Genomic DNA, 140,032 nt, shown 5'->3' with positions numbered 1-140,032 from the left:
CCTGATGCTGGCTGAGCCCAGGAATCCCGCTTTGCGAACCACTGGAGTAACAAGAAGAGCAGTGCTGGCCTGGCTGAGCACAGCGATTGGTGTTTTCTGATTATTATTTATAAAGTGCCAAGGGACGGCACTTTACAGTTTGCAGGCTATTTGCACATCTCACCTCACCTCTTAACAGCCCTGCTAGTCCGACCCCGTTTTATACTTGCTCAGGGATATCTGATGACGTGCTCGTTGAGCTGCTAGAAGGGACTGACCCCAGATCTCGTACCTCTTGTACCCCGATGTCTCCCTTCCTTCGTTCACACGTCGGCTTTCCCAGGAGGACGTGCTGCTCTTCCTGAGCACCTGCTCTGTGCCAGGCACCTGCTCACACATCGCACACATTGTCCACGAGCCCCTGTGCCTGGGGCCTGGGTAGGTCACCTTACCCCCTTTTCCAGAAGAGGAAGCTAAGGTTGGCCACACCTCCTGCTCTCCGGTGCCTAAGTCAGGATTTGCATCCACAGCAACTGGCTCCCAGGGCCGCTCTCCCCACCCCGAGCGCCTCCACGCAGCCTGCACTGCAGAGCGGAACGTTGTAGAAGCTGCCAGACCATCAAGGGGGCAGCAGGAGGGACCTCAAGGGTGACTGAGTTCCTGCAGCCCCGCAAGCCGACGTGGCCCAGGGCTCGGGCCAGGCGTGCCTCCCACTCTCAGTCCTCTTCAGACTCTTCCACCGCCTCCTTCCCCCATGTGCAGCTTTTCTCAGGTCCTCAAGTTAATTGTTCCCAGGCAGAAAATTACTTCCAACCCCAGAAACAGGTAATTTGGGAAGGCAGAACTCATTATCAGCGCTGTGCACGCGTCTCTGGGAAAAGCCGGGGGGATGTTCTCTGGGCTGGAAGTGTAATTACGGGAAGATCGGAGCAGAGCTGCCGTCCACACCGACGGCAGAGCCTGGCCACCTCCTGGCAGCTGCTGAGCCCAGAGAGCCAGCGGCCCAGGCACTGAGCTCAGCACCGTGACCTTCACCTGGGGCGGGGCTGGGGTGCAGGGAAAGCAGCCTCTGGGGCCCACCCCTGACCAAGGTCCCCGAGGGACTGAAATTCATGTCTAGCCAGAACCTCAGAATGTGACCTTGTCTAGAAATAAGGTCTCTGCTGATGTAATTAGTCAGAGATCAGGAGCTGCAGTCCTGGGTTTAGGTTTAGGGTGGGCTCTAAACCTCATGACCGAGGTGAGGAGGGGGAGTTCCCTTTGTGGCTCAGCGGTTACCAAACCCAACCAAGATGCATGAGGATGCGGGTTTGATCCCCGGCCTCGCTCAGTGGGTTAAGGATCCGCCATTGCTGTGAGCTGCGGTGTAGGTCACAGATGTGGCTCAGATCCCACGTTGCTGTGGCTGTGGTGGAGGCCGGCAGCTACAGCTCCGATTAGACCCCTAGCCTGGGAACTTCCATATGCCATGGGTGTGGCCCTAAAAAGCAAAAACAAACACACAAACAAACAAGAGGAGGGGACACAGAGGAGGAGGCCAGGTGAAGATGGAGACGGAGATGGGAGGCATGCTTGGCCAGCCACAGAGCCACCTGGGCCCCCAGGAGCTGGCAGAGTTGGGATGGATCCACCCTGGAGCCTGCAGGAGGAGCGTAGCCCTGCTGACACCTCAGTTTCAGACTTCCAGCCTCCAGAATTCTGCAAGAATAAATTTCTTTTGTTTTAAGCCACATGGTTCATGGCAGTTTGTGACAGTAGCCAGAGGAAGCTAACATGGTCCAGACAGTGGTGGTCTTTCTGCAGGGATGCCCCGGCTTTGTGCCCACATCCCATCCCTGCCTCCTGGGCCGCCTCCTGGGCCACCCCCTGCACCCGACATGCAGGCAGCCCTCCGCAGGCTTCTCTTCTCTCCTCCATCCCCCGCTCACTCTCTGCTCCTGAATCCCAACAGCCACCTCCAGCCCAGACTCCAGTGCCCAATCTGCTGGTCAAGCAGGACCAGAAGTCTCCTCGCTCCTCAAACACAGCCCCCCCTCCCCAGAGCACAGCCCTTCCCTTCCTGCCTCAGCCCCCACACTCACCCTATTGATGCCACCACCAGGGAGGCCAGTCCCTGAGGATGTGCCATGAGCCACACCCAGGTCCCAGGAGAAGGAGGTGGCAGATACTGGGGGGAGCTGCCTTTAGGCACTCCCTGCCCCCAAAATCGTACCTGCTCCCAAAACGGGTTGGGGCTTCTCTGGACTCCACAAGCCGCTGTTGACACTCAGTACAGCGCAGAAGCTCGGGACCAGACAGCCCAGGGCTGGCAGGGTCCTCGGGGGGTCATCCTGGCCAGGTTCCTTTTGGCTTCCTGCTCTGTTGCTCTCCGTGTTTGTGTCTCCTCATTTCACAGAATGGCTGCTGAGCGTCCAGACATCACATCCATATTCTAGGCAGAAAGAGGCGTAGAGCGAAAGGCTGAAAGTCACACGCTGTCTCCTCAGTAGGCTTAGCCTTTTTATTAGGAGAAGAAAGCTCTCCCCAGGGGGTCCCATCCATCACTTGTTGGCCAGCGCTGGGTTACATGGCCGTGTCTGGTCATAAAGGAGGCTGAGAACTTGAAGGTTTTGCTTTAAAGTTCTCTCCATTAGCAGAAGGTAGGAGGTTAGACCAGGCTGTTCAAGGCCATCTCCTCTGGCTCACTGGCCACTGCAGGCTAAGAGTGGCCCCTCTCTCTTTCTAGGCATTCTCAAATTCGAGCTTCCGCCTCCTGCTCTTTGCTGCCTGCCTCCTTTTGCTTTTGCTGTTTTGCTGCCTGGACCTCCCTTTTCCTGCCCCTCCTGGCTGTCCAAACCTAAAGCATCCGTCGGGACCCAGCTAAAAGGCCGCTTCCTCCACAAAGCAGTCCCTGAGTCCCTGACCTCCGCAGCTGGCCCCTGGAGGACACTTCCCCTGGCCCCTCTCTTCCCACCCACCACGATGTTGGAGTTGCGTGTCTATTTCCTGTTTCCCACTAGATGAGCCCCGCGCCGAGGGCAGGAAGGCTGTGGCCGGCTCAGCTCTGCCCACAGCACCACCCAGGATGGGGCTTGGCCAACACACGGGGTTCTGCACTGATGGGGCCGAGTCAGAACCAGAACGGCAGTTCCATTCCCTCGCCGTCCCTGGAGCTCAGGGAGGCGAGAGGCAGAGGATGGCCGCAGAGGGAGGTTTGCTTGTGTTTTGATCTTGGAAATAAACAAGGATGGACCTCTTCTGGATCAGCGAGGACTGGGACAGGTGCCGCTGGGAGAACAGGAAGTTGGCACTAATGACTTCTCTCTACCCTTTACAAGTCCCAAGAAGGAACCGGGCATCCCTAATCAAGCAAATGGGGAAACTGAGGCTCCGAGGAGGCAAACGACTCCCAGAGAATCAAGGCACAGCCAGGGCCTTGCTCTTCTGAGTCCAGGACCAGGGCCCTTTCATCGCATGTGAGACAGGAGGGATGATGGGGCGAGAGCCTATGGAGCCTCGTGCCTCCCAGAGAACCGTGAAAGGTTAATGCCCTGCATGACTCTTCAGGTCCCTGGTTTAAGTAAGCTTTTCAGAGGGGGCAAAACAAGGACGTGGAGGTTTTCACAGGCTCCAAACATCATTGGTCCCCTCCCTTACATCTTACTGTGATGGTCTTAGTCAAAGCCACGAGAAACACTCTTTTTTTCTTCTTTCTGCCTGGAAGGTGGGTGTGAGATCTGGAGGCACTGCAGCCACCTTGTGACCATGAGGAGATGCATGCTGAATGTGGCAGGGTAGGAAGCCAGATGATCCTGGCCTCAGGGACTTCCCTGAGTACCACAAGCCCTGAGCTGTCTGCTTCTGAACAAAGCTCCAAGCCCTAAGTCTTCCCTGCTTCTGCCTTCCTGCTATCTCCGGCCAGGCCACAACACAAGGTTGCTCCCCGATGCAACAGCTAGAGTGACCCTAGACCATCACGGCCTCACCCCATTCTCTGCTCCTGACACTCAAGTGCCCCCCAGCCCCTCCAGTTCCTACATGACCCCTGGTCACAGAGCTGTTGGCCTCCTCCTCCCTAGCCCCTGGGCCCCCTCTCCTTCCATGATCTGTCCTCCACTTGACCTCAGCCACCCACCCCTAGGGTCAGGAGCAATGTCAGGTCCCTAACAGCCTGCATGGGGCAGGTGGTGACCCATCAGACAGGCATGGTGCCCTGCCCTCGCCATGTCACCCCCCGGTCACCCGAGCCCACCACTCCTCGCATCATGAGGCGTCCTCTCACCTCCCCCTTTCCAGCTGCCCTCTGGCGCCCGACTCCCGCCATCCCTTCACTCTGAACATCAGGAACAAAGCGAATCTGGAGAACAGCAAGGTGGGTGGGGTCTGAACTCCATCCTGTTTGGACCACAGAGGACTGGACAGGGCAGTAGTGGGGACACCAAGACCCTAAATCTCAGCAATTGGCCTGAAGGCTCTGGAGCTGCAAGGTGCACCGTGAGGGCGCCCCCTACAGGACGGTCCTTTGTAGGTGGGTGAGCGCCGGTGTAGAGGTTCACCCGCTCAGGGGAGAAAACAGCTGGGTGTTCTAGCAAGGAGGCTATCACCTCCGCTAGCCCCAGGTCAGGGGCTGCGAGCAGACGCCCACCGTGGACCGGAACCAGAAGAGAAAGAGACTGGCCTCGGGCAAGTGGGAGCCAATCACAGGGGCTCCCCAAAGTCACCCGCGGGATGCGTGTGTCATCACAGACACTGTGGTGTGATTTTCAAAGAAAAAAAAAATGAGAAAAATAACAAGAGGAACTGAAAGCTGATATGCCAATTTCCGGAACAAATAGATAATGAGGACCGAGTCACCCAAGGATGAGCCAGATGAAAAGACGCCATGGCAACTGTGCAAACACACAGCATCCAAACGGGGGCGCATCTCCAGGAGACAGAGCCACAGCCCAACCCGGATGAAACTGGCCAGGAAACAGACTGCCTCACGCTATAGGACAACTGAGCGAGAACTTGAATTCCTCAAACCTAAAGCCCACAGAGAGGATGGTAAGACAGCAGAAGGGGACTGAAGGGAGATCTCAGACCCGAGGAGGGAAATTAGGACAAAATATGGTTGTGGATGTAACAGATGAGATGCAGCGGAGAACCCCCCTCCATCCTAACTTGACTCGAATGTCCCCTTCTCGCGGAGACCGTCCTGCCCACCGTCACCTACCCCTGCTCTATTTTCCTCACAGCCCCTTGCAACTTGTCACATACTCTCCGATCTATTTATTTAACAAATCATCTCTCTCCCCCTACAATTTCCAAGGCAGACTTTTACCTGTCTTGCTGTTCCCTCAATACCAAGGAAGATGCCTGGCAAATAGTCAGCCATCCATGAATACACGGTGGGAGTTCCCTGGTGGCTCAGTGGGTTAAGGACCTGGTGATTGTCACTGCTGTGGCTCGGGCTGGATCCCTGGCCTGGGAACTTCCACATGCCCTGGGTGTGGCCAAAAAGAAAATAATAATAATAATAAATACATGGTGCATGAAGGAATTGGCAGAATAGACGCTGATGACAATGGAATTAATGATACAGAGGAAAATCTTGAGATAATTGCAGTGATGGCTGTTGGAAAAGATAAAGAGATAAAAGAGAGTTAGAGAAAGCCTGTGGATGCAGAAAATAGAACAACACAAGGATAATTGGTGGCCCTGATTCGAGAGCCCTAATAATTGCTACAGAACCTGTCATAAACATGCTACGAGAGAGAGTCCTTGAAATGAAGGGATAATGGAATCCGAAATTCAAAACAGTATGCCATGCTTCAGAAATGCTGCTCCAGAATTCTCCACACGTCTCTCTTAGCAAAGTTATGAATTTCAAGGAAACAGACTCCTTCAAGCATTTAGAATGAAAGCGAAATTTTTTTACAAGAAGGAACAGAGCTGCCTGCTTAAAGCTTCTGCAGCAACTGTCCACTTCATAAGATCAGGAAGCACCAGGTTTTAAGGAAAGAAAGTGTGACTTCAGGAAATTATTCACGTCCCGGATGCTGTTTGTGAATACATCCAAGGACGGAAGGAACCTGGGGAACATATACCTTCTTGGGAAAAAAATATATGAACAAATTATAATATGGAGTTCCCTGGGGGCTCCGTGGGTAAAGTACCTGGCACTGTCACTGCTGTGGCTCAGGTGGCTGCTGTGGCGCAGGTTTGATTCCTGGATTCAGAACTTCTGCATGCCGCAGGTGCAGCCAATAAAAAAAAAAACTGAACAAACAAATTATAATAAGATCCAGACAATTAAAGAACTAGCGAACATCCAACCAATTTAAATATGCAACAGAGAATAAGCAATTATAGGAATTATGGTTACAGAAAAGAATGTGAATGTCAACTGAGATAATGTCAAAATTAATAACAATGTAACAATAAAAGCCACGAGTGCAAAGAGAGGAGAAGCCACGAGTGCAAAGAGAGGAGACGAGAGGGGATGTGGGGTGGTGAGTTCCTTATGCCGAAGAGGGGACCTAGTGGAGTCAGGCTGAAATTGGCACAAGTAGGGAAATAAATACAACCATTCTCATTTTTTAGGATTTTTCAGAATCTCTTTTTTCATAAAAGGGTCTTTTAGAAAATAGTTTATTCAAAGTTTAACAATTCGCTTCTTAATTTTACCCGAAGTTAAAACTTAAAGATAATATTTTCATTAAAAATCTTGTGTAGTGAGGGAGTTCCCATTGTGACTCAGCGGTTAACAAACCCGACTGGGATCCGTGAGGAGGCAGGTTCGATCCCTGTCCTCGCTCAGTGGGTTAAGGATCTGGCGTTGCCAGGAGCTGTGGTGCAGGTTGCAGATGCAGCTCCGATTCGACCCCTAGCCTGAGAACTTCCATATGCCGCCGCCGGTGCAGTCCTAAAAAGCAGAAGAAAAAACATCTTGTGAGATAGTATTTTTGATAAAGTCTATTCTTTTCTTCCTTGATTTGGCTGGAATGGAGTTCACTTAGTCTGTAGAGCGATTACTTCTGGGCAGTAGCAAGCGGGTGCCTCGTGAGCCTCCTGTGGTGTATTTTTCATGCTCTATTTGTCCCCTTTGGGGGTGAGGGGTCATGCAGGCCGTGGGTCCCAGACTCTTCCTCAGGCACCTGGTAGCCCACACTGCCCCGTTTCCCTGACCCTTGAGAAGCTCCTGTGTTTGCTTTGGCTCGTGGGATGGGAGCAAATGAGCACGCTCACTTCAGAGGAGAGGCTCTAAAGTCACTGCTGTTGGGGGGCTGTTTGTTACTGCAACATAACATAGGTTATTCTGACTGATACAATGAGTGTTACTGTTTTATAAAAACATCAGGGTGATTTTTCATTGAGAAGGAAGGAAGGGAGAGAGGAAGGAAGGGGGGAGGGAGGACAGAAGGGAGAAAAGAAAATTAGAGGTAAATACACCAGAGGGTTGACATGATGAAGTCTGTGAGGTAGAAACCTGTACATCTGTGAGTCCTTTGAAATTTTCACCAGAGTCAGTGAAAGAGGAAAATACCATCTCAGATCACCAAGTAAGAACCGTGGGTTTGGGAGAAGGGGGAGGAAACTCAAGACCCCATAAGACCCCAGGCTGAGACCCTCGGAGCAGAGAAGTGCCTGGTGGTGGACTCCTGGGTCAGGTTAGAAGCCCTGGCTGGGGGCCTGGGCTGATGGGGGCCAAACCTCACTGCTCACTGCTCACTTCCACCTCCTGTTGTCTAGAACTTTCCAGAGAGTGGGGTTTGGGAAAAATGAAGGTGTGGTAGCAGATGGGGACCTCATGTAGGTCCGTTCAAGGTAGAGAGATAGGAATAGACCTCAGGGGTGGAGTGGGAGCTGGAGGCTGAACGAGAAGAGAGCGGGTCAAGTGTGTGAAGACTGACAGACAGGAAACGGGAACCCTCTAGACGCAAACCCAGAGAAGGCGCAGGGGCAGCCGGTGCCCGGTGCCCGCCTGCCTCATCTCTGTTTCAGCGCAGGGAGGAAAAGAATACAGTGTGCCCATAGCAGAGGTGGGGAAACTGAGGCTCCGAGAGGGGCGGGATTTCCCCGAAGGTCACACAGCTGCAAGGGACAAAGCAGGGACCCAGCCCCAGGCAGGCGATGAGCTTTGGTTCCCAAGGGAGGTGGGAAGTCCCAGGGGTGGGAGAGCCTGAGGCCCAGGGTGATAAATAGGTCCCATTCTGGGAGCAGGATCCGCTCAGCAGCCATCACCCCTCGGTGTCCTGGAGGACCCCGGCAGGCAGCAGGACATGGTCCTTGGCCAAGTGACCCGCTGCTGCCCCTCCAGCAGGTCACCCACCCGAGTGCTCGAGTCCCAGTTCTGGAAGGACTTAAGTCATCACAGCTCCCTCCCCATCCCGCTGGAAGGCCAATGAGCTGACCCCCCAAAGCCACGAGGTAGTGTCCTTGTCCGCCCATCAGCTGCCCACCTGCCTCGAGGATATGGTGGGGGGATAAAAACAGTCCCCCTCACATCCTGCCGGGTCTGTCCGCCTGGTGCCAGGAGGCAGCCCCCAACAAGCCCCCACCCCCATCCTCTACACGGGGCAAGCCCCACCTAGCCACGGTCCTCACCGCCTCCCGCCCTGGGACCCTGAGTCCCCAGTCCTCCCCAGGCAACCGCCTCCCAAACTCTTACTACGACTCTTCGGAGTTACTTCTTTTTTTTTTTTTTTTTTTGCCAGCAACTCCAGAGCTAAAAATATCCAGGCAGGTGAGGGAGCCAGGTGTGCGAGGAAGCCCCCCCACCCCCACCCCTGCCTCCCACATTCCCATTATGTGTTAGAGCCCCACCTAGCAACTGGCAGCCTTTCCAGCTCCATCTGGGCGGGCGAAACTCTGATGGGGGCAGAGACCAGCAGCAGCGCAGACACTGCCCGGGTCGGGGGAGGGGGACAGGGCAGTGCTCGCTGGCAGAACCCCCACCTGCTAATCCAGCTCTTGGGTTCTCAGATGGAGGCGAGGAGAAGCCTGGCATTCATCCGGGTCTGCCGCGCATCTGCACCTGAGCCCAGGGTACCCCGACTACCATTGCAAGGGCACTACTGTACCCCATTTTTCAGAGGGAAACTGAAGCTCTGAGCACAGAGGCGGCCTGACCCAGACTCTGCGGCTAGGTACGTGACAGCCAGGGTTGGTGCCTGAGCTGGGACCGGCACTGGGGGAGGGCTCCTGGGGGCTGGTTTGGGGAGACCAAGGACCACAAACGTAGTGGCTGAAAATAATCCAAATGTATTATCTTAGAGTTCTCAAGCCGGACGCTCTAAGTCAGTGTCACGCGCTAACGTCAAGGTGGGGGCAGAGCCGGCTCCTTCCGGAGGCTCCAGGGGAGAACCCGTTTCCTGGTCTTTTCCAGCTTCTAGAGGCGCCCACCTGTCCTGGCTCCCCGCCTCACACCCCTCCAGCCTCTGCTTCCGTCTCACTCTCCTCTCCAACCCCGGCCTCGCTGCCTCCCTCTTGTGAGAACCCTGGGACGACGCCGGGCCTGCTGGACCACGCGGGACACTCTCCCCATCTCAGACCCTCAACCTCAGCACGTCTGCAGGGCCCCTCCCACTCTGGATGACAACGCAGCCCCAGTTCCGGGACAGTATTCAGCCAATCACACTTCTCAGTAGGAGGAAAATGGCAGGAGCTGCCACTGGTGTGAGGTGGAGGGCGTGCGGGCTCTTACCCGCATTAGCTCCCTCCGTCTCACAGGGACCCTCGTGGTGGCTCTACCACCCATGTCACAGATGTGGAAAGTAAGGCAGAGGGTGATGAAGGAACCTGGGCCAGCCACACTTGGGAGGTGACGGAGCCAGGCCCCATGCAGCCCAGAGTCTGCGCCCTTAGCCACCGGCAGGACGTCCTGAGGTAGCCTCGAGGTGACTTCAGGCTCAGCACATCCTTCTAGGAGAACTGCTCCAAGGGGATTGTCGGGATTGTCTTTTCATAATGAGGTTCTGGGGGTCGCAGGGGCACCTCTAGGTAGCGCCCCGGAAGGAGTCACAATGGCCTCTCGGTCCCCACTGCCACCACCCTGAGGCTCCACCCCCAGCACCCCCTACCAGGCCCCCATCTGGGCCCAGGGACCCCACTCCCCAAAGCCAGGCTGGCCCCTCGTGCCAGCAGGAACCTGCCTCCCGAGGTCTCCCTACCTAGCCGCAAAGCCAGGTCCCTGCCCTCAAAGCCAGATCCATGCCCAGGAAAGCAGGGCAGTGGATGGAGCTGGCCCCGGTGCCCAGCCCTGGTCCCCAGCCTCTGTCCCCAGCCCTGGTACCCAATCTGCCCTTCCTCCATTGCACCTCCAGGGACACCTGGCCCGCTCCCAAGGCCCCACCTGCAGCCAGGTTCTCAACCTACGGGGTTTGTTGGAGAAAAATGACTTCCCGATAAAATATTCATGCTGGGCTGAGCCTAAAATAGGCAGGAAAGGAGGAAGAGTGACTTTTGTCCGGCACGAATGCAGTGACATGAAACCACGAGGCTGGCTGCGCTGAGCCGTCCCACTGCCCCCTCCCCTGCCCACCAAAAGCCCCAAAACAGGCCCCCTCTCCAAGGAGGGCAGACCTCATGCGCCATCCCCTGGGGCCACCGGTTCGGAAGGGCCCCCACCTGTGCTTTAAAGCTCCAAGGGCTCCGTCTTAACGTTCTCAATCCTGGAGGCAGAGCCCCCATTTTCATTTTGCACCCCTCACTGCAAATCATGTAGCCGCCGTGGCTGTCGGGAAGATGCCAGCCGTCTGACTCTGGGACACAGATGCTGTCTGTCCTGTCAGCAGGGCCAAGGGGAGGTGGCGAGCACAGCCCCCCAGCAGCCATCCATACACAGCACTTCCTCCCAAACCAGACCCGTGAGTGATGTCATTGACAAGAACAGAAGGACGACCGTTGCTCACGTGTACAGGGCGCTGTCTCTGCGCCCAGAAGGCGCCCCGGTCACACCCCCTGGGCCTCCAACAGTCTCAGAAGTGACACTTCCTCGCCCCCTTCATGATGACGAGCTGTGGCCGAGACCCAGACCCTTGTCCAGTGCTTCAGAGACCTTGGGGGGGGTGGACATGGAATGTTCCAGAACCGCCAGAAGACCAGGGTGGCTGGGACAGAAGAGGAGAGGTGGCAGGAAGGTGGCAGGGGTGGACGGAGCCCACGAAGGACTCAGGGCCCAATTTAAGGGTCTGCGTCTTGAGCACACAGCAGTGGGGTGGGGCTCTCTTGGAGGGGTGATGCGATGGGATTTGTGATGCAAAGAACTGACTGGGGGAGGGGATGGGGGGCTTAGGGCCCTACCCATTGTTCGCACAGAAGCCTGGGAAGGGCTGGCCTGCTCCCCCCGAGGTGGACAGAAAGCCCCCAGCTGCCTGAAGCAGCTCCTCCAGAGCCTCCCTCCACCCCCACTCCCAGCAGCCCCAGCCCAGGCCTCTCAGACCCCCGGTTCTTGCCATCCCTGCATCCTTCTCACGCTTTATCTCTGCACTCCCCACACAAGGTCCCTGCAATCCTCAAGGCTCCACCAGCCATGGGGGTCGGGGCTCTGTTCCCCCGAGCAACAAAGATGGCAAGGCAACCCAGCCGGGGGCCCCACCAGGCACCAGGCACTCGGCTGGGCTGGCCCTCGGCCGGGGCTCACCCTCAGGAGGCGGGCTCGGTGCTTCCGCCACCCCCAGCCCTCGTCTGAATTTGCATCCATGATTTTTCCCAGGAGGAGGGGCTCTGCCTTGGGCCTCCCATGGAGATTCTGTCTGTGCCGTAACCCTCAGCAAGCTCCTCACCTGATTCAGAGAAAAAGCCAAGGCGACCCCAACCTGCACAACCTGCCCCCTCAGGCCCCCAGGGAGCGTCACAGCTCCCCTCGCTCCTGTCTTTGCTCAAATGTCACCTTATCATAAGGCTGCCCCTTAGAACCAAATTCAAATGAACCGGAGAGAAAGAGGCCCCGTAAGAACATCTGCTTTGTCAGAACAAGACAGAGGCATCCCAGGACCCGACGCAGGTGTCAAGGGAGCCACCTGAGGCCATGGTGTGGGGGTCATGGCATGGGGACAAGGGAGGGAAGAGGAAGCCCTACTGGGGGCGACAGCAATAATTCAAGCCACTGATGAGGACAGCCTGATCAGGTGATGGCTACGGGCAGGGGACCTGTGGCTGAGGCATACCGAAGTTCCCGGGCCAGGAACCGAACCCGAACTTCTGCAATGACCCGAGCCACAGCCATGGCATTCTTAACCCACTGCGTCACAGCAGACACTCCACCAGCTCTCTTTTGAAAAACGGAGCCAACGGGATTTGCAGGTGGATTGACTGTGGGTATTAGAGAAAGAGGGGAGTCAGGGTAACCCCAAGACTTTGGATCTGAGCCACCGGCAGGAGGGAGCAGTCTCGGGGGACAGCGCAGGAGGAGCAAGGTGGCTGGGGGTCCACGCTGGATGCCCAAGTGCAGACACTGAGTTGAGGATTCAAAGGAGAGGGCTGGTCTAGAGAGACGGATATGGGGAAAACCAGAGGCCGGGCGGGGTCCCCTGGGGTGGGAGAGTCAAGAGAGGAGAAGGGACGTCGGAAGTCAGGGAGAGAGTTCCCGTTGTGCCTCATCAGTAACGAATCCGACTAGGATCCACAAGGACGAGGGTTCAATCCCTGGCCTCGCTCAGTGGGTTAAGGATCCTGTGTTGCTGTGGCTGTGGTGTAGGCCAGGTGGCTACAGCTCCAATTGGACCCCTAGCCTGGGAACCTCCCAAGAGTGAGGGCCTCAAAAGACCAAAAAAAAAAAACCCAAAGAAGTTGGGGGGGCAGGGAGCTGCACGGGCTGGAGTTTTATGACTCGGGTGGGCGGTATTAGGAAGGAGGAGGGCAATGGTCTAAAATGCCAGCTGCCTTAGTGAACGAGTGAACGAACGAGTGACCAAACCTGCAAGGTTTGGTGAAGGACTGTAAGAGCCACCCCAAGGCCCCTCGGATGGAGCCTGGGCAGCGTGGGCCACTTTGGCCGTTCCCGAGCCTTTCCCCAGCTGTCACCCCGCAGGGATGCTGGCAGCTTCTCCTAGGAGACCACCCAATTATGACGCAAATGTCACACCGTTTTGGTCGGAGGAGGCAATCACGGGGCTGTTTGTGTTTATCTGCAGCCGTAAGGAGCTCTGCCCTGTGCCTAATGGACCAGCTCTTTCCCGGTCATTTAGCGGCCGACCTGACATTTATAAGGCAGGCAGTTAGCGCTTGTCCTGACAGCATCCGGCTGATTCAGCCAGGTCGGCGCTGTCCCGCCTGAGCGCACCCATAATCTCTCCTCTCCAGGAGGGAGTGGGGTGGGGGTTCTAGAAGAGCCGGGAAGCTTCCGCTTGGTGATTGCAATTCTGAGCCGCCATTCGGAATTTCATTCCATTTGTCCATCGAAGCAGCATTTTGTGGTTTTAAAATACACCCTTGCATTCATTTTCTTCCTTTTTTTTTGTTTTTCTTCCTTTCCTGGCCACCCCTTGGCATATGGAGTTCTCAGGCCAGGGATCAGATCTGAGCCGCAGATGTGACCTACACCGAAGCTGCGTCAACACCGGATCCTTAACCCACTGTACTGGGCCGGGGATCGAACCTGCATCCCAGAGGGTGGCTGGGACGCCACCCATCCCATTGCACCACAGCGGGAACTCCTGTGTTTCTTCTCTGACGTGATCACAGAAAGGACAGCAGCGTGTGGCAGGGCCCCAGCTGAACCCGGGCCTGTTAGGAGGTAGATGGGGAGTCTGCCGGGGGCTTAACGCAGACAGGACCCACGGGAAGAATTCACCTAAAGGAGCAAGGGAGGAGGCCTGGCCCACGCGGCCTGATGTGCAAGGCCCGGCTTACTGGTGGCCAGGGTTGCTGGCCTCCGGAACACACTGTCCCCTGCAGCCCAAACCCAGCTGCCCCCGCTGGGCAAGTCTGGTGAAATAGTAACAATGACCTGAGCCAGGTAGTGCCCACCCAGGCATGGACTCCATGCCCGCGTCACAATCCCCGTCACAGGTGAGGCCATGGAGTCCAAGGCCGGCCAGTAACTCACTGGGAGGCACGCCCTGGCCAGTGGTGCTCCCTGGAGGCAGCAGACTCCCTGGCAGCCGGAATTACGCAGGTTAATCCAGCAGATCCCCAGCCCCGTTTGGCCCGTGAACTTGCCCCAGTGTCAGATCGCACCCGGAGGAAGGTATGGCAGCCGCCCGTCCAACAGCGACCACTCCCGGCCAGGAGTGGCTGAGTCACCGCCCCCTCTCCTGGCCCCGGTTTCCCCACCTGCAGGATGGGGGAGCTACAGAAGCAATGCCGGGACGTCAGCAGGACGGGGTGAGTCAGCGCCTGAGACAGCACACTGAGAGATGCCAGGTGCCAGGCAGATGTGGGGGATTGTTCCTTTGATTGGGTGGTTGCCATGGTGATGGATGCTCTGTGTTTAGCGGGTAAATATCCACAGCCCACTGGAGCGTCTGGTCCTGTCTCATTGCCAAGACAGGCATGGGCTGCTGGCCTCACTGCCCCGTCCCGGGAGATGGCTTTTTATTCCTCCTCCCCCAGAGTTCCCCTGGGGAGCTGCTAGCTGCTTCACCTCCATCCAGAACCTTCCCCTCGGACCCGAGCCCGCCCTGTCTCCTGAGCACAGTTTCAACTCAGACCCTGCCACCCACCCCACAGTAAATGTTCCCCAAGAGTGTCCTGCGGACAAGGGGTGACCGGGACCCCCCCACCACCACCATCAAGGAGCTCACAGCTATGTGGGGGATGGGTAGGAAGAGACCATGACCCCGGAGCCGGGTCAAGGCTGCCGTGGACAGGATGGAGGTGGGCAGACTCCAGGCCTTCTGTGACTCTTTCCAGCAGAACTTTCCAGATCTGAGTCTATGGGTCATAACTCACCACCAAGAGGGAAATTGGGAAAAATTTCTTGAGTGCAAAGGGCTCTCACCCCCAACCTGTGAGAATGGGGACACTTCTCCAGAGTCCATGGGGCCGTGGGGAGATGGGGTGAAGGCCACGGGAACAAAGGCCAGCCGGTGCCTGGTCCCCAACCACGCTCCACAAGCAGTAAAAACCAAACCTGGTTTTGCAAATCCTGCGAGGCTGGTGGGGAGCTTGTAAGCAGATAGGGTAGGGGGTCCCCGGAGGAGGAGAACCAGGTGTGGCTTTCTTGACACAAGAGAGGCCATGTTAGGCCTAAGCCACACTGTGATTGAGCCTGGCCACAAGGTCTTTGCAGAAGCTAATGATTTTAAAGGAACCCAGAGGTAAGAGCAGACAGCTATGACCAGGTCAGGGAGATATAACCATATCGGAGACATAAATCCGTTGTGAAGATTCTCATTCGGTTTCAAAGGGCAGGATCAGACAGAAGCACTTTCTTGAGCCACTTTATCCAGCCCCGCGAGCCCTCGGTCACCAGATCAGCTGGAATCTAAGGAATGAGGGTGCTGACCTGTGCTGACCCTCGCGACTTCAATCAGCCCGAACCTGGACGCTGTCAGCCTTTGGCCCCATTCTAGGCGGAATTCTCTTCTGCTCAAGCTCCTTCACAAATATACACAGACCCTTCGCATAAAGCTGCCCGGATTTGCTTTAGAAAAGATCCCTGGTGTCTCTTTATTTGCTGCAAGTAATAAACGCCTCCTCCTCCTCCCAGTCTATGCCTCGGTTGTGACTTTTGGCTTGATATCCGCCAAGAGGCGGCCCCAGGGTTCAGGTAACACGATGAGGCATCACGAGGCCGTTTTGTGCACTCGGTAGTGTACATAATACAGAAATGCCCCCTGAACCTGTCCACGTGCCTGTCATTCCAGCCCTGGGGACCCAGCCGGGAATGGCCAGCCCAGCCTTCCTGGAGGAGACAGAGGGTGCCGAGACACACAGCTCTGGTGCACCGAACGGAGGGACCCAGAGGGACAATCTCAGAGCCGCATGTTGTATTTATTACAGAGCAAGATCGGAGAAACCCCTGCAGCTCTGATCAAAGACCTAGTGAAAAGGTGGGGACGTGAGGGGAGGGGAGGGGCAGGGAGGGATGGGGAGGGATGGGGAGGGGAGGGGAGCAGAGGAGAAGGGGAAAGAGCTCTCAGGTGCGAGAGCATGAGTAAAGGAAGTCCCTGATACAGCCGGTGCAAAGGCCCTGGGGTAGCACTGGGCCTGCCGAGAGGACAGCCAGGACTGGGGTGGAGCCAGCAGGGGAGGGGGAGGAGGCCAGGCACCAGAAGCGGGGTGAGGCCACAAGGGGTCCCGCAGACCCAGTGAGGACTTGGGAAGTCCCTGGAGAGCGCCAAGGACAACATGACAGGGCCTGTCTCGTGTTTCAGCAGACTGGCTCCGACCACAGAGGAGCTGAGCAGCCGCCACACTGGGGCGTATTGGGAACAGGACCCACGGGGTGGCCGTGGCTGAGGACCTGAAGCCCCGGGGTTGAGGTGGGTCAGGGGGACACGTGGCCTCCTGAGCTGCAGAGCAGTGGCCCCCCGGCCCTGGACACTCATTTCAGGATGGTGGACCCTGGGCTGCCAACCCTGGCAGCAGCAAGCAGGCTGCTGGAGGCCTGATTTGCAAATTGTGTTTTAATTACTTGGAAATGATCAGCTCTGTAGCTTTGAAGCCCAGGAGACTCCAATTCCCGCCTTGGGTGGAAAACCACTAATCGGCTGTGACATGAAGCAGGCAGGAGAAGAATTTTGGCTCGAGGGGTGCCTGGACTGGGCGGCTCCGGGGCACAGGCATCCTCCAGGGATGGGCCTGTCCTTACCCGGAGGCCTCTGGCTTCCCTCAGCCCCTGCCCCCTGGCTGGGCAGAGTTGGCCGGACTTTCACCTTTTAAATATAAGGCAAGCTGAGGAGTTCCCGCTGTGGCACAACGGGATTGGCAGTGTCTCTGCAGCGCCAGGTCACAGGTTCGAACCCCAGCCCAGCACAGTGGGTTAAAGGATCCGGTGTTGCCACAGCTGCAGTGTAGGTCACAACAGCGGCTCAGATCTGACCCCTGGCCTGGGAACTCCATATGCACAGGGCGGCCAAAAAAGAAAAAAAAAAATGTGTGTGTGTGTATATACATAACATTATATACATTATAATATATATGATATGTAATATTTTATAATATATAAGTATATACATATATAAGGCCGGCTGAAACCAGTGGCCCTGCAGACCTAGGAGTTTCCCAGGCACCAACGTTTATTTCTGCAGTGACTTTATCTCACAGAGACATGCAAACAAGATAAACAACATAGAAGGTTCTATCCATGATTCAGAAGACGATAATGTTATCAACACGTGGAGCTGAACAAGACATGAGTGTCCCCCCAGGCCCACCACCACGGCTAGCCAGCACCCCAACCGTCACAGGACAGGGGTCACTAATGTCACGTCGGAAGATAGCAGAATCCCCAAGGCAAACAGACAAACAAAAGTGACAAACATTAAAATGCCAGATTGCCAGTCAATCTGCCAGCCAACATAGAGCCAGCCAGGCCATGGAAAGCAGCTTCCCAACGTCGAAATTCAGCAGCTGGGCACCGATCAGACTTGTCAGAAACACACACACACACCCCAGGTCCACCCATCTGTCAATACACCAGCCCCAACCTCATCACACGCACACGTGCACACACACACACACACCCACGCCAGTCTCTGCACTGCTCTAGCTGCATGAGCCTCCCAGGAGGAGACAGAGCTGCCTTAAAGACTGAGAGCCCGTGAGATGCACTTCTGAGCTCCTGCATCATCGGTGCCCAGAGGGAATTTCCTGTGGCTTCTCCCTGAAACCTCCAATGACTCAAGGGACCCCAGAAAGCATCCACTTTCAAAGAAGTTTGCAGACTTAAGGGAGTCCCAACTTAGGAAAATCGGCCCACAAATCAAAACCACAACAGATATTTAAGGGAAAAACCGAGACCTCGGATTACCAAGCAGGCTGGGTTCACTGTTTACAATGGAAACATAGCAATTTCCTTCCATGATTAGCAGTCTGCAAAGGTTGTCGCATGCATTTTGAAAGTCCGGGATGACGTGAGGAAAAGCAGCAATTTATGTGTCATTTACTCGGGAGGGGAGGAGCAGCCGGGGTGGCCCCTTTCATCCCGACAGTGGGCTGGGGACGGAGACACTCGCTGCTGCTGGAGGCGGGGGCGTTGTCGGTTCTGATTTTCCGAGCCCTGGAACTGCAAGATGCTGTGTAGAGCCCCAGAGATGGCGCAGTTCAGCCGACAAAGTACCTGTTGTCTCCTAAATGCTGGGCACAGTGCGGAGCCCTGGGGGTATAGCCGTGAGCAAAACGGACACTGGTTCCACCGCTGCCCCCGGGGAGCTCGCACCCCAGTGTGGGAGGCAGACCCCAAACCAGAAGACGAGGTAGAGTGTCAGGAAGGGGTGCCAGGGAGATGGCGGCTCACGCGAGGAGGGTGGCGAGGGGGCATCTCAGATGGATGGGATTTCACCTCCAAGGATCTCACAGCCAAGGATGCTAGACGCAGGGTTTGACATAGTATGACAAACTCAGAAACTCCTGGTCACCTCCTGGACCACGGAGATGGAGGTCTGTCATTGCCAGGTTGGGGGCAATTGGGTCCCAGAAGAGGGAAGGACTGAGCCCTCGGTTGGGGCACTGGGCCCCCTCGAGCGCTGGGCGTGTCTCCCCTGGGCTGGGAGAACCCCCCTCCCTTCCCCGTCCCCCTCCCCCACCGGGAGTGGAAAGAGCTAAATTCTCACTTAACAGCAGGATGCTTCTGGGCCTCATTACCATGATGCAAATTAATATTTATTATGCAATTATTCATCTTTATAATTGCTAGTATTTCAAAGGGAGCACAGATGCTTTAATTAGCCGACTTTGAATATTATTAAAATGGAATGTCAGGATGAAACGCGCCCCCTCCCCGTGTCTCGCTGCCTCTGGAAGGTTCCCAGGACCTGGGTCCACACAGGCTCTGCTTCCCCACCAGATGCTGGCTAGATGTTTGGACCAGCTTTTTTATCTTGACTTCTGGAAACCTCTGATGCCCCAAACCAGGACTCGAAGGGACCGTGTTCAGGCAGAGCATCCCGGCCTCCGTGTCAGAGAACACCCACTGGCCAGCCCTCGACGGCCGGGCCTCTGTGCCCACCCCACCCGGCCTGCCTGCCAGCTCTCCTCACCCCGGCCGCTGCCCCCACCCCTGAGGTTTCCCTCCTTCCCTCCTTCTTGCATCCACTCAACGAACATCCGTCGTGCCCTGCGAAGGGTCACTTGCCCTTTTAGGTCCACGTTTGCAAATTCCGGACTTTGGGGTGGCAGCCTAAGTGGATCAGAAGGTGGGCCCCAGTTTTTAAAAAGCAAGATTTGGAAAACTGAGACAGCACCCGCCCCTGGAGCTGCAGGACCCCGCCCCTACCACACCCCCCACCTTCAGCCCCATCACCGTTGCTGTCCGACCCTGGCTGTGTTTCTTGTGTTCACGAGAGACTGGAAGCTGCAGACCAGGGCACAGAGCGGATGGAAAGGCCTGAGCGGGGATGGGGCAGAGGGACTCTGGGGTTGGAGGACTGGGGCCAGAGGATGAGGGGAAGGGGCTGGGGGAGGAGGAGGGACAGGAGGAGGAAGAGAAAGGTCCAATGCACACCCAGGTGTCCCACTTGGGTGGCTGAAATGTCAACACGGAGGAAAGTGACAAGTTCTGATTGGGACATGCTGAGGGGCCCGTGGGCCTCCGCATGGAGATACCAGGGCTGGGTGGAAGCTGTGGGTCAGGGCAGGTGCCAGATGAGAGTCACTGTGACAGAGACACTGGGAGGCGTGGGAGCACCTGCATCGGCCCAGGGAGAGGCGCAGAGAGCAGACGTGGCCAGGACGCACCCCGGGACACACAGGCGGTGAGGAGCCATCAGAAGGAGGGGGAGACTGGCCGGCAAGACGGCACCTTGCAAACAGGCTGCCAGCCAGCAGAGGCGCTCAGAGCCAGATGCAGAAAGGAAGGGGTTCTGCTTGAATTGAGTCCCCCCAAAAGATGTCACAGCCCTAACCCCTAGTGCCTGTGAATGGACTCCGTTTGGAAACGGGGTCTTTGCAATGACGAGGTCATTAGGACGAGCCCCAATCCAATAGGACTATGTCCTCATTAAAAGCAGGAGGAATTCCCACCGTGGCGCAGTGGGTTAAGAACCCGACTTCAGGAGTTCCCGTTGTGGCTCAGCGGTAAGGAACCAACTAGGATTCATGAGGACACAGGTTCCATCCCTGGCCTCACCCAGTGGGTTGGGGATCTGGCATTGCCGTGAGCTGTGGTGTAGGTTGCGGATGTGGCTCTGATACCACGTTGCCATGGCTGTGGCGTAGGCCAGCAGCTGCAGCTCCGATTAGACCCCTAGCCTGGGAACCTCCAAATGCCATAGGTGCAGCCCTAAAAACCAAATAATAATAATAACAACAACAATGGCAACAATCCGACCGCAGCGGCTTGGGTCACGGCAGAGGCACAGATCCAATCCACTGCCCTGCACAGTGGGTTAAAGGAGCCAACGTTGCTGCAGCTGCAGCTCATATTCAACCCCTGGTGCGGGAACTTCTATACACTGCAGGTGCAGGCATTAAAAAAAAAAAACAAAAAACCACTCTCGTCCTCCTGCATCCAGGAGGCCAGTGCACGAGGCTTCTTGGAGTCCCCCAGGTCTGTAGGGTCTGGATGCCCAGCTGGCAGCCGCCTCTAACCCACCCTGGAGGGACTCACTATGGGATCCATCTAATGGTGCCTCATTTCTCGTAACCACCTGAGCTGTACTCACCTGGACCACTGACAACAGGAGCAAGGTGTTCCTGACTCACTTCACCCTCTCGAGACCAGATGGGGGTCCCCACCCCAGGCTCCTACGCACGTTGGTCACCCACTCTGGACGCCCTGCCTGCTACACCTTTATGTCCCATCTCAGAGCCCATCAGGGGCACCCGCCTGTGTCCCATCCTCCTGGGGCTCCTTCCGGGCACCTCGCACCTGGCAGGGCCCACAACCTCTCCTCTGCCCTGCCGCTTAGGCGGTGCCAGGCCAAGCAGGCGTCCATCACTTCCCAGTGCTCCCAGACCAGCCCCACAGAGCTGTGGCTTCGGGGCCCAGCCTACTTGCCCATGCCGGGCGGTGGGACTAATATGCCTGCACGGTAATCAGCGGAGCCCGGTGGTATGTGTGACAAGCAGAAGGACTTCATCCCTCTCCCAAAGCAGCTCCCATCCTGGTTCCCCAAGGGTCAGCAGGGGAGGCTGTGGCTCTTTGGACCCCCGCGGGCCAGAGAGATGACCTGGCCTTCATCCCTGCAGCGTCCATCTGAAGGAGGCAGGGATGCCCCGTGAGAGGCTCACCTGCCTCTCTTCCGAGCTGCTTCCCCTGTCAGGAGCTGCCTCTCTCTGTGCTGCTTCCTTGAGGTTTCCTGGGGGATGCAGGGGAGACAAATAAGGTGGCAAGCTGCTGGGCACACACAGATGCCTGGGCGGGGGTCCCACGTCCCCCACCCGGAGGGCTGGGAGGGAAGTGGCCAGGTCCTCTTAGAGCACACACAGCCCTGCGCCTGGATCCAAGTGGCATTTGTTCCCTGATAATAACAATATTAGGTGACTTATATAAAATTGCCATTTTCTTAGGTCAAAAATGATTGTAAGTTGGCAATTTCATATAATTCAATCTAATAATAATGCCGATGATGAAAGTATTTTAAGTACTTCAATATATCAGGATTGTTCTATGTTCTTTTTTTTTTTTTTTTTTCTCTTTCTTGGCTGCACCTACAGCCTGCACAAATTCCCGGGCCAGGGATCCAACTGGAACCACGGAAGCAACCCAAGCTGCAGCAGTGATGATGCCAGGTCCTTAACCCACTGAGCCACCAGGGAACTCCTGTTCTACATTCTTGACATGTATTTGTTTGCTTAGAATTCACAACAGCCTGATCAGTTGGCTTCCGATGAGGAAACTGGGCCCAGAGAAGTTAGGTCATTAACTCAAGATCACACAGCTCACGTACATCTATCACAATGGCTCAAATTACAAATAGTGACAACACTAAATGCTGGTGAGGGAGTTCCTGTCGTGGTTCAGTGGTTAACAAGCCTGACTAGGATCCATGAGGATGTAGGTTCAATCCCTGGCCTTGCTCAATGGGTTAAGGATCCGGCACTGCTGTGAGCTGTGGTGTAGGTTGCAGACTCGGCTCAGATGCCGAGTTGTAGTTGTGGTATAGGCCGGCAGCTACAGTTCCAATTCAACCCTTAGCCCAGGAACCTCCTTATGCTGCAGGTGCAGCCCTAAAAAGACCAAAAAAAAAAAAAAAAATGCTGCCAAGGATGTGAAAATCCTGGACCCCTCCGACCCTGATGGTGCATATGTCATGATACAGCTGCTCTGGGAAAGAGCGTCAATTTCTTTAAAAATGTAAAATGCAACTACTGCACGACTGAGCATTTGCATCCCTGGGCATTTATCTCAGAGAAATGAAAATTTATGTTCATGCAAAAACCTGTACCTAAATGTTCATAGCCGCTTTATCTGCAACGGCCAAAAACCGGAATCAGCCCAGATGTTCTTCCACAGATGAACGATCAAACAAACGGGGTTCATCCGTCCCGGGGAGTTCTACGCAGCGGCACAGAGGAAGGAACTATTGATACAGGAAATGGCTGGAAAGAATCTCCAGAAAATTATGCTGAGTGAAAAAAAAAAAAAAAAAATCCTAAAAGGTTACATTCTGCATGGTTCCATTTATACATCTTTGAAATGACATCATTTGGGAATTGGGAAAGTCAGTGGGTGTAGGGATGAGGGAGGTAGGAGGGGGCAGGTGTGGCTATAAAGGGGCGACCTTGGGATGTCCTTGCGGGGCTAAGGATGTTTATAAGGAGTCTTGGCTGTGCCAGTGGAAAGGGCACCACACGGGGGATGCAGTTTTGCAGAACTGACCACACCCCCACATGAATGCAAGTAAAGTGGGAACCTCCAGACAGGATCAACAGAGGAGGGTTCCCATTGTGGCTCAACAGGTTAAGAACCCAATGCAGTATCTGTGAGGATTCGGGTTCGATCCCTGGCCTCGCTCCGTGGGTTAAGGATCCAGGGTTGCCCTGAGCGCCAGGGTAGTTCAGAGAGGCAGCTTGGATCCTGCATGGCTGTGGCTGTGGTGTAGGCCGGCAGCTGCAACTCTGATTCGACCCCTAGCCTGGGAACCTCCATATGCCACGCATGTGGCCCTAAAAAGAAAAAAAAAAAATCAACGGAGGCTATCAAAGTCCACATCCCCGATTTTGGTACCCTACTCTTGTTTTACGAATTGCTACCTTTGCAGGACACCAGGCATAACCGACAAAGGGTCCCTCAGCATTGTTTCTTACAACTGTGTGTGAATCTCAGTTACCTCCAATGTTTTAAGGAACAGAAAAAGAAAAAAAAAGATGGCCCAAATATAGTTTGCCACAGCCCAGAGGAGCCTAAGGGAAGGTGACAGCTGCGTGTGATGTCGCGTCCTGGATAGGATCCTGGAACAAAGAAGACACTGGGGGAGACGAAGGAAACTGGAGTGAAGTCCGGACTTCGTCAATGAGACTGTTAGCAATACCGGTTCATTAATGGAACACAGGCACCGAGCGGACCGCGGGGAAACGAGGCGGCGGGTTTGTGGAACTCTGCACTGTTGTTTTAATTTTACTGTAAACGGAAAACAGTTCTAAAAAATAAAATCCTTTCTTGGGGGGAGGGGCACATTGATGAAATATTCCTGTGCCTCAGCAGTGACCTGAGCCGCTATGGTGACATTGTCAGATGCTTAACCCATTGCCCCACAGGGGAACTCCTAAAGTCTATTTTTTTTTTTTTTTTGTCTTTTTAGCTATTTCTTGGGCCACTCCCGAGGCATATGGAGGTTTCCAGGTTAGGGGTCGAAACGGAGCTGCAGCCACCGGCCTATACCAGAGCCACAGCAACGCGGGATCCGAGCCGTATCTGTGACCTACACCACAGCTCATGGCAATGCTGGATCCTTAACCCACTGAGCAAGGCCAGGGACCGAACCCGCAACCTCATGGTTCCTAGTTGGATTCGTTAACCACTGCGCCACGACGGGAACTCCCTAAAGTCTATTTTTTAAATATGCCAAACAGTTACTTTACAAAGGGGTTTGGAAGGACATTCTAAAGCGACATATAATTCTACCCTATGGCCCAGCAATTCCACTCCTAAATATAGCCCCCAAAGTAATGAAATCATATCTGCACCCAAAGGCTTAGATAATATTCTTATCTTTTTTCAAAAGAGCCAACACTAAAAGCCAGTCCAATGTCCATCCGTGGGAGAGGGCTGGGTAATTACGGTATATTCACGCCACAGAATATTACAGCCAAAGGGAAAAAGAATCACTAGGTTAAAGGAAAGGGGTGCAACTAGCTACATGACGACCACAAACGAATTCAGACGCGGAGTTCCCTGCTGGCTCACCAGGTAAGGGACCTGGCTTTGTCACCACTGTGGCTCAGATCACTGCTGTGGCTTGGATTCTGTCCCTGGCCTGAGGACTTCTGCCTGCTGCAGGTGCAGCCAAAAAAAAGAAAAGAATTCAGACAGAAATGACTGTGCTGGAGTTCCCATCATGGATCAGCGGTTAATGAACTGGACTAGCATCCATGAGGACGCAGGTTCGATCCCTGGCCTTGCTCAGTGGGTTAAGCATCTGGCGTTGCCATGAGCTGGGGTATAGGCAGCAGCTACAGCTCTGATTCAACCCCTAGCCTGGGAACCTCCATATGCCGTGGGTGTGGCCCTAAAAAGACAAAAAGACAAAAAAATTAATAAGTAAAGAAATGACTGCGCCGCGTGATTTCAGTTGCATGAAGTAGGAACCGGCAAAGCTTCCTACGCTGATAGAAGCTACAGGACATCCCTTGCGCAGGAAAGGTGCTCAGGGGAAAAAGAGATCTGGGGAGTCTGTGTTATGGTGAAATAAAAAATGAATAAATTAGGGAAAATAAATTTAGAAGAAAAAGCTCACACACATTAGGCTGAATGTTCATGTCCCTCCCCAAAATGATATGCTAAAACCCTTACCTCCGATGTAGCGGTTTGAGGAGGGGTCTTTGGGACGAGATCAGGTTTAGATGACGTCATGCGGGGGGGCCCCGTGGTGGGACTGGTGCCTTCAGGAGAGAAAGACCAGAGCCCTCTCTCTCCCTCTCTCTCCACCTTGTGAGGATACTGTGAGGAGGGGGCTGTCTGCACCCCACGGGGGCAGGGGGGCTTCCTCACCAGAACCCCACCAGGCTGGCCCCCCGATCTCAGGCTTCCAGCCTCCAGACCTGCAAGGAAATAAAGATCCGCGGGGTGAGTCCCCCCCCAGCCCATGGTGTTTTGTTATAGCAGCTCACACAGACTAATACCTAAGACAACTGTGTGGGCAGGGTTCTCCTGAGACACAGAACCAATAGGAGAGTGTATATGTATATACATTGTATATACATTGTATGTATATGTAACCATACGTGTATACGTACCATACTATATACCGATGATATACTAGGAGGAATTGGCTTGTGCTGTTATGGACACTGGGAGCGCCCACGGTCTGCAAGCTGGAGACTGGAGACCAGAAGCCTGAGAACCAGGGGCACCACATCTGAGAGCAGATGGATGTCCCAGGTCCAGCAGAGGGAGAACTCGCCCTCCTCTGCCTTGTGTTCTATTCTGGCTGCCTTGGGGAGGCCGCTTCCTCTACTCTGTCCATCAGTTCAAACGCTCACAGACACACCCAGAAGTAAAGTTGACCGGCCACCAGAGCTCCCTCCGCCCAGGCAAGGTGACATATGGAATGGACCATCACACCACGGCCGGAAAGGGGCAAAGCCAAGCACCCACCCAGACATTTGGTTGTGGCCAGGTTAAACCGTGACTCCCGGGAGTGGATTCTGGAGCCCTGGGCATCCCACTGGGCACCAAGCTCCCCCAGGACAATGACATGAGCCAGCACCCTGGCAACACTCTGTGCTGCATTGTCTCTTGCTGGGGGCATCGTGGAACATCCGGCAGCCCCCTGGCCTCTGCACAGCAATGCCTGTAACCCCCATCCAACTGTGACACTCCAAAATGTCTCCAGACATTGTCAAGGGTCTCCGGGGGTCAAAACTACCCCCCTGCTGAGCACTGCTGCTCTTCAGGGAAGCTGGTACCCAGCCAGGGAGTCAGTGCCAAAGAGGAAAGATAACTAAAGCATCACTGATACATGCAACAGGAACACTGACTGCAGCAACGGTAACCATAAGAATCACAAGCACCACAAGAGTAATCTCAGGTGCAGTAATAACAGCCCGTGGTCATACAACTCAGAGGTGGCGCTAATTAACAGCCGTGGCAGACAAGGGTCACGTGGGGATGTGGCCACGGCTCCAGGAGTCTGCCAAGAGCCGAGACTTTGCTGTCCCACGGCCCCGGGAAGACTGTCAATGTCCCTTTCCTTGTAAAGGTCACCTAATGTCCCAGAGTAAAGAGCCAGGTGTGTCAGCACGCACCTGGAAAGTTCGAGTGACATGGTACATGGAGGTTGTGGGAGAGGTGATGGAGCCGCCACGGTGGCGGCTGCTCTGTGAGACGTCACACAGCCTCCAGCATCGAGCATCTCAGACACACGTCTGAGGGTGGGGCCTCTGAACCCTCAGCAGCCCTGGGGTCCCCGGGGCCAGGCTGGGAAGGGGCCCCTGAGACCTGCTCCTGGGCTGGTGGCACCTGGCAGCCTTTCCACATCTGTGCTGTCCAGAGCAAGGGAGGGGTCTCTCCTCGAGACTTAAACACCCTTAGACTCTCAGCCTCCCCTTCCTCGGCATGACTCCCATCCCCCATGCGTCACCCCAAGTCCCTCAGGGCTGGCCGGTGGGTTCACCTAAACGGAGAATAGAGAGAATGGCCCAGATGCAGAGAAGAGCTCACGCAAGGTCTGGCGTGACCAGTCGCTGGAGGAACAGTGGGAGTTGGGCTGAAAGTAGACATGGGGTTGGGCTCATCACGCAGAAAACCTGACCTGTCCCCAAGGGCAGGAGCAGGTGGGCACAAAGCCCTAGGGGCACATGGGACCCAGCTTCCTAAGCCCACCAGCCGCTGGGCACACTCAGGCCACCTCAAAACCTTCGCTACACCTGCCCTGTCGCCTGGACCAAGAAATGGGAGGGGAGTTCCCATTGTGGCTCGGCAGGTTAAGAACCTGACATAGTGTCCATGAGGATGTGGGTTCAATCCCTGGCCTCGCTCAGTGGTTTAAGGGTCCAGCATTGCCACAAGCTGTGGTGTAGGTCACAGACGAGGCTCAAATCTGGCATTGTTGTGACAGTGGCACAGGCTTCAGCTGCAACTCTGATTCCATATGCCATGGTATGGCCCTAAAAAGTAAAAAAAGAAAAAAAAAAAGAAAAAGAAATGGGAGAAGGATAGCATGGGCAAACTTCTAGTTCTAGAATCTTCCATCCCTCCACCCTTAGCCCTCCGCCTGGAAAATAAAAACCAGGAGAGGAGCCACCAAGGCTCAGTGGGGTGGGGAACAGCAGTGCCCCCCGAGGTGGGGGTCTGTCTACACGGCCACTTCCTGCTCTCACAGGCCCCCCGACCTCTGCATCTCCCTCCCACTGCTGACCCGGCGGTCGTGTTCCATACCCAGGTGCACACACTGCACGTACACAGCACACCCTGCACACACACCATGTGCACCCCATCCTGAGACACAGGCACCTTCACAGCCTCGCACCCCAGATGCACAGACAATGCACACACGCCCTCACCCCAGGCTTGTGGTACAACAGTGAGGAGGTGACACTGCAGCCGTATGCGGCCAACGACCGAAATTAGGAGGCTATGATCCTGCTCTTCAAAAAAAGGAATGGGAGTTCCCGCTGTGGTGCGATGAGATCCGTGTCATTTTCTCTGCAGCGCTAGGACACAGGTTTGATCCCCGGCCCGGCACAGTGGGTTAGGGATCCAGTGTTGCCACAGCTACGGCATAGGTGGTCACAGCAGTGGCTCAGATCTGATCCCTGGCCTGGGAACTCCATATGCCTCAGGGCGGCCAAAATAAAGGGAAATAAATAAATGAGGAATGAAGGAAGCTCTGTCCCTTCAGTCAGCCTAGGACTAGCCCCCACCCCCAGAATTCTGTGTGCCCCGCTTTCCCCAATGTCCCCAGGGAGGCCTGGAAACTGCTCCCTGCTGAGGCAGAGCAGCTGAGCTTTCTGGCCTGGCCTCTGACCCAGCATCCAGGGACTCTCACGGCTGCACTCAGGCCGGGGTCCAGCCCCCCAACCCCAGCCCAGGGCTCCTGCCCCCTCAGTTCCATGGGGGGGATGCAGGCGTGAGGTGTGAGCCACATTGTGTGCAGGGGTCGGAGCAGCAAGCCAGTGTGGAGGTTGGGAGTCCCCAGGGGGCAGAGGGGCCGGATGAGGAGGGGGAGAGCTCCCTGTGGGAGTGGGGTGAGGGTGTGGGGGAGGGGGGCCAACGGGGGCCTCTCTCTGGATGTTTTCCAAGGAGTGGGGGACGCCAGGGGGCTCAGGAGCCTTCAAGGCAGCCGGCCCCCAAGTCCCCTTAAATGTTGATATTCAGCGGGATGCAGAGGGGATTCTAAGAGTGTGTGTCTGTGTCGCTCGCAGTGTTGTGGGTATGTTTATGTGGGTCCATGTATCTCTGTGTGTGTATCGCTATGTGTCTGTGTGAGGTTGCATTTCTGTGTGTGTGCAGAGGTGCCCCCTCTTCCTGACACCACGTGGAAAGTCCCTGGCGACGGAGGATGGGTGGCGGGGGGACAGGGTGGGGACTGGGAGAGCATCTGCTTCTCACGACCCATTTCCTCACCCCAAGCCTAATGACATCGGATCACCACCAAATGGCAGGAAACAGGCTTGACCCCAGCAGACAGGGGTCAGGAGGGACCACCAGCCCATCCCACGAGATGAGGTTCCCACGACCTCAGAGCTGCTGCCACAGGAAGCACAGCCACAGGGCGATGCTGTCATTTAAAATAAAGTAAAGAGGCAGCCAGGCGGCCCCAGGGGTCCCTGTCCTCAGCCTGACCCTCAGCTGCCCCAGTGACCCTGGCTGGCCCCAGTGACAGGTGGCGCTATGCTGCTGGGGGGCCAGTGCGTGCGTCCTAGTTGAGTGGTTGCTAGGAGGTTTCCATGGCAACCAATGGGGGATGAGGGAAGCCTGGCAGCATCACACATCCCCCTCCATGGGCGAGAACTGGGCCCAGCAGCCCCTCCTGGGACCCAAGAGGGGCTGGGGTGCCAACACGGTGAAGCCAACACACTGGGGACACTGGATGAGCTGGAATGGGTTGGGGATGGAGCGCAAACAAAACAGGATGAAGCAACGGGAAGGGTGTAGGGGCCATGCGGTGGCTGGGGTGCGGATGATATCTGCTCCCCTGAGGGGTCACCCCGTGCCTTCCCTGGGTGTCTGGCCACGCCTGGACCTTGTGACAAGGCCGCTGATTTTTCCCTGGGGCCACAGGTGGGGAAACTGAGGCTGAGGAGTGAAGAAGCCTGATCCCAAACAGAGGTCCTTGGTTCGTCATCCGTGCGCCCAGCGCCAGCCCTTATTCTCACCACTTGTGCTCTGAGCACCACCACCAATACCAGGAGACAGAGGCACAGAGAGGCCAAGCATCTGGCCCCAGGTCACACAGCATAGGGTATAGAGAGTGGGGAAGCGGTCAGGGCGTGGTCGGCTGGTCCTAAAGCACAGTCCAGGGGACACACTGACATTGGTGGAAAGTCGTATAATTTAAAACCCAGGAAACAAAGCTGGGGAGGGGGAGCCAGACACGGGGGAGGAGGCAGCCCCAGGAAACACGCTGAGAGCTGAGCTGCTCCAGTCCCTGGGTGTAGGAGTGACCCCTCAGCTGCCCCCAGCCAGGGTGTGGATGGTGCCTCTACGCACCCCCCAAGGTCAAGACCATCCCTTTGCCGTCTCAGAGCCACCCCTGAGGAGGCAGGTGAAGCAGGCCTGCACCCTGTCACCCAGGGAAACTAAGGCCCAAAGAGACCAAGGGATGGGCTGAGGTTACCCGGCTCCTGAGTGGCGGAACAGGCCACCACCCCGGCCCTCCTGGCTCCTGGTCCTGCGAGTTTCCATGACAACCCTGTAACTCACCCCAAAGGTCTCTGGTCGTGTGCCTAGCGCCGTGCCAGGCGGGAGGGGCGTGCCTGACCCAGTGCAGGACGGAACGGGGGATGGGGACGGGAGGGCAACGGTCCCCACATTAGGCAGGTGGGGAAACTGAGGCTAGGGGCAGGGGCACGAGGGGGTCGGTGAAGGAAGGAGCAGGGTGGAGGAGGCGGGTCCAAGACCTGCCCCTGGGCCACACCGGCCCCTCACCGGGCAGCTCGTGGCTCATCCCACAGCCCCCATCCAAGGGGAGGAAGTGCTCGAGAAAGCAAGAGGCAAAGAAAAGCCCCAGGAGATGGACGGCCAGGTGGTCAGGGAAGAGCGCCCGCCACTGCCTCCCGCCCCTCGTCTGCAGGTGGGGGTGCTGCGGCTTCTGCTCCCTCCAAGGAGGCAGTGTTGCTATGGTGACCACTGTTACCTGGCAACCGAGCTGTGTTGTCCTGGGCACCTGCTGTCTCTCCTCTGGCTCTGGGGACAGACATATGTCCAGGAGCCCCCCTTGTCTCAGAAAAGCCACCTGTAGGGACAAGCCAAGTAAGCCAGGACAGGAGGAGACATGGAGAGTCCCTCCTGGGTCTGCAAGAACGAGAGGTGAAACCATTTCACGCAAGGCTTTGCATTTGTTTTGTTTTTTGTTTTTTCCAAAACTGGGAATAATTGTATTGATTTATGGAATAATAAAAATAACATTGTAAAAAATTTTAACACTACAGAAAAGTATTGAAACGACAGTGAGAAGATTCACCATCATCTCATTTCAGTGGCATCCCCCAGCCGTCCCTCCCTGCCCGCTGTATCAGGGGAGAGGTGGACAGGGTTCTGCGGAGGGACCCCGCACCGCACAGCTCACCCCGAGTACCCACTTAGCACCACGCTGGCTGCGTTTCCAGGTCAGACTCAGATCTGAGTCCCTGTGTCCAAGGGGGCCTCCCAGGCTCTGGGCCGGGAGAGCTGTGACCAGCACACCCACAACCCCAACCCAACGAAGGGAGCTCCGTGGTGCTGCAATCGACGAGAAGAAAAAGCATCCTCCACTGGGAAATCAGGGCAGGCTTCCTGTAAGAGGCTTCTTTGGGGCTGAAATCAGAAAGATGAGCGGGATTAGGAAATGGAAATAAAGCGGGAAGAGGACAAGAAGGGGACACAGGAGGAAAATGCCCGTGAGCAGAGGCACAGAGGTGGGCCCGTGCTGGCCACCAACAGATTCTTACTGGGTGTGGCTGGGGCCTGGGGTGTCCTGACCCGCCCATCTCAGGGAAGGCTGGAGGGAGGGGATCAGAAAATCCCAGGATGGGAGGACTGGGGCTGGGGAGGGAGGACGGAAGAGGGATTGGGAATGGCTGATTCACTAGGCCCTGAAACCCCAGCTTGCAAGGGCACCATGCTGTCCCATTTTAGAGGGCAGCAAACGGAGGGTCTGAGACTTCCCAAACTTCCCAAAGACAACGGCCAGTGGGTGGTGGCACCCCAGTGGCGGCACCCTCTCCGACTTCAGTCCCCACAGCCCGCTCTGGCCACAAGCTCAGGTCGGCCAGCCCTCTCTGTCTGTCTCAGAAATACATCTGCTGCGGCCCTGGGCACCCCAGCCTCTCTGGGCTGAGCAAGCTCTATCTCCTGGGACCGCTGGGCCCTCTCTTGGGGAATTTGCTTTGCGTCAGGGCCCATGCTGACCACCTGACACCCAAGATACATCTGATGGGGGGGCCCTGGCCCACAACCTTGGCCATGAGGCAGCTTTCAGGCCAGGAGGTGGGCAGCATGCGGAGGGCGCGACGGATGCATGAGCCGTCCTGCGGCCTGCCCCGTCCATCACGGGTATGAACCCTGGGATGGCGGCCTCCCTCCGTGCAAGTTTAAATGAGCATTTAGTTTTACCCATTTAATTAAGCGCGTAGTATGTGCCAGAATCTGGTCTGCTCAGTTCTTTCTTTCAGGCCGCACACGCGGCATATGGAGGTTCCCAGGCTGAGTCTAATGGGAGCTGTAGCCGCCAGCCTACGCCACAGCCACAGCAACACGGGATCCGAGCTGTGTCTGCAACCTACACAGAAGCTCACAGCAAGACCAGATCCTTAACCCACTGAGCAAGGCCAGGAATTGAACCCATGTCCTCTTGGATGAGAGGTTTGTTATCGCTGAGCCACCACGGGAACTCCTCAGTTCTTTTCAGAGAAGTGTTTCCTGAACCTTCACTCCTCCTGCCCCCAGAGAAATGCCCTCTCCCCACCACCCTGGGCTCTGCCCACACATCCACCTGTGACTCTCTTGCAGCATGTGCTCCCCTCCTGGGCACCCGCACTGAGCCATGAGCACCCTTAGGGCACCACAACAGACTCGGGGACTGCGAGTGCATGAGAGAGGTAGCTACCACAGGCTGGGCATCAGGGTAGGCTTCCTGGAGGAGGCCAACCATCTAAGCCCCTTCCTTAGAGTAGGAGTTAGCCAAGGATGGAGGAAGACAATCCCCACAGGAACGAGGGAAGAGCACATACAGCCCAGCACCACAGGATGGGCAGCATCTTGGGAGCGCTGGGACACAGGTTCGATCCCTGGCCCAGTGCAGTGGGTTAAGGATCTGGCATTGCCGCAGCTGATGCTTAGGTTGCAACTGCAGCTCGGATCTGATCCCTGGCCCAGGAATTCCATATGACTCGGGGCAGCAAAAAAGAAGAAGTAAAAAAATTTAAAAACACAGAGACAACGGAGGTTGTTTCTGGAAAATCGGATTGTTTTAAAAGGGGTGTCAGGTGTGAGAGAAACAGCCCAATGGAGGCTGGGTGGTCAGCAGGTGCCCAGCCGCCAGCAGCCAAGCCAAGGAGCTCTGTCCCTCCACGGAAGGTCGATGAGCAGACAATGAAGCCCAGGGCTGCCCCTCAGGGCTGGGTCCTCCTGATCCAGCTTCGTGATGAAACGGCAGAGTGGGTCCAGTTTACAGAGGGACTGCGTGACCCCTGGAGCCCCACCTGCCCGATCTGAGCAGTGGGGGAGGGGAGGGAGGGGGCCCTAGCCAGCGTGGCACATGGCTCTGGACGCAGGGCCCCCCATCCCTCCCCACACCCTGCAGGTGCCTTCTTCCCATTGGCCCCATCTCCTGGCTGCTTCAGCTTTGCTAATAGATACCCGCCCACCTGGGCCCTGTCTGGGGTGGGAGCCGTGGGGGCCAGCAGAGAAGCCCCAGGAGCCCAGCCAGTGTGCCTGTCCTAGAAGAAGCAGTGCCCCACCTCCTCCAAGACACATGGGGGGCGGGTCTGGACAGAGGCTCCCACGGTGAGAAAGCCCCGGCCCGGGATGCTTCTGGGGTCCACTTTGAGGTCGGCCACGAACACCAGTGGGGAGCTCAGGCCTTCCCGGGCCCAAACCCACAGCTCCCTCTCGGCTGCTGGAACACACACGGGTGTGACCAAAGAGACCGTGTAAAAACCCACTCACAGCCCCCAAGGGGGAACCCCGCCACGGCGTCTTCCTGCTTCCAGCTCCCCCTGCAGACCCCCATTTGCTCTGATTAAACATTCAGTAGGGACGTTTCTGTTCCAGCCCCGAGAGGACGTTCCTTCCCTTCCCCGGCTGGCTGCCAACATCGCTCCAGGCAGCCTCAGGCGGCAGGAAGGCTGTGCACCCCCGGCTCCCAATCCTCTTGGCAAAATGGGGGCTTCAGCCTGGCAGGAAGCAGGCTGACCGCGAAGAGCAGGCGGGGGCAGGTCACGGGCTCACCCCTCAGGCCCTGGGTCACCCTCACTCAGCATCTGCACTCAGCCAGGGGCACGGGGGCCAGCAGCACTGCTGCTGGGGGAACAGCACGTCTGAAGGTGCAATCTGGGCTGAGAGGGCTTCCAGGAGGAGGCGGTGTGGGAACTGACCTTGGCGACACCCAGGGAACAGGCAAAGGGGAGGATGGCAATTTTCTACACATGGGTTCTCCAAGCATATCAAGCGCTGCACCGGGTTCCCCTCGGAGGGGGGCGGGGGGTGGGGCGCTGCAGAGAACGGGCTGGGACAGGAAGCAACCGATGCTGATGGGGAGGCGGACAGAGGCCCCCACACGTCGGGCCAGGTAGGGCCCACGGGGATGGAGTCGGTGGCAGCGCCAAGGTCCAGGTTCCGGCCAGCTCTGCCCTGACTGGCTTGGGGATGGCTGTGGGTTAAGGACAGGTTGGGGCTTGGAACCCATGACTGTGAAGCGTGTCTGAAGCCTGGATTATCCAGTGGGGCCTGAAATCCCATACGTGTCCCACGACAAGTGTAAGCGGAGAAGACACGGAGGAGGGGCCAGGTGAGGGAGAGGCAGGAGGATGCGGCCTCCAGCCCAGGAGCACTGGGGCCACCAGGAGCAGGAAGAGGCAGGACGGACCCTCCCCGGAGCCCTCCAATCCTGATTTTGGATTTCTGACCTCCGGACCCTGAGAGAACAAATTTCTCTCTCTTTTTTTTTTTTTTTTGGTCTTTTTAGGGCTGCACCTGCAGCACATGGAGGTTCCCAGACCAGGGGTCGAATCAGAGCAGCAGCTGCCGGCCCACACTGCAGCAACACAGGATCCAAGCCACCTCTGCGACCTACATCACAGCTCACAGCAACACCAGATCCTTAACCCACTGAGCAAGACCAGGGATCGAATCCCATCCTCATGGATACTAGTCAGGTTCATTAACCCCTGAGCCACGATGGGAACGCCATAATTTCTAATGTTTTAAGCCACCTATTTTGTGGCAATGTGTCATGGCAGCCCCAGGAGCCCAAATACCTTGGGCAGCAGCAGGTTCCCACACAATCCTGGCCAACACCCACCCCAGCTCTACCCCTGGGAGGGGGCAGGATGGGAGAGGGCAGGCAAGAGGCTGTGCCCAGGCTAGTTCCGAGAGGGACAAGGAAGGCGACACTGCATGTGAACAAATGGTCCCCCTGCCCGACCCCTCACCCACAGCCACACACAGAGCCTGACACCTGCTGCACCCCCAGCTTATCGCCCTGGCCCATGGAGACCACCAACGAACGGGACATGACGCCTCCAAGGCCCTTTTCAGGCCTGGCCCCCCTCAAGCAAAATGTGGGGAGAATGGAGACCCGGGGAGGTGGGGGCTCAGAGGGCCCCTCGGTGGCGCGGAGCCTGGAGCCTGGAGCCAGCACTCCGATGGGGCAGCAGCGCCCTCTGCCGGCCGAAGAGCCCTCCAGGAAGCCGGGCGGTCCAGGGGCTCCGCGTGATACAGTTACCGCGTGTTAAACAGCTACGTGCCTGTTTCTCATCCTCAGTGTCTGTTGAACATTTGCATGTGGGCACCTTCCTTGCCTTATTCGTGGAGTCCTCCCCCAACCCTAGGGGACACCCCCGGCCCATTTCCTCATCTGTAAAATGGGCTCAGGACATCCCTGTCTTTCCCCGTCCCCCCATCAGGGGGCGCTATGAGCACTCAGGGGGCAGTGGCTGAGCCACAATTGCGATGGTTGTTGTGGGATCCTTTAACCCACTGTGCCCGGCGGGGGATCAGAACTTGTGTCCCAGGGCTCCAGAGACCCCACCCATCCCGTTGCACCACAGCAGGAATTCCTGCTCTCACCACTTTTTAAATTTAACCTTTTTATTTTATTTTACTTGATTTTTTCAGGGCTACACCCATGGCATATGAAGCTTCCCAGGCTAGGCGTTTAATCGGAGCTACAGCTGCCGGCCTACACCACAGCCACAGCAACACAGGGATCCAAGCCGCATGTGTGACCTACACGGCTCACGGCATCACCAGATCCTTAACCTACTGAGCGAGGCCAGGGATCGAACCCTCAACCTCATGGTTCCTAGTCGGGTTCGTTAACCACTGAGCCACGACGGGAACTCCTACTTTACCCATTTTTGAATGAGAGGCCTGCAAATCATGTCTGGGTCCTGACGGGGGGAGTCAGCACCACCTGGAGCCCTTGAGCCAGTGGACGCCGCCTCCCCCCAAGGCAGCCCCGCGCCTCTCGTGCTCCCCAACAGGGGCAGCCGGCCCCACTGCCGCTCCTGGGAGGGGCTGTGTCCAAGCGCCTGAGGAGCCTTCGCAGACCACGGGGCTGGCCAGACGCCTCCCCCAGGCTCACTCACCCCGGGCCTGCCTGGGGGGGTGACTGAGAGGGACCCCTAGCCAGGTGTCCAGCTCTGCCCGCAAAGGGCCTAAACGTGGCCTTTCATCCCGCAGGCCTGTCCCGGATGGCGCCCGCCCAGGGCCAGGTCCTGAGGACCCCCCAAGCTGGGCGGTCAGCTCTCCAGTCCCGGCCACAAGGCAGCTCAAGATGGGATCCACGGGGCTCTGCTGCCACCTGACGGCCAATGGGGACAAGGCACCCACCCGCCTGGGACAGTGGGAGGTGGGCGGGCCCAGCAGTGGAGGAGGAGACCCGGACTTGAGATGGGGAGGGCCACCATCGCCAGGGCACAGGTTCCAGGGGTGCCCTCCCGGCACCATTCTCCACGCACCTGCTCTGTCCGCTCGCCCCGAAGACAAGAGGCCAAGAAGTAAACAAGACCATGCACCTGGTGAGTGGCAGTGCCCCCAGGACCCCCAGGTGGGTGTCCAAAAGCCCAGCCCAAGCCCCCATGGAGAGGCGACAGGCTGCACAGGGGACAGTTGAGGATTGGGCCCCAGCATCTCCGTCAGGTCCTCGATCCAAATGGATGGTCCTTGTCCTTTGTCCGGGGCTCCAAACACAGCTTCCAATCCTCTTTCCCGCCAGGAGCCCCTCCTGGGTAGACAGGCAGAAGCCACCACGGGCAGAGACCCCAACTGTGCCCTCGGGGACACCCGCAGGTGTCCGGAGGTGGGTAAGGGTCTTTGACTGTCTAATCCCACCTGTTCAATGTACAGATGGCGAATGGGGAGGAGGGCGGGGAGGGGGGTTGTGGACAAAACTGAAGGGGAGGCATTTTGTCCTCAGACCCAGATTCAAATCCCAGCCTGGCCACCTTCCTGCCATGTAACTGATTCCATCCACCTGCCAGAGCCTCCAGGTCCTACGTCTTAGGCAGATCTCAAGGATTAAACAAGGTAATATTTACAGAGTGTTTGACCGAGGTTCAGGGTCAAAGACAAGCCCCACAGACCCCACCGAGCACCTGCCATGCGTCTGGCTACCTCACAGTCTACTGCGGGCGAGGTGGGGGAGGAAGGGCCCAGCATCCTCTCTGCCCCAGGGATACCCGAGTTAATGCCCCCCAAGGCAGGGATGTCAGCGGAGTGCCAGGGAACACCTGAGACCAGGAACACCATCCACAGGTTTGTCCTGGAGATGTTGCCAAGCCCCCATGGACCCTGGGAGCCGTGTCCCGAACCCCTTGCTGCCTGCCTCCTCTCACTTCCCAGAGCACCACCCAAGGTCAGACCGTCTCCATCTCCAGCCCGAATGTTATTTATCTATTTATCTATCTTCTTTTTAGGGCCTTTTTTCTTTTTGTGGCATGTGGAAGTTCCCACGGTTGAATCGGAGCTGCAACCTACACCACAGCCACAGCAATGCCAGATCGGAGCCATGTCCGCGGCCTACACCACAGCTCACGGCAACACCGGATCCTTAACCCACTGAGCGAGGCCAGGGATGGAACCCATGTTCTCAGAGACACTATGTTGGGTTCTTAACCTGCTGAGCCACAAGAGGAATTCCTCCAGTCTGAATTTTAAACCATGAATTAGAGCCCATGCTCCCTGCCTAAACACTCTGTGGTGGCTTCCCTTGTCCTGGGAAAGATCTAAACTCCTTTCGGGCTCCAAAGCCCTGGGCCTTCTCTCTCCCTCGCCTCATCCGGCTCCTCTGCTCCAGACCCTCTGAGCTGCTCCAGGTCCCACCCCAGGCCTTGGCGCAGGCGCTTCCTCTGATGGACCAGTCTTCTCCCCGTGTACCTGGTACCCCCATCACCTTCTCCTGGCCTCAGCAGAGCCTCTGTGACCCCCGGCCCTGCCTCCCCCATACACTGCAGGCCAGGCCACAAGGACAAAGCTGCCAGCTTCCCTGGGAGAGGTGGCATTTGCCAAATGGTGGTGCCCGGCTGGTCCCCTTACTCACCTTCTCTCAGCCGCCCTCAGAGGCAGCCCCGCCTGTGACCCCTCCTCTGGGCTCCCTGGTCCTGCTGAAGGTTTGAGGGTCCAGGCAGGAAGCCTGACTCTGGATCCAGTCCCTTGTCACCGCCATGTACATATTATTTTTTAAATCTTTTATTATAGTTTATTTACAAATCTTCTGTCAATTTCTGCTCTACAGGAAGGGGACCCGGTTATGCATGTATATACATTCTTTTTCTCACATTATCTTCCCTCATGTTCCATCACAAGTGGAACAGTTCCCTATGCTATGCAGCGGGGTCTCATTGCTTATTTACCCCAAATGCAGTAGTTGGCATCTACTAACCCCAAACTCCCAGAGCCTCCCACTCCGTCCCCCTCCCTCTTGGCAACCGCAAGTCTGTTCTCCATCCATGTACATTTTCTGAATGACCTGGGGACCCCCGAGACAGATTCGATTTGTCTCTTTTCCAGAGCCTAATAGAGAAGAAAAGGCTGCCACCCGATGAGCTGTATTAAAAGGCAGACCAGCTGGAGGCACCAAGATGCCCTCAGCAGGTGGACAGATAAAGAAGCTGTGGTGCATCCAGACAATGGACTATTACTTGGTAATAAAAAGAAATGAACTATCAAGCCAGGGAAAGACATAGAAGAAAATTAAATGCCTATGACCGAGCGCAGGAAGCCAGTCTGAAAACACTACAGGCTGTGTGATTCTAATTCCATGACCTTCTGGAAAAGGCAAAACTATGGAGACAGTAAGATCAGTGGTCGCCAGGGATTGGGGAAGGGAGGGGTGAATAGGAGGAGCGCAGAGGTGGTTTCAGGGAGTGACAATCCTGGGTGACACTACCGTGGTGGGTCCATGTCATTATACTTTTATCCAAACCCATCTCCTCAAACCCCTTCTCCACTCTGAAGGCATCTTTGCGAAACCCAAGGCTGCCCTCAAAACTCCCCCGGGCCTTCCCATTGCCCTTCAGCAAAGGACCTCCACCCTGGCCAAATCCAGCTGCCTGTTTTGCAAGAAGTTACCCCCCAAATCATAGGAAAAGCAAGGGACCCTGAAAAGCCAAATGACTTTGAAAGAGGAGAACAAAGTCAGAGGATTCCCACTTCCCGATTTCAAAACCTACTACAGGAGTTCCCATCGTGGCTCAGTGGTTAACGAATCCGACTAGAAACCATGAGGCTGGGGGTTCAATCCCTGGCCTTGTTCAATGGGTTAAGGATCAGGCATTGCCATGAGCTGTGGTGTAAGTGGCAGATGTGGCTCAGATCCCGCATTTCTACAGCTCCAATTAAACCCCTAGCCTGAGAACCTCCATATGCCACAGGAGCAGTCCTAGAAAAGGCAAAAAGACAAAAAAAAAAAAAAAAAACTTCCTACAAAGCTATGGGTATCAAGACAGTAAGGCACTAGCATAAGGAAAAGCATATAGGCCAGTGGAACGGAATGAGAGCCCAGAAACAAACCCATAGAGAAACAGGTGCTAGTCAGGGAAGGGAAAGGACTCAGAGACCGGGGAGGAGCAGTCGAGAAAGAGCAGCGCAGACTTGGGGCAGGGTCTGGGTTCCTCCTCAAGGAATAGACATTAAAACATCTTTGAGTTCTTCTGCAGAGCCAAGACCCCCAACAAATGAAAGATGTTAGCTACTTGATGAAACATTCTTCATCCCCGAAAGAAGAAGGACCACCAGAACCGGTCCTGGAACCACTAAACTCCAGCTTTGAAGAAGAAGGCAAGCTTGCGTCTCCCCTGATTCTTATCTGTGGCCCTGTTTTCCACCACCAAGGCATAAGACCACTTCCTATTCTCTCCCAAAAGGGGGCATAGTCTTTAAGGCATTAGCTTGCTATGGCCTCCTTTACAAGGCAAAACAAAAAAAGCTATTTTTTCTCCTTTGTCCCCCACCCCCGCAAAAAAGAAACTAAGCCATACATTTATGGTCAATTCATATTCAGCGGGGGGGGGGGGAGGGGGGAGGGGGGGAGGTGACAATCCGTGAAGAAAGAAGAGTCTTTTCAACAAGTGGCGCTGGAACAACTGGACATCCACATGCAAAAGAATGAAGTCAGATCCCTACCTCACACCACATGCAAAAATTCACTCAAAATGGATGAAAGACCTAAATGTGGGGAGTTCCTGTGGTGGCACAGTGGTTAACGCATCCAACTGGGAACCATGAGGTTGCGGGTTCGGTCCCTGCCCTTGCTCAGTGGGTTAAGGATCCGGCATTGCCGTGAGCGGCGGTGTAGGTTGCAGACGTGGTTCGGATCCTGAGTTGCTGTGGCTCTGGTGTAGGCTGGCAGCTACAGCTCCGATTCAACCCCTAGCCTGGGAACCCCCATATGCCGCGTGAGCAGTCCAAGAAATGGCAAAAAGACGAAAAAAAAAAAAAAAACCTAAATGCAAGAGCTGCCACCATAAAACTCTTAGAAGAAAACAGGTATAAATCTTTGTAACCTTGGATCCAGTGATCGTTTCTTAGATATGACACCAAAAGCACAAACAATAAAAAAAAAATAGAGATATTGGACCTCATCAAAATCGAGCCCTGTTGTGCTTCAAAGGATGGAAAGAACCACTACAGGTCAGCAATGAAAGAAAACAAATAACCCAATTTTAAAATGATCCAAGAATTGAAAAGACACTTCCCCAAAAGGATCTATACAGGTGGCAGAGAAGCGCATGAAAAGATGCTCAACATGGTTAGTCATTAGGAAAATGCAGATCAAAACCACAGCGAGCTACCACTTCACACCCACTACACTGAAAAGGAAAGGAAAGAAAACAGCCAATAGCAAGTGTTGGCAAGGGTGTGGAGTAATTAGAACCCTAGTGGTTATTGGGGGTTGATAAAATGGTGCAGTCATTTTGAAAATGAGTCTTGCAATTTCTTTAAAAGTCAGACATAGTTATAGCAATTCCGCTCCTAAGAATATACTCAAGAGACTAGAAAACCTCTGCCCACACCAAAATGTGTAGCAGCCTTATTCACAGCAGCCAGAAAGTAGAAGCGACCGAATGTCCATTAACTGCTGATGAATGGAGAAGCAGAAGGTTCTCTAACCCTCCAAAGGACCATCACTCACCCATAAAAGAAACAAAGTGCTAATATGTGCTATATCTTGCTCAATCTCAAAAACACTATGCCGAGAGCAAGAAGCCTGACACAAAGGTCGCACATCGTATGGGTCCATTGGTGTGAAATGCCCAGGACAGGCAAATGCACAGGACAGAGAGTAGATTTGGTGGCTGCCAGGGGCTGGGAGGAGGACAGAAGGGGGGGGGGTTGACTAATGGGTACAGAGTTTCTTGGGGGAGATGAAGACGTTCTAGAATCGATAGTGTTGATGGTTGTACAACCTGCCAATATGCTAAAAACCACATTGCACACTTGCGGAGGGTGAATTTTGTGCTGTGTGACTTGATTTCAGTTTTTTTTTTAGAAAGGCCTTTCCCCCCCCCCCCAGAAATCTGATTACAGATTATAAAAAAAAGGGCCTCCCCAGACTCCTCATCCAACATTTGGGACCACCCCTCCCCCAGAACAGCCTCCGGAGCCTCTGTTGCCCATCCCCCAGTCACAACCTCCACCACCCTGGAAAGTCCAGGAAGTCATGTCCCAGCCTCACTGGGCACCTGTTGTCACAGCACTCATCACCAGGCATGGAGGTGGTCCCTGTCTGCCACCATCTCCCCCGTCCCAAGGTGAGTTCCCCAAGATCAAGGACCAGACTGGATACCTCTATGTCCACAGCACCCAGCAGGGGCTCCACGGAGCAGGCATGAGATAAGGAGCAGTGATGAGTGGATGGGTGGATGGATGGATGGATGGATGGATGGATGGATGGATAGACAGGTAGACAGATGGGTGGATGGGTGGACTACAGATGGATGGATGGGTGGATGGGTGGATGGGTGGAGGATGGGCGTGTGAATGGGTGGATGGTGGGTGGGTTTTCAGGAGCCTAGAAAGCCCATGCAGTGACTCAGTTCAGGGACAAGAGAATGGCCACCACTCCTGGGTCCTCGCTCTCTCTCTCTCTGCTACCTCCGGTGGCTCCAGGATGAACAAGGGTAACGGATGGGGATAGTCAGGCCGAATGAGCTAAGTTAAAGGGGGTGAGAGTCAGAGCCACTCTGCCCTGGCTTTCACAGCCCAGCCAGCACCCCCCCGCCTTTCTAGGGGCACGGCCAGTGAGAACAGAAACCATGAGAGCGCCCTCGGAGCAGGCAGGCCAACCCAGCTCTAAGCCAAGTGGAGCCAAAGGCCCTGGCTGAGCCAGGGGAGGGCGAGGACCCAGAGCCATGCAGGAGAGAAGACACACACACTCCAGCCTGGGCCTTAGGTCCTCACGGATGCACGTGTGCATGAACGCGTGCACACACGCCCACACACCCCACCCCATACCATCCAGCTGAAGGGTACCCTGGCTGGCTGCACTCCCAGCCACCCCATCCCCACTCTCAGAGTGGACACCACCACCACCTCCTGGGGTAGATATGAGATTACACACACACACACACACACACACACACACACACACACACACACACCCGGTTCCTGGCACAGAACCTCTGAGACTCTTATAAATTCTTGAGTGAGTAGTTCCTGCTGTGGCACAGTGGGTTAAGAACCTGACTGCAGCAGCTCAGGTGGCTGCAGATGTGCAGGTTCGATCCCCAGCCCAGCCCAGAGGGTTAAAGGATCTGGCATTGCGGCAGCTGAGGCTTGAGTTCAATCCCTGGCCCTGGAACTTACATAGGCCATATTTGCAGCCATAAAAAAAAAAATCCTAAGTGATAAGAACAGTAGGGGCATCTCTTTTTCTCAAGGTGGGCTCCTGGATAGGGGGTGGTCACCACAAGGACCGAAAGACAAAAAGAAAAGAAAAAAGCTTGATCCATTTAGAATGGGTGGGCAGTGAGGTCCTGCTGTACAGCGCAGGGAACTGTGTCCCGTCTCCTGGGATAGAACATGATGGGGGGTGGTATGAGAAAAAAAAATGAATGTATATGTATGACTGGGTCACTATGCTGTCAGCAGAAATTGGCACAACACTGTAAATCAACTATCCTTTAAGAAAAGAAACACAAAAATACTTTGTAATAACCTATAAGGGAAAAGAATCTGGGGGAAAAAAAAACGCAGAGCAGTCTAAGGCAAAAGAAATAACACCAAAGAGCTCCTGTTGCGGCTCAGTGGGTTAAGAACCCGACTAGTATCCATGAGGATGCAGGTTCCATCCCTGGCCTCACTCAGTGCATTAAGGATCCAGCATAGCCATGAGCTGCAGTGTAGGTCGCAGGTGCAGCTCAGACCGGGCGTTGCTGTGGCTGTGGTGTAGGTCAGCAGCTGCTGCTCCGATTCGACCCCTAGCCTGGGAATTTCCATATGCCACACGTGCGCCCTAAAAAGACAAAAAAAAATGAATAAGCAAAGAGATGCTACCGTACAGCTCAGGGAACTACATCCAGTCTCTCGGGATAGATGTTCATGATGAAAGATAGTGTGAGAAAAAGAATGTGTGTATACGTATGACTGGGTCACTATGCTGTACAGAAGAACCTGGCACAACTTTGTAAATCAACTATACTCTAGTAAAAAAAAAAAAAAAGAAAAAAGAAAAAAAAAGAGGCATCGTGCTAAGGGGAGAGCTGGGATGTGGCAGAGAGAGTGGAGCGACAGCTGGCTTCAGAGGGAACAGCAGGTTGCCAGAATCCTGCAGTGTGTGAAAGGGAGCCAAACGGCTAAGATGAAGCCGGGGTCAAGCTGGCGAAGGTCTCAGCATCTGAAACGTGATGAGGACCCCAGAAGGCCCCCGGGGAAGCCTGGCTTTGCAGGAATCCAAGCGCTTTCTCAAATTTTCTTAAAGATTCCACGGGCCCAGGATTTAAAGGCAAAATACACTCAGTCGTTCCAGGTCCGAGCCTTGTCTGCCTTGTCTGAACGAAGCCAGGAATTATTTGCAACCTGCTCAGCTCCCCCACCCGGATCGCCAAGCTTCCTTCAGCAGCAGAATCCGTGAAATGGGCTAACAGAGACACACAGAGGCCAGAGAGGTTGGATTGCTTTGACCTGAGTGGTCCCAGGGCAGGGTCCAGAAGGGACCCAGACCAGGGAGCAGGAGATTTAGGGAGGAAAAGCAAAACCCCAGGGCACCTGAGACAGCCGCAGATCCTGAGCATGGCTGCAATGGGGAGGTAACTCTTAAAATGCCAGCTCTTCACTGGTGTTTAAGCGACACTGCAGTCGCTTAACCTGCTTCGTGACTTTTTTTTTTTTTTTTTTTTTTTTACACCTGCAGCACATGGATGTTCCCGCAGCCAAGGATTGAACCTGAGCTGCAGCTGCTGACCTATATCACAGCTGCGGGAATGCCGGATCCTTCAACCCACTGCACCAGGCTGGGGATAAAACGCACACCCTCACAGAGACCTGAGCCGCTGCAGTCGGATTTTGAACCCACTGTGCCACGGTGGGCACTCCTCTTGGTTGCTTGGGATACAACACAAGACAGGGGGTTCTCTAATCGGTGGTTTGGCCACTCTTGGTCCCCTGAGTCACTGCTCTTGCAGGCTCTCCCACTGTCAAAACAATACACATTTCTTACCAGACCTTGGAGCATGCGCGTTTGGAAAACTAGCAAGAACGGGAATTGTCCATGTTGTCAGGTTCCCAAGATCCTCAAAGATAGAAATTGTCTACTTTTTTCTTTTATATTGAAGTATAGTCACTTTACAAGGTTGTGTTAATTTCTTCCATAGAGCAAAGCAATTCAGTTCTACATATATATTTATTCATTCTTTTTTTTTTTTTTTGTCTTTTTGCCATTTCTTGGGCCAATCCCATGGCATATGGAGGTTCCCAGGCTAGGGGTCTAATCGGAGCTGTAGCTGCCAGCCTACGCCAGAGCCACAGCAACGTGGGATCCAAGCCACGTCTGCAACCTACACCACAGCTCACGGCAACGCCAGATCCTTAACTCACTGAGCAAGGCCAGGGATCGAACCCGCAACCTCATGGTTCCTAGTCGGATTCGTTAACCACTGAGCCATGACGGGAACTCCCTATTCATTCTTTTTTAATATCCTTTCTCATTGTGGTCTATCACAGAACGTTGAATGTAGTTCTCTGTGCCATTCAGTGGGACAATGTTTCATCACTGATAGCAATTGAGTGCGTTTCTTCCAGGTCTTAGTCTCCACACTTTATATCCTCTTGAGCATCCCTCAAGACATTTTGAATTTGGAGTTCCCGCTGTGGCTCAGCGGGTTAAGAACCTGACATGGTGCCCATGAGGATGGGGGTTCAATCCCTGGCTTTGCTCAGTGTGTTGCAGAAACTGCAGAAACCATGGCAGCGGGAGGAGACAAACAGCACTCAAAGATGCAGAAAAGCAAGATGTATTCAGCACGGATGCGCACTCAGAAGAGTCACCTCCAGAAGGTCTTTGTCCTCAGCAACTTTTATGCAATACTGGGTCTTGTTTTTCCCGTGTAAGCAGCCGGGACCTCCCCTGCCCTGAGCAGTGTTCCTGCCTAAGAAACTGAGCAGGCAAGGTTACAGAAGCAAAACTGATAAGCAATGCTTGGAGTACCATTAGCAGGGCTGCTGGCTTGGACATAGGGCATGTAATTGCTACATAATTACAAGAAAGATGGTATGAGGGGAGCAGAACTGAGAAGGCACCCGCTGCTTTTTCAGACAAAGGGATTATGTCTCTTAGTTAAATCTCCCACTTCAAGTGGGTTAAGGGTCGGGTGTTGCTGTGAGAGGCAGTGTAGGTCACAGATGCCGCTGCAATCCTGCATGGCTGTGGCTGCGGTGTAGGCCAGCAGCTACAGCTTCAGTTCAGTCCCTGACCTGGGAACTTCCATATGCCGTGGATGCAGCCCTAAAAAGAAAAAAAGAAAAAAAGAAAAAGATATTTTGAATCTTAGTGGGTTTTAATTTAATATGATTATATAAGCATTTTCCCAGCTTTTTTTTTTTTTTTTTTCTTTTTAGGGCCACATGCGTGGCATATGGAGGTTCCCAGGCTAGGGGTTGAATCAGAGCTACAGCTGCCAGCCTACACCACAGCCACAGCCACAGCCACGCAGGATCTGAGCCTTGTCTGCTATCTACACCACAGCTCATAGCCACACCAGATCCTTAACCCACTGAGTGAGGCCAGGGATTGAACCTGTGTCCTCATGGATTCTAGTCAGATTCGTTTCCTCTGAGCCATGATGGGAACTCCATTTTCCCAGGTCTTTAAAAACTGTGAACCTAATTCAAAGGGATGCATGGTCATCCAGAGAATGACAGGGCGTCGCCTCCCCGTTCATTTTCGTTGGGCATTTGCACGGCGCCTGTTTTCTCCAACCACAGATAGTCGCTCTGATGAACTGTGTGAAGCTTTGCCTGGGTTTCCGAATCCTTCCTCTGCGTGGGTGTCCCGACTGGGACGACGGCGTCAGTTCCCTTCCTGACACAGACAGTCAACTTGGCCTCCAGTGAGTTTGTAGCTGTTTGCCTGCCCCCCGGAGGCACTAGCTTCCCCTGCCAGGGTCCCTGTGCAGGGTTAGGGTTAGGGTTAGGGTTAGGGTTAGGGTTAGGGTTAGGGTTAGGGTTGGGGTTAGGCATCACCTGTGACCTTGCTGGTTTTAAACTGGCTTGAAACTGGAAGGGAGCTCTGCCGCCCGAGAGACCTCCTCCTACCGCCAATGTGATGAGAGCATGTTTCCCGGCGATGTTCCTGGGGCTCGAGGCGCAGCCTCCTCCGGAGCCCCGGGGGGGCCAGGGCCTGTGGGTGGACACTGCTTGCTTTAAGAAGTCCCCAGATCCCAGAGTTCCCGTCGTGGCTCAGTGGTTAACGAATCCGACTAGGAACCATGAGGTTGCCGGTTCAATCCCTGCCCTTGCTCAGTGGGTTAAGGATCCGGCGTTGCCGTGAGCTGTGGTGTAGGTCACTGAGACGGCTTGGATCCCGCATTGCTGCGGCTGTGGTGTAGGCCAGCGGCTACAGCTCCAATTCAACCCCTAGCCTGGGAACCTCCACATGCCGAGGGAGCGGCCCTAGAAAAAGGCAAAAAAAAAAAAAAAAAGACAGGGAAAAAAAAAAAAAATGTCCCCAGATCCAGGTCTAGGGCCTTGGCTAGCGGCTTCCTAATTCGCACTTGTGGACACTGGGCGGGGGAGGTCACAGGAGAACATGTGGCAGCGGACGTGGCCCGGACCGGCCATCGCCTCTCACAGCCCGTCCCCTCGCAGGCCTGCTTTGGGGGGCCGCGCTGTGCCCTGGTCCAGCGCCATCCTGCTTCTTCCCGGAACAGCCGCAGATCAAACGCGCTGGGCTCCTGGACTTCATTAGCGATTTATTTATTTGTCTTTGCCTGGCGCGCAAGTTCCCATTTAACAGGAGAAACAGGCCCTTCCAGCAGCCACGCGGCTTGGACACCAAGGAGAGATGGGGTCTGTCAAGATCCAGGGGTCTCAGGACCTCTTCCTACATTGGATCCCCAGCTCCGCTTCCAGAAGGAAGGAGAAAAGAGCCACGGCTCAGCCAGCCGGCTCCAGGAGGCCGAGATCTATGTATGTGTGTGTGTGTGTGTGTGTGACCTCAGGGGGGCCCCAGTCACACATCCACTCACTCGCTGGCCCTGCATCTTTCATGTCTTCAGCCCTGGGCTTGGCCTGGGAACAAAGAGATAACTCAGACCAAACCCTCTAGCCAAGTCACTGTCAGGCTCTGGAGGAGACATGGGCCCAGGGACATGTAATTACATTCGACTGTTGTTGAAAATATATTTTCTGAGCACTTACTATAAGTTACAGATGACATTGGGAGGAGCTCCCGTTGTGGCTCAGCAGTAAAGAAGCCGACTGGCAGCCATGAGGACATGGGTTCTTTCCCTGGCCTCACTCAGTGGGTTTAGGATCCAGCATAGCCATGAGCTGTGGTATAAGTCACAGATGTGGCTCAGATCCTGTGCTGCTGTGGCTGTGGTGTAGACAGGCAGCTGCAGCTCTGATTCGCCCCCTGGCCTGGGAACTTCCACATGCCACAGATGCAGCCCTAAAAAGACAAAAAACAAAAACAAAAACCATAAAACACTGGGAGATTCACATTGTGAGAATTCTGTGAGCTGGGGACTGAATTTGTCCCAGGCCCTTGGTGGCTGAGCAGATAGAAAGCCAGGCTCAGCCAGGGGCTCAGCCAGGGGCTCAGCCAGGGTCACACCCCAGCCACCGGTAGGAACCCAGGACTCGCCTCTCTGGCTGGGCTGATATTCCAGTGGGGCCAGCACGGAGGCCAGGATGTTTCTGCTTCCAGGCTTCCCTCAAGGTCGTGGACAAAGGCCTGAGGCAGGGTCAGCCAGAGGGACGTGTCACAGCACCTGTTCTGGGGGAGCCAGCGAGGGCTGGGTTCCTGCAGGCAGCCTGGGCAGGAAGCAGCTGTGGGAAGCTGGGAGGGGTGGGAACAGTGGTCACCCCCACAGCCCACCCTCCGCCGCCGAAGCCAGGGCGGGAACTGCGCTGCAGAGAAGCGCAGCAGCTGAGGCCAAACCCAGCCCCGGGGTCTGACAGTCCCTGCTGGTCCGTCACTGCCCCGTTCTTTTTTTTTTTTTTTTTTTTTTTTTTTTTTTTTTTGTCTTTTTGCCTTTTCTAAGGCCACTCCCATGGCATATGGAGGTTCCCAGGCTAGAGGTCGAATCGGAGCTGTAGCCACCGGCCTATATCAGAGCCACAGCAACGCGGGATCTGAGCCACGTCTGCAACCTACACCACAGCTCACAGCAACACCGGATCCTTAACCCACTGAGCAAGGCCAGGGATCGAACCTGCAACCTCATGGTTCCTAGTCAGATACGTTAACCACTGCGCCACGACGGGAACTCCAAGTCATTGCCCGTTCTTGACCTGCCCCAACCCAGTGGCCACAGTGAGGTGGCTGCCGGCTGCAAGCCCTTCTCAGACGTGGCTGGGTGCCTGTGGCCGGTCCTGGAGGAAGAGGTGGAGATTTCTGGGCGGAGATGAGGCAGAGGATGCAGAAGACAGCCCCGCCGCAGAAGTACCAAGGCCAGCTTTCAAAGCAAGTGGAGTAAGAACTGGCAGAGTTTCTTTCCTAACCGACTTCACCACGTCCATCTCCCTGCCTTAATTCCATCCCAAACGGGGGCACCCAGCCTTCAGTCCCTTCAGTACGTAGATGGACAGCCCGGCTGAGGCCGCAGGGGAGGACGAGAAAGGTGGACAAGTAAGCTTGGTCGTGGCTTAGTGATAATGAACCCAACCAGTATCCATGAGGATGTGGGTTCGATCCCTGGCCTCACTCAGTGGCTTAAGGATCTGGTGTTGCCGTGAGCTGTGGTGCAGGTCGCAGATGAGGCTCAGATCCTGTGTTGCTCTAGCTGTGGGGTAGACCAACAGCTACAGCTCTGATTTGACCCGTCGCCTAGAAATGTCCGTATCCCACAGGTGCAACCCCCCAAAAAAAAGACCAAAGAGAGAAAAGAAAGCTCTTTCTCCAGGCTGAACCCCATAATGAGATCCCAAGTGACAGCTGGGTGTAGGGAACCCACCATCACTAGAAGCAATCAAGTTGCTCCTAGATGCTCAGGTGCCAAAAAGACAAAGAAGGAGTTTCTAAATATTGGGGGGGGTTTTAACAAAATATCAAGAGGTCCCCTGTGTATAGAGCTCAGAGACACCCAAGTCCTCTGGGTAGACCACAGGAATACCCCAGAAGCCCTCTAAGCACCAGAAACAGCAGGAAAGGATGAGCAACTGCCATAGGCGTGGTGCTGTGCCAGCCCGGAGTTTGGCTCTCGTCTCGAACCATCTAAACACTCGGAAAACACTAATTACTCTTCCCACTTAACCGATGAGGAAACCAAGGAGGTACACGACTTGCTCGAGATCACACTGCCCTCTAGCGGTAGAGCCGGGATGTGGACCCAGACATGGCTGAATCCTCCCCTTCAGCCATCAATCTGTTGAGAATTCTTCACGGAGCACCTGCCATGGGCTGGATCCTGGGAGGATGTGGGTCCATGGAGAGCCAAACAGCTGAGGCTCGGCCTCCCACGGGAAACCAGACTCCCTCTTCACTGCGGGAGCATTTCACACATTTGCCTGGGTTGCTTATGTCTTTGCATTTTACTGTAGTCGACAAATTTTGTCCAGAATATTCACCCTTTTCTCTCCTCCTTCCTCAGTTGCACGCTGTCCTTCACTGAGCCAGACCAAGGGGCGGGGACCGGGGCTCAGCCAGCAGCTAAGTCAGGCCCCTGGACCACGGCCTCAGAGGGGAGACGATGCTGGGCTCCAGTGAGGAGGGGGCCTGAGAAGGGGCTACCCAGCCTGGAAGTGTGGCAGCCCCATAAAAGCCCTGCGCCCCACACGGGTTCCACATCCACACAGGAGGGACAGTCACCCCATCCTATAGCTAGAAAAGTGGGGTGAGAAATCCCAGACACAGTGTCCCCCCACAGCTCAGGGTCTGTCCTCCCACCCCTGAGAAGCCCACAGCTTGGGGCGCTCCCGGCTCCATCACTGATCCCCGCCCCCTCCCAGAGCCTGGGCTGTGGCCCCGGATCCTGGCGGAACAGGGATTGGCAGAGGATCGCGTGCAGACACCCGCTCCCCGATGGGCTCTCACCTTCTCCCGTGTCTCTTCCAGGTAGTTGGACACTGTCCACCCAGCAATGTCCCCAGCAGCATGGGGGCAGGACAGGGTGAGGGGATCGGAGACTTGAGTCCGAGGTGCTTAGCCTTGATAAATTTATTTACTCCTCACAGCCACCCCATGCGTGGAGGGTTCATGCATGGCCAAGGTCCACACCCTCACTGGGCTGGACATGGGCCAGGTACTCATTTCGTCCCATTTCAAAGACAAGGCAACTGAGGCCAGGTTACAGGACACGGCTTCCACTGTGAAGCCCGGGCTCTTTGCACTTAGTGATGCCACCTCCTGGAATCAGTTTTTCATCCTCTGCATTGAATGCTTATCAATGCATTTCATGCCCAATAATGAGTCTGGGACAAACTCCGCAACTCTATGGAGTCAGTAAGCAAACTAGTGGGAGACTTTGGGCAAGGGCTGGTGCCACAGCAGCCATTCTTGTCACCAAGAGACTTTTTTTTTTTTTTTTTTTTCTCAAAACTCAGAACATCAGGATCAGACAGAGGCCACTGAGTCCAAATCTTACCCTCTGGAGCTCTGGGTGGGGAGGGGTACTCAAAGGTGGAGGAAGCAGGTGGGGTTCAGGGGCCTCTGTTGTAGCAAAACTTCTCCTCTGAGCCGTGTCACATGTAAGCCAGAGGCCAACTCTTCCCTGGTCCTCCAGCTTTTGAGGGCTCATCCCCTGCCCACAGCCACCCGGAAGCAGATTCCAGCCCCTTCTGAGGCTCACCAACCACCCTCCCCTCCCCTACCCCAACCCGCCCCATCCACCTGCACAAAGGAAGTGAGAGCTTGACTGAGACTTTGGTTGGAGTGCGGAAGCCCAGCAGGGGCTTTGCATTGTCCACCACTCAGCTATGGGGGCGTCTCCTAGAGCAACCGGCCCCCAGGCCCTCCTGGGCAGAGCCTCACCAGGGCGTCCCCTTCGCCTTCTTTCTCCTCCCTGCCCCGTCCTCACCTGGCTGCCTCCTGGCTCTTCCTGGATCCTGCGGCACGAAGTGCACCCTCCCTCTCCTCTCCCGAATTATGCTGAACCGTCCACTCCGCCCTGGGTCCCACCCCATCGGACCTAAGATGTCTGGGGATTTACCAACTTACAAGCTGACGGGTTCCATGGATGCAGCAAAGAGACGAGATGCCTGGGCCAGAAACAAAGGACAGTTTACGGCTCCTGGCAGCTGCAGAGGCCAAGCATTGGCGTTGTGATGGGCCAGTTCCCCAAGCTCCGAATCCCACCGGGCAACACAGATGGCCAGGTGGTACCCAGGTGACTCAGTGGTCAGGTGATGGGAGGGGAACCCTGACCTCGGGGAACCTGGATCTGTCCTGAGAGGCAGTAAGCAAGCCTGCCCCGTGCCCTGGAGGAAGAAAGGGGCTCCCTATTTCCAGTATGTTGAACAGCCTCCTCCCAGGAGTCGCATCCACCGGGAACCTGTCCATGGGATCTTTTATGGAAATAGGGTCTTTGCAGAGGGAATCCAGTCGAGGGGAGGTCATTCTGAGCAAGAGCAGACCCTTGACCCAGTACGACCAGTGTCCTTATAAAGAGGCAGGATGTTTGGACCCAGACACACACAGAGGGAAGACGGAGGCAGCCACTGCTGCCGCAAGCCAAGGAGGTTTTTTATGCCACAAGTTTGGCCATAAAAGACAAAGAGAAAAAGAACTGAAGCCCCATCTATCTCTTCTTGGCTGTGGAGGGGATCTCACCTCGGGCCCCCATGGGTCACAGTGGCAACTTCCGCCTCCTTATAAAGGAAATGTTTTAGCAGCTGCTAAGAAAAAAACGTTATTGCTTAAATCGTGTCATTGCTACGTGTGGGACTTCCACTTAAGATTATTTGGAGAAAAGCTTCTGTGGATTTCAAAATTTTTAAAGCTGGAGCATCTGGGCCCAACCCTCTCTGCTGGCAGCGCGGGGAAGGGCAGGGGCTCACCCAAGGCCGAGAGTGAGTCAGAGCGAATGGTTAGTCAGTTCCCCCGACTCCAGCCCCAACTTAGTCCTCGGCTTCCGCTGATCAAAGGGCGGTCAGGGCAGAAGACAGGGAGGAGGGGTAAAGCAGGAAGTGTGGACGTTGCTGGGGCCCAGATGGGTCGGGCAGGGATCTCGGCCCTGCTGCTGGGGACAAAGGCGTGTGTTTTTAACAATCAGCATCCTTCGACCCCCCTCCTCCCCTTGTCTCCTGTCTGACCCAGAAATCAGCCACACTGGTGACACCCACCCCTCCCATCCACGCCGCTTCCCTCAAGATTTTCCATCACAGTCTAAGTGCGGGTGCGCCACCCTGTTTCCTAAAAAACCCGGTTGAAAAGGAGCCACCTCTTCACTGGGAGTCAGGGATTCCATCCCCAGACAGGCAGGTGGGACACAGAGTGTGTGTATGTGACAACGACGGCTGCACTGGTGCCAGGGACCACTGGCTGTGCTCAGCCCGCCCACCCACTCCTTCCACAGGCTCGCGGGGGGCCGGGGGGGGGACCAGGTGCCAGACGCTCTGCACCGAAGTCTCTGCCGCCTGGATCTGGATTCTCCCCAGGACAATTCACCTGCCTCCTTTACACTCGAGGAGCCAGAGGCTCAGAGAGGGTGGTTCTACAGCAAGAAAGTAGCCACGCAGGTAAATGGGGGGAGGAGTTGGCACGAAGGTTAGAAGGAGGAGGAGGAGGAGGAGAGGAAGGAGGAGAAGCAGCAGAAGCAGATGCAGGAGAAGAATGCGGGAGGCAGGGAGTAACTAGATGCCCTTTCGGGAAACAACTAGGCATAATCTAGCGCATCAGCTGATCCTTTAAAGCTCTGTCTCTTTGAACAAGCTGGCCCCTCTGCACATCGTAGAAGACCAGGAGGAGGGGTGCTGCCCCCCCTCAACTGAAGGAGCCAGTTTTGCATCAATTCGCAAATGCACTTGGGCCTTCCTGCTCGCTTTGTGGCTTTTGGTCTGAATTGACGGCAACCTCTTACCTGTCCCCTCACGAATGAATGAGCTAGATACAATCTTTGGTGTATGAGCGTCACCCTTCCACCCAGGGACCCCGACCTCGGTCCATGGACCACCTCTAACTCCAAGTGGGCCTCGGAAACTTCTGGAAGGGGGTGGTCTTTAGCACTCAGCCTGTGGCTCCCCCAACACTTCTGATTCAGAAAGTTGGGTGGGGCCTGAGAGTCTGCATTTCTGACAAGATCCGCGGGGCTGGGGCTTCAGACGAGGACCAGCCCTCCCCCCTGAGCTGACCCTGCTTCCTCCACCTGACCCCCCCTCCTGCCCTCTTCACTGCGGTAAACCCCTCAGCCCCCTGGCAGGACCTCAGAGAAGATTCTGAGGCCCTGTTGTCCCCACCCCCTGGAGGACCACAGCAGGGCCCTCAGCAGGCCCAGCGGGAGGCCCTCAGCCAGCAGGGCCAGGGGACCGCAAGCAGGAGCCTCTCCCACTGTCCTCACAGCCTCAAGTCCCTGCAACTGTCCCCGTATCTCCCACACACACAACAGCAGCACTAACCCCCCTAAGCTTCTTTAGCCTGCAAACCTGACACCCAGAATGGGCTTGGAGCCCGTACAGGCGGGGTTGGGCCCCCAAAACTCAGGCTGCATTCCCCTCTCCCGATTGACTTCTGCTGGTGGCTCCCGAGAAGTCCACATCTGAGTCCACTTTTCCAGCTGCTGGGTGCCAGGGAAGGACCCGGGGGTCCCCAACCTCCAACCCCTACAGGCTGAGTCTAGATGGTGAGAGGCAAGGAGGGCTGGCAGAAGAGAAAAGAATGCCCATGAGTCTCCTGACTCCTCCTTCTGGACTCGACTCCACTGCCTGGCCTTCCTTGGCAGGTAACCAGGCATGTGTGAGAGGAGGCTGCCAGGAGCTGGCAGCAACATGTGCCAGCAGACAGACAGGCACAAGGAACATGCAAAGCCTCTGGCAGCCCAGGGACAGAACAGCCCGAAAAGCTGCTGGGTTCATCCTTCTCTTCTCCAGGAGAACATGTGTCCGTTGCTGGGGGACAGGAGCTGGGCCAGGAGGACAGTGGACAGACTGGAGCCAGGAGGGATGGGGACAGACGACAGAAAAGGAAGGTCCCTGGAGAGAAACGCTGCCCACGTAAAGCCACAGAAAGCCCTTCAAGTGCTCAAAAAGAAGACGTGTGTTATTAGAATTAGAAAGAGAATATGTAAACCTCTACTCAGGAGTTAAAAATAAAATAACATTAAATAAAGTAACAAAGCGGATAAAGTATTAAAAGTGCAGCTGGCTGGGTTTGCATAAGAGATTTTTTTTTTTTTTTTGGTCTGTGCCTATGGCATGTAGACGTTCCCAGGCCAGGGATCGAACCCTCACCACAGCAGGGACCCAAGCCCCTGCAGTGATAATGCCAGATCCTTAGCCTGCTGAGCCACCAGGGAACTTTGCATAAAGGAATTTGTATCCACCTTGAAAAAGCACAAGTCCTTCTCCATCCACTGTGGGCCTCTAAGAAAATGGGGCTCCAAGAGTCATGTGCAGGCATCTCAAAAAAGCCCCTGGGCTTCAGCCCCAGGATCCTGACCTCACGGAGCACCAGACCCAGTTTCTCCACTGGAGTAGCCAGCCCAGGCTTCCCACCATCCTGGTTTGCCTGCTCCTGGTGGGACAGGATTCCTGACAGAGGCTCCTCCCTGCCTCCCAGACGGCTCTTCTGGGCCGTCTTCCCCAGTAGACCTCAGCCTGCCCAGCCCAGGTGCAGTAGGAACCCCCCCCCCCCCGCCCCTGATGTATCTTTGTAAGTTTCCTCTGACCTCCTCACCTGCTCCTTGGCCATCCAAGATGAGATGTGCTCAGCCATCCGCCGTGTTCAGGGTTCAGCCCAGTCTCTCTCCCCTATTGCAATAGTCTTGAATAAAGTGTTCCCTTCAGGTTTAGCAAGGGTCAGAATAATTTCCCTAACACTGCCCACTCCTCAAGGCTCTGCCATTTCCTGAGGCCTGAGACAGCAGCCTTAGAGTGAAGTGTGATGGCCTTGAAACCTTAGGTCTCTCATGCCTCTGCCCTTCAGGTGTCACTTATGCAGGTCTCCCTGGTTTTACGCTAGCTCAGCTGTTAAGAATCTTGTCTCTGCCTTTGCTTCTTCCCTTAATTCAGCAACCATTCATTCATCCCTCCATCTATTCATTCTGGACCTCAGCTAAGCATCCATCGTGGGGCAGAACTTCCACATATGTCATCTGGTTTTGCTCTCCCTGTGATGCCGTGAGACTGGTCTGTACAGACATCCACGAGTTTGTCTCAGCCTGACACACTCGCCTCCTTCTACCAGCAGCAGCCCCACTTTCTTCGAGAAGCTACCCCCCCACCCTGCCACTTGCAGTTCACGTGGCTCGGGAAGTGAGGAGGGGAGCTGAAAACATCTCCCAGTTCCAGGCTCTGGCCAGGGACCCTGCCCTCATCTGTCATCATGGTACAGTCCATGGCTACAGTGAGTGGTCTAGGAATGGGTTTGGGACTGACACATGCGGATGAGATCCAGCCCCAGGATTTTTGCTGAAACTCACTTTTTCTAGTAGGGTTGCTATGATGAGAGGCTGGAGTTGCTGACAGCCCCCTTGCCACCACTAGGGGAGGGTCTGCTTGAAGATGAGGCTATCATAGAAGAAAGCTCCAGTGACATCCTTGGAGACCCTGGATCCAGCAGTTCCTGAGGCTGCATCTCAATGTATCAATTGCATGGGCTAATACATTTCCATGGGTGTGCATGTGAGGCCTTTTAAGCCGTAAGTGTAGCTGAATAAAACGAGCACTTTTTGAACCTTTGGCATAATCGTGGTCAATGTCATTTATCCTCTCTTTGAATTTCATAGCAAGAGATTCTTATCCTCATTTTATCAAAATAAATAAATAAACCAAGTCTCAGAGAGAAGTGGCTTGCCCAAGGTCACACCCTGGTTAGTCATAGCCCCTTCTGGCCAAACCCCTTGGCACCTCATCAATGCTCCTTCCCCCACAGAAGCATCTGGTAACTTCCACTTGACATGAGAATTCACGTTGTACTTGGGTATTAAAGCAAAGCAGTGCAGGAGTTCCCTGGAGGCCTAATGGTTAAGGATCCGATGTTGTCACTGCTGTGGCATAGGTTAGATCCCCGGCCCAAGAACGTCCACAGGCTGCAGGCACAGCCAGAAAAAAGAATAAAGAATTTTTAAAACTGTATGATTTCAGTAAGTGCAAAAAAGCATGTGATCAAATCATTCATGATTTTTTTAACTATTTTGATTTCAGCAGTGTAGGAATAGGAGGGAATTTCACCAACTAGATAAAGAAACTTCAACCATCGACAGAGGAGTGGATCCAGAAGATGTGGCACATCTACGCAATGGAATATTACTCAGCCATTAAAAGGAAAGAAAGAATGGCACCTGCAGCAACATGGTTGGACCTAGAAATTATCATGTTACGTGAAGTGAGTCAGACAGTGAGACATCTATGCTATCACTGACACATGGAATCTAAAAAAAGGACACCATGAACTTCTTTGCAGAACAGATACTGACTCACAGACTTTGAAAACCTTACGGTTTCCAAAGAAGACAGGTTAGGGCTGGGGGACAGGCTGGGGGTTTGGGAGGCAAATGCTTTAAAATTGGGTTGTGATCATCATTGTACAACTATAAATGTAATAAAATTCACTGAGTTAAAAAAAGAAAGAAAGAAAAAGAAAAATTCAAGAAAGCCTACAGCTGGCATCACAGGGGAAGCGGGGAGGCTGGGGTTTTCCTAGAAGGGCGGAAAGGAGACAGGCGGTCCACTATCCCCACTTTCTTTCCACCGTGTCCTAGAGCTTCTAGCTCATTCCATGTGCCAGTAGCATGGCTGTCCATGCAGAAGGCCCTACAGAGTCTACAAAATGCCCCCAGACCTGTCCTCGGTGAGGGAGGGAAGCGGGGGAGGAAGGAAAGCTGAACCCGGGCAGAGGGCTGCAGGCACTGGTGCTGCCCAGTTATTTCCAGGCAAATTGGGCCTGGGTGTTCCGCAGCGGCCAGGCTTGTTCTCTCTGGGAAATCGGAAAGCAGCCACTGAAGACAGATTCTTGGCGGGACTGCGGGGCTGCACTGAACCGGCTGACTGGACCCGGAGGCTTGGGCCCCAGGCAGGGGGCTGGCTGCCAGCTTCTCAGAGGATGCATTAGAGGGGCAGTGGGGGCTGGGCGCTTGTGAAAGACCTCAGCCCAGACCCCTTTCACCCCCGAGGTATACGCCCCACGGGAGAGGGGAGGGGGAGTTATGCAGCCAGAGCCATTCCCACGGGGTGGGGGAGCGAGTGGGTCTCAGGAGGGGGAAGCCAGCCCACGTGGCTGGCACGCGGGTCCTGCCGAGCCCACCCTCTTGGGCACGCCTGCCCTGGCTCAGCACCTGGACCAGAGCCGGAGACCTCACAGGGAGGCACCGGGCCTGTGGGATGAGCGCTGGTCCTGGAGTCCTGAGCCCAGCTCTGCCCTTGGTGGGAGCTTCCACTGCCCACTTAGGAGGAGGGGTACCTTCAGCTCCAGCTTCCAGGGCCCTTTCTGGAGCAGAATTGGTTTCTGGGTCTGCTACCCCTGCCCCCACCTCGGAGCTCCCCAGGGCTCCCGTCTGCAACCAGGCCCAAACTTAGGGCCTAGCACGAATGAGGCATGAGGAAAATACTCCTTGAATTGAACCAGACTCAGCTCCTGTGACCGTGATCCGGGGGCCAGGTCAGCACAGCAGGCAGAGGGACGCCAGGCTTTCAGCGGGGACCAGGGCCGGAGCAGATGGATCAAGCGCCGGAGCCAGAACCGGCAGGTGGAGAGGCAGGAGGCCGATGCTCTCTGCCGGAGCCCCCAGCCCCCGGCCAGCCTCGCCAGGCTGCCCACCGCCGAGCTGGGTCACCTCCCCCAGCCAGCCTGGGTCCTGTCACCATGGGAATATCAGCAGCAGACAGTCTGCTAGTCAGCTGGCATAGGCCCCGGCCTGGCTCCCACCTCTCCCAGGGTCAGAAGGAGGGGCTGTCTTGTGATGGCCCAGGAGGAGGCACCCTGTTGCCAGGCTCTCCGGGCATGACGGCCAGGAGCCCCACTGCGGGGGAACAGGGAGATGGCTTGCTTGTTGCTAAGAGGGAAGATGCGCCTGGAGACTGTGGGTGCTCACGAGAGGGCTGGACAGGACTCCGGGGTGCTGGCTGTGCCTGGTGGCAGCCGGGTCTGGGGAGGTGGCTTTGCGCTGATTGGATGCTCTGGGAAGGGCGGGCAACTCTGGGATCAGGTGTCTTAGGAAACCTCGTCTCCAGGGACCGCAGCCTGGAGTGAAGGGTCACTCCTGTAGCGGGAAGAGGGAGATTTGGTCATTTCGTGGCCTGGACAACCTTCACGCTGTGATCTGTGTTCAGTGATTACTAAGCTGGAGGGCTCTTGGGGGTTTTTTGTTTGTTTTTTGTCCCGGATGGGCCTTGTCTGGTGTTGGTGTTCTGTGTCATTGTTTATGTTCCATGTGAGGACAAGCTGTTTGCTCTGGAGAGGGAGAGGCGCCCAGAGAGGGGGGAGGGCTGTGTGGAGCATGGCCCCTTGAATGTTCAGGAGAATTCCTGGGTGGGTGTGGGGGAGACGAGGGCCCAAGCTCTGCACTGAGCTCTCCTGGAGCCCCTGGATCTCCTGTGGGGCTCCCGAGGAGCTGCCAGGCAGTGCAGGAGCCTTCCAGAAGCCCCAGAATCCCGGGTGGACGGGCCAGGGAGCAGGACTGGACATTCCCAAGATGAGATATTCAAGGTTGGGTCACAAGGAAATAGCCCTTTTTCCTTCCTTCCTTCCTTCCTTCCTTTCTTTCCTTTGCTTTTTAGGGCCACATCCATGGCATATGGAGGTTCCCAGGCTAGGGGTCGAATTGGAGCTGTAGCTGCCAGCCTACACCACAGCCACAGCAACTCGGGATCTGAGCCTCGTCTGTGACCTACACCACAGCCCACAGCAACGCCGGATCCTTAACCCACTGAGGGAGGCCAGAGGTCGAACCCGAGTCCTCATGGATCCTGGTTGGATTCCTTAGCACTGAACCACAAAGGGAACCCCAAGGAAATAGCCTTTTTTTTTTTTTTAAGGAAATAGTCTCTCGATACAAGCTTGTCAGGGTGGGCTCCATTCAAACAGTGACCCCTGGAGTAGAACTGGTATTTCAGGTGTCCAGAGGAAAAGTCTGGAACCTTCAAAGAGAGACACAATCAAAGGTGAAGCTCTCCTGCCCCATCTGGGCTGGGACGGGAAGAAGTGTGTGAGTCCTGGGGTCTCCTGAGGCTGGCTCCCTCCCACTTGCCCACCTGTGCCTGGTACACAGGTGTGATGCCCAGGTGTGGTGCCCAGATGTGGCATGCACTCGTCAAAACATCTCTTGGGTACCAACTTGGCCCAGCGCTCTGCAGAGCGCATCCATCATTTGCCAGACTTTCTCTGAGCACCTACCTTGGGCCAAGCCCTGTGCTGAAGGCCAGGTTCCTGCTTCCGAGGACTTTCCATTCCAGGGAAGAAAAGGAGGAGGTGAGGAAGGGACCCCAACAGCTCCTCCTGTTTTTTAAGGCTTCCAGGCCACACTAGCTCCACAGGGAACAGGAGCCTGCCAAGGGGACAGGAGGGCCCACGTGGCTCAGCAGTGCCGTCAGACACAGGACCTGAGAGCCAAAGGTCAGGTCCAAGAAGCTGAAATCCCAAAGAGAGCAGTGCACACAGGGGGGAAACGCACCCCAATGTCATGTGATTATTACCCAGAAATCCTTATTTTCCCTTCAAATCACAAAACATAATCTTAGATCAGGCCCACCAGTCAAGAAGAGGGGCCCCTTGGAGTTCCCGCTGCGGTGTAACCGGATCAGCGGCATCTCTGCAGCACCAGCACACAGGTTCGATCCCCAGTCTGGCGCCGTGGATTAAAAGAGCCGGCATCGCCACGGCTCTGGCCTAGGTCACAATTGTGGCTCAGATCTGATCCCTGGCCCAGGAACTCCCTATGTCTTAGGGCAGCCCAAAAAGGAAAAAAAAAAAAAAAGATGACGAAGAAGAGGGGCCCCTTGGGCAGCCGTGGGGGGCAGGGCGGTCAAGGTCAAGGGTGAGACCTGAGCTGCCCCGAGGGGTGGACAGAGTCAGGGTCCAGGGTGTTCCTGGCAAGGCCGGTGGGTGGCCCCCTGGCCACCTGTCATCACAGCCGCTTCTGAGTGGGTATTGGCCTCTCTCCGCTGCAGGTCTGGGTTCCGGGCAGAGCCTCTGTCTTCCTTGTGTGCTCCTGGCAAGAACCCCACCAGCAAGAAGTGTGTAAGACTATAAAGAGCACGATGCTGGTGAGTCAGTACCTCTGGAAGAAGCAAAGGACATTTGCCTGGGTGGGGTTTTGTTTTTTCCATTACTAGTTATTTTATGTGTATAATATTCTTATAACATTTTAAGCACCCATGGGAGGAAAATTAATCCTGGAGTCCCCATCGTGGCTCAGCAGGCTAAGAACCTGACTAGTATGCATGAGGATGCAGGTTCGATCCCTCGCCCTGCTCAGGAGGTCAAGGATCTGGTGTTGCCATGAGCTGTGATGTAGATTTTGGATGCTGCTCGGATCTGGCGTGGCTGTGGCTGTGGTGGAGACTGGCAGCTGCAGCTCTGATTCCATCTCTAGCCTGGGAACCTCCATATGCTGCAGGAGCAGCCCTAAAAAAATAAATTTTGCAAAGGACTTTTGCTTTGCAAAGCACTTTTCTTTCTGTCTGTCTTTCTTTTGGGGGAGGGGGCATCCCCACAGCATGCAGAGGTTCCTGGGCCAGGGATTAAACCTTCACCTCAGCAGTGACTGAGCCATAGCAGTGACAACACCAGATCCTTAACCCATTGAGCCACCAGGAAACTCCGACAGCACGCTGTCCTTATGCCTGGCAATGAGCACAAGCTCATGAAATATTGTTCAGTGACTCAATCAACCAAAGGAGAAACCAATGAAAGCACAACCCTGTGAAGCTGGCAGGTGTGACCATCCCCACGAGGAGCCTGAGGCTCAGCGTGGAAGGGTCACTGGATAAGGGACTCAGCCTGGGTCTGCTGGCTGCCAAGCCTGTGCCCTTCCGTGCCAGGACAGTCCTGGCACACGGTGGCGCTGGCCTCGAGGAAGGAAATGGGAGGTCAGCCAGCTGCCACGGCGGGGCTGGGACCTCACCTGAACCTCCGTGGTTTCCCGCAGCCTCACGTGACCCGCAGAGCAGCTGCGAGGCGGCACGTGTACACACTGGGGTTTCCTGCCAGGCCCTGGATGCATGTAGCTCTCACAGGGCTCCCGCAGGAGGCACACGGGTTCACCCCCGCCATCCCTCTGAGGAGAAGAGCTCAAAATCCCCCCCAAAGCCAGACAGGGACTTTAAACCAGGAGGTCCTGGGTTGGGGCACCAGCTCTGTCATGACTCACTGCATGTGGGCATTTTTTAAAGATTTTAGGGGAGTTCCCGTTGTGGCTCAGTGGTAATGAACCTGACTAGTATCCATGAGGATGTGGGTTGGATCCCTGGCCTCGATCAGTGGGTAAAGGATCCAGCATTGCCGTGAGCTGTGGTATAGGCTGGCAGCAGCAGCTCTGATTAGACCCCTAGCATGGGAACTTCTGTATGCCGTGGGTGCGGCCCTAAAAAGACCAAAAAAAAAAAAAAAAAAGATTTTATTTTTTGGAACCACTTTAGGTTTACAGTAAAATCTGCCAGACTACACCACAGCTCACAGCAACACTGGATCCTTAACCCACTGGGCAAGGCCAGGAATCAAACCTGCGACCTCATGGTTCCTAGTCAGATTTGTTGCTGCTGCACCAAGACAGGAACTCCGAGGTGTGCAGTAAAATTGTGAGAGAGGTAACAAAAATTTCCCATAAACTCCATGCCCCCGAGCCATGATTGGTGTCTTGGGCTAGAGGGGGGCATTTATTACAACAGGGGCGCCTACGTGGACGTATCATTATCCCTCAGTATGTAGTTGACTTCAGGGTCATTCTTGGTGCTGGACTTTCTGTGGGTTTGGACAAGTGTCTAATGATATATACCCACCAGTAGAGTATCACACAGGGCGTTTTTACGGCCCCAAACCTTCTCTGTACTCCGGTTATTCACCCCTTTCTCCCCCCCAACCCCCGGCCACCACGGACCTTATTGTCTCCAGCGTGCGCCTTTTCCAGAATATCATGGAGTTGGAACCATACAGTCAGTAACCTTTTCAGATTGGCTCCTTTCACTCGATAATGTGTATTTAAGGTCCTTCCACGCCTCAATGGCTTAATAGTTCATTTCTTTGGAGCGCTGAATAACCTTCCATCATCTGACTATATCAATAGTTTATCCACTCATTTACTGAAGGACATTCTTAGTTGCTTCCAAGTATTGGCAATTAGGAATAAATCTGCCAGAAACAGCTGTGGGCAGGTTTTGCATGGAAATAACTTCTTGGGACAAATACCGAGGAGAGTAATTGCCGCCTCACGTGGTAAGAGTATGGATAGTTTTGTAAGAAACCACCAAACAGGCTGTGTGGTGCAGGTCACAGATGCAGCTTGGATCTGGTGTGGCTGTGGCTGTGGTGTAGGGTGGCAGCTGCAGCTCCGATTGGACTCCTAGCTTGGGAACGTCCATAAGCCACGAGGGAGGCCCTAAAAAGAAAAAGCAAAAAAAAAGAAACCACCAGACTGCCTTCCAAGGTCTCTGCACCATTTTCTATTCCTACCTGCAATGAATGAGCTTTCCTGTTGTTCCACGTTTTTGCCAGCATTTGGTGATGGCAGCGCCGTGGATTTTGGCCGTTCTGATAGGTGGATAACGGTATCTCAGTGTTGTTTTAATTTGCATTTCCCTAACAACAGTGGACACAAGGTGTCTTTTCAATGCTTATTTTGCATTTGTACATCTTCTTGGGCGAGGTGTCTGTTAAGCTCTCTGGCTGGGTTTATAACCTCTCTGCGCCTCAGTTTTCCAGTTCGGTAGAGTGACAGAATTAATATCTATCTATTAATGTTTGGGTCCTGGTCCCAGCAGAAGCCAGAATTCACTCCTGGTGGCCCAAATGAGAGACGTGACTAAGGGGAGTGCTTACAGAGTTGTGTGCAGGTTCAGGAGCACCCAGAGCCTGGCGATGGCAGGACACTGCCACCATCCCTGGGGCTGGAGGAACAAGCAGAGACAATGATGTTTCCAGCGGAAGCTGGTGGGAGCTGCAGTCACAGAGGGCCTCCCAGCAGGAGCCATGGTCACAGAGGACACAGACAACGTCAGTGCCACACCACATGGGCAGTGGGAGGAAATGCCCCACCCCCTCTGATCTCCAGCTGTTGCCCCATTGGCCTAGACCCCCCCCCCGCCCCCGCCAGGTCCACCAGGGTCAGCGCAGAGCCAGGTGGCGGATGGATCTAGGGGCAGGGGATGCTGCAAAGGGAAAGTGACCAGCACTGCTTCCGACGGGGACATTCATCCACTCATCCTTTCAACAGTTGATCTACTTGGCACCTTCTAAGTGCCAAACGCTGTTCTTTTTGGTCTCTTAGGCCACGCCTGCTGCATATAGAGGTTCCCAGGCTAGAGAGCGAATCAGAGCTGCAGCTGCCCGCGTAGGCCACAGCCCCAGCAGTGCCAGATCCCAGCTGCATCTGCAACCTACACCACCGCTCCTGGTAACGCCAGATCCTTAACCTACTGAGGGAGGCCAGGGATCGAACCTGCGTCCTCATGGATACTAATCAGATTCCTTTTCTCTGAGCCACGATGGGAACTCCCCAAACACTGTTCTAACCACTAGGAATCCTTTAGGGGAAGAAAAGAGACAACCCCATCCCTACCCCCCTGCAGGTCTTAGGGACTTTACATCCTAGTAGCAAACTAAACAATAAAGAAATAACCAACGGTAGAATGTAATGCCAAGTGCAAGCACTAGAGGAAGCAGGACAAGGGAAGAGAGAGTGAAGAGTAGGTTATTTTATTGTTATTTCTCTATTTATTTATTTTTGCTTTTTAGGGCCGCACCCGTGGCATATGGAGGTTCCAGGCTAGGGGTCCAATCAGAGCTTTGGCTGCCGGTCTACACCACAGCGACAGCAAGGTGGACTCGAGCTACGTCTGCAACCTACACCAGAGCTCATGGCAACGCTGGATCCTTAACCCACTGAGCAAGGCCAGGGATCGAACCTGCATCCTCATGGATACTGGTTGGGTGCAGAACCCGCTGAGCCACCGTGGGAACTCCAGGACTAGGTAATTTTAGATCATCCAGAGAACGTGCTAGAAATTCCTCACACATGCTCACTTCAGGTCTTTGCTCCCACTGGTCCCTCTGGCCAGGTGCCCGCGACACTTTCTGGGACGCCACGGCCTGCTGCCCCGGCTGCGCTGCCCATCCCAGGCCCCTGGTGGATCCCACCAGCTCACTCCCTCCCCTAGACGTAGTCAACAAGAGGCCTGCCACCTGATCGGCCCCACCCCACTTTAACACTGTTTCTGGGGGGCTCACGAGGCTTAGCTGCAACAAGCACAATGATGGGAGGGGAGAACGTTTTCATCCTTAATATGGACACAAACGTTTGCACAATGGTCTTCCAAAACTTTATGAAACACCTGAGAGCCAGTAACCACCTCTGCGGAGAACACCCCAACCAGGCCCCTGCCCCTGGCGGCACAAGGTGGCTTGGCTTTCTGCCAGCAGTCCTAGCAGGGCTGCTAATCCTGCTACAGAGAATTCCTGGTCCAGCAGCCCCTCCCTCCCACCCCCCAACACAGGGTCCAAAGGGAGACCGGGTGAGACTTTTTAAGTGAAGGGTGGTAAGAACCCCTTTTAGAAACCGTGGGGTGCGGACCTGGGGTGCTGAGTGTGGGGTATGGAGTGTTGGCTATTTCCACCAGAGCAGAACTTCTCAAACTTCACAGGAATTTGGGAAGCCCCAGGAGGGCTTGTTAAAACCCGATTCCTAGGCCCCATTCGCAGTTTCGGAACGTCTAGACTGAGGCCCGAGAATGTACGTTTCTACCAAGTTCCAGGGTGAGGCCGAGGCCGTAGGAGCAGTGGGGCCACACTGACTACCGCAGCCCTGGGATGTTTAGATGCGGGAAGCGCATCGCTGCACCCTCTTCCCGCCGCAAGACCCCGAGGCACGGACTGAATCGGAAGGTCCGATTTCCCCCACCCCCACCCCGGCTCCCCGCGTCCTCCACAGGCTGGGGCTTGGGGAGGGGGCGCTCGGTGGGCGACAGAGGGCCTGGGAGGGCTGGGTTACCCGCCTGAGAGCGGATCTGGGCCGCCAGGGTGGCCGGGGACGCCCCCTTCCCCGGCGGGCGCCGCCCACAGCCTGCGCAGTGCGCCCGGGTGGGGGAAGCCGGGAGGGCGCCCCCGATCCCCCGCTCCCAGCCGGGGCGGGCCCCGGCCCCCAGAGGCCCGGGTGGGTGGGCGTGCCCGCGGCGCAGGTGGCCGCCCCCCGCGTCCCCGGCCGCCCCGGAGTCCCGGGGGCCGGGGCCGCGGCCGCGTCGGGCGCCCTGCGCGGGCCCGGGGGGCGGGGCGGGGCGGGGCGGGGCGGGGCGGGGCCTCGGCGGCCCCCTCCCCCGGCCCCGGGCTCCGGCTCTGCGCGGTGGCGGCAGCGGCGGCGGTGGCACGGGGACCAAGGTGAGCGGCGGCAACGCGTCCCGGAGGCCCAGCCAGGGAAGGGGTCCCGGTGGGCCGGGGGCGGGGGCCACGCACGCCCCTCGGAAGGCGGGGGCCCGGGCGGTGCCGGCGGAGTGGCGTGTGTGTGCGCGCGCGCCCGCGTGTCGCGCCGAGTGCGGGGACATGGGGTGGGGTGCGGTGGGGGGGTCGGGCGGTCCCCGTGGTCGGGGGCCTCTCCCACCTCGGTCTCCTGGGGGCTCCCCAGCTCGTCCTCCTTCGAGGTCTCTCTCCTCGCCCCCCCCGCCCCGCCCCCCTTCTCTTCTCTGTCTCTTGAGTTTCCCTCTGTCTCTGCATGTCCGTCCAGCGGCTTGTCCAGCTGCCTCGTTTCCTGGTCGTTCTTCCCCCACCGTGCCCCCTCCCCATCGCAGCCCTCCCCTCCCTCTCCCTGCCCCCCTTAATAGAGCAAACAAAGATGCTCGAGGAGGGGGATCGCTCCTTTCTGAGCCCTGTCCTGGCTCAACATGCGGCCCCACCCCTCTGGCCTCTGGCCTGGGCCTCCAGCCACCTTCCTGCAGGGAGCTGGCCCTGCAGAGCGTGGGGGTGGGTTTGGGGCAGCAGGGCATCTGAGGGCAGTGGAGCATGTAGAGTCTGTGCCCTGAACCTGGGGACACCCCCCCCATCCCATGAGAGGTGGCACGCTGGGCAGATCTGCTTGGTCAGGAGGCTGAGCCTCTGGCAAAATCAGATCATGCACTAGCCCCCACTCACATGAGCAACGCCTGACGCTTTCTAAGATTTGTTTCCCAGGGAGCGGCCATAGGGGAGAACTTGCTGGGTGGGGGCAGGGTCCGTGGCTGGAGGGTCACGGGGTGTGGTCTCACCCCTGCTCGGCCTGGCCCCTTCCTGGGGGTGACCGCCACCTCCCCATCCGTGGCATGGGGCAGCAGTGAGAGCCGGGTGCAGCTGCCGTAACGACCGTGTGAGATGGCCATCGCGTCCAGGTGACTGGCAGGGTTCTTGGCGAGAGCCTGGCAGTGCCCGAGGCCCCCCAGGATCCCAAAGGCCAATCCCTGGACTGCATCTGGAGAGGGAGAGCCAGCTCCCTGGGGCCTCTCAGACCTGCTGTCCCAGGCCCAACCCAGGGACCTTTCTTGGAGGGATAAACTGGGGGCTCCAGGAGCGGAGCCTGGAACCATCAGACTGTCCTCTTTCATGACGGTTTGATAAGATGCCGATTCCTGGGCTCCTGTCCTCACCCCTGATGGGGCCCCAGGGATCTGCATTTTACAACACCCCCCCGCCCCTTCTGATGCATGCTCAGGTGTGAGCACCCCTGGGTGGTAGCATTGCCTGATGGGACAAGGTCGTGTAGCTCCCTCTGGCTGGCAGGCAATGGGGCGGACCCAAGAGGAGCCCATCCATTCTAGGGGCATGGCCTTACTGTGTCCCTGGACAGGCCACGTCCCCTCTCAGGGCCCAAGTCCACATCAGAACGAGGAGGTTAGGGTTTCCCAAGGGTCTTTCCTGCCAAACGGTCTGGGATGCCGAGCCCTTTGTTTCAGTGGAGGTAGCAGGTGGGTGGGAGCTACAGATTCAGGCAGACGTGTGCCAGCATCCCAGGACCACTGCTGGCTGGCTGTGTGGCCCTGGGCAAGTCACTTAGCTTCTCTGGGCCTCAGTTGCCTAATCTGAAAGCTGGGAATCATAACATTACTGACTCCCTATGGGTCGTCGGGATCCAAAGCGGCTCAACGCCTGACACGTCGCCAGCCCACTGTGAATGGGGGCGGTCCCCGTCGTGAGAGAGGCTGGCACTCTGTGTGTCTCGGCTGTTTTCACTGTCTGGCGATGGGGACAGTCACATGGACTTAATTTCTCATCAGCAGGGAAAGTGGTCGTGCAGAAACATTTGTTAGCTAATGGATTTTTTGTTTCTAATGGGTGGCTTAAAAGGCCTGAGGATGGCCGTGCAGAATTGCCTGGGTGGCGTTTTGTAGGATCTGGCTGGGCGCCGGTGCCAGCTCCCTTGCTCAAGGCAGAGACAACACCCTTGTCTCCCGGGCGACTCCCAGCAGAGTCAGGAGAGCAGAAACCCAGGAGGGACCGGGATGGGAGAAGGGAGGAGAAAGCCCTGAGCCTCACCAGGTGCCCAGTTTGTGGACAGAAACAAAACCATCTTCCAGGATATCTTTGGGGACAGCAGAGCTCTCAAGGTGCCCTGAGAGGGACAGGGACAGTCATGCATTCATTTATCCATGCCCTTGCTCGTTTCCACGGACCTTCTCTGGGCCTGGTGGGTGGCGAGGGCCGCCAGGGAGGCAGAGACCCACACAGGAAGGGGGAGGCCACAGACGCACCGTGTGGGATGGGCGTGACCCGGTCAGATATTCCGTCAGTGTCCTCCGGGTCAAGGGCAGGGACAGGAAGTCCTGCCTCAGGACTCACCCTGAAGCCCGGGCGGCCCTCGAGGCGGCAGACCCTGAGAAGGCCCAGGACTGGAGGCAGGAGGTGTGATTAGGGCTGCGGGCTGTGATGAAGACGTGGGTTAGTGAGACAAGGAGGTGACTTCCTGTGTCACCTTCTTTTTTGCTTTTAACCACATCCCCCTTTTATGTCTCAAGATCGAATCGCAGTGGGGGAGCACCTAGTGGGGTGGGAGAAGTCTGCTGAGCCGAGTTCTGGTGACTCAAGAATCCGAGTGTCTCTGGGGAGCAGCCTGGATGCCACTGCCTGTGGGTCTTGGCTCTGGCCTCAGACTCTGGGCTCTGGGTGGCCTGGAGGAAGAGCCAGCAGGGGCCAGGGAGGGGCTGGAAAGCCTGGAGACCCCAGAGTCAGGTCCACCTGCCGGAAATCCCAGCAACACCATTTGTTTGGAATGATTTTTATTTTTTTCCATCAGAGCTGGTTTACAGTGTTCTGTCAATTTTCTCCTATACAGCAAGGGGACCCAATCACACATACGAGTACATATTCCTTTTTCTCACATTGTCGTGCTCCATCCTAACTGACTAGATAGAGTTCCCAGTGCTGCACAGCAGGCGCTCATTGCTTATCCATTCCAAAGGCAATAGTTTGCATCTATTACTCCCAAATTCCCAGTCCATCCCACTCCCCACCCCTGCAACCACAAGTCTCTTCTCCATGTCCAGGATTTTCTTCTCTGCCAGCAGCACCATTTTTTAGCTGTGTGGCCGCGAGAAAGCTGCCTAACCTCTCTGAGCTTCAGTGCTCTCACTTGCGTAGTGTAGATTAGAAAACACAGCTTAGGTGATGAAGACCTGGGTTCAGGAACCAGGCTGCTTGGTGGGTTCAGATCTCATCCCCACCTCTCACCAGGTGCGTGATGTTGGCAAGTCCCCGAAGGTCTCTGTGTGCCCCGGTTTCTTCATCTGGGAAGCAGCGATGACCGCACACCTGCCGCCTAGGGCCCTGGTGAGGGCTCTGTGGCTACATGAAGGGCCCCCGGGTCAGTGCCCTGTGTTGGTGGGATGGAGTGGTGTGCGGTGACGTGCTCTGGCAGTGACAGTGGCTTGCAGTCAGGCTGGCCTGGCATTAGCCCTGGAGTTCCTGTTAGTATTAGTGTTGAAACCCACTGCCAGGGTCAGGAGATGGCTGTGGGTGAGGAGATGTGACAGGGCCCTTTGGTGCCCGGCACAGAGAAGCCTCAGGGGATGCTGGCACCCAGCCACGCCCTCTGGGAGAGCAGAGGGGACCCAGGGGCAAGAGGGTCCTTCTGAACAGGTTCTTAAGAAAATCAGTGTAATTCGGTTCCCTGAGGGGTGCTGCTCTCCTCTGTTCTGACTCCAAACCGTGGGTTTACTCCTGGAAGGAGGAAGGGGTCGGCTGTTCCCTGAGCACCTGCTGGGTGCCAGGCCCTGTGTGAAGTCTTCCCGAGGCACCATCTCATTAACTCCTCCCAACCAGCCCAGGAAGTGATCGTGGCCATGCCCAGTTACCAGATGGGCAAACTGAGGCTCGGAGAGGCCAAGGGCTGCCCAGGGACGCAGGCAGCAAGGAGCAGAGCTGGGGCTCAAACCCCAGGGTCTCTGGCACGAGGCGTGCTTGCCCGCTTTCCGCCACACTACGTGGTAAAGGAATGTCGCCAAGATGCCACACCGTCAGGAGCTGCGCCATGGGCTCCTCTGACCTCAGTGGAAGTCCTGCTTGTTTCATGGAAAGTTCTTTTTTTTTTTTTTTTTCTTGGTGTTTTAGGGCTACACCCATGGCACATGGAGGTTCCCAAGCTAGGGGTCAAATCGGAGCTGTAGCTGCTGGCCTGCACCACAGCCACAGCAACACCAGATCCAAGCCGCATCTTTGACCTACACCACAGCTCACGGCAACACAGGATCCTCAACCTGTGAGTGAGGCCAGGACCTGCATCCTTGTGGATACTAGTCAGATTCATTACCCTTGAGCCACGAAGGGAACTCCCCATGGAAGGTCCGTAAGGGTTCGCTTTCTGTGCCATCAGCTGGGCTGGTTAAAAGCCTTCTTTGTGTTGCCAAAGCAGCTTCTCCAGCAAAACCAATCTGCCTGGAGCCATTTACACCCCTTTGAGTCTGACGGGGGTGGGGTTACTCTGCAGCTTGGCTTTCAAAGCTCTGAAATGGGAATTTTTATTTCTGCCCTGGTTAACTCCCGTGGGTGGGTGGGTAGAGCTGTGAGATGATAACAGCCAACACACATACAGCCCTTGACAGGTACCTAGAAAACGTCTTACCTGTGTGCCCTCATTTTACCTTCTGAGGCCTCCTGAGGTTGTTGCATGATCCCATTGTATAGACGAGGAGGGCACAGCACAGAGAAGTCAGGATCGTGCCCAAGGTCACACAGCTGGTAAGACAGCGGGTCTGATTCAGATGGCCTAGAGCCAGCCAGTGAGGCCACTTCTTGGTGGATAGACATGAGACCTCTTGCTTGATTATTCCCAGTGACAGGGAGCTCACTACCTCACAAGCCCCTGTGATTGTTAGCCTAGGACTTGGGTAGTTGGTGGCGATGGTCCATGGTGCAGTAGACTCCACTTAGGAGAGGATCTTAGGCTTGGCTTTGGCTGTGCTGGGTCTGAGGTGCTGGCAGGCCGACTGTGGAGAGATGGGGAGGGGGGTTCTGCATACTTCCTTACTCACAGTGCTGTCCCTTTCATCCCCCCCAGACCAAATCTGAGGCTGAGCGCACAGGGGGTTAGACAGTGGGTGCCCAGTAAATCCTTGCAGTGGACCAATCCTATTTCTAAGGAAAATGTTAAATTATAAAACCAGGAGTCCCCATCGCAGCTCAGCAGAAATGATTCTGACTAGTATCCATGAGGACGCAGGGTTGATCCTTGGCCTTGGTCAGTGGGTTAAGGATCCGGCGTTGCTGTGAGCTGTGGTGTCGCAGATGTGTCTTGGTGTCGCAGATGTGGCTCGGATCCCTAGTTGCTGTGGCTGTGGTATAGACCAGCAACTAGAGCTCTGATTCGACCCCCAGCCTGGGAACCTCCATGTGCCGTGGGTGCAGCCCTTCAAAAGCAAAACAAAATTATGAAATCAACATAGGGAGTTCCTATTGTGGCTCAGCAGGTTAAGAGCCCAGCTAGTAACCATGAGGATGCGGGTTCAATCCCTGGCCTCGCTCCATGGGTTAAGGATCCAGTGTTGCCGAGAGCTGTGGTGTAGATCACAGAAGCGGCTTGGATCCCATGTTGCTGTGGCCGCAGTGCAGGCCGGCAGCTCTAGTCCCAATTTGATCCCTGGCCCGGGAACTTCCATAGGCCACGGGTGCGGCCCTAAAAAGGAAATTAATTAATTAATTAATTAATTAATGAACACACACATACATACATACATAGATAAATAAATACATAAATGAAAGATGAAACCGCCACGGCCATGTCATACTGGAAACACAACCCCACTTTTACCTATTACCTGGAAAAGAAGGCTCACTTTTACCTGCAGCCTTCACCCCTGAGCATCATCATTCCAGTCTCTTTTCAATTGATAATCTCGGCCTAGAACTGCTTCCACCTGACGGCACCCCCCACGCGTCCTTCCGCAGCCTGTTCGTTTTCCTTTGCTCTGATGCTGCGAGCGTCTCCCCCGTTGCTAGGATGCTCCGGTAGCTCCTAGAGCGCGAGGATGATTCTGTCCTGACCGCACAGTAGCCTCTGGTCGTGTGTCTTGGCCTGTCCCCTGTCTGTGGAGCCTCCACGCGGACAGGGGTGTAAAGAGCCGATGCTGACCCCCAAGGTCACACCCTCGAGGTCCAACAGGACGGCTGGTCAGCGCCGCCAGGCTGTGTGACCTCAGGCCGGGCCCTGCCCCTCTCTGCGTCTCAGGTTCCTGCTCTGCTCGGAAATGGGGGGAAGACCCTCACAGGACAGGGCTGCCGGGAGGAGAAAACAAGGGAATGTGACGTCAGTGACGTGGCGGGGGCGGGGGCGTGAAAGGCGCTACCTGACCCTACTGGTACTGTTGTCCTGTTGTCGTTACTATTCATTATTGTTGTTGTCGTCGGTATTTAGGTCCTGTCACCCCAGTTAAATTGCGGAGCCCTGCAGTCAGGAGCCAGGCTCTGTACTTGCCTGTGTCTGACCCCTGAACACGCTCTGGAATGTTTATTGATTTGATTCTCAACATTCAGGTCCCTCCAAATAGAATGAGTCTCCACGTGGGCAAGGCGCTGGGAGGCTTTTCACTGACCCAGTCTCAGGCACGGTGATCATCAACCACATTTTATTTGATTTATTGTTTTGTTGTTGTTGTTGTTGTTGTTTTGCCTTTTCTACGGCTGCTCCCGCGGCATATGGAGATTCCCAGGCTAGTAGTCTGATCGGAGCTGTAGCCGCTGGCCTACGCCGCAGCCACAGCAACGCAGGATCCGAGCCGTGTCTGTGACCCACACCACAGCTCACGGCAACGCCGGATCCTTCACCCACTGGGCAAGGCTAGGGGTCGAACCTGCAACCTCATGGTTCCTAGTCGGATTCGTTAGCCACTGAGCCACGATGGGAACTCCTCAACCTCATTTTAGAAACAGGCTCAGAGAGCACAATGGGCCTGCCCAAAGTCACACAGTAGGAAGAAGAGAGCCAGGAAGACTTCCTGGAGGCGGCAGCAGTGGCACTGGGCCAGCAGGACGGGGCATGTGACTGGGCCAAGGGGCAGAGTGCCCGTGTTCTGGGGGGTGGTGCAGAGGAGCCGGGGAGCTGTCCGGGGCAGGACAGGGCCCAGCGCCCAGCACAGTGCGGGGCAGAGCGTGGATGAGGCTTGAGGCCATTTGCTGAACTGAACTGCCCTGAAGTGACAACAGGGCAGGAATGAGCCAGCTGTCTGGGCCCCTGACCCCACCGGCACCCCATCCAGCCACTTCCTTCTGTCCGGGCAGGAAAGGGTGCTCCGAGGGATGGGAGACCTCAGGCACCTTCCTGCGGCCTGCTCTGGGAGCAGTGATAAAATATTTATCAGAAGTGCCGGCAGCCGGCCTTTCCTGCACAGGGTACAGCAGGGGGCAGTTCTCGCCCTGGGCCTACAGCCTCGCCGAGTCCCGCTGAGTCACTGGGAAGCCCAGGAGCCACCTGCCCACGCCCTCCTCAGCCCCTCTGCCCTTTGGCCACATGGGGGCCTCGTAATATGTAAGCCTTTCGGCTGCCCACAGAGCCGGGGCATCCAGTGTGGTTAGTGCTGAGGGTTTCGGAGCTCTCGCAGCGGCCAAGGTCACGGGCAGAGGCGGCCAGTGGGACGAGATCCCCCAGGTGCCCACCCACCCCTGCGGGCTCCCACCTCTTAGTACTCCTGGCACCCAGCAAGGTAGGTCCTTTGCCCGTCTGTCAGGTGATGGGGACCCCCCCCGCCGAGGCTCACGGCAGGGACGCCGCGGGTCAGGTCTCTCACTGTCAGGGGCTGAGCAGAGATTTGGCCCTTGGCCGTCTGACCCCTGCCACCACCACGAGGCCAGAGTCCGCTCTCGCCCGGAGTCAGGGCCTGGGGGTTCTGCCCGCCCCAGCGTGACGCGGAGCTGTGACTTCAGGTTTGTGCTTTTGATTTTCAGAGTAACAGCAACAACAAAAAACAGTAGCAGATGGCTCCTTCCTACCCCGCGTGGTGTGGGTGGAAGGACAGGGCTCGCAGCTTCCTTTGTTCATTCATTCATAAAGCAGCGTTCCAGGCCCCAGGGGCCCGTGGGGGACACCTAGGCCGTGGTTGGGGATGCCCTCGGAGCCGCAGAGGGCTGGCTTCTGCGCCTGGGCCCACCCGCTCCTGGCACCCGTGCTCTGTGACCGCTGGTGGGTTGCCCCACCTCTCTGAGCCTCGGTCTCTGATTGATTTGTGCATGGGGGGTAAAGGCTGCTTTCTCGAGTGTGGATCACACCTCTGTCCTTGTTCTCGGTCGCATCTCCACGTCGGCCTGCCAGGCATCCATCGGCCTTTGGAACCGTCTGGTTTCCAGAGAGGTCCCGGCAGGCAGGCCTCACGGTTGGTTCTCCGCAGGAGATAATCCGGCACCCGTGCCCCAGCAGCCCTTGCAGATCCGACGGTTGAAGGTGGAAGCTTTTTCCAAACTCGGTTCTGAAGGGAGCTGGGCCCTGAGCCGTGTGGGTGGCCAGGGGTCATCTCCCCTTCCCGGCCTGCCTGGGCATGGGTTCGTCTCACCCTCTGCCTTGCCCTCCTCCTGCTTCCTCCGCCCTTCCTCTGTCCTGAATTCTTTTCCTTCCCTTCTTCGCTGGGGGCTTTTGTTGGTTCTTTAAGTCCCTGCAGGAGGATGCCCTCCTCCTCCAAGAAGCCCTCCTGGCTGCCCTGTGCCTCCCCAGGCAGGGCGGGAGGCACCCCTCCTCTGCCCCCTTACCCTGGACGCCTGACTTTTATCTGGGACCCAGCACTGGCTCTGTCCCCAGTGGCCCTCCCTCCAGCCCGGGGCTCTGAGGGCAGAACTCCGCTGGATTTACCTCTGGACCTCTGGGCTGGCACAGGGTGGGACCAACAGCATCCAAGGAGCGGGAGAGGGGGTGACGGATGGCAGGGCTGGCTGGGGCTTTAGGGACATGTGGGCAGGAGCAAACGTGGAAGGTATGAACTCACTGCGTTTCTGTGAACTGGCTCTGCAGACAGCAACCCCGTTTTTCCTGGCCTTCACAGACGTTCAGCTAGGAGAATGGGAAACAAGGATTCGGGGGGCTGAGACTGTGGTGGGGCAGAGCCCCAGGGGTTGGCAGTGCTGGCCTCCTCCTGTGGGAGCTTTGTGACCCCAAGTGACACAGGCCCTCTCTCAGGCCTGACGTTCGGTAGGCAAACCCAGCGTTTATTCGTGCGAGGGAAGCAGGAGGACAGCAGGTGCTTGCGTTCTTGGGGTGCTCCCGCGTGCGTCGGACCAGCACTCACAGCCCGGCACGGAGAAAAGAGTGGAGGCGTTCCTGTTGTGGCTCAGCAGGTTAAGAACCCAACATAGTACCTGTGAGGATGCAGGTTCAATCCCTGGCCTCACTCCGTGGGTTAAGGAGCCAGCGTTGCCATAAGCTGTGGTGCAGGTCACAGATGCAGCTCAGATTTGATGCTACTCTGGCTGTGGCCCAGGCCGGCAGTGGCAGCTCTAATTCACCCCCTAGCCTGGAAACTTCCATATGCCGTAAGTGCGGCCCTAAAAAGAAAAAAAGAGACAGGAAGGAGATGCACCCTGATGGCAGCAAAAACTTTCTCTGGCGGTTTGTTTCCTCTTCCAGCTTTTTTGTGTTTTTCCAGTTTTCGTGAGTGCATGTGATGACGTGGTCTGTGTGTTGAGAGTCTTGTGCCTTCGAGGCACCTGTGCCAGAGACACAGCGCCTGCCGCCGGGACACTCAGTCTGTTGGAGAGAGCCCTCCTCCCTCTGACGGCCCTGACACAGTCTGATGGGGGAGGCTGCGGGGACGCGGCCCCGTGGCGTGATGGAGTGGTCTCAAGGGAAGCCCAGGGAGGCCCTGGCCCAGCACAGGAGGCACCTGGGGACAGGGCTCCGGGGAGAACCCACAGAAGAGGGAAAGACGTTGATTTCACAAGTCCAGCTGGAACGAGCTTCAAGCAGCCAAAAGGAGATTAATGCGGACACCCCCAGTGTGGACCCGAGGGCATGTGGGAGCGGCCCCAGGGGTGGCAGAAACAAAGCAGGTGGGTCCGAGAGAGGGCGGGCTCAGGATGCTCTGGCTCCGGCCAGCTGAGGATGGAGGCAGGTGGGGAACACATGGGGGGGGGCAGTGCAGGTGAGGTGTCTTCTGCTTTACCTTGACCTCTGTGCTAATGGGTCAAGGTGGCCGGCCGTTGACCCCGAGGCTAAAGGGACCTCCAGGAGGGGGTGTGGGGTAGGGAATGTCCCTGAGCTCAGGTGGGTTTCCCTCCTGCATGTGCTAACACAGGGGACTCTGTGCTGTAGGCAGGGGGAGGGGAGGGGAAGGAGGAAGCCCACCAGGCCCCGTCCAGGGCCCACCCTTCTCCTTCCCCTGCTTCACCAGGAGTGGGCGAGGGTCCTCGGCCCCTGTGGATTTTGAGCTGGGCAGGCAAGGTGGGCAGAGAAGGCGGTGTGGGCTGGGCCCCCCGGGGGCAGGGGCTAGACATATGCCCAGTGTGGGCACCCACCCCCCACCCCGGGAAAGTGAGGGCATCTCCTCTCCCTCCACCATATTCTAGCTTCCTTCTGGAGCAGTTATGAGGCCACACAGGCACTGAGGCTGCCTCAGGGTAAAAGATGTGGCCAAGGTCACATTCAAATCCAGCGCTTAGCTCAGGTTCTGGTGCGTATTAGGTTCTCAAGAAATAAGTTCTTTCTTTGTCCCCCCATGCTCTTTAGGGCTGCACCCCAAGCAGGGAGGGATCTCACTCTCTGAGCCTCCTGGGGAATGCGTCCCTGCAGCACGTGGCCTAGACAGTACTGTCCTCCAAGTGCAGTGGTGTGTATGCTAAGGTGGGCCTTGTGGAGAAGACTGTGGTGGGTGAGGTCACCCTGAGCAGGGTTTTGCAGGATGAATAGGAGTTGGCCGACCAGACCAGGCTTAGGGAAAGGTCATCACAGTCAGTGAAGGACAAGCACATGGACATGAACTGGCCTGGCCACCAGGAAGTAAGTTGGCTTCCGCTTTCATTTGCTCAGGAGGCTTCAAGGAGGCTCTTGACCCCCTCCTCCTCTCCCCACAGACAACCGTGAGCTGACAGCCTGGGCTCCTGGTAAGGGGCTGGGAGCTTGGGACCAATCACCCCCTGTCTCATCCCTGCAGAGAATCCTAGGAGAACCCTCTCCTGTCACCTGCCTGAGTCTGGGGAAACCCCATGGGCCATGCCAGTCACAGGCGGAGCCGTGTGGCTTTTGCAGCGATGGCAGCCCCAGCTCGCGGGCTGACTTCTCACCTCGGTCCCCACCCCATCTGCCACCCACGCCGGGAACCACAGAAAAAGAGCCCGGGCTTCTGTGACTCAAAAACAGAAACTGCCGAGACCTGAGTGGGGAGCCCCTGGAGGTCAGGCCGGGGGCTGGGCTGGGCCACGCGCCCACGCCCAGTGCCCCAGAGGACGGCTCCAGGGGAATAGGCGGCAGGATGCTGTCCCCGTGCCAGCTCCTGGCCTCGGCCCTGTCGGCTGTGGATCTGCCCAGGCCCCACCTCTTGGGCGTGCAGAGCAGCCGCGCCTGGACCCCGCGCTGGCCCTGGGTCCCATCTCACAGATGGAGAGACTGAGGCTCGGGAGGATGGGGCAGTGAGCTGTGGGGAGGGGCGGGTGACTGCATCCACGGTAGGGAGTTGGGAGGAGGGCGCCTGGACCTGAGGCCGGCCTGGCTAACCCGCCCCCAGAGAAGGGCTTCCCAACTGATGCAGATCCAGGAGGGTCCTAGCAACAGGCTGGGGGCAGGGCCTGGGGCTTTGCAGCTCCACGAGCCACCTGTGACCCCAGCCCCGGGCTCCCAGAGCCCAGAGCTGTGGATGCGCATCATCTGAGCCTCCCGGGAAGGAGGGGTTCCCGAAGGCCCTCACCTCTCATTCCATACCCGCGTCTCCTCCACCCCTGCCGCCACCCTGAGAGGTGCCCACTCATGATGGTGGCATCAGATGGGAGGCTCAGACGGGGCCCCACAGGGCCTGGGGTGGAGCGTGGGGTGGGGAGCAGTCAGGAGGTCTGAACCCCAAGAGGTGTGTGTTGGGGGGCTGTGGCTGGCGGGAGCTCCCTCTGCATCCAAGCTCCCTCTCTGGGGACATGAAAACCCCGAGGAGGGTGGTTGACAGCATGGTTTCAGGACACTCACAGAAGGGAAGCAAAGTCACAAGATTCATCACTTACGGGTCCCAGCAATGGGGGTGTGGGTGCATAATGAGTGGGGGAAGGGCAGTCCTCCGTCCCAGGTCAGGGGAGCAGGACACAGGGAGCAGGGGGTAGCCCTGTTGCTTATAAGGTGGCTGGGGCAGAGGTCACTGACTTTCCTCAGGCTCAAGTTTAAGTGCCCGGGGAAAAGCCAGCCGGGAACCTGGGGCGGGAATCTTAAGTGCAGGGCCTTCCCTGGTGGCTCCCAGCCCTTCTCTGCCCCTGGGGCTCTGGCTCCTGCCTCCCAGGCCCCCTCCCACTTCCGCTCCCTCTACCTGCCCTGTCTGTGTGGTTCCTTCCCCCTGTGACACCTGGAGAGAGAGACCTGGCCAATCTGACAGCAGCGCCCCCGCCAGCCCCTCCCCATCCCCGCCATCGCCATCAGGCGCAGGTCTAGGGCTGACACCTGCAGGAGGCCAGGGGTGCTGGGGTGAGAAGGAGAGGCCAGAGGGCCACCTCCTGCCTGCGTCCCGACTGCCTACGTGACCGCGCGCTGTCCCACCCAGAGCTCCCCCCAGGGACCGTTGTCAGGTTCTGTGGTGGCCCGTGTAGTTGCAGAGCATGGGGCCCGGCCCCTCGCGATGGCTCAGCTGGCATCCTCCTCAATGCCACGATCAATCCAGTTCCTGGCATCGCATCTGCGCCACGGTGAGGTCACCGCGCCAGGCCTGTCTGCAGCATCACCGCCGCTGGAGGCACTTCTAACGCTGCACCCACAGCCCCTTCTGTTACTGGCCTCCTGTGACTCTCCAGGGCCGGGGCAGAGTGGCAGCCTCTGGGGACCGGCTTCCGCTGCAGTAGGTGCTTTTACAATGATGACTTGATGGGGGGTAGCTGGAGTGATGGCGTGAGGTCTGTGGCCTCCGGGCCAGAGCTGGGCTTGACTGCCTCGCTTCCACTTACCGCTGTGCAGCGGGCAGGGCAGCTCCTGGAGCCTCAGTTTCCCCGTTGGGAAGATGCAGATGGAAATTCTGACCTGCTGGAAGTAGGGGTGGGACGGGGGGGCCAGCACCTAGTACGACCTCAGTATTTGCTCCTTTTCACCATAATTAAGACAGTCCTGGGAGTTCCCGTTGTGACGCAGCAGAAATGAACCTGACTAGTGTCCATGAGGATGCGGGTTTGATCCCTGGCCTCGCTCAGTGGGTTAAGGATCCAACATTTCTGTGAGTTCCGGTGTAGATCGCAGACACGGCTCGGATCCCGAGTGGCCGTGGCTGTGGCTGTGGCCGGCAGCTGCAGCTCTGATCGACCCTTAGCCTGGGAACTTCCATATAATGCAGGTGTGGCCCTAAAAAAAAAAAAAAAAAAAAAAAAGGCAAAATAAATAAATAAATAAAAGACAGTCCTGCTCGAGGCCTCAGTCTTTCTGTCTATTAAATGGACAGCTGGGCTACCTGAAGTCCTGTGGCCTTTGGGCAGGGCTCCTTGTGGGAAACATCAGGGCTCAGAAGGCCTGGGAGGCACAATTGGGCCAGGTTATCCAGCGTCCTTTCTGGTAGGAAACAAGGGGCAGGTGGCTTTTGTTAAATGCTTGTGTCATTCCCAAACTTAAACCAAGTTCATGGCAAGGAAAGTGTAAGAACTTCAGACACGGGTGTGTAAGAGGGCTGGAGAGGCCGGGACTCCAGGGGCCTGGAACAGGTGTCTTCCCATCCCCTGCCCCGGACACCTCTGGAAGTGGGATCCTCCCAGTCTCTTGCTCTCCCAGCCCCCCATGCACCCCTACTCCGAGCCCCTCCGCAGGAAGTGGAGTCTGATTGCTGCGGCTCCCCTGCTGTGGAGGCTGCAGGGGAAATGCCCCGTTTGAGGCTCCCCACCCCGGTCTCACCCCCATGTGCCACGGGACCATCCCTGCCCCTCCTGCAGCCTATCAGCCCTGTCTGTGAAGCACGGATGGCAGTATCTGCATCAGAGGGTATTGGGGCAGCATGACTCTATGTGTGCACCCCTCAGGCCCATGCCTGGCTACTAGAAAATGCCCCTAATATAATACCTGTGGTTGTGATAGTGCTACAATCATTCTCAAGATGTTCCTGGAGTTTAAAAAAAAAAAGTGCTAGGAGATCTAGTACACTTGTGAGATATGGACTGTTTTTTTTTTACCTTGAGCTTCCTGGCAACAAAAGCAAAAAGGGAAAGAGGGCCACTCACTAGATTCATAATCCTCTTAGGAGGAAAATACAGATTTTCCTGTCATGAAACCCAAGGGATCGTCCTCCCAGGAGCCCTCATAAAGGGTTCCCTGTATGATGTACTGAGCAGCACCCTCAGGGCTGCTGTGGTCTGGTTTGATCTAATGACTAGTATCTGGAGCAGGACCTCGGGCTCTCCCAAGTGCAAGGGTGATGGAGCGGGGCATCCTCAGGTGATCTGCAGGGGGGACCATAACCTTGAAATGACTGAAGTTTCATGTGTCATCTTCAAAATCCATGAGGATGTCACCTCAGGCTGTAACTGAGCCGCTTGTATTTAACTATAAAAATAATGTTTTCCCTCCTCCACTCCAAATCTTTGGGTACCACAGATGCTCCACATGGATGGGCCATGTGCTCATTCCTCGGCTTGGCCTGAAGGTGGGGTCCTGGCCTTTTCTGAGGAGCCCATGAAAGCCACACCCTTCCCCCCAGCAAATGGCACATTCACTTTCAGGAGCTATGCAGACAGTGTCAGGGTTTCACAGATCCTGAACTCCAGGGACTTGGCAGGCTCTGATCTGGGGTGACGGGGGGAGTTACAGACCTTCCGGCCCAAGGTCATGAGTATTGTTTCTCCCACTGGGCTCTTGTTAGACATGAACCGCAGAAAGCGCCACTTGCTCTAGAAGTTGTCTATTCTGTGCAAAGCCAGATGTTTTCACTGTGACCCAGACAGGAGTGGAGTTGGTGCCTAACACCCTCGTGGACCCACCAGGCACTCGAGTCCATGGGGGTTTTTATGCCAACTGCGAAACGCCAGGGGAGGACAGGGAAATCAATGCTCAGACTGCATACGATGCTCCATGCTCCCAGGTCCCATCTCCTTGGATGCCCGGATGGGTACTCAGTAAGCTAGGACCTGGCTTTTATAACATCTAGTTCTATTCTTGTCTTCTTTTGTGTCTTTGGTTATGTTAAACAAATTCATTTTACAGTCTCTTCTTTCCTTTAGTTTCTTGGCAGAAGTTCTAGGAATTTCATCCTGACATGTGTCGTGTTTGCTCTCCTTCCCTCATGGTGGCCTGTTTCCTTGTGCTGTGTCATTTGAGATCCTGAGTTTATTTCCAGTCAGTCTTTATCTGGGGCAACCCCCGAGGTCCAGCTTGTGCACCTGCTTCTCCAGAGCATCTTCACGGTGGCTCTGCCTGGTGGCCTGGGGCTGTCACTGCCTGGGGCTGCTTTTAAGGTCACTGGCTTGGGCTCTCCACCAGCCTATCCCAGCCTCCTCTGAGGACAGACCCACAGCTATAGGTTCTCGGGAGATGTGCGGGCTTTTTGGTCAGAGACAGTTTTCTTGTCATCTCCCTTTGTCAGTGGGCAGACCTTTCTTTGGCTCCCCATTTATTAGGCGTGCAGTGCCTCGAGACCCTGGCTTTCTGCAGAGAGCTCCGTTGCATCTCCCATCATCCTGTGTGTGTTGCCGAAACTCAGCCTCTGCCCCCTGGTGCCGAATAGAAACCCAGAGACAGAGTTTGGAAGAAGGAGGGGAAAAAAAAAAAAAAGGTTTTATTGCCTTGCCAGGCAAAAGAGGCCACAGCAGGCTGATGCCCTAAAGACTGTGCACTCCTTTGGAGGAGAATGGGAAGGGGTTTTATAGTCTGGGAGTGGGAAATAGGGCTGCAGATAAGGGCCAGGGTGGATGCAAAGCTTGTATTCTTCAAATCGGGTGTTTAGTGGCCCCAGGACTGGTCCTGGTGGTCGGAAAATGGAGAAGACTTCACCAAGCAGTTGCCTTCTTCCACTTGCGGGGGGTTTAGTTCTGCACAAGAGCTCAAAGACAATGTCCTGTGTATCCTCCGAGGAGGAACCAGGACCTGCCCAGGCTGCACAGTTGGTTCTTGTCGGCTCCTCCCTGGTCTCTGCATCCCTCCCTTCCCTGATTAGCAGCTGTTTGAGCCTGCCCCTTGGAACTCTAGGAAGGTCAGGGAAGCAGAAGCCCATTCCCAACAGGCCAGAAATGGGGACACAGAAAGGCTTTTGTTCCCAGGAGCCCCCAAGGGCCCTGCTCGGTTTTGCTGGTGTCTTATCTCCCTACTGCTGGTTTTAACCTGTGTCTCAGCACCCCCTTCCTACCCCACAAGGCAGCCCAACTGAAACCAACAACATCTCTGACTTGACCCAAACCCAGAGCAAGTTTCGGACGTGAGCCCACGGCTTTTTAATTAGAATCCCTCACCTGGTGCCTGGACTTAACTGAGGCTCAGGTTCTTTGTGCCTCAGCGCAGAAGGAATTCAGCGAGAGCCAACGTGAGAGGCCAGAAGTCGATTTACTGAGATGGGATACTTGCGAGGGATACAAGCAGGCAAGCAAGGAGGCTCTGCCCCGAGGAAGAGGTGGGGCTAGATTTTTATAATCCAAGGAAAGTGGGGGCGGGGAAGAGACCATCTTCTTCCTTGTTCTTTGAGCAGAGGTCAGGCTGACGTCATTAGCTCCTCCTTCGTATCCGAAAAGAGGGTATTTGACCCTGTGAGGTCGAACAAGGACTGCCCTGGTGCTTGGTCAGATCAGCCGAAGGGAGGTAACAGAGGCTAAAACATGTTGAATCATCTCCGGTTTCCGTGTCAGGAGGGTCTCCTCCTTTGGAAGGTCGTTTTTCCCTTAAACGCCTCTCCTTGGTCCTAAGGGTCGTTCTCTTGCTGAACTTGAACTGCAGCCTCCTTTTATCTTTCACGTAATGACCTGAGGCGTAGCTCGTGCTTTTATTTCTGGTTTTATAGTTAAGCAGGGCTGCTTCACTCCAATCTGTCCTGGTGGCTTTCTTGAATGATTATTAACTTACAGTCATCTCCCAGAGTTCCCTAGGTTTCCCTCTCTATCCCCGGTCCCCACCTGGGACTTGCACAACCCCCTGTGTAACTACCCTCCTCCATCCCCGTCAGAACCACTGGGATTTTAGTTCATGGTATTTTCCTGTGACGTCACTCTTACACTAATTACAGTAGAGCTGGGAGAATGTGACAGTCAAGAATACAAACTCTGGATTCAGACCTGGGCTTGAATCCCAGCCCCGCCAGCATGGGATGGGCTGTTTCTCCATCTGTGAAAAGGCAACAGCAGTCGTTGGGGTTGCGGCCCGAGTGCCGGAGAGTGTTGATCAAAAGCAATAAAGTAAAAAAAATGGGTTTATTCGGGAACAACAAAGATCACAACTCAGGCCAGGCAATCTCTGGCGAACCACAGGCAGAGAACCATCCTTTTATAAAGGAGAAGGGGAGTTGGGAGGGGCTGTTATAAACAAAGAGTCCATTGGTGGAAACGGGGAGCTCAGAGTGTAGTGGCTTTTCATTGGCTGAGTGGTAACTAACAGTCTCTCATTGGCTGGGCTGCTGCTGGGTCTTCCTTCCTCCTGCTGGGTAGTGAAGTAGTAACCTTTCTGTTGGAGACACCAAGGTACAGTTCTTCCTGCCGTTGACTAGGCGTGGTAGGTGTGAGAGCTCCCCCTTCTGGCCTCCCAGCTCTATTTTATTTCATTCAAGTAGAGTTGATTTCCAATGTTGTGTTAATTTCTGCTGTACAGCGAAGTGATTCAGTTATACATGTATATATCTGCTTTTTATATACTTTTCCATTATGGTTTATCACAGGATGTTGAATAGCTCCCCGTGCTACACATAGGATTTGTGGTTTATCCATTCTCTATATAATAGTTTGCATCTGCTAATCCCAAACTCCCAATCCATCCCTCCCCAACCCACCTCCCCCTTGGCAACCACAAGTCTCTTCTCTATGGCTATGCTGATTCCATTTAATTAATTAATTTATTTATTTGTTTTTGGCCCCATCCACCCATGGCATGTGAAAGTTCCAAGGCCAGGGATCGAACCCACACCATAGAAGTGACCCAAGCCGCTGCAGTGACAACACTGGATCCTTAACCACTGCTCCACAAGGGAATGCCCCTAACTCCATTTCATTATTTTTTTATTTTTTTCTTTGCTTTTTAGGGCCACACCCACGGCATATGGAGGTTCCCAGGCTAGGGGTCAAATGGGAGCTATCGCTGCCGGCCTACACCACAGCCACAGCAACATCAGATCCGAGCCAAGTCTGCGACCTACACCGCAGCTCATGGCCACACTGGATCCTTAACCCACTGAGTGAGGCCAGGGATCAAACCTGCGTCCTCACGGATCCCAGTCAGATTCGTTAACCACTGAGCTGTGACGGGAATGCCCCCTAACTCCATTTTAAACAAATTTTCTGTTTATTCGTTTTCCCAAGGGCGTGATAGATTCAGGCACTGAGAACACCGCTTCGTTTGGAATGACTGCATATTGCAGGCATTACACTGGCTTTCAGTAAAATTAATGTTCAATAGGATGCAAGTACAGTCATAGATTAGCTTAATGATACATTATCATTCCGGCCCCTGGTGATGCGCCTCACGTTCTTACAGGCTCGGTTCTGCATTGAGAAGTTGCGTGTCCGTCCTTTATCCGGCATTTCTAGGAAAGAGGTAGCAAAGAGCGTTCAGCTTGTCCAGTTCTCGCATCGTCCAGCCTCTTGACCTTTAAGTGCTGATGGCAGGATGATAAGGACGCTCTCCGTGTCTTGCTGCCTCTTCCCCAGCACATCCAGAGCCTGCATGTACCTGCCTCCAATTCTCCTCCTAAGTCACAGGCCATCTTTGGAGTCTGGTGGAATCCGGCTCGGTCACATACCTACCAGCTCTGACTCATTTGTGCCAGTTCTTCTCCCTTATCTGACTGATGCCCTCAGGGCCCGATATGACTTTGGAATTCCTTTTTTTTTTTTTTTTGTCTTTTTGGGGCTGACCCATGGCACATGGAAGTTTCCAGGTCAGGGGTTGAATTGGAGCTGCAGCTATAACCATGGCAACACGGGGTCTGAGCAGTGCTGGATCCTCAACCCGCCCGCTGAGGGAGGCCAGGGACCACACGTGCATCCTCGTGGACCTAGTTGGGTTCGTTCCCACTGAGCCACCACGGGAACTCGTGGAATTCCTATTATTTTTGAGTGATAACGCAGTCTGTCGCTACCCTGTGGGAAGGATTGGGGCAGCATCCTGGGGACAGAGAGTGCACTAGAGCGCCTCTCGCTGGGTGGACAGAGACTCACAGTAGCCTCCCTTCTGGTCGGAACAGCTTTTGGAGCCAAATGAGCCCTGAAAATCTGAGTTTTCAGAGCTTTTTGCGTTTCCGAATTGAGGGTGGGGTCTTACATATGGGGGTGGGGAGGTTGACCTTGACCCACACTCCAGCAATGACAAGTGGAGATTTATAGCCAAGGAACAACAACAGCACAAAGAACCAAAAAAAAAAAAAAAAAAAAAAAAGGAAAGAAAAAGAACAAAAATAAAATAATAAAATAAACTGCTTGGAGTTCCCAGTGTGGTGCAGTGGGTTAAGACTCTGACTGCAGGAGTTCCCATTGTAGCTCAGGAGAAACGAATCCAGCTAGTATCCATGAGGTTGCAGGTTTGATCCCTGGTCTCGCTCAGTGGGTTAAGGATCTGGCATTGCCAGGAGCCGTGGTGTATGTCACAGATGCAGCTCTGATTGTACCCTAGCCCGGTAACTTCCATGTGCCACAGGTGTGGCTCTAAAAAAAAGCAAAAAAAATAAATAAAAGGACACAGCCAAGAAGCAGGGCGGGGCAGTGAATGAAAGGAGAAGCAGTGTTGGCCTCTGTCCACCAGTGCTGAATGGAAACTCGGAGACAGGGTTTTGGGGGAAGGAGAAAAATTAGCTTGATTGCTTTGCCGGGCAAAGGAGGCCCCAGCAGGCTGATGCCCTGAAGACCGTGCCCTCCTTGGGGAGAGACTAGGAAGTGGTTTTATAGTTGGGGCGTAGAAAAAAGGGCCGCAGATGAGAATCTGCGGTGGCGATGCCAGCTTTCATTCTTCTGCAAAGCTGGTGTTTCCTGGCCCCAGGACTGGTTCTGGGGGGTCCTCCTTCTTTCTGGAATGCAGAATGCTTGAGAAGCTCTTTCAGGTGTTTCAGTTCTGCAGAAGGACTCAAAGATAGCGTTCTGTATCTTCCTTGAGGAGGAACCAGGACCCTGCCTGAGGCTGCGTGATTGTTTCTTTTTTTTTCTTTTTCTTTTTTTTTTTTTTTCTTTTGCCTTTTCTAGGGCCGCTCCAGTGGTACATGGAGGTTTCCAGGCTAGGGGTCCAATCGGAGCTATAGCTGCTGGCCTACACCAGAGCCACAGCAACGCGGGATCCGAGCCACATCTGCCACCTACACCACACAGCTTGCAGCAATGCCAGATCCTTAACCCACTGAGCAAGGCCAGGGATCGAACCCACAACCTCATGGTTCCTAGTCGGATTCGTTAACCACTGCGCCACAACGGGAACTCCTGCACGATTGTTTTGTGACTCTTCCTCCCTGGTCTCTGCATCCCCTTCCTTCCCGGACTGGTGCATGTTTGAACCTGCTTTTGGGAACTCAGGGAAGGTCTTGGAGGCTAAATGAGGCCTATTTCCTGCAAATAAGAAACTGGGGACACAAAGGCCCTTGTGCCCAGGAGCCCCACAGACTCCCTCTTGGTGTCACCAGGGATGGGGGGCTTTCCTAAACTGACTTAGGATTCTGGTTTACAATGGATTCTGCAAGGACAGAGAGGGAAGCCCAAGCTCAGGGCTTACCCAGCAGAGAGCACCAAGGACCAACTAAAAGCTGGTCAAACAGAGGAGTTCCCCTCGTGGCTCAGCAGAAACAAATCTGACTGGCCTCCATGAGGATGCGGGTTCGGTCCCTGGCCTTGCTCAGTGGGTTAGGGACCCCGCGTTGCTGTGAGCTGCGGTGTGGGTTGCAGATGCAACTTGGATCTGGCGTTGCTGTGTCTGTGGTGTAGGCCAGCGGCTACAGCTCCAATTCGACTACGAGCCTGGGAACCTCCATATGCCGAGGGCGTGGCCCTAAAAAGAAAAAAAAAAAAAAGTGGTCAAGAAGAAAGTCTTTGGGCGTTCCAAAATCCAGTTAGTATCCATGAAGCTGAGGGTTCGAGCTCTGGCCTCGCTCTGTGGATTACGTTTCCACAGTGTTGCTGTGGTGTAGGCTGGCAGCTACAGCCCTAATTTGACCCCTAGCCTGGGAATCTCCATATACCGTGTGTGCAGCCCTAAAAAGACAGAAAGAGGAAGAAGAAGCAAATGGTCATCTTTGTCCACTGTGTGCATTTGCCTCGCCCTGCTCCCTGCGGAGCCGGAGCCTGATGGAGGAGGCAGGCCCCGTGCCAGATCAGGAGGGTGGCCTGCGGGTTGTTGGCTGAGTCGGGTCCAGGCAAGAAGGTCCACGTCCCCAGGGTGGGGACCCAGGGCCCAGGGGAAGCGGGAGGACTGGGCGTGGCGCACGGGAGGCCAGCTGGTGGTCATGGCTAAGGCTGAGAAGCACCTACTGTGTGCCAGGCCCATCCGGAGCATATGACATCTCTGCATTGCATTTATAGCCCTGGGGTCAGCAGGGAGGGGTTACTCTGTTGCCCATTCTACAGATGAGGAAACTGAGGCCCAGTTCAACAAAAGTGATCAGGCCAAGGGGTCAGCTGCTCGCTGACCACAGTCCAGCCCGGGGCCGTCTGTGGCCTGTTAACAGAGCCCACACTCTGATTCACGATGCTCTGCTGCCTTTTGCTGTTCATATAATTCACTGAAAAAGAAACGAGTTGGAGGGAAAGCAGGAAGTGCATCCAGGAAGAGGGCAGAGGCCGGGTAAAGGCCCGGAGGCGGGGAGCCGGCTGGGGACAGTGGGCCCTTTGTCTCTGGGAGTGGGGGGTGCAGGCCGGGGCCCGGAGGGGCTTAGTGGGAGATGCAGCAGGGCAAACGGTGGCCGTGCCCAGACTGTGGAGGGCTTGGACACCACACAGGAAATGCGGGGCTCCTCCTGCAGGCCGCGGGCCTCAGCTGAAGCCTCTGAGCAGACGGGCAGGTCCCGCCTGGGTGGCAGAGTGAGTGCGCCGAGCTCAGGGCGGGTTCCCAGAGGCTGTGAGGCCCGACGCCAGGAGGCCGGGTCTGGGGAGGGGAGGGTGGGTGGACCGGCTCTGGGGGCAGGGACAGGGCCTGCATTTGCTGGCCCAGCAGGGATCAAGGGGACAGCAGGGTGGCACTACCTGCCCACGCTTCAGGCCAGGAGGGTCCCCGCCTCCTCCAGGAGAAGGCCTGGGTTCAGTCCACAGCCTTCCCTGGAGAAAGGCCAGGACTGGAGGGGGGACCACCGCGTCCATCCTTCCCCTACCCCCCACATCAGCCCATGGCCTGGCAGGTGACATCAGGTTGTGGAACCTCAGTGTCCCCAGTGGTGGGAAATGAGGACACCCAGCCGGCAGAGCTATAGTGGAGGCCGTGGGCCAGGCTGGCCAGGGCAGGCCCTCAGTAAGGGGCACCTCTGGGCCCCAGGAGGAGATGGGATCCCCCCCTGCTGCCCCAAACCTTCCAGCAAACCTCAGCAGCAGCTTCTCCTGCATTCAGTCCATCCCCTCGTGGACTGCGAGCTGCATCTTTGCAGAAGCAGGAGGATGGCGAGTGGGGTGTGTCCTGGATGGGCACCCCCTCCTCTGGGGGCAGAACTTAGACTTAACAGAGTCCAGCCGACCCAGCATCACCTCCTCACTGGGCTCTTGGGGCTTTATTTGCAAAGTCAAGAAGGCAGGTCCCAGAGTTCCCGTTGTGGCTCAGCAGAAACGAATCTGACTAGCATCCATGAGGACGCAGGTTTGATCCCTGGCCTCGCTCAATGGGTGAAGGATCCAGCGTTGCCGGGAGCTGTGGTGTAGGCTGCAAACATGGCTTAGATCCCGTGTGATTGTGGCTGTGGCTGTGGCATAGGCCAGAAGCTACAGCTCTGATTCGACCCCTAGCCTGGGAACTTCCATGTGCCACGAGTGCAGCCCTAAAATAAAAGAAGTCAAAAATAATAATGATGATGATGCAGTTCCCCCACACTGGAGCTAAACCTTCCCGCCCTTTGGAAGGAGAGAAACAGCAGCAAAGCCCCCACGTCCGTCAACCTCAGGCCCCTCCTCCTGGGGCTTTTCGTTATCAGTGCGAGTTCTGGCATCCCGCGTGGTACTTGCTCTTTCTAAGGATTCTTCTAAGAAAAGCCTGCTGGCCAAGAAAGTGCCGGAGAGGATAGAAAGCTGGACGCCAAGCCCAGTCCGTCCAGCCCTGCCCTGTGTGGCCTCTGCCTGCACAGTGGGGTGCTCGGGGGGCCAGCTGGAAGGGCAGCTGCAGACGTGCGGGTCAGGAAGCGCAGGCGGGTGGCCCGCCCCATTCGCGGGCAGGGCCCAGGGCCACGGGGCCTTCTGCACAAGCCACCTCTCCCCTGCCATCTCCCGGAGCCCGGGGGTCCCTGTTAGAGAAATCAGAGGAGGGGTGAAGGTGTCTCACCTGCTGAGAGTTGGGACTCGACCTTTCCACGTTTGGATGTAGGTTTCCTGGATGTGAAGGTCACAGCCAGATTCCGGAGGGTGCAGCCCCATTTGGGGAAAGTCCGTGTGCTGGCATCTTAGGGCTGCCTTAACCCATTGCCACCAACTGGGTGGCTTAAAACCAGCACTGATTTTCTCCTGGTTCTATTTGTTTGTTTTCTTTCTACTTCATTTTTTTTTTCTTTTTATGGCTACACCCATGGCATATGGAAGTTCCCAGGCAAAGCACTGAATCCAAGCCACAGCTGTGGCAACACCCAATCCTTTAACCCACTGTGCCCAACCGGGGATCCAGCCCGAGCCTCCGCAGTGACCTGAACCTCTGCAGTCAGATTCTGAACCCACTGCGCCACAGCAGAAACTCCAACCTCTTCATGGTTTTGGAGGCTGCGTGTCCGAAATCAGGGGGTCAAGGATCATTTCTGTCTCTTGCGGCTTCTGCTGGCAAAGCCTTGGCATTGCTGGGCTCCGTGGCGGCATCACCCCCATTTCCACCCTGTCTCCATGCTGCTGTCCTCTGGCTGCGCCTGTATCCCTGTGCCTGTATCTCTCCGGCTGTATCCCTCCGGCTGTGCCTGTCTCCCTCCGGCTGCGCCTGTATCCCTGTGCCCGTATCCCTCCGGCTGTGCCCGTATCCCTGTGTCTTCGGGCAGTCTTTTCACAGGGACATCCGTCCCTGGGTGCAGGGCCCACCTACTCCAATATGATCTTAGCTCTGCTCCGTCACATCTGCAGAGACCTAGATCCAAATAAGGCCACATACACAGGCGCAAGGGGTTAGGATATCAGTGTGTCTTTTGGGGATCACCGCCCGTACCCAGCGTGCGGTCTGGGCACCCCAGGACTCAGCCCAGCAGGCAGATTGCTTCTTCACTCTGCAACTCGAGCGTGTGGGGCTGGACAGGCCGGTGGGTCCTTCTCTAGACAGGAGGCTGAGAGGGACAGGCTCCTGGGTGATGGTAGCCCCCCATCTGCTGGTGTTGCCTCTTCTTGTGACATTGATTAAAGGAAGGAGGTGGTGGCTGTTTATTCAGGCCCAGCTCCCCCGGGTCCTGGCAAACATATGTTCATGGGTGGAGGAGGCTGCTGAGCGAGCACCCAGATGCTGAAGCCCGGCCCGGTCATTTGACTTTGGACCAGCCACTTTTCCCAGGGCTCCCGCTGGCTCGCCTGTAAACTGGGCTGATGGGAGCAGCCCCCTGCTTGTGGAACTGCTATGGACATTGAAGGGTGGACGCTGCGACACAGCCAGGGAGTGGCAAGGACCCCACAGGCATCGGCTGTGACCTCTGCCCTCATTTGATTCTCATGCTTACGCTGGACGGTGCGTCCCACAGAGGAGTCCCTGGAGGGGGTGGGGGTTCAGGGGCTTGTGGGGGTGGAGCTGGCCGACCTGGTTTGGGGGGTCGTGAGAGCTAGGAAAAGGACCTCTGCTGATCAGAACCCCCTCACCCCGGAGTTCCCGTTTCAGCCCAGTAAGTTAAGAACCCTACCAGCATCCACGAGTCAGATGATGTGGGTTCGATCCCTGGCCTCACTCAGTGGGTTAAGCATCTGGTGTTGCCACAAGCTGTGGGGTAGGTCGCGGATGAAGCTCCGATCTGGCGTTGCTGTGGCTCTGGTGTAGGCCAGCAGTTGCTTCTCCAATTCAAACCATAGCCTAGGAACTTCCACAGGCTGCAGGTGCGGCCCTAAAGTGACAGGAAAAAAAAAAAAAAAAAAAACCCTCTCACTCACCCTAAGACTGGGATCCAGATCAGAAGGAGGGGGGATGAGCGCACAGGACAGAAACCACTAGCACGGGGAACAGCCCCAGGTAGGGCCCCGTGGGCAGCGGGGTGGGGGTGGGCTCGGCTGGTAGGGAGAAGTCTTGAGGGAAACAAGAGAAGGTTGGCAGATAGTGGATGGCAGAGCTGGGATGGGACGCGAGCTCCCTCCCTGATGGCAGAGACCCTACTTTCTTGTCATCAGCTGTATTCTTTTTTTTTTTTTTCTGGCCATACCCGCAGCATGCAGAAGTTCCCCAGCCAGGGATCGAACCCACACCATGGCAGTGACAGTGCCAGATCCTCAACCCACTGAGCCACCAGAGAACTCCCCCTGCTGTATTCCTGACGCCTAGAACAGTGGCAGGCATACAGTAGGTGCTCAGTGATCATGTTTCCAGCATTTATCAAAGCACTGGGGAGGTGGGCTTTGTTCCCCCCCCCAGAAGTACAGTGTCCCCACTCCCACACCTTCTAACTGACAGCTCGAGCAAGCAGGGTGCCCCTCCTCAGCCTCGCTGTCCCCGTCTGTGAATAGGGGTAATAATAATCCATATAGGCTCTGAAGCCACCAGAAGGGACATTTCCTCTGGAGCACCTTGAGGGCAGCGCCCCCACCCTTGGTGTTGGTGCCCCCACCCCAGGCTTGGCACAGGGGAGCCTCAGTGAATTCCCCCATTCATGAAATACAACACACCGAGGTCCCGTCGTGGCTCAGTGGTTAACGAATCCGACTAGGAACTGTGAGGTTTTGGGTTCGATCCCTGGCCTCGCTCAGTGGGTTAAGGATCCGGCATTGCCACGAGCTGTGGTATAGGTCGCAGATGCAGCTTGGATCCTGCGTTGTTGTGCCTGTGGCATAGGCTGGCAGCTACAGCTCTGATTGGACCCCTAGCCTGGGAACCTCCATATGCCACGGGTGTGGCTCTAGAAAAGGCAAAAAGACCAAAAAAAGAAAGAAAGAAAAAGAAAAAAGAAATACAACACGCGGTTGCTTTTGATGGCCCAACGCCCATCCAGCCGTGGGTGGTGACTGGTTGTCCAGCCTTGGGACGGTCACTGAGAACCTGCACATTGCAAAGCCTTTGGAGGTGACCAGGCTAACGGTGATTGATGCTGGAGTCACTCTGGGTGGCGTGGGTTCAGCCCTGACTTGGGAATCTCTGCAGTGCGATGGAATAGCCAGCAGTAAGCAAGCCCTCGGCAGGCCCCCCACGACTGCGTCAACGGTCTGATCCCACCGCACCCCATCGTGTGGTGGGTGTGTCCCCATCCCTGTCCATTCCAGAGAAGGGAGGGATGAGCCAGGCACGCCCACCCCACGGCTCCCTGTGCCTGGCACATTGCCAAGCCCCTCCCTGGGTCTCCAGGGCTTCCCCTGCAGAGCCACTGTCCCAGGGGTTCCCTAGTGGGCCAGAGGAACTTTCTCAGTCAGCTTTGGGGAGCACCAGTCTTCTCCACCAGGGGGCAGGAGCGCCCCTCAGAGCGGGCAGGGCCTGGGTGGAGGGGCAGGGCACAGCCAGCTGAGGTTGGTACCAGTGAGGGGGCGGCAAGGACACTGGCCGCTCTCTTCCCCACTGGTGTACTCAGCCTGGCTGACTAGATGCCTAGAGACCCGAGTTTCAGAGATGCACAGACTTAGTGCAGTCCTGCCCCCAGGCTTCAGGCTGTCCATCTGTGAAATGAGGGGCTGAGCCAGGCTCAGGGCTGGGAGCCCCCTGAGATGCTCATTAGCAATCCCCAGGCCAGGATCCCCAAAAAGCCTGATCGGGGTTCCCAGCAGAGGCTGAGAAGAGGCATTTTAACCAGCCCCAAAGTCCCAGTGCCCTGAGCCCGTCTAGAGATGCCAGGCCCATCGTAAAATTCACTGCTGGTTCTAGCACGGTGCCCGTAACATGAAATTTCCAGGCCAGCCCCTGGGCAGTCACCCCTCGGGATCAAAACCAACCTGGGTCACCTCCTGCCACATCTTCGGGGACCACATGACTTCTAAAGGGCTGTCTGGGGCCTCATTTCGCACCCCTCAACCCTCAACCCCACCCATCTGACAAATGGGCAAAGCGAGGCAGGCCCCAGAGGTCACCTGACTTGGTGGCAGGGCCAGTGGACCCCCGTTCTGTACACCCAATGGAGGAATCCCTCTCCCAACAGAAGGAAAAGCCCCTAGGGGCTCCCCCCGAGTGACCAGGGCGCCAGGTCCCAACGTTCTGCTGGTGGGAGAAGGGCTGGAATGAAGTTCGGATCCTGGAGGAGGAGAGGGCATGGTTGATGCCACCAGGCCTGGCACAGTTCGTGGAGCAAGGTTCCTCTGGCAGCTTTGGGGTACATGCATGGGTACCCCACTCCAACTCCCATTCCCTTGAACGGAGGGCATTTCCCTTCCCTGAGTCCCAGCCACAGATGGGCCCCACCCAGCAGCGTGCGTGCCTGCATGCCTGTGTGTGTGCCTGCATGCCTGCCTGTGTGCGTACACACACACACACACACACACACACACACATACACACACACACAGGAGCGCATGCAATACGACTGCTCAATCCCCAACCCCTGATCTGGCCTGGAAGGCCCCATAAGTGAGGGGAGAACCCGGCGGGAACCTGGTGCCCCATGCCTGCCTGCGGGGGCAGCGGCTCAGCCAGAGCTGTCACATGGGACCTCCGGTCCTGGAGGCCCAGTCATCTGACACGTCCCAGGAAGCCAGAAATCAGGGTTTCCGATGTCAGTGCCTCCATTGTAAAGCCTTGGCTGCACGCGGTTGGGTTTTTTGTTTCTCCACCACGCGGCAGGCTGTGCGGAACTCACTTAGGAGCTGGACTTGGCCGTCGGCCACCCCTTTGCCCTCCGCTCTGGGGGTGTGATGGTTTGTCCCCTCTTGGCCTCTGCCTCAGATGTGGGCCCTGGGGGCTGACTGCTCCTGCCAGGCCCCCCTCCTCGCCCGGTGCCCCTCTGTGACTGTCACCAGCCCAAACACAGGGCAGCAGCGCCTTCGCCCAAATCTCCACCCTTACCCCCAGCACTGGGCTGTTGGGTGTAGACAGCGCATACAAAGGTTGGCAGATGGGGCGAGAGAGCAGTCATGGCCAATTCCTTAACACTGATCTCAAAGACGGCTTTGAGATCCCCCGGCCTGCCCCACGTCCAGCATTTCTTGCTGGCCTCTCCTCCCAGGGCCTCGTTCGTCTTCTGTTTCCTCCCACCTCGGGCTGCCCTTGGCGCGCGTCTCCCATTTTAACCTTGAGTTTCTCATCCAGAGCAGCCCAGCCTCCCTCCCCACCGAGCGGGCCCCTCCTGAGCCGAGCCAACGAAGGCAGCCCCCTGCGGCTTGGGAAACCATTCTTCATCCCGTCCACCCCGGCTCTGCCCCCATCCCGGTGACTCTCTGCTGCATTTACACCAGGGGCAGTGACAGGGGCTCTGTCTCTGTCCAGTGTGGCACCCTTTACAAAGGGTTTAATCCCTTCCTACCTGTGAAATAGATTTATCCCTCCGTGTAACCAAATGTCCGCTGCGTGCCTCCTGCACCCTGGGCTCAGGAAGGTAGGGGGCGTGAAGCGGTTGTCTATCCTGGCCTTCCTGGTCTACAGCAGCAGATGGAAAAGTCACCAAATGGCCCGAGGGCCACCTCGGAGCCTAACCCAGGGTGCAGGAGGTCAGAAGGGGGAGGGCGAGGAGGAGTTCCCGCTGGGGTGCAACAGGATCAGCAGAGTCTCTACAGCGCCAGGACACAGGTTCCATCCCAGGCCTGGCACAGTGGGTTAAAGGAGCTGGCATTGCCGCAGCCAAGGCATAGGTTGCAGCTACGGCTGGGATCTGACCCTTGGCCGGGGAAGTCCATACACTGCGAGGCAGCCAAAAAAGGGGGAAAAAAGGAGAAGGAGGTGGGGGAGGAGAGGCGGGATTTCAGGCTGTGGACCTGATCCTCAGCGCCTTGGGAGGCAGCAGAAGCTCGAGCACAGGAGCATATGGGTGTGTCAGTCATCACTCCGGCCACCTCGCTTGTTCAGTGTCCTTCAGGGAGTGTCTGTTGTCCTGGCCTGGGGAGGTGATGTGGACGCGGAAGGAGCACACGGGGTCCCCAGATGTTTCTAAAGGGGTGAGAAACCAGCAGGGACTTGACAGAGAGGGCAGTTCCTCCTGGCCGGTCAGCTCACGCAGGGCCATGCAGGTCTCAGCCTTGGGGGGGTGACAGGCTCTGGGGGAGTCAAGGGTCTCTGGTGCCTTGATTTTGAGCTCGGGGTCAGGAGTTGGCCAGGCGTGACTCTGCCTCCCTAGATTGAGGGTAATGTCTGGCACAGAGTAGGTGCTCAAGAAATGCTGGTGGACTTTCCACTGGGCAGTGTCTCCTTACCAGGTTCTCATACACCTTATACGAGGCTCTCCTGGTTCCTGGAGCCACAAAGAAACTCATTCGTGGCTCGGCCTGGCCTTGGCAAACCATCCCGCCCAGGTCATCCATCCAGCAGAGAGCTCCAGCCTGGGGGGCTGAACCTGGCCCTTCCACCGCCCCCTTCATGCGGAGGCGCTGACCCTGGCTCTGAGTGCAGGCCAGCATGTCCACCGGCTCTGCGGTGGGCTGAATTAGCAGGCCCCACTCTCTGAAGGGCCAAGAGCTTTGGTTCTGCCATCAAGGAGGGTGGGGCTCACGCACACACCGTGGCACAGGGCCCTGGATCCAGTGGGCTCTGGGCCTTGGTCCCCCCTTCCACACCACATTGGGGGGCCTCTAACACCCTTCTGGTGCTGAGGTTCTAGGAGCAGCCCCCACCTCCCCACTCAGCTAGGAAGCATTTATAGGAAGACAGGGGGCTGGGGCCTGGTGACACCAGAACTTGCTCAGCACAGTCCTTGTTTCAGGAAAGGCCAAGGAAGTCAGAGGGGGGAGGCAGGGCTGTGCTGGCTGGCCCAGTGGAGGTGGCCGGGGAAGCCGAGCCCTGAGCGAATCCCAGAAGCTGGAGGGGTGTCGTACTGTGTGCTCAGGAAGCCTGGGTTAGGCCCAGCTTTGTTCTTTGTTGATTGTGTGATGTTGGGAAGTTCTTTCACCCTCTGAACCTCAGTTTCCTAAACTGGAAAACGGGCCGGAGACCTCCATCCAGGCTTTATGAGAACCACAGAGGAGTCTGGGTCCACCCGCCGGGGTCTTGAGGGACTTGTGTGGGCACAGGCCCTGTGCGGAAGGACGGCGAGGTGGGGTGGTTTCGAGGCCCCAGTGCCCCAGGGGTCTGGGACAGGCGGGAAGCTGAGCACCGTGTGGGTGTGGTCCCAGGGGCCGGCGCGGGGCAGACGCCTGCGGTTGGATTGTGCGTTCGTGCATGTTCGTTTCCGGTGGGCACTTTGGGCCCTCGGAAGAACAGAGGGGGCCAGAACAAGGCCCCACGGGGGCGGACTCAGGGGGCGCTGGGCAGGCGGCGATTAAGGCTGCGGAAGCGCCGGCCCCGCCCCCAGCTAGTGGTCCTGCCCATCAGCCCGCCCCCTTTCTTGAGGCCCCGCCTGGGTCCACAAGCCACGCCCCCTTGTCCGCTCCGGAGGCCGCCCCTGCTCCGCCCCCGTCCTGGGCCCCGCCCCCTCTGGCCCGGCCCCGCCCCGGGCCCCTTTTGCGCCGGGTCTGCGCTACCCGCCGCGCTCCTGGAGCTCCACGCTGCGGCCGCTCGGAGCAATGATTAACCCGGCGGGGCGGCAGGCGCGGGGCCCGGGGCGGAGGCGCGGGGCCGGGGCGGAATCCCGGAGGGCCGCTTGGCTTCCTGCTTTCGCCCAAGTTTCCTCGTAGAGGGCGCAGCGCCGGCCGGGGCCGGCGGCGCAGCGTGGCGCAGGGCGCGCGTGGGCGCCGAGCCGGCAATCGGGGTCACCATGAGGACTCTCCGCAGGTTGAAGTTCATGAGTTCGCCCAGCCTCAGTGACCTGGGCAAGAGAGAGCCGGCAGCCGCCGCCGCGGAGGAGCGGGGCACGCAGCAGCGCCGGGCCTGCGCCAACGCCACCTGGAACAGGTAAGGCCGCGCCCTCCCGGCCCGCCCGCGGGCCCCGGGTCCCGGGGCCGGGGGAGGGGGGGCCCTCGAACCGGTCCATGGGCGAGGGCCGGCCCCCAGCCCGGAACTGTGCCGGGGGCAGCGTGGCACTTTACAGTTTGTGGAGAACTTGCTCCGCCGGAGTTGTTCGGGCGGGGAGGGAAGTTTAGTGCAACGTGTTTCTAGAACCGAGGGATAAAACTGCGGACCCGGGGCTGGTCCCAAAGCGCCCAGCTGGTGGGTGGTGGGCTGGGCCTGGATCCAGCTCCTCGTGCCCCACCCCCCCCGCCCAGGGTCTTCCCACGTCCCCGCTCCAGTGCCCATGGCAACCTGGGAGGTAAATAGAGCAGGAAGTATTTATCCCATTTCGCAGATGAGCCTCGCGGGCGCAGTAGTGGGTTGCCGCTGCGTTTCCTGTTTCTGCGTTCAGGTCCCTTTGGTTGGGGGTAGGCGGATGGCTTTCCCTTGAGCGGCCTCCCGCCCTCCCGGCCGGCCGTGAGCAGGGGGGCCGCAGCTGCCCGGCATTCCTTAGACCACCCTCCCCCGCGGGCCCTTCCCAGACAAGCAGGGGCGTGGGAAGCCCCGCCACCAACCCCAGCTTTGTTTGAAGAGCAAGGCTGGGATCGGGAAAAGATGCGGTTAATTTGGTGGGATTTCCCACCGTGTTTGCCCAGGAGCCCTTTTCAAAAATAGATATTTCCACCAAAAGGAGATGGGAGGGGGCGAGAAGAGAATGGGGCAGCTGTTCTGGGGGCTGTGGGGGCTGTTTCCCCGACACACACCGGGCAGTGGAATCCTGCAGACCTTCTGCCCCCTGGGGTCTTGGCTACCAAGAAGCCGACTGTCGATACAGACACGTGTTTACTGGGCATAGCAGTCTTTTCCTGAGCATCAGGGTGGGCACAGGGCTGCCAGCCTGAGACCCTCTTCCATGTGCCAGGCAGGACACAGTCGTTCACAGCCAAGTTTGTCTTCTGTCCTCCACCCAGCTGCCTCAGTTTCCCTGTCGGTCAGCGGGCACACACACAGGCCTGAGCTGGGGACAGCGAAGGAAGGATCCTCCTTAGGGAACCGCATCAACCCAGCCACCGCACCACGCCGTCTTAAGTGGGCTTTCTCCTCTCCCAGAATTGAGATAAGAGACCAGCCTCCTGCCTCATTTCTCTGCCCTGGTTTAGTGGAAGGAGCCAAACAGATTTAGTTCAAATCCCAGCTCTGCCTCTAACCTGCTGCATGGCCTTGAGCAAGTCTTTTTTTGCCTCTCTGGTCCTCGATTTCCTTGTCCATAAAATGGGCTAATGAGAGGGAGTTCCCGTTGTGGCTCAGCGGAAACGACTCCGACTAGGAACCATGAGGTTGGTTGCAGGTTTGATCCCTGGCCTTGCTCACTGGGTCAAGAATCCGGCGTTGCTATGAGCTGTGGTGTAGATCGCAGACACGGCTGGGATCCAGCATTGCTGTGGCTGTAGCGTAGGCCAGCGGCTACAGCTCCGATTAGACCCCTAGCCTGGGAACCTCCATATGCTGCAGCTGTGGCCCTAAAAAGACCAAAAGACCAAAAAAAGGGAAAAAAAAAGGGCTAAATAAGAGTGTCCACCTCACAGGGCTGTTGTAGGGATTCAGTGTGAAGGTCAAAGCCCTCAGCATGTGCCTGGCACATAGTGGGTCCTTTGTAACTCCTAACTCAAGCTCAAACCCGTGCTGGGGACAACCGCATGTCAGGATGGGCCTGTGGCGCCAGGATTGGGGGCGCCCTCAGGGGTCTGCTGGTTCCCGAGCCTTCACCAGGTTTCTGAGCCTTCTGCCCCTGCTGGGGTCTCCTGCTGCAGTCAGCCCTGCTGGGGGGTCCCCAGGCAGAGGTGGGGCACCCTGGGCTCGGCTCTGAGTCTTCCAGAGCTCAGGGAGGTTCCTGTGAGGACAGGCCGCCTGAGTCACTCCACTGCTTTTCACCTAAAGGAGTTTAGAGCGTCAGTGCTATTCTGCGCCCCGTCCCGCAGCTTAGCACCGTGAAGGCCCCGAGCCTCCCAGCCCTTGGACCCGCTCCCCATTTAGAGGTGCAGAGGGGGACACGGCACCGGGCGACCTGCCTGGCGGACACCGCAGAGCAGAGCCCCAGCGCACCTCCCTGGGCAGAGGGAGCCCAAGCCGGGGAGGGGCAGTGCCTTCTGCTGCCAGCACACACACTGCAGGAACTCTTGGAGAACCGGGGCCCCTTCTGGTCACTGCCTGTCCCCCCACTGCAGGGCTCCCTGCTAGGGCCCCCCTAGGATAACAGCCTCAGGATTCTGGACAGTGCGGGTCCTGCTTTGCTGAGTTGTGGGCTCATTCTGAGTCCAAGAAGAACCCCCATTTCTCGGGTGACCACAGCTGTCACAAATGGCCACAAACTTGGTAGCTTAAGACAAAGTCCTTCATAGTTCTGGAGGTACCCGAAATCCAAAATCAAGGTGTCATCAGGGCCTCGCCCCCTCCAGAGGCTCTAGGGGAGGGTTCTTCCTCCCCCTTCCCAGCTCCTGGGGGCTCCTTGGCCTGTGGCCACATCACTTTGCTGTCTGCTTCTGTCCTCACCTGGCCTTCTCTCTGTCCCTGTGTCCCAACTGCGCTTCTAAAGACACCAGTCATTGGATGTAGGGCTGACCCTAAAATCCAAGTTGGTTTGTCTCAAGATCCTTAACTAATTATATCTGCAAAGACCCTGTTTCCAAATAAAATCTGGGGTACCAGGTGGACGTGAGTTTGGGGACCCTACTCAACCCACTGCGGTGACCCTGGGCCCATCCCCTACATTCTCTGTGCCTGTTTCCTCATCTGGCCGTGGGGCAGAATACACTGCTTGCAGCCGTGAAGGTGGATCCACACACATTCATTCACTCACTCCCTGGCCCTGGGCCGGCCCGGGCCTGGCGTCAAACACACAGCCTCCTGGAGCCCGGAGTCCATACAGGGAGATGGGGTAAACCAGGATGCAGGCACGCCCACAAGGTGCGTGCAGGTGATGCACAGGGCTGGCAAGATGCTAAAGCAGGTGAACCTGAGTGCTGGCTGCACGCAGCTGGGGTCCACGTTCCCCTCTCCCATGGGTGCACCAGGAACGTGTGGGTGCCGGGCTGCCGACTGGCTGGGTCATGCTCACACACTGTGAGCTAGAACTGAACTGTCAGACCCTGAGCACCATGGCTGCTCTAGGGGGAGGCTTCTCCCCTGTGCCCAGCCCAGTGCTGGCACTGCAGAGAGGTGGCCACAGAGCCCCTTAGAAGGCCTGTCTGTCACTCCCACCCGAAGCCCCTTTCCCCTCCCCAAGGGCCTGGACAAGGCACATTGTGTCCCTGTCTGTCCCTGGCTTCACCCCACGGGTCCTCGCTGACCCCATGTGTGTCCAGGGCCTCCAGCTCCATGAAGGTTGAGTTCCTGAGCAGAGGGGCCAGCTGGGGGGCAGGGAGGAGCTCCCCAAACCCCGGCAGGAGTCCCCTGTCCCCGCCTTTGGGCCAGAGGGTCTTAACCATTATGCAGCCCTACCCGTGCCAGGCCTGGGTCTGCCCACGTGCCTGGTTTGGAAAGCCCAGTGCCCACCCAGCATATGGATGAGAGAAGGTGTGCTGTGTGCCCGGGCGCTACGGGCAACGCTGCCCTCTCACTCCCACAGATGCGCCTCGAAGGCTGGAGTGAAGTCCTCAGCTCTGGGTAGGGAAACGGGGGCCAGGGGCCAGGGGCCTGATCAAGAGCCCTGCTGACGTGGCCTCTGACCCCTGGGCTTTATGAAGCCACTGCCCAGGACCGTGTGAGTTCGTGTCCTCTGGGGCCAGGTGAGGCCGGGTTGGTGGTCAGAGCCCCCCGCAGGCTGTAGCCCACCGCGTCTGCACATCCCTGGTTCTAGAAGCAAGCCGCTGGCCCAACCCCCACCAAGTGTCCTGCCCCCGGGTCTCCTGGCCCGTGAGTGCCCCACCCCCAGACAGCGGTGCCCACCCTGCCCACCTGTCCCAACCTCTGTGTAGAGGAGCTGCTTTCACCCCGCCACAGCCTTCAGGGTGGGGCTTGTCACCCCATCTTGCAGATGAGAACACTGAGGCTCAAGAGGGCCGGGGACTGGCCAGGTCTAACTCCAGAGCTTCGGCCACCACCTCCTGGGGGTCTCTGAGGGCGCGGAGGAGGTTGGCTGAAGCCTCCAGGGTGACCTGTTGGTGGGGGGTGGGGGGTGGGGGCCTGTGTCTGGCCCTGAGCCCCTGCCCCCCTGAGGCAGCCAGGGTGTGGTCAGCAGACCAATGACCCCCAGAGATGGCCCGGAACCTGGGGATGTTCCCTTCCACGGTGACAGGGACTTTGCAGATATGAGTGAGTAGATCTCCAGGTGGGGAGATGATACAGGCGGGCCCGGTGTCATCACGAAGTCTTTATGGGCGGGAGGCCGGGGGTCAGAGTTCCAGCAGAGGGGAGAGGGGCCGCACCGCAGGCTTGAAGGCTGGCAGGAGGGCCCAGGCCCAGGACCGTGGGCGCCTCTGGAAGCTGGAAAAGGCCAGAAGCAGATTCTCCCCTGGAGCCTCCAGAAGGAGCCAGTGCTAATGACACCTTGATTCCAGCCCCGTGACCCTGACCTAGAGCTTCCGGCGTCAGAACCATAAGGAAATAGCTTTGGCTGGTTTTAAGCCGCTAAGTGTGTGGGCTTTGGTTCCAGCAGCCTCGGGACATGCCTCTGCTGGGCTGCTCGCCCTGGGCCCCCACGTCTCCCACCCACGGTGACCAGAACCTGGCCTCCTAGCCTCGTGGGTGGGAACGTGAAGCAGACGGCTGTGGGGGGGACACGGGCACCTGTCAGGGCAGGTGGGCCTCTGGGGAAACCCTCCAGGCTCTTGCCTGGTGCGCCAGGGGGTCGTGGGCGTGGGGTCCCTCCCGCTCAGCCAGGAGCCCGGGTGGGAGGTGGGGAATTGTCGGAGCTGGGGACAGAGCGATGCTTGTTTGCCAAGGAGCAGGGCAACCTGCCCACAGGCCCGAGAGGGGTGTCCTCACCCCCCATTTCCCAGGGGGTCAGATCGAGGCCCAGCGCGAGGTCAGGATTGGCTTCTAAGTCGCCTGTCCCCCCCGTACCTTTCAACTGGGGGTGAAGAGGAGGCCTGCAGACACTTGGGGGATGGCTGGGGCAGAGCCAAGCAGCCCCCCCAACTTCCTGGGTGCGACCCCCAGCCCAGATACAGATGAGGACCCTCCGGCTCTGGTCACCCTTGTTTGGGTGAGGCAAAGGAAGGACTAGAGTCCTGGCTGTTAAGTGAGGGACTGGGGTGTGGGGGGACCCCACGGAGCCAAGCGCCTCCATCTACCCCACTCACAGGCCAGGTCCGAGACAAGCCAGGCCTCAACACCAAAGGAAGTGGAGTTGCCGTTGTGGCTCAGTGGAAACCAACCTGACTAGTATCCATGAGGATGCAGGTTCGATCCCCAGCCTCGCTCAGTGGGTCCGGGATCCAGCGTTGCCGAGAGCTGTGGTTGTAGGCTGGCAGCTGCAGCTCTGATTAGAACCCTAGCCTGGGAACCTCTGTATGCCGCGGGTGTGGCCCTTAAAAGACAAAAACAAAGAACAAAACAAGCACTGGAGGAAGTGCCCGCCCCTCTTGGGGTCCAGGGAGGCTTTCTGGGGGCACCTGGCAGAAGCCTGCCCTCCTCTCTGTTTTCTGAGCCTCCGCCTCTCCAGGAGTCCCCAGAGGGGCGGGGTCCCGAGCCGCCAGAGGCCAGGCCTTGGGGGCCCCACCTACTCCCTCTGTCAGCACTTCCTGCATGGGCAGGCGTTGACATGGGACCCGCCCAGCTGGGGCCCCAGCTGCTCGCAGCCCTGCTCCAGCCCCAGCCTGAGCCAGGGTGGCCATGGGTGGGTTCAAGAGCTCCTGCCGTCAGCCCTTCCTCCTAGGCCTGACCATGGGCCCCGTCCTGCCCCCGCCAGCCCTGGTAGCAGCAGGTCCAGCACTGTGGAGCCCCACCCCATGCTCAGGTGACAGGTGGTGAGACTCGCCCCTGCCCTCCTGTCCCCTCCATGGGGGAGGGACGGCCTGGCGGTGAGAGGAGGCAGCTGGGGGACGGGTCAGCCACCCCCCCGGGCCTCCCCCGGAAGCCCCCGGGCCCCTGCGGGTTCCACGAGGCCCAGCCTGCCTGCCTCTGGTCTTGGAGGCCGCGGCCGGGGTTTCACTTCTGTCCCGGGGGTTAAGTCACACGCGGGCCCTCCTCTCCCCACCGGCGGCCCACGGCGAGCCTTTGCTATTTCCCCACCTCAGACTTTGGAAGGATCGTGGACCTCGGCTGGAAGGAAGCAGGGGGAGCCGGGCCCTGCCTGTCCCCCACCACCGGTTTGAGCAGCTGCGAGGGGTGGCAGGGCTGTGGGCCTGGACTCCGTTCTGGTCCTGCCAGGCATCGAGCTGTGTGACTCGGGCCATCGCCTGGCTTCTCTGAGCCTCGTGTTTGCTTCTGCAGCCTGGGCTGTTACAGTTCGCCCTCACGCCGAGGTCGGGGGAAGGGGGGGGGGGATGGAGGGAAGCCCAGGGCAGAGGGCCGGGCTGCAGGGGGTGCTTCTGGGCCCTGCCCCCCAACCCCAGTCCCATGTAACCCCTCAGGGCCCTGTCTGCCCCTCAGCGTCTCTTATAGGGGCTGTCATTCTGAGTCCCATTAGACAGACAGGGACACTGAGGCCCACAGGGTCCAGTCTCGGGATGGACGCATGCAGCAGGCAGCCCAGAGCTGGGATTCGAACCAGGCCCACACCTGTCCCAGCCAGGGAGCTGGAAGTGGGAAAGGCAGAACCCAGTCCACCAGGACAGGAGGCTGGGTTGGGCTGGGGGTGTGGGGCGCAGATCTCAGGGGTGACCCTGGGGCTAAACCAAACAGCGACTCACCCCTGCGAGGGGGGACCTGACCAGTGAGTCTCCAGAAGAGGCAGTTGGGAGGACGGCAGCCCTGAGGCAGGAGGCCGGTGTTGCTCAGATCTAGGGTGGGGGGTGGTTTAAGTGACACAGAGGGCGCTGGATCCACACCCCCACCCCCCACCAGCTCCAGGGCTTCGGGAAAAGACCATCCAAGGCCAGGTGGTTAGGGTCGCCTCTGGGCTGGGGACCAGAGTGGGCTGGGCTCCCTCTGGAAGGTTTAAGGGAGGAAGGAGGAGGGGCTGGTGAGGCCGGGCTCTGAGAGCAGCAGGAACAGGTGGGCCCCAGCCATGCTGTCCCCTCGGCCTGATGGAGGCCTGGACCCCCAAGGAGGACTTGGCAGGGGCCCCCTCTGAATGTCAGGAGGGCCCCTCTGCCAGCCCCCAGGCTCCCCAGCCCGCAGGACTGAGGCTGCAGACCCCCGGCTCTGTGCTTGTCCTGCATCTGCCCCCCCAGCAGCCCCCAGGGCAGTGAGGCTCCAGCTGTTAGGATTTCAGGGTGGCAGCTGCAGTAGGACAGCTGGCTTCCTGGCAGCCAGTAGACTTGCGTCCGAGTCCTTTTCTCAGTCCACAAGTGGGGAGCAGCCTTACCGTGACACAGTTGTGGGGCTGGGTCCACCGCAGGCTTCTAGCAGGTGGGCACAGTCCTAGCCGTGACCACACGCCAGGCCCGGCTCTGGCCAGGCTTCCGTCCTCCCAGCGACCTGGGGGCAGGCACCCTCACGACCCCTGTTTCACAGGCAGGAAGTAGCAATTCGCGGGCGGGCTTTCCTGGACACGCAAGTAAGCGACATTCCAGCCCCAGGCCTGGAGTGGTGAGGAATCAGGCACATGGGTCAGGTGACAAGGCCTCTGGCCGGGTCAGGACCAGCTGTGGAACCCGGCCCCGTCCCTGCACTGCTGAGAGCCTCCTTCACCCACCTGGGATGGGGGCCTGGACCTGGCTCTGTGTCGGCAGGCTGCTGGGTGAGCGCCGTGGGCTCCCAGGACTTGGCCTCCCTGAGGCTCAGTCTCCTCATCTGCAAAGTGGGCGGCCAGTCCATGATGCTGGGGAGGGGGCAGCTGATGAAAGCAGGGCCTCAGGAGCTGGGTGGGCCCTGCCTGCTCCACAGTGTGAACCGCACGCTCACTCAGCTGTCCCTCCATGCCGAGAATCACATTGCGTCTGTGGCGGAGCCCCCCCAGACCTGGTTTTCACCCTGGGGGGCTTATGGCTGGTGGCAGGCACTGACATGAAAGTAAACTCACAAAGTCCTGGGGCCCAGGCCTCCCTGGGGAAGGAAGGAGGTCAGGAGGGCTTCTTGGAGGCGGCAGCCTCTAGCCAAGGCTCCGAATCGAATAGCTGCTTGCCTGGTAGATAGCATAAGTGCCACCCCCAGCCCAGGTAGGAGGGGCCGTGGGTACAAAGAGCCTGAGTGAGGCGCCCCTGGCAGGCCCTGTGCTCCATGAGGTTAGGGTATGGGCTGCCCAGGAATGTGGGGAGGGACCATTCCAGACAAGCCTCGAATGCCTGGTCCAGGTCTTGGGCTGTATCTGCAGGGCCCTGGGCCGGGAGGCAACGGCTGCCAGGGGAGGTGCGGGGAGGTGGCGTGAGAGGAGGGTGCGGCAGAGATCCAGCAGGTAGGAATGGGCGGGGCCCAGGATGCATCTCCCGGGGACTCTCCGGGCTGCTCCTTTGAGCCAGGTGCTGAGCACCGGGTCCGTGAACAACCCAGGGCCCTGTGCTCCGAGGTTTATAGATTAAACCAATGGATCAAACAAATCACCTGTAAACACGTAGGTGCACGCTGACAGGTGTTGTAAACACTGAGATGGCTTGTGGACTTGTGACCACCTGTGACCCGAACAAAGGGTCCACGTAGATGCAAGTGGTGGGGGGGCAAGACCCGACTGAAGAAATGACGTGCAAAGGCCCTGCGGTGCGGGCAGCTTCCCTGAGGGGTGGGGTGCCGGTGACACAGGTACCCAGGTCAGAGAGGGCGGCAGGGGCCAGCGCCCAGACACTGGAAGCACAGCTGCAAGCGCCAGTCTTAGTTATGTTTGAGGGTGGGAGAGGCCGGTAGAGGGTGCCCCGTAGTTCATGGCTGGGTGTAGGGGGTTCACGAACACGGGGAAGGAGGCAGAGTCTGTGGGAGGTACAGGGGAGGCGCTGGGGGGGGGGGGGTGGCACAGGGCGGGAACCCAGGCTGTGGGCAGACGGGGTCCCTCTTTCTAAAAGGACCAGCTCCCTGCTCCTGACCGGACAGGAGAGGGAAGGGGGGGTGTCTCGGGGCCCCTGGACGGCAGCACGCCTCTTTCCCCGCCCGCAGCATCCACAACGGCGTGATCGCCGTCTTCCAGCGCAAGGGGCTGCCCGACCAGGAGCTCTTCAGCCTCAACGAAGGTGTCCGGTGAGTGGCCATCGTCCCATCCTGGGCCTGGGTCTGTGCGTGGCAGGGACACCTGTGCCCGGTGGGAGGTCCCAGCCAGCGCCCGGTCCAGCCTTGGGTGGTACCCTCAGAGCCCAGGTAGACAGCCGCCCCCATGTGGCCCCTGACCCCTGACCCCTGGCCTTTACCCCCACCCCGCCTTTCAGGGGAAGCAGGGTGGGGCTTGGACGGTGGCTCAAGAGAACGCCCATGTTCCCTGCGGGTGTTGAGCATCGCGAAGGATATTTGTTCTGTGAAAAGAGGAAGGACCCACCTGCCTAATGACGGGAGCGTTATTCCCAGAAAAGCGATTACAGCCCAGCCAGACGCCCCTCATTTCCTGTGAATAGCTGAGGAGCGGGCACTCGTGAGGGAGCCCGGGGCCGACCCGTTTCCAGGGACTCTGCGAGGCCAGTGCATTCGACCTGCATTAGCGGGGCACGTGGGAGCTCAGAGAGGTCGAGAGACTTGCCAGGGGTCACACAGCTGCTGCAGGGAGTCATTTCCCACCTCTGAGCTCTTTGACGACACCACCCCCCCCCCCCGCCCTGGCCCTGAATCTGGGAAAGAGTTTCTGGGGAAATAGCAGGCAGACCTCTGCATCGGCTTGGGGCAGAAGTAAGAGTGTAATTGGGAGTTCCCGTCGTGGCTCAGCGGTTAATGAATCCGACTAGGAACCTTGAGGTTGCGGGTTCGATCCCTGGCCTCGCTCCGTGGGTTAAGGATCCGGCGTTGCCGTGAGCTGTGATGTAGGTTGCAGATGCGGCTCAGATCCCGCCTTGCTGTGGCTGTGGTGTAGGTCGGTGGCTACAGCTCCGATTCGACCCCTAGCCTGGGAACCTCCATGTGCCACAGGTGCGGCCCTAGAAAAAACAAAACAAAAAAAAAAAGAATGTAATTGGGAGAGTTCCCGCTGTGGTGCAGCAGGATCAGCAGCGTCTTGGGAACACTGGGATGCAGGTTCAATCCCTGGCCCGGCACAGACGGTTGAGGATTTGGTGTTGCCACAGCAGCTGCTTAGGTTGCGACTGAAGCTCAAATCTGATCCCTGACCTGGGAAACCCACCTTTTTAAGGACCCAGACCTCTTTTTCCCAGTTGTTTCAGATGGCATTGCCCTTGAAGGGCGTGTCACATGTCTCACCTTCTTAAACAGACCTGGGGCCCCCCTGTTGCCCCACTTGAGCTCAGCTGTGAGAGGCCGCTTGCGTGCTTTCTGCAGCTCCCCAGTTCTTCCCCTTGGTAACTGAAATCCAGGCCCTGCTGTAGGGACACGGGTTATTTAACTAAATCGGGGTCATTAGAATCGATGTCTCTCAGACATGCAACGTGAGGACAGCCTGACATTCAGCCTTGGCAAGAAAGTTTCCCTAATGGGAACAGCAGCCTAAAAATTGAGATCCTAGTATGTCGTTCAGAACTTGAAGACTCTTGAGTGCTGGCCCCCGCGTTGAAGTGCCCAAGTCCTTTCAGGCTGTGTTGGGGTTGGAACCTGCCACCCACCATCCTCTCGGCCCCTGGAGGTGTGCGGTGCGAGAACTGTCAAGATGAGTACAGAGGGCCAGGTTCAGATCCTACCTTAGTGTGTCCTGTGTGTCTCTGGACAAGTCACTCGACCTCTCTGATCCTCTCCTGCCTCCCTTGTAAAAGGCAACCGCAGTCAACACCTGCTGCTGGCTCAGTGAGGGTGGAATGAGTTTCTCCAGGGCAGTGGAGCAAACATGCCTGAAGATGCCCTGCAGGGGGAGAGGGCGGAGCGCCAGAGCCAGGGACTGGGGGCATGTGCTGCCAGCTCGAGGATTCGGCCGAGGAGGGAGGGTGGAGCTGGGTGTTGGAAGCCCAGCCCTGCCAGGTGTTGCCCCTAGAATGTGTGAGATGCCGGTGGCCCTCCCTTTGCCTCGGGGACCCCGCAGCCTCCTCTTGTATGAAACCGGGGATGCCTGTGGATGATGGGGGCGCACGGCCGACCCTGCGCCCCTCCCCCTGCAGTGTTGGGATGGGCAGACATCACGCCCACCCCTCACGTTGCTGGGCAGGTGGGTTGGTCTCCCGCTGCGGGCAGCCCTCAGCCATCCCCCACCCCGCCCCCCGCCTCACCCTCACTCACTGGTCTCCCCTCCACCCACAGGCAGCTGCTGAAGACGGAGCTGGGGTCCTTCTTCACGGAGTACCTGCAGGTGGGTGCCAGCCGTGCCATCTGCTCCCAGTGGGTCTGAGGAGCTCTAGGTTCAAGGTCTCTGCCTTGCCGTGACTCAGTTCCCCCACGTAGCCCGGGCGGCCTGCTGGGAGGGTCACACAATCAGGCGAGACAGCGCCCGGCCCTGGGGAGCTTGAGGCCAGTTTGTTGGTAATTGTCCGCCTCCTCCGAGAGCATTGGTGGAGGTTCCCAGAGTCCACGTGTGAGTCACCCACAAACCCCGAGGCCCTGAGCCGTGCGGTGATGATGCCAGCGTTGCCAGGGCCACTCCATCCCAGGTACAGAAGCAACAGGCCTGCAAAGTTGATGAACAGACAGGATCCTGGGGCTCAGGTGGGTGAGAGAACTGCTGGGGTCAGGCAGCCAGGAAGGCCGAGGTGGAACAGGGACTCCCCCCGCCTGCTTTTTAGGGCCGAACCCTAAAAAGCATATGGCAGTTCCCAGGCTAGAGAAAAAATCAGAGCTATAGCTGCCGGCCTACACCACAGCCATAGCAACGCGGGATCCAAGCCGCATCTTCCACCTGCACCTCAACTCACAGCAACACTGGATCCCTAACCCACTGAGCGAGGCCAGGGATCGAACCTGCATCCTCATGGCTACCAGTCAGGTTCTTTACTGCTGAGCCACAGGTGGAACTCTGGCACGGGGACATCCTCACGCAGGGCAAGCAAGATGCCCATCACACCCCCCTCCCCGGAGAGGGTGAGCCTCGGACCAGCCTGTGGGTCCTCCCAGCCTGTGGGTTTTTAATCTGGCAGCTTTTTGGGGGTGTAATTCACATACCATACTGCACACCCGGTCAAAGCGTACAGGCCGGTGGCAGTCGGTGACCTCACAGAGTTGTGTGGCCGTCACCACTGTCTAATTCCAGGACTCTCTCATCCTCCCAAAAGGAGACCCCGTGTTCACAGATATGGAGTCCCCTTTCTCCTTGCCCCCAGGTCCAGGCCCCCACTAGTCTTGTTTTGTGTCTCTGGATTTGTCTGTGGAGGCATGTCATGTCAGTGGAATCACACAGCCTGTGGCCTTTTGTGTCTGGCTTCTCTCACCGAGCACAATTTTTGAGGTGCAGTCCCTTTGTAGCCTGTGTCAGAAACCCATTCCTTTTCACGGCCGAGTAATATTCCATTGCCTGGTGAGACCATTTTGCTTATCCACGCATCCATCCAAAGCCTCTGGGTTGCTTTCATTCTCTGGCTGCTGAGACCATGTGCTGTGACGTGCCACCTGCAGTTGGCGGGCAGGGGGCTGCCATTTGAGCCTCACGGAGGTGATGGTGGCACTCGAGCCAGGCCTTGGGTCGCTGGGCCCTTCTTGCTGGAGTGTCCTTCCCGCTTTGTGGGATATGGAGGCAGCTGCCTGCCTGGCCTGCTGAGCCTGAAGCAGGAGGCCCAGGCCTGGCCCGTCTCTGGCAGGGGCCCTGCACCGCCTTCCCCCCTGGGCCTCGGCTGCCTGTTTTTGGACCCTCGGGGGCCCTGCCCACCTGGAGCCCCCTGGGCACCCACGGAGCTGTGACAGCGTCTCCACGTGTGCCTTTCAGAACCAGCTGCTGACGAAAGGCATGGTGATCCTGCGGGACAAGATCCGCTTCTACGAGGGTGAGTCGGGGGCCCAGCAGCTGGACCAGGCGCTGGGCCACGAGGCTGGCGGGCGCGGCTGCTGGGAACCGTGGCACCGCTGGGCTCCTGGGGCTCTGGGTGGGTGCGGTGGCTCTCCGGGTCGAGAGGGCTCAGAAGGGGCAGGAGCAATACCTCGAGGGCAGCAGGGCCGAGATCAGACCCCAGGAGGGGACCCTGTTGGAAGTGCGTCTGTCCCCATCTCACTGGAGCCCAAGAGGGCCTGCCTCCCTTCCCTGCCCACGAGGACCCCCGGAGACCCCCCGCCAGCATCTCTGAGGGCCAGAGGGGAACCAGTTTAGGTAGAGGTTGCCCTGCTTCTTCTGGGGGAAGAGGCTGGAGCAGGGAGCCGCTGCCTGGAGGGGAGTGAGTGTGGGCTCCCTGCTGGAATTTGGGGCCCAGGCTTGGGCCTTCTATGCTCAAACCCACCTGTGAGGGCTTTGGGTCATTGTACGCATTTCACAGCCAGGGGACAAGGCAGCCAGAGCCCCCAGTTTGTCCCCTAGCTGCACTGCGTGTAAGGGATTCGAGCCCAGGGCACCCTGCCTGCCGTTCTCGGCCCACGTGTCTCAGCTGGCCTCTGCCCACCTGGGGCCTCAGCAAGGAGAGGGAGGGTCCTGCCCAGCCACTGTCCCCCCACCCAGAGCCCTGGCAGGATGTGTCAGGTCTGGGGACCTTGGGCTCCCAGTCCAACAAGCTAGACTGCACCCCCTGGCAGGAGTGAGTTGATGGAGAGAGCCCAACTCAAACCCGCACGCTTGCTGCAGGCCCACTGTGTGCCAGGCCCCGTGCGGCAGGACCCACTGTGTACCCCCACAGCAGGCCCTGCCTGTGCTCACCCTCTTCTGGACTCTGTCCTGAGTTTCTGCATCACCTGACTCCTGGGTCACGCAGCAGCCCCATGAAGGAGGATCTGTTGTCGTGGCCACTGAACGTTTGGGGAAACTGAGGCACCGGGGGCTCAGAAACTCGCCCAGGCCCCACAGCCTCTACCCAGCAGCCTGGCTCCTAAGCCCACCTCCTCTCTTCGCTGCTCAGGGTTGCTCCTCACACCCTCCCTGGCCTTGGAAAGAAAGTCTTGGCTCATTTTACAGAGTCGGCGAGTGAGGCCTGGGGTGTGCTGGAAACTCAGAGCGATGTGTGCCGTGCTTCTTCAGCACCGTCTTTGTGCATGTCAGGTGTAGGCAGCCGAGGCAGGAGCCACAGACGTGAGGATGGGCGGCAGAGGCTGTGGGGGGTCCGGGCGGGCTTCCTGGAGGAGGCAGCACCTAAGCTGGCAGGAAGATTTGCTGGTGGGGCCGCCCTCCCACGCCCCTTTCCTGACTCGGCACATTCCGGCAGTGCCTGCCCTCCCACCAGCTCGCCCAGGGCCCCTGGGACCTTTGGAGAAGAGGCGCTTTGTGTAGCTTGGTGGAGTCCTGCCCGCGGTGGCCCTGCCTGCCAGGCCACCCGGCAGGGAGCACCGGTCCTGTCTAGCCTCCGCTGGCCTCAGGGACAGGCACGGAGGCCCAGCTCCAGCTCCCATCCAGCCACGGACACGTCATTTCCCTCTGGCCTCGGTGTCCCCACCTTGGCACTGGGGTTAAATGGTCTCCGTCCATGTGCTTACTACAGGTCAGGCCTCCGGGGACCTGGACATGGAGACCCGGGCCCTGCCTGGCAGGGGCTTACGACCCAGTGGGGACACAGACATGGACCAGACAGTGACAGTCCTGTGTGATAAGTGTCAGAGCGAAAGGAAGCCCTGGAGAAGGAAGGATTCATTCCACCTTGGCAGTCAGGGAGGGCTGCATGGAGGTGGTGGCCTTTGAGTCAGGCCTCAAAATGTGATCTGTTCAAGAGGACATCTGGCCCCCTTCAGCCCATGCAGTGGGGACAGTGGCTGATGCCACACCCCCAGGGTGGCCTTGAGAGCCTCCCCCTTCTGCCTTCCACCCCAGGTTGGGCCCCAGGGAAAGCTCTTCCTTCAGACTGCTCCCTGCAGGCAGCCACGCCCTCAGTCAGGGCCTCAGCCGGAGGGGGTGGGTGGCCCCCTGTGGGGCAGCCCCAGGACCTCCCTGCATGCCCCCCTCCAGCCTCCAGCGAGGCCTTGGCCATCGGCTCCCCCGCAGAGGGACCCCTGGGGGTAGGAAGCCTGGAGGGGCTTTGAGCTGGTGGCCTCCCACCCTGGACCATGTCCCAGCTGGTGGTCTGGGTACGATGGCGGGCAGGGGGACTTCTTAGCAGCCAGATGCCCAGGGACCCTGAAGAGGACGCCAGGGTCTCCTATGGGCCCCGGGCTCTGCCCCTCTTGTCCTGCAGGAATCCCAGCCTGGTCTTGGTCGGGCGACCCAACTCCACTGTGGTGGCCTTCACGCGCTCACGTCTGAAACCGGCCACCCTCCTCAGAGCCCCTGCTGCGGCCTTTTCCACTCTCTGTGGTCACCACGGTCCCCAGGGTCTCCCAGTCTCAGGCTGAGACCCGAGCCGAGGTCGGCCAGGTCCGTCTCCATCTCCAGGGCCTGACAGTCAGCGCCGGCGCACTCGCACTGAGGAGAGGAAGACAGACAGACTGACCACCCCTCCCCAGCTAGGGGAGGGCCAGGGCAGGGCCACTGCGAGGGGACAGGCCCGCAGCGGAGTGCTGTCAGCCCTGAGGCTGTGGGATGCTCATTGCACCCATTTTACAGAAGGCCACGCTGAGGCTCAGGTCGAGGAACTCCCGGGGGTCCCTGCGTAGGGCTTCAGCCCCGTGTGCCCGACTCTAACCCCGGGCAGGCCGCTGCCCCCAGCCAAGAGCCCAGCCAGGAGACGGGGCCGAGCGTCCTGGCCCCTTGGCGGGCGTGTGGCTCTGGCTGGGCCTGGGCTCATGGTTTACAACATCTCGTTCCGCCTGGTTTCCGCCCCGCGGGCTGGAGAGCAGCCTGCGCCCAGCAGACGCCGGCCTGGCCCGCGCCCAGAGCCGCCCCACGGCCGCCCGGGGAACTGAGCTGCCTTTCTTCCTGCCGGCGACGGCGGGGACCTCAAGGGACCTTCATGTGCAGGCAGAGCCCCGCGGGTGGCGGGCACCCACCGTCCTGGGTTCCAAGGAACTGGGCGTGGCCCCCTGGGAGGCCAGGTTGCTGGCCGTGGGCAGGGACCCCGGTGCCAGCAGATGGGCCCCCGGCAGAGGCCAGACCTGTCCTCCCCACGGTCACCGCCGCCAGGCTCCCCCTCCCAGAGCCGGAACCTACACGGACCCGGGGGCTTTGTGGGGTGGGGGAGGGGGCCGGGGAGAGTGAGCGGAAGAGGCAAAGCCCTTGACCGACGCCCTCGTTCCCGTGGAAACGTCCAGGCGTCGCAGTGAGCAGTGCACTCTGGTTGGCCGGCCAGCCTGTGGCCCCTCCGCTCCCAGAGACCCCCAGCACGCCCGTCCTTCTCCAGCCAGTCGCTGGCCTGGCTTCTGGGTGGGGTCCCGCCAAGCCGCCGAGGCCTTGGCGACGCGTCCGGGAGGCCTGCTTCTCCTGATCCCCAGCTTTCTGCTCCTTCTGCAGAAGTGCTGAGGGTTCAGTGCTTGGTATTTCTTGGGGGAACCTGGAGCCGTCTCAGACCCCCAGGGTCTGTCCACCCTTGACCGGGGCCGCTTCTTCCCCGGGGCCGGCAGAAAGAGGCCCGCAGAGCTTGTCCAGATGCCTGCTTTTCACACATCTGCCTCCGTGGTTCACAAGTCCATCAACTGGGAAAACCATCCTCCTGAGTTAGCTTAGAGAGCACCTCCTCCGGGAAGCCCTCCCTGCCTGACCCCCTGCAACCTGGGACATGTTGCTGCTCTTGGACGTGGGCCCGCTCAGGGGCCCTGGCTTTGTCTGCCCGCGGGGTCCTCCCCCATCGCCAGGATTGCTGTCCACTGTCCTGCTGCCCTGTCACGCGGTGGGACTGGGGCGCTTTGGGGCACAGTGGAGGTGCTGTGGGTGGCCAGAGGCAAGGTGAGACCAGGGTGTGTGCTGGCGCTCCTCTTGGGGCCGTGCCTGTGGGGCTCATGTGGGCGGAGGCTGGAACCCACCGCAGCTTCTCTGCCCCAGGCCTGCCTTCTGGTTTCCTCCCATCAGCTCTGGGGGCTCCCCTGCCACGACCCCCCTTTATTATCGGGGCAGCTGAGCATGGGGAGGTAAATTGGGGGTCCAACCACTGTCACCCTGGCGGGTGAGGGGACCTCCAGAGCCCAGCCGTCGGCTCCTGCGTCCTCCCGGGGACGGAACAGGTGACTGGTGACCTGGGAGGTGGGACGTGTCCGTCGGCGCCCGTTGGAGTGGTGGGTGACGGTCCTTGTCCCATAGGACAGAAGCTGCTGGACTCCCTGGCCGAGACCTGGGACTTCTTCTTCAGCGACGTGCTGCCCACACTGCAGGCCGTCTTCTACCCGGTGCAGGTGGGTGGCCCTGGGCCCCAGGGACAGCCCGCCCTGGCCCGGGGGTGGACACACCCCTGCCCCTCGCTGCCGCCTGAGGGCTGGCTGCACACGTCCCCAGACTTCTCAGATCTGGCTCCCACCCCAAGATGGACCCAAGGAGCAGCGGCAGCTCCCCCCGGAGGCCCCTAGGAACCCTGAGCCTCACACAGTAACCCTTTCCTTGCCTGAGGAAGCTGCGTGGGGCCCTCTGCTCAGAACCAGGGTCTTCTGAGGAGGAGGACAGGGTAGAAGGGGGCCTGGGGGGGTCTGTCCCCCTGTGTCATCTGCTCAGAACTGCGGGGATGGAAAGAGTGAGGGTCTCAGCAGGGCCTTCTGTGTCCGCAGGGCAAAGAGCCGTCCGTGCGCCAGCTGGCACTGCTGCACTTCCGGAATGCCATCACCCTCAGCGTGAAGCTGGAAGACGCGCTGGCCCGCACCCGTGCCCGCGTGCCCCCTGCGGTTGTGCAGATGCTGTTGGTGCTGCAGGTGGGGGGGCCTTCCCCAGGATTTGGGTCCATGTGACTTATCAGGTTGGGGGGTCGGAGGAGGCTGATCAGGAGGAACCTGGAGGGAGGAGGAAGCTGCAGGGGCAGAGAAGGAGCCAGGTGAAGCTGGGGTTCAGGGCATTCCTGTCGTGGCTCAGCGGAAACAGACCCGACTGGTATCCATGAGGATGCGGGTTCGATCCCTGGCCTCACTCAGTGGGTCAAGGATCTGGTGTTGCCCTGAGCTGTGGTGTAGGTCACAGACGTGGCTTGCATCTGGCGTTGCTGTGGCTGTGGCTGTGGCTGTGACCGGCAGCTGCAGCTCTCTTTCAACCTCTAGCCTGGAAACTTCCATATGCCACAGGTGCAACCCTAAAAAGAAGATGTGGGTTCAGGAGAAGGCTGGCCTCGGGATGCCACAGGGAGCCCAGATGAGTGAACGAAGCCCCCTCATGGGCCGCGGGGCGGGGCCTTTACACCCCCCAGCCGTCTGTCCCTGGAGCTGGGGTCCCCTCCCCACTCCCCACAGCCTGTCCAGGCACGTCTGGTGCAGGTGGCTTTCATCTGCCAGGGCAGCCCCAGCAGCCGGGGGCAAGTGGCCGGCCCAGGTCAGGGGTCTGATGGACACGGCGCTGTCCGGTTTGCTGGCCTGTCTCACTATCCTGGGACAGGGGCAGGCGCTGTCAACCCCCATTGAGTCCTCGCTTGCTGGAGCTGAGCAGCCAGGGGCCTCCGCAGGCCGACAGGCTCCAGACTCTTTTCATATCCTAAACACACCTGTGCACGTGCAAGTCCTTCTAAATTTGGGACCCAGGGCAGCTGGTGGAGATTCCAGAGCAAGGCAGGGGCTGACGAACGTGGGCGGTGGGAGGGTCGAGGGGCTACGCTGCGTGGGACCTGGTGGGGGTCCTGGCAGCCAAGCAGGGTGCCAGCCTGCAGTTGGGATTTTGAGGGGTTTTAGGTCAGACCTGGCTGGGTCAAAGGTCAGGGGGCGTGACTGCAGGGACACTGTGTCCCTCGGCCTCTTTCTTTGCGTGATAGAGAAAGACTGCCTACCTGGCAGGGCAGCTTCGAGGATAATGGGAAGAAATTGGGAGTTCCCGACATCGTGGTGCAGCGGAAACGAATCTGACTAGGAACCGTGAGGTTGCAGGTTCGATCCCTGGCCTCGCTCAGTGGGTTAAAGATCTGACGTTGCCATGAGCTGTGGTGTAAGTCACAGGCAGGTCTCGGATCTGGCTTTGCTATGGCTGTGGTGTCGGCTGGCAGCTGCAGCTCCAATTGGACTCCTGGCCTGGAAACCTCCATATGCCACGGGTGTGGCCCAAAAAAAAAAAAAAGAAAGAAATTGATGCAGAGTCCTCTGTGGTGCTTGCTCCTAGGAGGCAGGCACCAGACGGCCGCTGGGGTTTCCGGGCAAGGAATGGAAAGGCCTCACCTTGATCCCATGAACAGCCCCTGAGAGGGCAGCCAGGCCAAGGCGGTGCTGCCCCCTGGTGGTCACTGTACCTCATGCAGCTTCCCCCGGAGCCGCCTCCTGCCCCTCCTGTGTGTGACCCCTGCCCCCGCGACTGGGACGCTTTGTTGTTGCCTTGGCCTCCCCCCTTTTTTTGTCTTTTTAGGGCCCCACCCACAGCATATGGAGGTTCCCAGGCTAGGGATCCAATCAGGGCTATAGTTGCTGGTCTACACCACAGCGACAGCAAGGCGGGATCTGAGCCGCATCTGCCACCTACCCCAGAGCTCATGGCAACGCCAGATCCTGAACCCCCTGAGCAAGGCCAGGGATCAAACCCGCATCCTCATGGATACTACTCGGATTCGGTAACCACCGAGCCATGCAGGAACTCCGGCCTCCACTTTAAAAAAGAAACCTTTTTTTTTTTTTTTATAGTTGATTTGCATTGTTCTGTCAGTTTCTGCTCTACAGCAAAGTGACCCGGTTCATGGCTGTGTACACAGAGCTACATACGTGCCCCCACGTTTTCTCGTACTGTCGTCCATTGTGTTCTATCACAAGTGATTGGATGCGAGTCCTTACGCTGTACAGCAGGACTTCGTTGCTCATTCTCTCTCAGTGTAATAGTTTGTCGAATTCCCGTCGTGGTTCAGCAGAAACAAATCCTCTAGGAACCATTAGGTTGCAGGTTCGATCCCTGGCCTTGCTCAGCGGGTTAAGGATCTGGCGTTGCTGTGAGCTGTGGTGTAGGTGGCAGACGCGGCTTGGATCCTGCATTGCCGTGGCTGTGGTGTGGGTCACAGACGTGGCTTGGATCTGGCATTGCTGTGCCTGTGGTGTAGCTCCAGCAGCTGTAGCTCCAGTTCAGCTCCTAGCCTGAGAACCTCCATATGCCATAGGTGTGGCCCTAAAAAGCTAAAAAAAAAAAAAAAAAGAAGAAGAAGAAGAAGAAGAAGTTCCCAAGTTAGGGGTCCAATCAGAGCTGTAGCTGCCGTCTGACACCACAGCCACAGGAACTCGGATCTGACCTACACCACAGCTCACGGCAACACCAGATCCTGAGCAAGGCCAGGGATTGAACCTACATCCTCATGGATTCTAGTCGGGTTTGTTAGCGCTGAGCCACGACAGGAACTGCTTGGCCCCAAGTGTTAATGTCCTTGTCCCAGTCCCCACGGTTTTCAAGTCCCATAGGGATCTGAGGTGGCAGCTCTTGGTCAGTGTGCACTGAGGGCCTACTGTGTGCCGGTGCGTCACCCACAGAATCACAGTGTCTCCTCAAGGGTCTCAGAAGCCGGATAACGGCCCTGCCTCTGAGCGCACACGGGTGATGCAGCCCCTGGGCCCCCTTTCCTCACTGTGTAATGGGGAGCAGAGACCAGACCTCATAAAGGGGTTCTGGGAGTGAAAGGACATTCAGTCCACGACACGCCCAGCACAGCTGAGCAGCACTGTCACCCACGTCCCCAGCACCGGCGGGGTGGGGACAGTCCCTTCATGTTCCTGACTTCCAGAAGCACCAGGGGGCCCGCCCCGTCCTCGTTCAACAGCTGGATTCATGGGGTCCGCAGTGATGGCTCCTCTTGCATTTAGACTTTTGAGGCTTTTCTCTTTTATTCTCAGTCTGGCTGGAGGCGTGTTGATTTTATTGATCTTATCAAAGAGCCAGCTTCTTGGTTTTGTTGATCTTCTCTGTCCACGCCCTGTTTTCAGTTTCATTGATTTCTGCTTTGATTGTTGTTATTTCTTGTCTTCTGCTTTCTTTGGACTTTTTTTTTTTTTTTTGGCCGTACCTGCAGCATACGGAAATTATTGAGCCAGGGACGGAACCCATGCCACAGCAGTGACCCAGTCCACTGCAGTGACAACCCCAGAGCCCTAACCTACTAGTTTTTCTAGTTTCCTAAGGTGAAAGCTTAGAAGATTAATTTTTTTAAAGTTTTGATTTCCTCATACATCCATTCAATGCTATAAATTTCTCTCTAAGCACTGCTTTTTTTTTTTTTTTTTTCCTTTCTTTTTATGGCCATACCTGCAGCCTATGGAAGTCCCTGAGCTAGGAGTCAAATCAGAGCTGCCACTGAGGCCTACGCCACAGCCACAACAACACCAGATCCAAGCTACTTCTACGACCTAAACCACAGCTTGTGGCAACACCGGATCCTTAACCCACTGAGCAAAGCCCGGGACCAAACCCACATCCTCGCAGAGACCATGACAGGTTCTTAACCCACTGAGCCACAATGGGAACGCCTCAGCACTGCTTTGGATGCATCCCACAGATTTGGTTTTTATGTTTTCATTTCCATTGAATTTGAAATACTTTAAAACATTTCTTGAGGTTTCTTTATTTTGAAGTGTGTTGTTTAATCTCCATGTCTCTGCGGATTTTCCAGTTAACACAGTTATTGATTCCTGGCTTCATTCTTTTGTGGTCTAAGAGCCGATGCTGTATGGCTTCTATTCTTGTCTTATATTTTATTTTTTTATTTAATTATTTTTGGCTTGTAGGGCCGCACCCGCAGCATATGGAGGTTCCCAGGCTAGGGGCCTCATTGGCACTGCAGCTGCTGGCCTAGACCACAGCCACAGCAACACCAGATCCAAGCTGCATCTGCAACCTACACCAGAGCTCATGGCAACGCCGGATCCTTAACCCACTGAGCAAGGCTGGGAATCGAACCTGCGTCCTCGTGGATGCTAGTCGGATTCGTTTCCACTGAGCCACAACAGGAACGCCTGGCTTCCACGCTTTTCAATGCGTTGAGGTGTGTTTTATGGCCCCGAATGTGGTCTGTCTTGGCAAATGTTCCCTGTAAAGCTGGAGACGAGTGTGGATTCTGCGGTCGTGGGACCGCGCGGTCTGCGGATGCTGGTACCGCCCAGCCGAGGGATGGGGGTGCTGAGTTCACCTGGGGCCTTGCCGGTCGTCTGCCTCCTGCTCCATCCCGTTCTGAGGGGGGTCCAGCTCCCCAACCGGGAGAGCGGATGTCTCTGTTTCTTCTCGCAGCCCCTTCCCTTTGGGGCCTGTGGCTTCCTGCTCTGTGGCTGGGTGTGACACACCGAGGCTTGTTGGGACATCCTGGGGAACCGGCCTCTTTCTCATCAGGCGAGGGCCTCCCTCAGCCCCGTGGCTCTCCGGGGTCTGAAGCCTGTCCCGTCTGAAACTGACACAGCTGCTGGCCCCGGTCCGTCAGTGTGATCTGTGACCTGTGACCACGTTGTCACGTGTAAATTTCCTCGCTCCCTCACGTCTCACCTGTGTGTCTAGTTCAGTAGGTTTCCTGCAGGAAGCACAGGTAGGTTCTCTTGCTGACTCGAACCATCCTTTAAGGTTCACCCGGGTGGACCTTGTTTCTAAACTGCTGGCAGCCCCTTGATGTCCTTTCTCTCTCTCTTTTTTTCTTTCTTTTTTGTTTTTTTGCCATTTCTTGGGCTGCTGCCGCGGCATATGGAGTTTCCCAGGCTAGGGGTCGAATCAGAGCTGTAGCCTCTGGCCTACACCAGAGCCACAGCAACGCGGGATCCGAGCCGCGTCTGCGACCTACACCACAGCTCACGGCAACGCCGGATCCTTAACCCACTGAGCAAGGCCAGGGATCGAACCCGCAACCTCATGGTTCCTAGTCGGATTCGTTAACCACTGCACCACAACAGGAACTCTTTGATGTCCTTTCTTTCATCTTTCATTATCTCATCATCACTCACTGAGACATCATGTGCATTCAGCAGGCACAGCCCTTAAAACCTGCTGTGGGGAGCTCCCGCTGTACCTCAGCGGAAATGAATCTGACTAGTATCCGTGAGGACGCAGGTTTGATCCCCGGCCTTGCTCAGTGGGTTAGGGATCCGGCATTGCCGTGAGCTCTGGTGTAGGTCACAGATGCAGCTTGGATCTGGTGTTGGGTTAGATCCCCAGCCTTGCTCAGCAGGTTAAGGAGCCGACGTTCCCATGAGCTATGGTGTATGTAGGGTGGCAGCTGTAGCTCCCATTGGACCCCTAGCTTGGGAACCTCCATATGCTGCGAGTGCAGCCCTAAAAGCCAGAAAAAAAAAAGAAAAGAAAAGAAAAGAAATGTGCTGTGAGCCTGGCCCTCTGCCTGGGGTGCTGGTGACACAGAATTTGCCTCCTGGTCAGCTCACAGCTGGGTGGCCAAGACCACGGCTGTCCCGTGAGCAGCCTCATGCTCCAGGCTTTGGCCTCCAGTGAAACAGGAGGTGGATCCCTTCCCAGCTCCGGGCGAGAGGAGCTGGCAGAGGAGGCAGCGTGGGGTGGAAGGAAGGCCTTTGCCAGGGCGTTAGAGCCAGAGAGTGGTTCCGAGGGCTGGGGAGGGCGGGCACGGGGGCATCGCCCTGGGGGCCAGGACCCACCCGGGGGGTGGGAGGAGGGACGGGGCCGTGCGTGTGGCCTCTGAGCTGAGCCCGGCCGGGCTCGGGAGGCAGGGGACGGGCTGTGCGGTGACCCTTGCCTCCTCTCGTCCTGCAGGGCGTGCACGAGTCCCGGGGAGTGACCAAGGACTACCTGCGCCTAGAGGCGCTGATCCAGAAGGTGGTGTCGCCCTACCTGGGCACCTACGGCCTCTACTCCAGCGAGGGTACCTTCACCCACCCCTGCATCCTGGGTAGGGGTCTCCTGGGCCTGGGGTGGGAAGCGGGATGATCGCTGGCCCCTGTGCTTCTGCCCAGGGGCCCAGGCCTCCCAGTGGAAAGACGTGCAGAACGGGGATCCCATGGGGTTCGAGTTTCAGTCCCGCAGCACACTCACCCCCAACATCCACAGGCTGTGCTGCATGCCCGGCACTGGGCACAGAGATGGGTCACCGGGGTCCGTCCTTCCAGAGCCGAGGGGGACCCAGCGGGCAGACACCACCAGCAGTGTCACGATGACTCCTGAGAGCCCCATAGAGACCCCCGCCTTCCCCAAGGTCACGTCCATGCTCAGTCCTGAACGTCAGGGGTTGGCCAGGCAAAGGACACAGCACGCACAGAGGCCCAGAGCCCAAGACGCCCCAACTTGTCTGGGGACTCAGGGCGGGCGTGGCTGGGCATCCTGGGCTGCCTGGCCTGGTCTTGCTCCTGAACAGACGGGCAGCCCCCATGGGCCCATTCAGCACTGTAAACGGAGCGCCTGCTGTGCGCCAGCCCGTTCTGGTCCTGAGGGTTCAGCAGAGACAAGCCCCACCCTCATGGGCTCTTGTCCCCTAGGGGAGGCCGACCAGAGAGTAAACTCCCCAGACAGTCCCCAAAGTGGCCTGTGCCCAGGGAACACGAGGGCCCTGGGCGGGGGAGCTAAGGGTCAGGGAGGACCCAGGCCTGGGTGGAGGTGTGTGCAGAGAGCTGAGGGGACAGCAGTGCAAGGGCTGATCAGGGGTGTCCCCACCTCCAGAGCGCCCCCACCCCCCACCCCCCCGCAGCTATAAAAAAACCTGCCCAGCAGCTGGGCTCAACCCAGGCAACGCCCCCAGCAACTGGAGGGGGACTTTGAGATGCCCATGTTCTGTGTGGCCCTGGCCATCAAGAGCCCCGCCAGGCGCGGGGGGCTGGGGGCGTTGGGGGCAGCGGGGGTTGTGCGCTCTCTGGTCCACGACCTGCCACTGCTCACCCTGCTCAGCCCTGCCATCTGGTGGTCACTCTGTGGAAGTGCAGGGTCCTGAGCGAGTGGGAGCCTGAGACCTGCCCCCATCACCATCCTCCTGCCCCCCCCCCCCCCCCCGCCCCAGAGTAAAGCCCGATGCGGGCACTCACCACTGCCTGACCCGTGGCCCATCCAGAGGGCTTTTTAGTCCCCCCTTACACAGTAGGGCTTCAGCGCTGAGGGCAGGGGCCGTGTCTGCCCAGGAAAGTGCTGGCGTACAGCAGGTGCTTAGATTTGTGACTTTCCGCAGGTGGGGGAACAGGCACGTGCACAGGTCCCTGGCAAAGTGCCTGTTTGAACCCGGCCAGTAGACTGGAGCCCTCCACCCCCACCCCCGCCCCCGCCCATCCGGGCTGAAAGGCTGGACCCAGGAGAGGAGGGGGTCCCATAGGGCTGGCCCGGGTGTCAGCTGGAGTAGAAGCCCCCACTCTCCTCCCCGGCGCAGTCGCAACGCCCCAGCAAGACGTGCGCGGGTCCAGCCAGCTTCTCCCTAGAGCGGCCCCTTCCTGCAGAGCTGGGCGCTGCCTCCGGCGTCTGGCTGGAGCTGCCCGGGGCGGGGGGTCCCCCCCCCATGCCTGATGCCCCGTCTGTCTCTGCAGAGAAGCACTTACTGCGCCGCTCACGCTCCGGGGACGTCCTGGCCAAGAACCCGGTGGTGCGCTCCAAGAGTTACAACACGCCGCTGCTGAACCCCGTGGCGGAGCACGAAGCCGAGGGCGCGGCGGCCGGCAGCACGGGCATCCGGCGACACTCCGTCTCTGAGATGACGTCCTGCCCCGAGCCCCAGGGCTTCGCCGACCCGGCCGGCCAGGGGCCCCCCGGGACCTTCAGGCCCTCCCCGGCGGGGCCCTGCCCCAGCAGACTGTACCCGCCGGCCCAGCCCCCGGAGCCCGGCCCGGGCCCGGCCCGCAGCTCCCCGGCCTCCTCCAGCCCCGAGAACCTGGTGGACCAGATCCTGGAGTCGGTCGACTCGGATTCGGAAGGGATCTTCATTGACTTTGGCCGGGGCGGGGGCGCTGGCACGTCGGGGTTTGAGGGCGCGGGGGGCCGGCAGAGCGTCGTGTGAGGGCTGCGTGCGTTCCCACCGACCCCGCGTGTGTGCCCGTGCGGTGCGTGAGTGCGAGAATTTTCTACTGTCCCGTCCAGCCCCCGACGGCCGCAGCCCTCGGCCTTCCCGAGTCTCTGTCGGAAAAGCTGCAGCCGCCACCACCCCAGACCCCGCGCCTTCGTTCTGGGGCGGCGGCGGCTCGCGGAGCCCCGTCTGCGGGATCGGGCACCGCCACCCCGACCCCCCCACACACACACCGCCCTCCAGGGCCCACACCACGGAGACTGTGAACCCCTCTGCCTGGCCTGGCCCCCAGGGTGACATGGCCGGTGGCAGACCTGGTTTCCCCTCGCCCACTTGCTCCAGCCACAGCGTGACCTCCCAAGCGTGACTCTGCCCCAGACCCTCCAGCGGTCCTGGTGGCTGGGACAGGAGGCGGGTGGAATAAAACTTGTCTATCTGGCTCCCTGACCCTTGTGTGCGGCGCCAGGCCAGGCCCAGCGGGTGTCCTTCCAGCTTCACACCACACCCAGCCCCTTGGGGGCTCCCCTTCCCACCCCCAGAGGGGCAGGTTCCCCAGATGGCTCTGGGTCTCTGGGGAAGGGACCCACCCTCTCGTGGTATCAGTTCTCCTGGGAGGTGGTGGCCTGTGACCGAGTGAGCCCACTGGGGGCACTGGGAATTGGGTGGTTGGAGAGGTGAGGCAGACACCCCCACTCGGAAGAGCCATCTGCAGGAATAAGGGAGAAACGAGCCTGGAGCTCCTGCTCCACCCCTGGGCGGGGGTGGCAGGGCAGGAGCTCAGCATTAGGATCTGTGATGCGGGCGCATACTTCTCAGGACCAGGCCTGGTGGCCAGGAGAGCAAAAGTGAGCCCCTGGTTTGGGGGTGGGATGGGGCCAGCAGCCTGTCCCTTGTCTGAGAACCAACAAGAGTGTAACCATAGGAGTTCCCTTGTGGCCCAGTGGGTTAAGGGTCTGACGTCACCATAGCAGCTCGAGTCACTGCTACGAGGCAGTTTCGATCCCTGGCCTAGGAACTCCACATGCAGCCAAAAAGAGAATGTGGCCATGAGTCTCAGCTGATGGGGCTGATTCCTGAGCTGTCCTGCTGGGCTCCCAGCTCTTACCCAGCCTGGGATCAGCCTGGGGTGGGGTGGGGGCATTATGGGCAGTGTCCACCGGAGGCAGAAGGACCAGGCAGAGGGTGAAGATGTGGCAGGGAGATGACTGCCTGAGCTCCGGCCACCTTGGCGTGCTGGGCCCTTGGTTCTGCCCCTGCTCCCCCCACCCCTGCGGTGGGGGCCCCATAGTGGAGATTTGAGTGCCCCAGGCTGCCATGAGTTATTGGACCTGGTCTGATCCCCAGGGACTCCGGTGGCACCTGCTGGCTCCTGGGCCGTGACCAGGCATGGACTTTGTCTGTAGGGCCCCTGAGCTCTTTTAAAAATCCCTCCACCCCGGGGGGGAATGGGAGGCTCCAGACACGGGCCAGCAGTGCCTCCCCTACGGAGGGGAGATAAACGGTGGGGGGTGGGTGGGCGCTGAGCCTGGGTCCCACAGCAGCTCTGGGTCACTCAGTGGGATCTCCAGCTGGGGCTGCCCACTGCTCCCCATCAAGGGGCAGCCCACCAAGGTGGGCTTTGAGTGGGTCCACGTGTCCTCCAAAAATATATGAGATAATCTCCATCAAAACATCCTGTTATATGGAGTTCCCGTCGTGGCGCAGTGGTTAACAAATCTGACTAGGAACCATGAGGTTGCGGATTCGGTCCCTGGCCTTGCTCGGTGGGTTAAGGATCTGGCATTGCCGTGAGCTGTGGTGTAGGTTGCAGATGCAGCTCAGATCCCGCCTTGCTGTGGCTGTGGTGTAGGCTGGCGGCTACAGCTCTGATTCAACCCCTAGCCTGGGAACCTCCATATGCCTCAGGTATGGCCCAAAAAAATTAAAAAACAGAAAAATACATAAAAAAACTTCCTGATATAGTGGAAAAAACTAAAGTCATATGAAGACTAAAAAAAAATGCACCTGGAGAAGTTCCCGTTGTGGCCCAGTGATAATGAGCCCGACTAGTATCCGTGAGGATGTGGGTTTGATCCCTGGCTTCGCTCGGTGGGTTAAGGATCCCGCGTCGTCCGTGAGGTGTGGTGTAGGCTGGCAGCTACAGCCCCTATTTGGCCTCTAGCCTCGGAACCTCTATATGCTGCAGGTGTTGCCCTGAAAAGAAAAAAATGCACCTGGGAAACCCCTGTCAACTCTGTGGTCTTAGGGCTCCCAGAGAAGCCAGGGACGAGGTCTCAGAATAGTGTTTTTACAACGAAATTCCTAGGATGACAAGGAAACCAATGATGTTGAAACACAGCTTGAATGACCTCTTTACAATGCGTGAATAGTGGTGTTTCACTAACTCACCAGTAAACGCCTCTCCCGCAGGTCGAGAGCTGCCCGGGGTTGGGGTCGTGATGAGTGGATGCGTAACCACTGGGTGTGACGTCAGCACGCCCCCACCTCTGCTGGTAACCAGCTGCTTTGTGGGAAGGAGACTGACCCTCCCGTGGAGATCACAGCCAGCAAGAAGCCGTGGCTTTTTCTGAGTCACATCCCCAGGCAGCTGGGAGTCCTATCCGGGTACCCCAGACCCTGCCGCCCACCCTGGGGGCAGGAAGAATTCCAAACAGCCCTCTGCTGGGGCCACATACACCCTATCCTGTCTGTTGACCAGTTGTTCCAGGCGCTGTGCCCTCTGGTTGATGGGCCTGCTGGCCGCCCCTCCCACCAGAGGAGCTGGGACCCAGCGCTTCACGGGTGACAGGAACACCAGACGGGAGGCAGGCTCCCCAATCCTCCTTCCTGTGCCTACAGCCCTGCCCCTGCTAGGCCGCCTCTCTCCCCAGTGACCACGCCAGCCTCCTGCAGGGGGTCGGCACTGGGCAGCCAGAGGGAAGGCCCTCTGGCCCAGCGCTCCCTTCCCGCCCCCCCGGGGCCAGCCCTCTCGGCTGCCCCTGCTCTGCAGCCTGGATGGAACGCCCTTCTCGGGAGGGTCGGCTAGCCGCCCCCACTCGACCGCCCCCAAGCCCTTGCACGCGCATGCACACCCGTACACACAGCCCACAGCTCACCTCGCAGAGGCCCTAGGCTGCTTCATATCATACCGCCGCCTCATTCTCTGCTCCGGGCCTGCTCTCAGGGTCCTGCCCCACTTTCCCTGCGGGGCGGGGTGGGGGGGACTTGGCCACGCCCCCGACCCCTCCCCTCTGGACCTAGAACCCGCCGCGCTCCCACAGCATCACTGGGATGAAGGGTAAAATGAGGGCTTCCTTCTGGCAGAGGATACAGGGGGAGGCCGGGGGGCGGCCAGAGCCCAGGACCCAGAGCAGGAGGCAGCCTCCTCGCAGCCTTCCAGGAAGGGCCCGCTGCACTGGCGGCAGGCGGTGCGGGTTGGCGGACCGTCCCGCAGGGGGCGCTGCGGGCGAGGGCCTCCCCGCCCTTCCCCGGGCCACAAGCTTGGTCCCCGTTAGACCCTGATATTCCCCTGCAGTCGGGCTTCATCCAGGCAGAGGCCACTGTCTCCCCAGTCTCGTCTCTCTCTCTCCTCCTGGCGGTGCCCCTCAGGCATCCTGCCCCCCTCCATCTTCCTCTTTGTTGGAGTCAGGTCCAGCTCTGCCCTTTTAAGTTTTCACACCCAGGCCTTAAGAAGGCTCCCAGATCCTGAACAAAGAGAGCCCTTTCAGCCACCACCACCCACCTGCTTCCCGGGGCAAGGGAGCAGTGTGGGGACAAGGTCACGTCCAGGATGGAGGGAGGAATTTTTTTTTTTTTGTCTTTTTGCTGTTTCTTGGGCCGCTCTTACGGCATATGGAGGTTCCCAGGCTAGGGGTCCAATCGGAGCTGTAGCTGCCAGCCTACGCCAGAGCCACAGCAACGCGGGATCCGAGCCACGTCTGCAACCTACACCACAGCTCACGGCAACGCCGGATCATCAACCCACTGAGCAAGGGCAGGGACCGAACCCGCAACCTCATGGTTCCTAGTCGGATTCGTTAACCACTGCGCCACACGGGAATGGAGGGAGGAATATTAAAGAGCTTTTTCCAGGAGTTCCCGTTGTGGCGCAGTGGCAACGAATCCATCTAGGAGCCATGAGACTGTGGGTACAAATCCCTGGCCTTGGTCAGTGGGTTAAGGATCAGGCGTTGCCGTGAGTTGTGGTGTAGGTGGCAGATACAGCTTGGATCTGGCTTTGCTGGGTCTGTGGGGTAGGCCTATTAGACCCCTAGCCTGGGAACCTCCATATGCTGTGGGTGCGGCCATAAAAAGACAAAAAAAGGAGTTCCCGTCGTGGCACAGTGGTTAACGAATCCGACTAGGAACCATGAGGTGGCGGGTTCCATCCCTGCCTTTGCTCAGTGGGTTAACGATCCGGCATTGCCGTGAGCTGTGGTGTAGGTGGCAGACTTGGCTCGGATCCCGCGTTGCTGTGGCTCTGGCGTAGGCTGGTGGCTACAGCTCCGATTGGACCCCCAGCCTAGGAACCTCCATATGCTGCGGCAGCAGCCCAAGAAATAGCAAAAAAGACAAAAAAAAAAAAAAAAAAAAAAGACAAAAAAAATTAAAAAAAATAAAGAGCTTTTTCCAGGAGTTTCCGTCGTGGCGCAGTGGAAATGAATCCTACTAGGAGCCATTAGGACTCGGATTCGATCCCTGGCCTCGCCAGCAGGTTAAGGATCCAGCGTTGCCATGAGCTGTGGTGTAGGTGGCAGATGCAGCCTGGATCCCGAGTTGCTACAGCTGCAGCTCGGATCGGACCCCTGGGCTGGGAACCTCCACATGCCATGGGTGCAGCCCTAAAAAAAAAAAAAAAGAGCTTTCTCTGGCCCTGCTGGTATCTTCATGCTCCTGCTCTGGGCCAGCACCTGCCAGGGTTCCACACATGTCACCTCCTGTGACCCCCACCCCCATCCCCAGAACCGGCTGCTCCCTGCCTTATTTCACAGAAGACAAGACGGAGGGTCCTGGAGCTGAGGGCCTTTCTGCGGCCCCGTAGCTGTGAGTGGCAGAGCCGGACTCTGTCCCAGCCGCATCCAACAGCAGGGCTCTCATTCTAAGCTCCTCTCAGGTGGCTGGTGGCCCTCTGGCCTGGGAGCCTCTGGGGACAAGAGTGCATGGGTCTCGCGGCTGGGAACCTGTGCTCAGCAGGTGTCCGCAACTTCCGCTGGATGAACTGAATCTGAGAGGAGCCTTTCCTAAGAAAGATCAGGCTAGACGTAACCTATGCTTTTTTCTAGAAAAAGGTGAGCCCAAACAAGGTAATATTCTTAACTCTTACCCATTCTCTGACCCCAGACTTCAGGTCAAAACGGCACTGACGGTCTCTGCAGATTCATTTTAGGATGGGAGCTGCCGTGGGTGTGCCCTGAAGAAAATGCACGACGTGAAAGTTGAGAATTATGTTTTTGTTTTTGTTTTTTTGTCTTTTGTCCTTTTAGGGCTGCACCTGCGGCATATGGAGGCTCCCAGGCCAGGGGTCCAATCGAAGCTGTAGCTGCCAGCCTACACCAGAGCCACAGCAACGCAGGATCTGAGCCGCGTCTGCAACCTACACCACAGCTCACAGCAATGCCGGATCCTTAACCCACCGAGCAAGGCCAGGGATTGAACCCGCAACCTCATGGTTCCTAGTCAGATTCGTTTCCGCTGCGCCAGGACGGGAATTCTGAGAATTATGTTTGATTTGGGGGCTCACTGAGGTCTTAAGCCCAGAAGGCAGCCTCTGAGATTGCTCCGAGGGGCTGTTCTGAAGAGGGAAGTGAGAAGCCGGGACACATGGAAGTTTATGCAAAAAAAAAAAAGAAAAAAAGTCAGAATAGCAAGAAATGACTGTTAAAGAAAACCAGACAGCTCAAGTTAATGGATTTAGCCCTTTTCTGCATACCGGAGGATGCAAGAGACCGGGCGGATTGAAATTGTTCCTCCGATGTGCCCCTTCATGATCCGGGGGCTGGTGTCCTGCTTTTCTCCATCCTGAACCTCCTCAGGTGCTGGGGGCCAGGTGGTTGCCGTGGCTGCAGATAGCAGCGTCCTTTGTTTACTGATAGGGCAGGTGACAGGATTAGTCTGCTCGGGCACATCTTTGGCGCGTCCCTAAGTCTGCCCGAGATCCTGGCACAGCTGCCTGCCCCTGAGCAGCTGTCAGGAGGATGTTTCTGGAGTTCCTGCTCTGGCACAGTGAATTAAGAAGCTGACTGCAGGAGTTCCCCGTTGTGGCTCAACGGAAACGAATCTAACTAGCATCCGTGAGGATGCAGGTTCGATCCCTGGCCTCGCTCAGTAGGTTAAAGATGCATTGTTGCTGTGAGTTGTGGGGTAGGCTGCAGACGCGGCTTGGATCAGGTGTTGCTGCGGCTGTGGCGTAGGCTGGCAGCTACAGCTCCAATTCATTCCACCCTTAGCCTGTGAACCTCCATAGGGTGAGGGTGCTACCTTAAAATGCAAAAAAAGAAAAAAAAGTTGACTTCAGTGGCTCAGTCGCTGCAGAGGTGTGGGCTCTACGCAGTGGGTTCAAGGATCTGGCGTCGCTGCAGCGATGGTGTGGGTCGAAGCTCTGGCTCATGTTCTATCCCTGGCCCAGGAGCAAACTTATGCCTTGTGGCCAGGAAAGAAGGAAAGAAAGGAAGGAAAGGAGGGAGGAAGAAAGGCTCCCTCCCCCCAGGGTCTCCCCTCCTCCCCCAGCATCCCAAGGGGCTTCCTTGGGGCTGCACATCCATCCTGGGTGCTGGTGTTGGAAGGGCTGTCTGTCCCGCAGGCCTTGCTCAGCATCTGGGAGAACTGGGGCCTCCCTCCTTGCCCCCAGCCCAGCTTGCCAGCCCCTCCGCTCTGGCACAGCCTGTTTCTCTGCCAGTGTCTGCTCCCCAGGCTGTTCAGACCTCCATGGAAGCAGGTGTGCTCAGCCTGCCATGATGTCCCCTTCAGCTCTGGGTGCCAGGAGAGCGGGGAGAAGGCCAGTGCCACCAGCCCTCGTCCTACAGAGGAGGGGTGGGGGTTGTGGCCCCATCCCTACAAGGACTGTGTTCCCAAGGATCCAGGTCCTGGGGACGGACACACACAACCCTAACAGCCAACGTCCCTCACTCCCTCCCTCTCACCCTGCGGGAACTCCAGACTCTACCAGCCATGAGCCTGGAACCAGCTGTCCCTTGAGACAGTGGGAGGCCCCCGATCTCTGGTCCGAAGGGTCCGTCCAGGTCCCCTGGCCTCCTGCTGCGGGGAGGGGAGGGGAGCTGGAACGCAGGAGTTACTGCTGCTGCTGCTGCAGCAACTGGAGAAGGAGCTGGGCGCCGGCGAGGAGGTCTCCCCTGGCTCACCTCCCAGCCCTGGGCTGGCTCCACCCCTACTGCTGAAACCACTAGCTCATCACGTCCTCCAGCCCCTTCCAGGCCGCCGGCCTCCTGCACACCCTAGGGGAAGAGGTCATCAGAGGTGTGGACGGGGAATGTTGCCGGCCTTCCCCGTCAGCAAAGATGAAGCCCTGGCAGCCGCCCCTGCCCCAGGGCAGCGAGCCCCTCCCTGGAGGAGAGCCCAGGATGGAGACACCCAGGAAGTAGTCTGTGTTTGCAATTCTGGGCCTAGATAGTTAAGATGTGTAGCTAAGGCATACTTTTTCTTTTTTGGCTGCCCTGCGGCATATGGAGTTCCCGGGCCAGGGATCAGATCCGAGCTGCCGCTGTGACCTATGCCGCAGGCAACACCAGATCCTTACCTGCGCTGGGCCAGGGATGGAACCGACATCCCAGCGCTGCAGAGACGCCACCAGTCCCGTCAAGCCACAGAGGGAACTCTGGAAATAACTTCAATGAGCCCATATTCTTGCATCGTCCCAGACACAGAAAAGCCCTAAAATCATCAACCCAAGATGTGGGCTTTTTTTGTGATCAGCCATAATCTTCTGATGTTCAGCTACCTGCTTCTTTCCAACCCCAAATCTCCTGTACATCCTGGTTCCTCCCCCGCCCCCTCCTTCCGAGCGGGTCCTCTCTCTGAGTCGCACCTTTCAGGCTGACTGCAGAGGCATCTGCCTGCATTCGCTGTGTCAGTCTGCTCGGGCTGCTGCAATCAATGCCACAGACTGGGGGCTGAAGCCACACAAATTCATCTCTCATGGTTCTGGAGCTCAGGGTGCCACAGGCTGGGGTTCGGGTGATGTTTGGGTACCGTTGATGGAAACCGCCCACCTTGACCAGGCATAATAATGACCACTTGCACGAGCTGTCCTACAGCAGGAGGCCCCCTAGGGAATGAGCTGGGAGGATGTGGGAGGGGCTGACAGGAGGAGGAGACCACCAACCTCCCAGCATCCTCGGCGCCGGAATCCGTCTTGGCTGAGAGAGGCACGCGCCACCGGGATGGACCCTGAGCGAGACCAGATACGGGCTGAGCAAGTCTACTGGCCAGAGACAACCAGGAAGCTCGGCCCCTTCCCCTAAGACCTGAGGCTGCGAGCCACGTGGCAGAGCACTTCTCCTGGGTCCCCTCGTCCTGCTGTTCTCTGCCCGTGGTGGGCCCTTCCCAAAAAAGACTTTTGCTTTGTCAGCACATGTGTTGACACGGACAATTCCTTTCTGACTGTTAGACAAGAGCCCAGGCTTGGGCCCTGGAAGGGGTCCCTCTTCCTGAAACAGTGAGGACTCTCTCTCTTTATTTTTTTGGCTGCAACCTTAGCAAGTGGGAGTTCCTGGGCCAGGGATTGAACCTGTGGCACAGCCTTGACCCAAGCTGCTGCAGTGGCCACGCCTGATCCTTAACCCACCTCCCCCGGCTCACCACAGAGGAACTGCAGGTGTCTCTTCTTCTAGGGCACTAATCCTACGGGATCAGGGCCCCACCCTTATGACCTCATTTCCTCTTAACGCTTCCATAGAAGCCCTGTCTCCAAATACAGCCACACAGCGGGGGGGGGGGGGGGGGGGGTAGGGCTTCCACGCAGGAATTGTGGGTGATGGCACACAGATCACGCTCCGTAGCACCCTGGGGGGTAGTGGGCCTATTCCTCAGGCAGGAAGACCCCCCAGGCTCATCCTGGAAGCCAGAGAAGAGTCAGCCTGGGGGCCAGGAGCCCAGCCTGCCCGCAGGAGGCTTGTCCCCACCGTGGCAGCATCCGTTGGAGAGGGGGCATTTAGGAAGACCCAGGATGGATCGCCGTGGCCTTCCTGGTGCCCTTGACATTCTTTCTGAGAGTTAACGTTGGTTTTGGGGGAGTGAGTGTGTGTGTGTGTGTGTGCTCCCGCGTGTGCATGCACGTGCATTCCATAGCAGTCACCCACTGGCAGGAGATCTCGGAGGGGACGCCCTTGAACCCTAGAGTGTCCTCTGATGCACCTGCTTTGCACCCTAATGTGCTGGTCCCTAGAAGGTGTATCTCCAGTTTTAGGGAAAGCTCCCCTGGGCAGCCTGGGGCCCAGGCATCGCAGGTAGGAGGGCGTTTCTGGAAGGTGGTGGAGCTGCTCAGAGCAGAGGAAGCCTCCTCGGGAAAGAAGGAGACACACCAGCATAAGAGAGGAAATGAGGTCTCCCGGGGGGGCGCCCACTGAATTTTGACTCATTCGTGACTTTCCATTGGACCAGGAAAATAATATTTGGCCCATAGAATTTTTTTAAGTTTTTAAAATTGAATAAAATTGAATAAAATTGAATAAAATAAAACCAGAGTTCCCGTTATGGCTCAGCGGAAATGAATCTGACTAGCATCCAAGAGGATGCAGTTTTGATCCCTGGCCTCACTCAGTGGGTTAAGGATCCAGCGTTGCCATGAGCTGTGGTATAGGTCGCAGATGTGGCTTGCATCTGACTTTGCTGTGGCTGTGGTGTAGGCCAACGGCTACAGCTCTGATTCAACCCCTAACCTGGGAACCTCCATGTGCCCCAGTAGTGGCCCTGAAAAGCAAAAAAATAAGAATAAAAATGAAAATAAAAAATTTTTTAAAATCAAAACCATGTAAGTCTTTAGACAGGGCCTATCTTTTCTTTTGCTACAAATGCTCCTAAGAAACTGGGTTATCTGGTTTCTGCATTATTAATGGGTTAGAAGTCATAATTTCAGAAGAATGCAGGCTTGCAGAGATATGGCCAGTCACACAGAAAAACATCACAGGTGACAATTATGGGGAAAGTCAGGAAAAAAAATAAGACAAAAAATTCATTTCAATTGACCTGTACTTTTTTTTTTTTTAAACAAAGAAAGATTCCCGGGTCCATCCCTCCAAATAACTGCAAGTGGGACTCAGAGGGGGAGATGCTTACACACCCGTGTGCCCAGCAGCACAATTCACAGCAGCCGAACGGTGGGAGCAGCCCCACTGTCCATCAGTGGATGATGGACAAACAAAATGTGGTCCCTCCGTACAATTAGCCTTGAAAAGAAAGGAAATTCTCACTCAGGCAACAACAGGGATGAATCCGGACGACTTCCTTCCTTCCTTCTTTCCTTTCTCTCTTTCTCTCTCTCCCTCCTTCCTTCATTTCTTTTTGCTTTTTTTAGGGCCACACCTGCGGCATGTGGAGGTTCCCAGGCTAGGGACTGAATCAGAGCTGCACCTGCTGGCCTACACCACAGCCACAGCCATGCAGGATCTGAGCGGCGTCTGCGACCCACACCACAGCTCATGGCAATGCCGGAAGACTTTTTCTAAGTGAAATAAGCCAGTCACAAAAGGACAAATACTATATGATTCCACTTATATGCGGCACCTAGAGGAGTCCAATCCATAGGGACAGAAAGTGGAAAGGTGAGTGCAGGGGCTGGTTAGTCCCTAACGGGGGCTGAGTTTCAGTTCTGCAATGTGAATGCACTTAACAGTCAACCCCACACTTAGAAATGGTTGCAGGAGTTCCCATCGTGACGCAGTGGTTAACGAATCTGACTAGGAACCATGAGGTTGCGGGTTCGGTCCCTGCCCTTGCTCAGTGGGTTAACGATCCGGCGTTGCCATGAGCTGTGGTGTAGGTTGCAGATGCGGCTCGGATCCCGCGTTGCTGTGGCCCTGGCGTAGGCCGGTGGCTACAGCTCCGATTCGACCCCTGGCCCGGGAACCTCCATATGCCGCTGGAGCGGCCCAAAGAAATAGCAAAAAGACAAAAAAAAAAAAAAAAAAAAAAAATGGTTGCAGGGGTCAATATTATGTGATGTGTATTTTTCCACATTAAAGCACGCATGCCTGCACACACGGAGTTCCTGCTGCTGCCCAGCGGTTTAAGCATCCATCATTGTCTCTGTAGCAGCTTGGGTTGCTGCTGAGGCACTGGTTTGATCCCCAGTCTAGCACAGTGGGTTAAGGATCCCGTGTTGCCACAACTGTGGCTTAGGTTGCAGCTGTGGCTTGGATTCGATCTCTGGCCCGGGAATTTCCATACGCCTCCTCAGGTGCGGCCAAAAAAGCCCCCCCAAACAAAAAAACCTAAAAAACAAACACCCACATGCACAGACACAAGAACGAAAGGAAGGAAGGACGGAAGGAAGGGGGACTCCTCTCCCTGCAACTCTGCAGCACTTGCCTTGAGGAGCGGGGGGGCCCCCGCTGTGGAGGCCCTGGTGGAGGGGGGCACCCCCGTGGGGGGCCTGAGGCAGTGAGGTGGGTAGCTGTCTTGGGGATGCTGGGAGAAGCGCTGGGCAGAGGAGCATGCTCTGGGGAGACACACAGACACAGACTCAAGATAAGCCCCTAAATCACCGGTCTCTCTCTCTGCTTGCTGGGCACACAGAAGGCCCAGACTTCCTGGTCCCCAGTGAGGCGCTGTGACCAGCTCTCGCCAGTGAGCTCAGAGCAGAGGTGCCCTTTGGGGCCTGATCACTTCTGTGTTGGCTAAAGGGCCCCCGGAGCTCTCCTTTTCCCTGTGTGGTGATTGGCAGGATTCCAGGTGAGGCTGCGCCAGCAGGCTCTGGGGCCGTGGCCAGGCAGCATGAAGGAGACCCAAGTGGGTGTAAGCCCGGTAGGACTGGGGATGTTTGTTACTGCAGCATAAGCTGGCGTGACTGACTCACACACTCCTCTTTCCCAAACACGCTAGAGGAAGGGAGTCTGTGAATGGGGAGAAGGCTGATACTGGGTATGACTTTTATATGTTTGTGTGTGTGGCACACCCCTCAGGGGCAAAGCCAGGACCCCGGGTTCTCCTCCTGAATCGCCCATTACTGTGCTGTGTAATATTGGACAAGTCACCCATTCTCGGATTCCTTATCCACAGCGAGGATGTCTAATTCTGGGCCTGGCGATAATTCTCCACTCGTCTGCACACCACGGGCGCCCACAGAGCGGGGGTGTAAGACCTCAAACCCCGAGATCACAGGCATCCCTGGTTAAGAAGCTCCACCAGGAGTTCCCGTGGTGGCACAGTGGAAACGAATCTGACGAGGATCCATGAGGATGCAGGCTTGATCCCTGGCCTCGCTCAGTGAGTCAGGGATCCAGCATTGCCGTGAGCTGTGGTGTAGGTCACAGATGAGGCTCGGATCCCATGTTGCTGTGGCTGTGCTGTAGGCCGGCAGTGGCAGCAGCTGTAGCTCTGATTCGACTCCTAGCCTGGGAACCTCCACGTGCCACGGGTGCAGCCCTAAAAAAGGGGGGGAGGGAGGAAGCTCCACCAGATGACAATGTATGGGCAGACAAGTACTTAATGGGTTTTGACCCGGAAGGTGATAATGGCTCAATAAATTGATGGTTTTACCCTCAAGAATACGTCTCACTGACTGATGTGTTTGCAGAGCTGCTTTCAAAGGCTGCAAAAAGCTGTGAAAATGTAAAGTATCCATCCACCAGAAGAATTTCTCCTGCTGACACTTCTCCTTTCACTCTGGGGCTTCTGTCAGCCTGTGGTAGGCAGGGGAGGAAGGTCGGGCAGCCCGAAGTGGGAGGAGGCAGGATCAGGCAGCGCTCGGGAAGCAGAATCTGGCCGATCACACAGAGAAGGAGTTTATTAAAGGCTGCTGGAAGCTCCTAGAGTTGTCAGGAGGTGGGAGAGCCAAGCCCGAGCCTTACTTTCCAGGAAGAATGCCTCAAACCATCGCATTTGACAGGCCTGGCAGGAAAACGGCCACTACTGCCGCCACTGCTCAGAAATGCTCACACTGCAGAGGGTGCTCCCACCACATGGGGATGCTCCTGCCACACAGGGATGCTCCCACCACTCAGAGATGCTCCCACCACACAGGGATGCTTCTACCTCAGGGATGCTCCCACTGCATAGAGATGCTCCAGTTGCCCTGGAACAAACCCACACCTGCCCTGAGCACCAATAGCGATTGTTAAGTCCTAGGTACTTACTTAAACTTACAGCCACTGCAGTTCCCCATCCTCAGCCCCCCCACCCCAAGCTGACCGTTCAAGGGGGGGGCTGCAGTGGCTACAATGGAGGCTGCCCTTTCTCACACAATAAACCGCAAAGCCACCTCCTCTCTTACGGTGTAAGTCACAGTGGTGGAGCCTAGGCACGGTCTGGGCCCTGGCTGCGAAGGACTCCGGGTAAACCTGTTTTCCGGACGCCTTGAGTGCAGAGAGGAGCAAGGTGTGGAATTCCAGTGGAGCAAGGGCCTTCGAAAGGTGCAGGAGTTCCCTGGGGGCTCAGAGGGTCCAGGATCTGGTGTGGTCCCTGCTGCGGCTCGGGTTTGATGCCTGGCCCCAGAACTTCCACAAACCCTGCCATGCAGCCAAAAAGGAACAAAGAAGGGAGGTGGGAGGTGTCAGAGCAGACCACCAGCGTTCCATCCTGATGACAAAAAGGCATCGAGACCTCGAGCTGTTCAGTCGCAAACCAAAAGCGTCTCAGCCACTAGGTGGAGACAATTCCAGAAGACGAGGTGACGCGCGCGCAGGGGTTGAACCCAGCAAACCCACTTTGCAGCCGGTGCTGAAGACCAAGTGCATCTGCTCTGAAACACGGACCAGGGCACATGACAGCAGGGTGGCATCTGGAAATCTGCCCCGGGTCCCTGGCTTGGCGACACAGCAGCCAAGAAAGCCCTTTACCGCTACCTCGCTGGGTCTCAGCTCTGGGCCCGTCACGGGGGAGCTGGAACACCACCTTCTGGATGCCCTTTGGCTCCACCTGGCAGTCAGGTCCTGCCCGTGCTCACATTGAGGAAAGACAATTTATCTTTTTTTTTTTTTTTTTTTTTTTTTTTTTCAGCGCTGCACCAGCGGCATATGGAGGTTCCCAGGCTAAGGGTCAAATGGCAGCTGTAGCCACTGGCCTATGCCACAGCCACAGCCATGCAGGATCCGAGCCACATCTGTGACCTACACCACAGCTGGATTCTTAACCCACTGGGCAAGGCCAGGGATTGAACCTGCGTCCTCATGGATCCTAGTCGGATTCATTTCCACCGTACCACGACAGGAACTCAAGTCGGGACGTTTTAATTTCATAGGTTTTCTTTTTCTTTCTTTCTTTTTTTGGCCATGCCCACAGCATGCAGAAGTTCCCCGGGCCAGGGATCAAACCCACGCTACAGCAGCAACCCCAGGCAGAGCATCCACGTGGGATCCTTAACCCACTCTGCCACCAGGGAACTCCTGGCTTCATGGTCTTACTAAGTTGGAAGCAGACCAAGTCTGGGCTCAAGCAGCTGGCAGGGAGACTAAATTAGGGGGGAAAAAACAAATGAGAAGCCCAAGTCCAGGGAAATGGGGGTCTTTATTTCCTCCTGCCTTGGAGCTCCCACCGCACCCCCCCCCAGCTTATTAATGTGGAATTTGCTGCTTGGGGAGGAACAACTCTCCGACTTCATAAACATTTGTACCGAGCAAATTTAATAAAGCTGGGAATAATACCATTCAGATGTAATTCCTTCATTTTGCATTATTATTCTTTCTTTTCTATCGCCAAGCATTTGAAAGGCAAGGAGTTATTGTTACACCAACAAAAGGAAATGACGGACTAGTGGGTTACTGATGAGACGAGCTTGGGGGAAAAACAGAAGCAAGAACCGAAAAGAGAGCCGGCCAGGGTCTCGCTGTGCCTTCGACTCCTTTTTCCTTTTGTTATGAATGGCGGCAGACACCTGCATTCTTTTCCCCACAATCATTCCGTATTATTGCTTTATTGCATATGTTTTAATATCCCTCCGCTACGGCTGTGGAATTTGTATGAGATTTTCACAAAACACACATGCTAGGAGAGCGGCAGCCCCCTTGACATCTCTTAATACCATGAAATTACACCACCAGCCACAGACCAACGGGGGGTGGGAGGGAAGGGGGGGTCCTTTTACTTCTGTCCAAAGCTGCTTTTTGAAACAGAAAACCTGCAGAGTGGCCAGCTTTCGTGAGACTGATCTTACACTGATAATAAAAAAGGATGTTTACGTTTCGCCAAAGGAAACCAGCACAAAGCGTCAGACAAAACCATCGTGTGTTTGAGTCACGGGCATAAAGCACCCCCTTGATCTCCTGCTCATGGTTTGAGAGGTTAGAAGAGTTTTGTTCTAGAAATAGGCCCCCTTCCTGATCCCTCCAGAGGCTCAGATGTGCATGTGACTTCGAGGTCAGGCAGCGCCCGAGTCACCTCTGCTTTCTCACCACCAAAGGCCTTTGGGAGCAAGGAAGTTACAATGAATAACATGTAAGTGTGTGCTGTGGGAGGTGAATGGGCCCACCTGCTAGGATGCTCACAAATTCTTTGCACGGATAAAGGCAGCTGCTTGGGTGACCAGGGAGAAACTGAGGTCATTCATTCATCATTCACATGGACTGGGACAGCGGCAATTCTGTGCCAGCGCAGGGCTGGGCACTGGAGAAACTGCACTGAGCAAGCCTGATGGTGCTGGCCTCCCTGGAAGTGCAACAGCG

At 57.2% G+C, this 140,032-nt stretch overlaps 1 protein-coding gene and 2 long non-coding RNA genes across 8 annotated transcripts; 2 read left to right on the top strand and 1 right to left on the bottom strand.

Moving 5' to 3' along the window:
- Nucleotides 1-11,246: 11,246 nt before the first annotated feature.
- LOC146403084 (uncharacterized) lies at nucleotides 11,247-15,539 on the top strand. Its single transcript, XR_014845370.1, has 2 exons — nucleotides 11,247-14,268; nucleotides 15,293-15,539. It is a non-coding gene; the product is annotated as an uncharacterized LOC146403084 (long non-coding RNA).
- Nucleotides 15,540-66,354: 50,815 nt separating this feature from the next.
- Nucleotides 66,355-124,663, top strand: PRR5 (proline rich 5). Of its 6 annotated transcripts, XM_021090910.2 has the most exons (9): nucleotides 66,355-66,407; nucleotides 97,909-98,028; nucleotides 107,251-107,331; nucleotides 109,477-109,525; nucleotides 111,089-111,146; nucleotides 115,460-115,551; nucleotides 115,918-116,058; nucleotides 122,003-122,138; nucleotides 123,751-124,663. In XM_021090910.2, the coding sequence occupies exons 2-9, from the start codon at nucleotides 97,919-97,921 to the stop codon at nucleotides 124,215-124,217; spliced, it is 1,134 nt and encodes a 377-aa protein (XP_020946569.1). In that variant the 5' UTR covers nucleotides 66,355-66,407; nucleotides 97,909-97,918; the 3' UTR covers nucleotides 124,218-124,663.
- LOC146403083 (uncharacterized) lies at nucleotides 98,907-105,668 on the bottom strand. Its single transcript, XR_014845369.1, has 5 exons — nucleotides 105,533-105,668; nucleotides 103,758-105,005; nucleotides 103,440-103,643; nucleotides 102,019-102,546; nucleotides 98,907-99,082 (listed from the first exon to the last, which is right to left on the bottom strand). It is a non-coding gene; the product is annotated as an uncharacterized LOC146403083 (long non-coding RNA).
- Nucleotides 124,664-140,032: the final 15,369 nt, after the last annotated feature.

The sequence above is a fragment of the Sus scrofa genome, chromosome 5 (genome assembly GCF_054392235.1).
Source record: "Sus scrofa isolate SSC_HxYL_T2T_F1_AM1 chromosome 5, Sscrofa_HxYL_maternal_Yorkshire_Landrace_v2.0, whole genome shotgun sequence".
NCBI lineage: Eukaryota > Metazoa > Chordata > Mammalia > Artiodactyla > Suidae > Sus > Sus scrofa.
Note: the sequence above shows the minus strand (reverse complement) of the source record. Positions and strands in the feature narration are given on the sequence as shown.

Coding starts and splice junctions, on each gene's coding strand:
- PRR5 (XM_021090910.2), top strand. CDS start 97,919: ATGAGTTCGCCCAGCCTCAGTGACCTGGGCAAGAGAGAGCCGGCAGCC. Junction 107,332..109,476: donor AGCCTCAACGAAGGTGTCCG/GTGAGTGGCCAT, acceptor CTCCACCCACAG/GCAGCTGCTGAAGACGGAGC. Junction 111,147..115,459: donor CAAGATCCGCTTCTACGAGG/GTGAGTCGGGGG, acceptor CTTGTCCCATAG/GACAGAAGCTGCTGGACTCC.